The sequence below is a fragment of the Brienomyrus brachyistius genome, chromosome 19 (assembly GCF_023856365.1).
Source record: "Brienomyrus brachyistius isolate T26 chromosome 19, BBRACH_0.4, whole genome shotgun sequence".
Classification (NCBI taxonomy): domain Eukaryota; kingdom Metazoa; phylum Chordata; class Actinopteri; order Osteoglossiformes; family Mormyridae; genus Brienomyrus; species Brienomyrus brachyistius.
Window position 1 is genome coordinate 15105289 of NC_064551.1, and position 144179 is coordinate 15249467.

The 144179-nt window shown below is 42.7% G+C and overlaps 1 protein-coding gene and 1 long non-coding RNA gene across 4 annotated transcripts; one reads left to right on the top strand and one right to left on the bottom strand.

The window, feature by feature from the left end:
• Positions 1-43648: 43648 nt before the first annotated feature.
• On the top strand, positions 43649-90044 carry LOC125714561 (uncharacterized). 3 transcript variants are annotated; one of them, XR_007383774.1, is made up of 4 exons: positions 43649-43725; positions 43841-44006; positions 53271-53383; positions 64115-64484. XR_007383774.1 is itself a non-coding variant. In XM_048985283.1 (3 exons), exons 1-3 carry the CDS (start codon positions 43814-43816, stop codon positions 89676-89678), a joined length of 606 nt encoding a protein of 201 aa, XP_048841240.1. In that variant the 5' UTR covers positions 43682-43813; the 3' UTR covers positions 89679-90044. The 3 variants fall into 3 exon arrangements, 2 of the variants coding, with proteins under 2 accessions (XP_048841240.1, XP_048841241.1); XM_048985283.1 differs by lacking the exon at positions 64115-64484 and adding an exon at positions 89379-90044 and having other exon boundaries at positions 43682-44006; XM_048985284.1 differs by lacking the exon at positions 64115-64484 and adding an exon at positions 53732-54712 and having other exon boundaries at positions 43682-44006.
• Positions 90045-94164: 4120 nt separating this feature from the next.
• On the bottom strand, positions 94165-99751 carry LOC125714570 (uncharacterized). Its single transcript, XR_007383785.1, has 3 exons — positions 99720-99751; positions 94476-94712; positions 94165-94360 (listed from the first exon to the last, which is right to left on the bottom strand). It is a non-coding gene; the product is annotated as an uncharacterized LOC125714570 (long non-coding RNA).
• Positions 99752-144179: the final 44428 nt, after the last annotated feature.

Genomic DNA, 144179 nt, shown 5'->3' on the forward strand with positions numbered 1-144179 from the left:
CCCTGAGTCAGCCTATGATGAACGGGAAACGTGGATTCAAAGCGGCCACCTCCTGCAGGCCGTCTCCGCTGGCACCGCGCGGGAGGAGCGAACCACTGGCTAAGGAGCAGAGTACTGTCTGTAGGGAGCACAATTAGACACACGTTTTTTTTTTTTTTTCCGCTACCATTAGCTTCTCAAAAATCAGATTTTTGTGAAGAGGATGGTAAAAGAAAATGATGACAACCAAAATGCAGTTTTAAACGCGGCTTATTCCTGTGCCACTGAGTTATAATGTAGATCAGATGGGTTTTGCGTCTGTGTGTGTGTGTGTGTGTGTGTGTGTGTGTGGGGGGGGGGGGGGGGGTGGTCCTTCAGAGCAGAGATCCTTGCTCATCATGATGTCCATATCAACAGCGCTGAGAGTATCACTTCACAGCAGAGCCTTTTCTTTTTTATTCAAAGGCACAGAGGGATAATCTTAGTGTCACATATGTAGAAATTATTCACTGCCCAGTATATTTCAAGTAAGGGAATTCCATCTGGCTATCACTGCAAGGACACCAGCTTTGCATTTCCAGGCTGAAGTAAATCCTTTTTTTTTCCTACATGCAGAGCCACGCACACACATTCACAGGCACATGTATCCACAAAGCAATAAGCGTACGTGCACACACACACACACACACACACACACACACACACACACACACACACACGCACACACACAATACAACCGTATGCACCCACACAATACCACTATGCGCACACACACAGACACACACAATACAACCGCACGTGCACACACACACACACATATACACACACACACACACACACACACACACACACACACACACACACACACACACACACACACACATACACATACATACAATACAACCGCACGTGCACACACACACACATACACACAATACAACCGCACGTGCACACACACACACACACACACATATACACACACACATACACACAATACAACCGCACACACACACAATACAAGCATGCATACACACACTGTAGCTTATCTGAGATGCACAAGTAAGAAAATAATTTTAAAAAAGAAACAAACAAAAAAAATATATATGTGATGGCCAATCAAGAGATCCCAGCTAACCTAACTACATGACATTCAACTGCAGGAGGAAACCAGAGCATGCACAGGAAATGGGAACACCACACACAGGAGGCTGCAGCTCTGGAGGTGTGAGGCAGCAGCGTGGTCCCTGTACACCATAATGACCATCCATCCATCCACCCATTACCTTAACCGCTTAATAGCCACTGGGGTCGCGGGGGCCCGGAGCCTATCCTGAGAACAACGGGAGCAGGTGGGAACCAACCCTGGGCGGGCACCAACACACCACAAGGTGCCATAATGATGATAATAATAACAATAATAATAATAATTGCTGTTGTTGCTATTCTTTCACTTGCATCTTGCATCTTGCAGCTGTTTCCATCGACATCTTACAGTTACACTTCACGGACAAAAGTATGTGGACACCAGCCTGTCCAACATCTCTCTCTGAGTCAAAGGATATTACAGTTTTTACCAATTGCTTAAACACTATTGACAGATGCTAAAACCAAAGGAACCCAACTTGAAGTTGTTGTGGCTGTTCCTTAAACAAAGTGTAACCATACCTTAAACAAAAGTGCTGCTTTGCACTCTGGTTGCAATTCTGCAAAACACTAGCTCCTGTCTACAACACACTTGCTCCTGCTCACAACACACTATTTCATACACAAGACACTTTGTTCAAAAATGAAATCTCGCAGTACCATTGGGAAAACACATCTATTCAAAATACAAAACACAGTCTGTCATTGAAAACAATTAGACACACACCTGAAAACATATACTAACAAAACTGAACACCAATCAGTCAGCTACAAAAAGGCCTTAGCTAAGCCATTTTGGAGAACTTGCCAGCATGGAGGGAGGGAGAGCTAGAGGCAGAGGAAGAGGAGGACGTGGACGAAGAGGCAGTGCAAAGACCATCATTTCTGATGACATTAGGGCAACTTTGGTGGACCATGTCATAAACCATGGTCTGACTATGAGGGAAGCTGGACAGAGAGTCCACCCCAATCTTAGCCGTTTCACGGTCGCATCCATCATAAGGACATTCCGACAGGAAAACAGGTATGTCTTCAATTCCTCTACTACAGTAATGTAGCTTGAGTATTTACAGTACTGTCTCATCTTACATGTATATGTTACGTACATGTACTGTTACAATGTTAGTTTCCACCGGGCTGCTCTGGTCCAAGACTGGTTTACTAATCATGAAGGATTTGAAGTGGTGTACTTGCCCCCTTACTCCCCATTTTTGAATCCTATAGAGGAGTTTTTTTCAGCATGGAGATGGCGCGTATATGACCGCCAACCCCACGCCCGAATGCCACTTTTACAAGCAATGGAACAGGCCTGCGGGGATATTGAAATCAGGTCAATTCAGGGATGGATTAGACACACAAGGGGATTTTTTCCCCGATGTTTAGCCAGAGAAAATATTGCTTGCGATGTGGACGAGGTCCTGTGGCCCGACCCCGACAGACAGCAGGATCCATACATGTAACTTCTTTTGTGTGAAGTTCAGTTTGTTTTATTTTTGCTTTAACTGAATTTCCTGTCATATAAATTTCACTACTGTAATGTAATTGCAGTATTTTGATTTCAGTATTTTATTTTTGGAATTATGTGAAACATTTGGAATTGTAACTGAATAAAAACAGTAAAAGTGAAAGACTGCAGTGTTTTATATAAAGTAGACTAGTGTGTTGCCGCTGATATGAGAGTGTATTGACATGTGGAAGTGGGCATCATTTAGTCATCAAAGTGAGGTTTTGACAAAGGATTGTTCAGTTTTGATGGCAGAGTTTGTATTTGGCATAGATGTGAATGGTTTATTTCCCAGTGTTTTTCCTTACTTCCTTGTGTGTAGAGTTTTGGCACCATGAGCCAAGTTTTGCAAAATGTGTTCAAGCAATGGACAAAAACTGTAATATGAAACTGGCTAGCTCTTAGCCTGTGCTCTTCTGGGAAGGCCGTCCATTAGATGCTGGAACATTGCTGGTGGGATTTGCTACCGTTCAGGTTGGGTATTGATGTTGGGTGATCAGGTCCCCTTCTCTGAGCTCGTGTGGCTGCCCCTGAGCTCCCAGCTGAACTTACTGCCAGATGTTTCCACTTCACAATCACTTCACTTGTGGTTGACCAGGGCAGCTCTAGCAGGACAGAAGTGTGGAGAACCGGCTTCTTGGAAAGGTGTCCAATGGTGTCCAGTGACAGTGGTAGGCTGACTTATGTATGACAGCCCATTCTGCTGCCATTGTTATATGTTGGAGATTCCTTGGCTGTGTGACCTGTACGTCAGCAATGGGTCTGGCTTATGTGGCCAGTTCCTGTAATTACTACGGGTGTCCTCAGTGTTTCCTCCATATAGCGTACCTCTGTCCATGAAATCTGCTGCACAAATGAGCTTGTCTTGCCTGGCTTGTCTTTGTGTGGGTTGTGAATAAGACGACGCCCCCCCGCCTCTTGGAAAAAAAAATCCAAACTTACAATGCTATTTTTGTGCAACTAAAATTTAAATTTATATTCCATTAAATTTAATTTTTCATTTAACCAAGATATTTTATGGAAACATCTACATCACTTTTTTATTTTAGCACCTCATAATGTTTACATCGTGCATATAATGCGTAATACAAAGTGTTCCATGCATGTTAAATGTTTTTAGATATAACTACACAAATTGCAGTCTTCCAAAGGAAAAAGAGCACCTTTAGCTATATATACAATTGCAGCAGTAACAGTAATGGAAGATGTATTGGAAGTCACAGGAAGTTACATCACAGGAAATAAAGTAACACCTATTCATGCGCTTAGGATGAACTTAATTAATTTCACTGGCTAATTAATTTAAACATGAACCATCTCGAGAAATAATTAAACATTTCCTCATAGGGGACCTGAATCTTCACATTAGGTTCAATGTATCATATATAATACTTCGATCATTCTTAAAATATTGTGTCCTTGAGAAACATCTCACAAGAATGTCATAGAAATACATAACGGCTAAACATATGTGAACATGAATCAGATTTAGGCACAGAGACTCACGCAAAAAACACACCTAATCACGCATGCGCACACGTAGTTACTAATATTGTACCAAAATTCTCCTTTTTTTGCATTAAATTAAGAAAAAAAAAACGTAAAGCACATTTGCATTTTTCCCAGCAGTGACAGCCCTCAAAATTCCTTTTACGATAACGAAATGCCATTAGGTCCCATCAAATCCAGGAGAAGAGAGATTATTTTATTTATTGAAATAAGATTAAAATGATAACTTTGACGGCGGTTTCCATCTGATAAAATATTTCAGCTCATAAGCATGGTGTGGGGAAGGGGATTAACCGGGGGGGAGGGGAGAAGTGAGAGAGGAAGAAATTCATTATGTATAATAAAACAAAAGGTGTCATGGGAAATAACATCGATATTAAAATCAGAATAAGATAGAGCTATATGAAAAATGCAGATTTAAAAATGTAAATGGGGAGAAGGGGTGGGGGGTTGATTTAAAGATATAGTGTCAGCTTTAATCAAAAGATGCCAGTTAATGCTGGGCTGGGGTGGGATGATCATAAAAAAGAAAAGAAAAAAGAAGATGGTGGGGGGACGGGGGGGGGGGGGGGGGGGGGGTCAATTCTAAATCAAAAGCCCATATTCATGAACCTTACATATAGCTTAAATGTATAGTGTTTCAAGTAATATATCATGTCTGCATATGGTATAATGTATAGTAGGGGTGCCCAACTTTAGTCCTGGGGGGCCGGAGCCCTATGTAGCTTAGTTCTTAAATTTTTGGGTTTCCCCTCATTTAAAACACATGATTCAACTCCTTGTGCTAATTACCAAACAGCTCGTAAGGCGAATCATTTATGGTGGAACAGGGAAAGAACTAAAGCCACGCAGGACTCCGGCCCCCCAGGACTGCACTTGGGCGTCCCTGATGTATAGGAAGCCCATACAAATATAAAACCACAACTGACAAAATACCACAACCCCTTGACCGGAAAGCAGCAACACACAGTCTCACATAGCACAACCCCATCCATCCATCCATCCATCCATCCAATCATCCATCCATCCATCCATCCATCCATCCATTCATCCATCCATCCATCCATCCATCCATCCATCCATCCATCCATCCATCCATCCAATCATCCATCCATCCATCCATCCATCCATCCATCCATATTTTTTCAAATCTGTATATATAATATAAAGGAGAGTCTAAATTTGTGTGGCTGTGTGCACCTCCTGTCTCTGTCTGGGGGGGGCTGTGTTTGTGTCTTAGTGTCCTGTTCAGAAGCCCACGGTGCTGCTTATCGTCCATGTCTCACTGGGGCTGCCCCATGTCATTCAGAGAGCAAAAGGGAGAGAAAGCGTGACCATACTGATCGACTGTGATAACTGCAGACACAGGGCACGACTCCCCAGGTTATACAACTTCACTGACAGCAAAAGGCCTGCCCCTTCTCTCAGGCTGTGAGGGGACAGCACCCGGGTCTCCTGCATAATGGATGAGCCTGATGTTCTTCAACATCTTCATGTCACTAGAGAAAGTGTCACAGGGGCTTGTGACCTCAAACTCTAGGGGTCCTTTGTAAAATGTAAATGTTCTCCTTCTGTCCAAGAATGTGTGTTTATATATATATATATATATATATATATATATATATATATATATATATATATATATATTGGGTAATGGATCCCACTGACATTGGAGCAGCAACCAAAAATTTCTGCGGTATCGCACTGTACACTTCAGATATATATGCAACAAATCCAGCAAGATTAATGAAGTATTTTTATTGACAGCAGTGAGAGTCACAGCATCCAGTCACAGCCTCATCAAAGCAGAGGCCTTTTATTCTGGAAACAGTCTGCAGTCAAAACAAAAATAAAAGGAAGTTAATTATTCATTGATTGCAACTGTATTTTTCCATATTTCATATTGTGTACTGGCCTTATGTAATTAATGCACTTATTTGAACCTGGGTCATGACGACCAGGTAGTGGGAGTCAAGGGCAAGGTGGCATCTGGAGGGAGGTCTATGGTTCACCGGGTTGGACCTCTCTGCCTGTCTTTGTGACCAGAAAGTCACTAGTTTGACCCCCGGTCTCGTCAGAAGAGTTGAGACTCCGTTGGCTGCTTAAGCAAGGCTTGTGGTTCTGGGTGCACTAGGTAAATGGCCTGACCGTATACTCAATCCATAGTCCCAACCATGTGGGGCATGTATATATTACATTTTGGGGACCAAATGTCCCCACAATGTGAAAAAAAAGCCTGTGATGTTGACATTGTGGGGACCAATTTTATAAAAATCTCTGCAATTAAAAAATGAAAAATGCCAGAAGACTTGAATTTTGTTTGGTTACTTATGGTTAAAGTTATGGCTGATGATGGTTGTGATTACTGGAATTAGCGTTTTTCCCATATAAATGAATGGAGAGTCCCCACAAAGATATGAATACAAACGTGTGTGTGTGTGTGTGTTATTAAAAATTCACCATTGTAGGATCCTATTTGCAGAGATACACAAGCAAACCAGATGGGGTCCATTAACAACACATTGAGACTGAATGACGAGTTAGTGGCCTACAGTAATTTATGCCTCTTTTATTGCGTCCAAGATGCATTATCCGAAAGCACGTCTGTGGAGTGGGTGCTTTTAAACACGGGGAATCGCACCGCGTTGTGGTTCTGGATTTAGCTCTCCTGCTGGGCGGAGCCGGTATCATCTTTTCAGGCTCCTTTATGACATCAGTGCAGATGTTCAGGGAAGGGAAGGCGAACGGATCGCAACACACAGCCAGTCCGCCAAATGAGGCGACATCCGAGTGTTCCGGAGGTGTTCGCTACTGAATTTGTAGTATGACAATCGCATACTAAATGGTTTTCCTATATTTAATTAGGAAGTCCATAAGGTTTAAGTGTTTGAGTTATTCAAAATAAAATGCTTTATGGTATTGAACTTGGATCAAGTTTCACTGGAAGATTCACCTAGAAAAATTGTAGACATTATTTCTGAGAGAGGTTTTTCAATAATTATAACACACATAATATATAACATACATTAAACATCATATACTTGATAAAAACAACAAAACTACTCAATGTCGGAACTACTGCATATACTGCATATCAACCCTGCTTGAGCTGTCTCATTAATAATAATAATAATAATAATAATAATAGTAATAATAATAATAATAACAATAATAATAATAATAATAATAATAACAATAATAATAATAATAATAATAATAATAATAATAATAATGATAATAATAATAATAATAATAATAATAATAATAAAACATTTATAATGATAAGGGGCAGCATGGTGGTGCAGTGGTTAGCACTGTTGCCTCACACCTCTGTGACCCGGGTTCGAGTCTCCGCCTGGGTCACATGTGTGCGGAGTTTGCATGTTCTCCCCATGTCCTCGTGGGGTTTCCTCCGGGTACTCCGGTTTCCCCCCACAGTCCAAAAACATGCTGAGGCTAATTGGACTTGTTAAATTGCCCGTAGGTGTGCGTGTGTGAGCGAATGGTGTGTGAGTGTGCCCTGTGATGGGCTGGCCCCCCATCCTGGGCTCTTCCCTGCCTCGTGCCCATTGCTTCCGGGATAGGCTCCGGACCTCCCAAGACCCACTAGGATAAGCGGTTTGGAAAATGGATGGAATGGATAATAATAATAATAATAATATAGTTTGACAGATGTTGGAAGCATAGCAAGCCAGCAAGAAAACAATATTATTTTCATTGATCATGACCCTAGAGACAAAATGCTTTTTGGTGATATATTTATTTTTCAGTTTTTGTAGATCTTTGACGTTAAGTTTGGCACTCTCTGTTCTGGGGAGCTACATATGCCTAGGAAGACAAAGATATGCAGATATACAATTCAAATTAAATCTTGATAGTTAGAAGTGAATATAACTAATGCGTATATAATGCAAATTAAAATGCTGTCAGTGAATTAAAACATTTCAGGATTCAGTGGGATCAATGACGGGGGCTGAGAGAAGCGTTTTCTGCCCTCATTAGTCCGAAGCAGCTGATGCTGGATGCTTTGGAGGGGGGGTGGGGGGTGACAGCTATCAAGCCAGCTGATGATAAAGGCACATGCATCCCGTAAGTGTACTGATGCAGTTTTTAAAGGAAAACTGACAGCAGCGGATCTCTGTGTGCTTTTCAAATGCGTCTCCTGGGGAGGACAGTGATGCAATGACAGTGTTTGGACAGAGTGTCCCAAGCAGGGCCACCTCATTAATGGAAAACGCAGCTTGACTGGGTTACCAACACTGACCTTCAGCTAGGAGAGGTTTGACCAGAGAGTGAAGTACAAGTGGCCTATGACTGTTTAGCATATATCCCTCAAGACTGCTGGAAAAGCTTCCCAGGAGGCCACATGAAACTGGTGCAGAGGAGAAAGAAGGGTCAGTCAGTCTCTGGAGCTATAGGGGTTAAGGACATTGCTCAAGGGCCCAATAGTAACATCACTCTGTTGAACACAGGATTTGAACCAACAACCTTCTGGGTCCCAACCCACAGAGCTGTCCGCCCCCAACAAGTTAATATTTTTTGTTTAATGCTTTTTTGGTTGGTGCATAATCCCATATGTGTTATTTTATAAGTTTGATGATGATATTTTATGGCTTTGATGTTGATAGTTATTCCAAATATAGAGAAATAAATAAGCATAAATAAACCCTTTTATGGGTAGGTGTTTCCAAACTTAGTACTAGCACTGTATAAATGTATAGACAATATTTGGATATGAATTACAATTAACCTATAAATTAATAAATTGTACACAATTTAACTTCTGCATATTTGTTGTTTGTTTGTTTGTTTACCCATATTACAGAGATTGAATTATTTAACATATGTTATTTGTTTTGTCCAAGATATCACCGAGTAAACATTTAAAGTGAGATGTATCCACACTCTGAGGTGTACAGCGCTGTAGTGCCTCATCAAAGCCTCCTGTTTATTGTTGCCAGACCAAAGACAATGTCTGATGTAGTGGCCAGCGTGAGATTACATAGCTAGCCTTGGAAGCATAACATGTGGGGTAACTGGTAACCAGACTGGGTCGTTTGTGAGATTTCAAAGCACAGCTCTGTAATACAATCCCATATGATTCAGCAGCACACAGACCAGACCATAGCTGACCTGTCTCTGTCACTCTGAAGGACGTGCAGAAACAACAGTAGCTTGGCCGTTACGGCTAACGATTTCACTGCATCATTCAATATGCTATATTTTAAATAATAGCGTCATCTGCAGTGTTTAGTAAAAAGTCTCTTGATCTTTATCATCATAATGTGAAGAATATCATATCTTTCCTATCATATCTTTCAAACCAGCAGTTCCACTGGTACCAGGCAAAATTAATTTTCCTTCCTTCCTTCCTTCCTTTCTCTCTCTCTCTCTCTTTCTTATTTCCTTTCTTTCTGACTGCTGATCTGCTAAAAGACAGCTTTGCCAGGATTTCCACGGGATGGTTAAACAATCAAAGCCACTTTCCACCATACTTGTGTGCTCTTAAGTCACGATGTACATAATAAATGTAACAGTTGATAATGCAGCCCTGAGCAGTAAAGAAGATGCTCGGAATATTTATGGCTTTCAACGCTAGAATGAATGGAGAGTAAAAAAAAAAAAGACTTTTCTTTTTAAAAGATGACAAGTTTTATAGGGGTTCAGCTGTTTTTAACGGGCTCCGGTGATAATGGCTAGCATGATGTGGTCTAGAACATGCACTGAAAATACTTAGAGACTTTATCACCCATTATTACTGTTGTATTAAATAAAAAAAATACTTCCGATTGGTCTGCTGCAAGTTGACATGCTGAACTGGTCAGAAGAGAAAAAAATATATATTATGGACCTCAAACACATTTCAGTTGAGCAGTTGAATGGCATCTGGTACAATTCATAAGTGCTGAGAAGGATAACTACATTCATGCATCGCATTTTGCAAATTGACCACCGGAACTGAATTGCTCCCAATACAGTGCATCAAAGCTGCATTTCACTGCCTGTAAAATCAATGTGCAGTGTTCACCACTGTATTCAAAAACGGGTGTTTAGATGCACATCTTATAAAGCCTTTATTCTTATTATTTTTTTATTGCATTCTTTTTTAATATTGCTGTTGGATAATCTGCCTTGCGAAAAGAATAGTCAGTTACGAGACAATATTGCTAGCATTTATTTTACTTACTTGTGAAAAAAATTATAATAACTGGAATTTATGCATCTCAATAATAAAGAAACAATTATTTAAGTGCCCAGGAATTCTGTAATTCAGTTCTTCTCACACACCAGAGAGTAGGATTCTCATCCCAAAGTGCAGAGATATGAGTGCAGAGAGATCCTAACACAAATCAGAAATAAAATCACTTTTATCCATTCATTTTTATGAAATTCAATTTAGATATGTATCCTACAGAGCAGTATCGGTTAAATTAGCTTTTAATTTGACTTAGCAGGAACCAAAACGGTCTGGATCCTCTCATGTGTAACATTTCACCAGGCATGGTGAGCAGCAATCCATCGCCTTGTTTCCACCAACATGGAGCCGGTTCTGGCTTGGTTTTCGCTTGGTGCCTTTTACGAACCTGCCCACAATGGCACCAATTTCAAAAAAGAACGGAGCAAAAATGTTACATAGGCAGAAGTGAGAGTAAAGGTTCATATGTATTCCGTTTTCCGATTTATTTTGATCTATTTCAGATTATACCTGTACGTTTTTTCTAAGCTGTCAAGCTAAAAAAGTTTTCAGAGTATGACTGGTCGTGCTCTGTCTCTATTGCCTGTATCCACTTTTGCCTCCTTAACGGCTCCTCATCTGCGTGTGTAAATGAGCTTATTCTCAGTCGCTGTTTTATTGCATAATAAGAGTCTGCTAAAAACTAAATTTAGCTGTCCTCCTCATGATCTCTTCGCCACTCGAGCGCCACATATTTTATATATTCAACCTGCAACATGTTTATAATTTATTATTCAGTATGGCCAGCAAATTGATCTTTCATTTTCCACATAATAAAAAAAAAATGATGTTATATTATATCGTCAATAAGCTGGCTAGTTGTTTCACTGCTGGTATCGGCGATAATAGACTGAACTCTATCAGTTTAAATTTTCTGGGTATGTGGAAGGTTTGGCCGTGACAGTCCATCCCATTTTTGCTGACATTACGGTTCCAAATTCTATGACCAGCTTTTCTGTGGTATCGTGCTGGACCCATTATTTTCTGGCCCAGACCCAGTGTTTTTTGGTGGAAACACGCAGAACCAGTTCCGGAATGAGAAAAGGCCTGGCACCGGCTCCAGTACCATGTTGGTGAAAATAAGGCACCCGAGTCCTGTGTGAATATGAGACGACACCAAAATGACTGGCTGCACCGCTCACGCCGGCCTGGTAGAGCTATTGCTCTCCCCTCACTTCAGGGGCAATTACAGGTTACCTGACCCATAACCCACAACCTACACTCCTTGCAAGCTTAAGTAACATTTGTTATCCAGTATATTTTAATATACTGCAGGATTTCACTATCAAAAATATTTCGAAATATAAAAGTACCCTGCAGATGTAGCAGACTAGGTGCAGAAGTAGGCCTTCCACTGATTTCTGCCTGCCTTCTTACTCCAAGACTAGGCCATCAGAAGCTAAGGAGATTTGGACGTGGCCAGTACTTGGATTGGAGGCCGACCAGGAAAGCTGTATTGCTGCAGGAAGAGGTGTTGGTGTGGCCAACTAGGGAGCCCGTCCTGGGGTCTGTGTGAATCCCAGTGCCCCAGTGCAGTGAAGGGGACACTGTGGCCAACCAGGGAGCCCGTCCTGGGGTCTGTGTGGATCCCAGTGCCCCAGTGCAGTGAAGGGGACACTGTGGCCAACCAGGGAGCCCGTCCTGGGGTCTGTGTGGATCCCAGTTCCCCAGTGCAGTGATGGGGACACTGTGGCCAACCAGGGAGCCCGTCCTGGGGTCTGTGTGGATCCCAGTGCCCCAGTGCAGTGAAGGGGACACTGTGGCCAACTAGGGAGCCCGTCCTGGGGTCTGTGTGAATCCCAGTGCCCCAGTGCCGTGACGGGGACACTGTGGCCAACCAGGGAGCCCGTCCTGGGGTCTGTGTGGATCCCTGTGCCCCAGTGCAGTGATGGGGACACTGTGGCCAACCAGGGAGCCCGTCCTGGGGTCTGTGTGGATCCCAGTGCCCCAGTGCAGTGACGGGGACACTGTGGCCAACCAGGGAGCCCGTCCTGGGGTCTGTGTGGATCCCAGTGCCCCAGTGCAGTGATGGGGACACTGTGGCCAACCAGGGAGCCCGTCCTGGGGTCTGTGTGGATCCCAGTGCCCCAGTGCAGTGAAGGGGACACTGTGGCCAACCAGGGAGCCCGTCCTGGGGTCTGTGTGGATCCCAGTTCCCCAGTGCAGTGATGGGGACACTGTGGCCAACCAGGGAGCCCGTCCTGGGGTCTGTGTGGATCCCAGTGCCCCAGTGCAGTGAAGGGGACACTGTGGCCAACTAGGGAGCCCGTCCTGGGGTCTGTGTGAATCCCAGTGCCCCAGTGCCGTGACGGGGACACTGTGGCCAACCAGGGAGCCCGTCCTGGGGTCTGTGTGGATCCCTGTGCCCCAGTGCAGTGATGGGGACACTGTGGCCAACCAGGGAGCCCGTCCTGGGGTCTGTGTGGATCCCAGTGCCCCAGTGCAGTGACGGGGACACTGTGGCCAACCAGGGAGCCCGTCCTGGGGTCTGTGTGGATCCCAGTGCCCCAGTGCAGTGATGGGGACACTGTGGCCAACCAGGGAGCCCGTCCTGGGGTCTGTGTGGATCCCAGTGCCCCAGTGCAGTGATGGGGACACTGTGGCCAACCAGGGAGCCCGTCCTGGGGTCTGTGTGGATCCCAGTGCCCCAGTGCAGTGACGGGGACACTGTGCTGTAAACATGGTACAGTCCATGAGATGAGACGTAAAAGCGAGGTCCTGACTCTCTGAGGTCGTAAAAGATCCCTGGGCATCTTTTGAAACAGTAGGGGTGGCGCCCCAATGTCAGATCTGGCCCCCTAATCATCCCCTATATCTAACTGGTGAATTCCCTCCTGCCCCTTCCCCACCTTAGCTACAGCGTGGTGAGCGTACTGGCACAGAATGGCTGCCGCCGTATCATCCTGATGGGTCAAGTGGCTCCCCACTGGTTCTGTAAAGCTTTAGATTTCTTGAAAAGTGTTACACAAATGCGAAAATTATATACTCTGGGTCCAGACAAAAGGTAAAAATCACACAAAGTAAAATACATACATAGAATTACAAAAATCATATGGAAAGGCAGAAATGACCAAATAAATAAATTTTAGCATAACATTCATTCATTCATTCATTCATTCATTCATACAGTAGACAATGTCTGTCGACCGAGTCCAGCTTTTGAAGGGCTAATTACAGCATTTATGGTTGCTGCCACAGTATTTCCTGTCAGTTCTGTTGATAAGCTTTGTTATTGTCTTTATACATGTATTTTTCTTCATGTTTTTGAGGTCTGTCTCATGAAGGTCATTGCTTGCATTCCGATATTTTAAATATGTTTCTCTGGTATCTCAGGATAAGTGCTAAGACCATTACAGTATTTGGAGCTTCGAGAAAGACAAAAGAGAGACAGAGGTCATGGATCACCGTGTGTATCAGCTATTGTAAAATTAAATCACTGTGTAACCTTTCATAACAAGTGTATCTTAGCTCTGAAACATATATGATAATATCAGTAAAGTCACAGTTATGTACACACACACACCGACACACACACACACACATACACACACACACAAACATAGCCCTGTACTCATACCTCTGTGGGCACAGTCCATTCATTTCTATGGGAATAACCCTAATCCAAACAGTAACACCCTTAACCCCCACCCAGCCCTAACGTTAACCATAAGTAACCAAACAAAATACAGATTTTTTTGTTATTTTTAGTTTTTTTTATTGCAGTCACATATCTTTGTGGGGACCTGACAAACAGTCCCCACAACATCCAAATAACAGGTTTTTATTTTTTCACATTTTGGAGAAGGTCTTATGTATACCAGTACCACACACACACACACACACACACACACACACACACACACACACACACACACACACACACACACACACACACACACACACACACACACGCACACACACACAGAATGTATCAATCAAAGACCCCAGGACATAAACTGAAAAAACTCAAACCATACTTAACCAAAGACTCAGTTTTTTTTTTCAAAGAGTTGTCAAACACATTTAAAACTAGATAGATTATAGAATATACATACTCTGGCAACATTTACCATATATATATAGACTAAATAATCAAAAGTGAAAAAAAGAAACATCTGGATTACAGAGGTTAAGTAGCCTTTGTTTCCAGTGTATAGATTTCCGAACTGACCCTGACTGATCCCTAATCCCAAGCAGCAGGACGCCCTGAACAGGAATTGCATTCATATGAGGAGTCAGGACCTGTTCCAGATGTGTGAGCACCAGACGGCCATTGTGCCACCATGCCGGGCATCCCTCCTCCATACTGCGCGGGCATCATCCGTTCAGTGCCAGTCTGTCGCCTAATAGCCATCCGACTGGCATCCGCCCACCACCATTTGGAGACGAACTTTAATCCCACAGGTGCACCCCAATGCAATGGTGTCCATTCAGGCTGTAGCGAGCTTGACTTAATGTTTCTCTTCGTTTTAGAAGTGTCATTATTTACCTTTCTTCACTGGGACTGGGTGCTGCTGATATCTCGTTGCATATCTAATCCCTATTCAAATGAGAGGCTATTCTATACAGGGTGTATATCAGCATATACCTTTGTAACCTGGGAATGTAGCCCAGAGGGTGGTGAGGTGGTGCAGTGGTTAGTGCTGCTGCCTCCCAGCAAGGAGGCATGTTCATGTGGGCTTTTGCCGGGGGCTCTGCTTTCCTCCCACGGTACAAAAGTATGCAGGATAGGTTGATTGGTGAGTCTAAATTGGCCCTGTAGTTATATGCACCCTGTGGTGTGTTGGCGCTTGCCCAGGGTTGGTTCCCGCCTGCACCCATCGTTCCCAGGATAGGCTCTGGTGAACCCAGTTGGGATTAAGCAGTTTCAGAAAATGAATGGATGGAATGCAGGCCCCCCGCGACCCAGTAGGATAAGCGGTTTGGAAAATGGATGGATGGAATGCAGGCCTGGCTACTGTGCACCATTCATCCATCCATTTTCCAAACCGCTTATCCTACTGGGTCACGGGAGGTCCGGAGCCTATCCCGGAAGCAATGGGCACGAGGCAGGGAACAACCCAGGATGGGGGGCCAGCCCATTGCAGGGCACACTCACACACACCATTCACTCACACATGCACTCCTACTGGCAATTTAGCAACTCCAATTAGCCTCAGCATGTTTTTGGACTGTAGGGGGAAACTGGAGTACCCGGAGGAAACCCCACGACGACATGGGGAGAACATGCAAACTCCACACACATGTGACCCAGGCGGAGACTTGAACCCGGGTCCCAGAGGTGTGAGGCAACAGTGCTAACCACTGCATCACCATGTCGCCCCTGCTACTGTGCACCTAGACACTGAATTTCCTGCATGTTAATTATTATTATTATTATTTTTTACACCCGTGAGCTTTGCGGATTAAGAAATATAGACGTGTCAGTGAGGGTCTTTGACCGTCCTGGCAAACGCCTGACTTCTTTGTAGCTTGCAAAAAGTCCTCCAGATCTCCGCCAGCCAAGACCACCCCCGGCATGCTGCAAATCCCTTATTTCTTCAAAACAAATCCAAGACACTATTCCGGAACTAAGAAGTGCAATTATACTCTTAAGGCACAGAACACCAAAAGGTCTTGATGAGTGTCGATTAGCATGGCGATTTACTCTGTGTGCAATGTACCTGGGCTGCCCCACAGAACTCGCAATAAGAAAATGTGTCGTAAGAAGATGTTGTGTGGCTCTTGCTCCTATACCACTTACACTTGTACTACGGCAATCTCTGGAAGCTCAGCATAGCTTCATTTATGAGCAGTTGACTCCTTGACATGTTTGTAATGTGCTATTTGCCTCACTTGCACATCACTTTGAACAAAACCGTCGGGTAAATAAAATAAATGCAAGTGTCAAATGAGCAGAAGACAGTGGACTTTTTGATAGCATGGCGTCATATAAAAGTTGCATCTTAAATGATTTTCTATTCTGTTGGGAGGAATAAATGATTTGCGCAATGCCAATAGTAGTCCAACACAATTATCATATTCCATTATGAGATAACAGTGTGATAATAATAATAATAATAATTTACTGTTAATATTATTTTTAACAGAAGTAGTAGTGATAATAGTAGAAATAATAGGAGTGAAGATGATAATGAGGAAGTGGATGGTGACTTTGTAGCACCTGCAACCTACGAGTCTGTTACCTGTTGTTTCACTTTTTACACGTACAAGCAATGTGCGTCTACGAAACTCAACTCATTAGACAGTCATTAATGCATAATGTAACAGGTATATTTTGGACGCTTTTATCTCTGCAGCTCCTGAATTTGAAAGAAATGTGCTGTTTAATACAAACCGGGGAGCGGCGGGGTTATTAATAAACAAAGCCTGTCACTTTGAATGCCTTTGTTTTGCTTATGCTCTAGATTGCTCTAGATGACAGTTTCCCTCGCTCCCACACAATGGCAGCACCCTATTTGAGATCAGCTCAGGTAGCATCAATTAGGCTTCGCGTACTGTTCTGTCGCTTCATGACGTCTGTGGATATGGAGATAAAAAAAAAAAAGACTGCCTATTTGATCGTGGAGACATGTAAAGAGAACTGCAACAAAACAACAATAAAGAAAAGAGTGTAGTTTTAGTGGTAACTACCGGCCTTCTGCGATTGGATATTTAAGACCATGTGACCCACCCTTCTTTGGGCTGAAGTAGAGTCATGTGACCTCCAGAATCCATCTCATTTTGTACAGTCACTTCTCTACTCAGTACGAAGTAATGAAGACCTAAGTCCTCGTGGGCCATCGCAGCGTGGTGAACGCGGTGTTGAACCTTTCTGATACCTCGATGAGGGTTATCGGTGCTCCTGCTGGCGTTGCAACATTTTTTTAAATCTTGAAGACAGAGCTAGAAATTCACAAGTTCAAGTCCATCGAAATTCAGCTGACTACTTAACTTACGACTTACAGAATGCATGTTATTAAATTTTAAAAATCTGAAATCGTGAAGCAACGTGCAAAGTACTTCCATAATTAATGTGCTCTTCTTTAATCGAAACTTTTAAGATTCGGCATATTGTCATCTTATATGGGGACTTACGTAAGCAAATGTAGGAAAATATTTCAGAGCATCAGATAATGTGCTGTCGCTTGATTACCTGATTCACCATTTCCATTTTGTTTGCAGGCAATTTCTCCACCTTTGTTAATAAATAATAATAATAATAATAATAATAATGACAATAATAATAATAACAATCAGTCCACCCATATGCTTCTTCACCTTCTCCTACACAGGACTGCAGGGTTTATTAATCATAATTTTTATTATTACCACTAATATTATAGCTGTTATAGCTATATATAGCTATATATGCTGTCTGAATTATTATTATAGAATTCGCTTCGAAAAGCACGACTGACAGAGCACATTTTGACATACAATTTGTGGGATGAGTCAGTTGTGTTCTCTGAAGGAGCTGGCCATTAGTGGGCTTGGCATCCCCCGTACTGATATATACTTCAGAGGGACGGCTGCTCCGTTTGGGGAAGGCCGGCGCCTCATTTGCACATATGGAAATGATTTCTTTCGCCGTCGCTCTGTGCCTCTGTTGTGGCCAAATGGAAGGAGACGGCGCTCTGAAGCTGTGAAGGCAGGCACATCAAACGGCAGCGGGGGAAGGCGCCCGTCCAGCGGGATATAAGTAAAAAATAAAAATAAAAACGTGTGTCTCTGCCTCCAGGTAAACGGCGCGCTTCTGACGGAAGCTCCGCACACGTGTTTGCGGGCCGATAGACATCCATCTCCGGGCCAAACCCGGCGCTGCCGGCACCTGGTCCCCATTCGCTTCCTGCTGCCTTTCATTTATTTAACTGTAAAAATAATGAAATAAATAAGTCGCCGTATAAATAAATAAATAAACAAACAAGCATCCCTTACGCAAGTCGGAAAGTCTCGCCACCTATGAAACTGACCACAACACAGTTTATTTCCTAATTAATTAAGGGAGGAAGCAGTAAAAACTGTTCATATTTTTGGCAGCGCTAAAAAGACTAAAGTGTCTAGAACGCTAAAAGAACAATGTTTGGAGATTACTATTTAAGAATAATAATAATAACAATAATAACAATAATAATTGCAAAAATGACGATGATTTATTGATCTCGTTTTTAAAGAAACACTGTGTACGGTAATTTAGGTTTTCGGACCAGAATGAAGTGCAGCAAATAGAAGTTATATGGATAGGGCAGCAGAATGCCTTATTGTATACCGTAAATATCATATAGTGCATATTGAAAGAATTATTCAAGCGATGCTAGCTGGCATTTCAGAACGCCTTATCCTGAGATCTCTGTGGGACAAAGTCCTTTGGATATTGCTGTCACATGCCCCCCCCTCCGGTATTGGCTTGGAGAGAGAGAGCGCGGATAGAGAACAACTTTCCGAAGCCGCTCCAGGCTGCCCACCTAGGTTCAGGAATTTGTGGCTTTTGACGGGGGGGGGGGGGGACTTGAAACGTAGCCCCTTAGCGGAGGGCTTCGCCGGTGCCGGATCGGTCCCGTCTTGGATGTCTCCACATGTCTTTACAGGATGATGAAAGTTAAGTCAACGCTTTGTTATTCGTAAGAGGTATCCATCTATAGATAGAAAATCCTCAAAAAGAGAAAAATTCCCTCAGGAAAGATACACATGATTTTTTTCTTAAGCTGTTTTTTTCCCAGTGTGTTCTTTTTTAACCAGTATCATCACAGATGGCTGCACACAAGTGGGGCGGATTTTTTAATCACTTAGGCAGTCCATGGCAGAACTTTCCTGCTAAACTTTATCCGATAGCTTGAATTAAACAAAAAAAAATCTCTAGGTTATTTGGAGCTCAGACTTTTTGCTGGTTCGTTTTTCAGAACATAATAGTCATGATTATTGTTTTTTTTTGCATTCTTTTTTCACTTTTTCGACCTTTGCACGTTTTTCATCTTTATGGAGGTTTAGCCTGGCAGTGGCCTTTGTGTCGCTGGAGTGCAGCGGCTTGCTGTGTTCTGTCATGAAGACCCCGTTAGGGTAGAGTGGCGCGTTCTCACACAGAATGATTTTCTCTGAACCTGACAGAGGGGGCGCTCTCAGTGTGACGGCACCACGGCATGGTCCTCCCTACAGCTGCTTTTATTCATAGAAAAAGTCCCTCCAAAACGTTGTGTTTCTCTTCTCCAGCCAGCGCCATAATTAACTTTTCATGTTGCAATGAAGGCCTGTTTCCCTCTCTCTCTCTCTCTCTCTCTCTCTCTCTCTCTCTCTCTCTCTCTCTCTCTCTCTCTTTTACGCAACCACCAACAGACAAATATTTCAATAAAAATTTGAGAAGAAAAAAATTTGGACGGGTAATGGAACATTTACTTAACGCTCTCTTTCCCACGGGGATTGTTGCAGATTTCATTATCATTTTAACTACTAAAAATAAAATTTTAATGGAGAAAAAAAGTTAAATAATTTTTTAAAAATAATAAAATACAAAATTTGCCATCATTAGTTGGAGTAAAACACTATTACATCAGGATTGTATTCATTATGCTCCATGCAAATTTCCCTGAAGAAAACCTGTTTCAGCGTACGGTAAATAAATATGTCGAAGTCGGCGTGAGAGACACTGAACCATAAGCGCAAGCAGTCTGCTTCATACGCGGCTGCTGTTTCATAGTTCACTGTGAACCTGACCAAAGGGATCCTGTGTATTTTTTCACCTATTTTTTTACCTTTCACCTTTTTATTCTTTACGGAGGCGGATACATGCTTCTGCAATGCCAAGGTAAGAGTCGACACAGAGAATGGTAGCTTTCTGGCTTGCATAACAGAGACACACACTTCCCTCACCTCCTCCGCTCAGCTCCTCTAATAGCATCCATACATGAATCTCTATGCTATTTGTTGCACTGGGCTGTACTTATGAGAGATAGTTAGTTTCTCTTCTGCTTAGTCACTCCTTTCTATTGCGTTCTTCTCTCATGCAGAAGGACTTGCTGATGCTCCTCATCGTTGACCAGTCTAGTAGATTTGCCACATCTTTTGTTTCGCTACACACCAATGTTCGCAATTCCGACTAAGTCTGATACAGAGTCCAGCCACAGTAAATATTTGTTGATCTACCCTAGTGGCCAAAATTGTGCATTTTTGGCTTACGCTGTAAAAATTACTACAAAAACTATTGCTGGTAATGTTACAAATCAAAGAATGTTACAAACAGACATTGGACAATTAAATAAGCATCTGGAACAGCAGTTGAATAGAGTTCTGCAGTCTCCAAAAATATAGGGCTGCTAGTCTGGACAGGCACTTCATTGTCCAGCAGATGACATTTGGTGTGATTATCATTGCGCACTTTCAATGACCAGTTACCGTAATTGAAATATAAATGCAATGGAACACAAATGAGCCATGTGACATAAACATGCCAAGGATACATTTGCCTCCTGACATTACAAATTTGAACCCCCCCCCCCCCCTTAACAGTAATTTGACACAGATGAAAGTGAATACGAAACTTTTGTGATCCCCTGCAGGGATTGTTTTCTGATGTTCTGTTGCCATAGCAGCAAATTAATACAGGTTCTTATAGGAGGGGCCACCAAAAACATGCAGCCAATCAGGCTATTGCATCCTATCATTTATTTATTGGTGACGAAGAAGCTGTTTCAGATAAAGTAGTTTGCATCTCTTGCTGATTCACACGCTAAAAGTCGTACTAGTTGAGGTGCCGCTAAAGGGTCCAATGACTCGCAAAAGGCTGTGCGCTCGTATGGTCCCTTGCACTAAGTCACTTGGAAAAAAAAAACATACTGAAAAGTACTACCAGTCGTCCTAGTTGTGATGACTGGGCTGTTTATATGGTGGCCTAATTTCACGAATTCAATTTGCAGGAACTAAATGCACTTGTTTGTAATCAGATCATTTTACTCTTCCCGCTCTGATTTGGAGATTTTTTTTTTGGTGAAAAACAATACATAATTGATTACAGATTGCATAATTATCTCAAGACTCAAAAATCATAAGCAGGTATGCAAACAATTATGCAAATTTGGGGTTTCGGCAGTCATCATTTTCTGCATTTGTTTACATGTGCATAGTGAAATCAATATTTCTGAGTAGGAGAATACGAGGTCTGAAATTCAGAAAAATCTTCAGAAATGTCTATAATATTATCATAATGTCTAAATTAAAAAGAAAAATTACATTTTTTTTGGTGCACAAAAAAATTGCATATGTATCAGGCTGTTTTGGAGGCATGATGCTCCTCATTGTTGACCAGTGCAGTGTGTGTGACATCTTTTATTATACTACGCACCAATGCTGTGAATGCTGACTAAGTCTGATAATGAGCGGCGGGCCACATTTCTGCCTCTCTAATTAGAATGTCACTGGTTCGAGCTCTGGCCTTGGCAAAACAGTCACATGTCTGGGGGCCCTTGAGCGAGGCCCTTAACCCCCAGCTCCATGAGTGCCGCACATTAGCTGACCCTGTGTTGTGACCCCCAAGCAAGCGCAAGATGGGGTCAACAAAGAGAAGCATTCCGATGTACCTGTAGTTTTGCAGATAGCAAATAAAGTATGTTTGTTTGTATTTTTCTATAGCCGCTTATCCAGGATTATTCAGCAATGGGGGATAACAGTGGACCCCAAAACCCGGGAGGTGTGAGGCCTTGTGTCCACATTAATGCATGTATTATGGGTTTTTTTTAGCTGACTTTTTAGCAAAATTAAAACACTAATAGGAATCAACAGGACTGGAATAAGAATATTAAGCGCATCCGGGCAACAGCACACATGACGACATGTTAGAACACAATGGCGCTTATTGGTGGCTCCCGGAATTCAGAAATGCGTCTAACAGAGGAAATTATTGCCTCTGTTATTGATATTGAAAATATCAGCCATGTTAGATATTAAATCACATTAAACTGTTAAATTACAGGAGTGAATGAGACCGGGGGAGGGGGGGGTGGGGTGGGGTCATGCTAATGGGGAGGGGTTGCTGTGTTTGGTGCCCCCCAAGGGTTATTTATCCATCCATCCATCCATCCATCCATCCATTCATCCATCAGAACCTACTTGCTCAATTCAGTTTCACGGGGGGGAGCTATCCCAGAGGCTACGGGCACAATTAGGGGAACAACCCAGGATGGGGCCAAACCCACTGCAGGGCACACTCACACACTCACACACTCACACTCACACACCATGTGCCCGCATGCCCGTGTGGTTAATCCTGGCCAGGCTATCACCCCGATGATCTCATCAAATAATATTTACATTTAGATATTTCTATCCCATTCACATCATAAATCTAATGATTAAATATAATCCAAAGCATCCAGTCATCCTTCTTGGCATCTGTATAGGGGTGAGGTGTTATGGAGGTGATGCCAGTCGGGCATCATAACTTAGTGTCACATGTGGGGCTGATCCCAGATACTCTATACACAAAATGCTGACCCCCTCCCCCCCCACCAATCCCAGTGTCCATAATGTTGGGACCTAAACTTCAGCAGAATCATAATGACTAGCATGCATGGTTGTATACTTAATAAATGACGAGAACCTCGCCATGCACATAATTGTAGTGGAATACCATTGACTGAAGGAACAGAAGAAAATATCAATGAATTTATTCAGTGCTTGCAAGGATGGAAATTATGCTTGGATGGAGAAATTAAGTACGTTGGCAACATCATAACCACTAATCAGTATCTTGGTACAAACTGAAGAAGTACCACCCCCCCAAAAAAAAAAATATGTTAAGATCCATCCATCCATCCATCCATCCATCCATTCACATACCCAGTACTGGGCTGTAGAGGACCAAGAGCCTGTCATAAGCAGCACAGGATACAAGGCAGGAGAGCACCCTGGGTGGGATGCCAGTTCATCACAAGATGCACATTATATTGTCAATTTAGAGACAGTAGGCCATCATGCCTCCCTCTAAAGATACAGTTTCAAAAAATTCAGAGGGCAAATCAGTCTCAGATGCACCTCCATGAACATTCCAGCAAATCAAACTGAAACAAGCAAGTAGCCAATAATGGATCTAAAGACCATTCATATTATTACAGAAAATTGCAAGAATGCTGAAAACATTTAACACACCAGTGCATATTCATACCATAAATAACAGTTACAATACACCGAATGACAAGCTTTTCAGAACAGACATTGCAGTCAAATATTCACCTTTATCATTTTGAATACAGTTGCAAATGTTTCCAGTTTTTCATAATTTCCATGTTTTTAAGCACGCAAAACCCACTCGTTGTCAATTAAAACCAGACCTGGCGCATTTGCTGTCCCCAAAGCTAACGGTGCCCAGAAGATATTTCCGGCTGTTGTGCGGCGTCGCTACGGTAACACCTGTGATTGCACTCTCCATCTGCCAGTCAACCTGGCCCAGTGGGGGAGCTGGACCAGAAAAAGCATTTGTACACACAATGTTCCTGATTAGCGCGCCACTGGGGAGCATATAATAAATAAGCTAGGAAGGGAGGAAGAAAGAAAGACAGAAAGAACGGAAATAAATGAATGAATGAATAAATGAATGAATAAGCAAGCATGCAAGCAAGCGCCCAACTTTGCTGTCTGACTGTTTATACTCCTGTACATCTTGCACTTTACCCTTATACCAAACCGCTAATTTCCCTTTAGCTAGCTAGCACCTACAGACTAAGCACACCTTCTGTCTTCTTACATTACAATATAATGAAATTGCTCTCAGACTATTTACAGTATGGCCACATATTCTCCCTGTTACCTTCCAGTAATAAAGCTATGCAGTTATGTTGTGTGTCCCAACACCCTTAGTATTCATACCATACCTTTTATCTGATGGTTTCCTGGTCTGCTAAGCTGGAATTGTACCGGAACGATTAAAACATCTACAGGTTTACACTAATCACAAGAATTTTTTCAGACCTGTACTTTTGCTATCAATGTCCACCTAAAACTATGATTATAATTCATGTATATGGATGGTAACTCAGAGTATCTGTGAAGCGTTGGCATCCCATCCTGGGTTGTTCCCTGCCTTGTGCCCGTAGCCTTCAGGATAGGCTCCGGACCCGCCGCGACCCTGAATAGGACGAGCGGTTACAGAAAATGGATGGATGGATGGAAGATGTAGTATTCATTATTATACAATGTCATTGAAGGCCACATTCATTTTAAGGGCAAAGTGCATTTAATAAGGAAATGGGATTTTCATAGTTATTTATTTATTCATTGTGTGAAAGGGTTAGTGAAGGGCTGGGAGCAGAAGCGCAGCTGATGCATGTCAGCATGGCTGGTTTTGGTGCTGAAGCAACCAGGATCACTGTGTTGCCATCATGGGTATATGCTGAAAGGTGTCAGCAACTGTTGCCATAGGAACATGGAGCATCCTCAAGGCCAGATATGCAGAGTTCCACTGCCAGTTCATTGGCGTGGGCGGGCACCTTGGCGGTGTTGGTCCATGAGGGCGAGTGGCATCCTCCTGTTGCCAAAGCAGACGGAGATGTGGCCCGGTATAGATAAGCGCAGGGCCTTTACCCTAACTTACAATGAGTTCTAGACTTGGTTGTCATAAGTATTGTCTTGAGTGTATGCATTTCAAGAACATTGTTCATATCAGTAGAGTTTTTCTTGTTTTATTTTTTAACAATGGAGCACAGATTTTTGCTATTAAACACTGAAATTTCTCCCTGCTGAGTTTAGGGCTTTGATTTTGCTACTTAAGTGAATAAATTGTGCAGCTGTATTGTATACTGGGAAAGCTTGTTGGCTCAGGTAGCCCACTAGGTCTGTGTGCATTGAGTTTACCTTCAGGTACTCCAGGTTCCTTTTAAAGTGTATCCGTCTGTATGTGTGTGTGTGTGTGCGTGTGCAATGGACTGGTTCCCATACTGGGTGTCCCCTGCCTCGTGCTCTGTGCTTCCTGGGAAGGCTGATGGTGAACCTGTACTGCATTAGCAGTATGGAGGATGAATGTTAGCCATCCGCTAATGCTCTGTGTTCTGCTCTCCCGCGGCCAAACCGCCCTTTGCCCTGCAGGAATGTGTTGCGTTATACCCATCGCGACTCAGACATTCCACACATCTCGCCCATCCCTTCCCCGTCACCGTTCCCAACGTCCTCCCCGCTCCCCAACCTTTATGGAGAGGGTATCATTAATGGCAACCGGCATCCCTTCTCCATCTAAATTGATTAAATCTGCTTCCTTTGCCTTTGTGCCATTCCACCGACGGTTTGCAAGAAAAACAAAACAAATGCCTTATTTTTTTTTAAAGACGGTTTTCAAGTGATGTAATTAAGGGATAAGCGCCGAAGTAACAAGCGACCCCGCATGTGTCGGACTGAGGAGGCAGTCTTTTACAGCTTGGCAAGGCGGCTGTGGTGGCAATTGGAATTCGAGACATAAAACTGTTAATTATATAATAAAATGCGATTTTGTTTGAAGAATGGTGGGCAGATGTCAGGAATGCCACAAAACATTCGCAATGCTTTTACACAGGCTACTGGCATTTTATGTCATTAATTCTAACATTTTCAGGACATGAGCAGCAACTGAGAGCGCTGGCCAGCATCGAGATCTGTTGAAAAATGTAATAATGATACAGCAACAACAGAACCAATAGACATCCCCCCAATATTAACACCGCAAATGCACAGAAACCGAATGTATGTATTGAACGAATGGGTTGTAAATTAGCTACACTTTTTAAGCATTTGTAACTGGCTTGCATGACTTTATCCAAGAGAACCATTGCCGGTACACATTTCTGATCATTTTCTGCACGTCTATAAGGTGCTGCTGCTGTCTCCTGCTGCTACCTACTGGCTGTTGAGCCCGGAACTCTCTGAGAGTCTGAAGTCAGCCCCAAGCTGCCCTGTGATTCTTCTCAAAGGTTCACCTTCAACAACATGGGCCGGCCAAGTGAGAGAAGGGGGATTTTTCTGGCTTCTTCGCTTCCGTTAACAGTGGTGACGGCCTCAGTGTAAAAAAGAAAAATTACTTATTTTTTTTCTGCTGCAGGAAATGTGGGTATATTGAAAATGAAAGGTATAAACTCCTACGACTGTAAAAACAAAGTCAATACAGGCTATTTAAATCACTGGCTGGTTTCATAATGACAAGTGGATAAACTTGATAAAATATTTCTGATTAGAACCAAGCTGGTAAACAGTGGTGTTTCCAGGCAGGATGGAAGGAGGGGAGGTGACGACGTGCTCCGGTCATGTCCGCCGTCGCTGGCATCCCTGGGACGATCGCGGTGTTGGGGCAGCCATATTAAAACACGCTGGTGTTTTCCTCGCGAATCCACGCGCGCAAGGCTGTGAGGGTGAGCCAGGGCTGTTGGTTTTAATTTGCTTGGTGGAATCGCAGGCCTAAAGATGGGCCATTAATTGGAGGAGATTTGGGCACAAGCCTGACCCTTGAGGTAATTAAAGCAAAGTTTCATTGCAGTTTCTCAGACTAATTAAAAACACATTTGTTATTGCCTCCCTTGACAACAGCAACCAATCCACCCCCCCCCCCTCCCCCCCCACCCCTACCCCCCTCACCCCGACGTTCATTTTTCTGTTCATGGGAAGGGGAGTGGAATAATTTATATTACTTTTGTTCCCTGCATCAGACCAGCAATCTGCTGTCCAGAAGTGAGTGACTGAAGCACCGATATGAAATCGCTTTATTTCACCAGCTCTGCAAAGATAGGCAGAGTGCTCTCTGGCCATTGTCAGCCATTAAGTAATATTATCTATTTGCGCAGTGGACAGTTTCACCTGCAGCTAAAAAAAATTGAGCTCCCACAATTTATGCGTAAGTTGTGATGCAATCAAAAGCTCTTATATTTCTTTGCCAATGGGATTGAAGGAAATTGTCTGGCTTAGTGGTTCAACAGCAGTGTCCCGGCCATGAGAAATTATCGAATTGCTTATGCATCCCAGACCGATGTCAGTATGTGCTGTGATTTGTTAGAATGTGTGTGTGTGTATGTGTGTGTGTGTGTGTGTGTGTGTGTGTGGTGTTACTGGGTGGTAATAGGAAGCCCATAAGGCCATTAAAGAGCCCCATGGTAAACGGAATGGGCTTCGCGTGTTTCTTCACATCAGATACTACAAGCATCCATCATTCTGCACATGAGTGGTCCCCTGAAATAAACACATTCTAAATGAAACACAGAATGCGCTCTGATGACATTTCCATGAAAACATGTGCACGACAACAGATGCTGCACAAGCCCGAATGCAGACCGAGGCAGGGCTGCAGATAGGAGAGGACAGGAGGGGGGAGGGGGTGGGGGGGGGGGGTTCACAATTATTATATGTCGTAAAAAAATCTGAGACTCACTGGCTGGTTTTATCTCCATTTACATGGTATGTCCAGTAACAAAACATCCTCAATATCAAATAGTTAAAAAACGACAAGCAGGCAAATTGATTATAATATGCTATTTTCTAGACTGAGGAATCATTAAGGAATCACTGAAATGTAGATAGATAGATAGATAGATAGATAGATAGATAGATAGATAGATAGATAGATAGATAGATATGAATATAACGAAATATTGTATAACTCAGGTAGGTCAGTATCTAAATGTGGAGTAGGTTTAGCACGGCGTGGATCGTCTGAACAAAGATAAGGCTCCTTATTGTTTGCTCGTCTTTCTGAAGTAAGTCATTTAAAGACGTAAAAATGCATGCAGATGCAGCATAAGCGATGGAAGCGGATCTGTGGTATGATCTGTTATATGTGCAGCACAGCACCAGTCAGTCAGAGCCGGCCGCCTTCCGCTCCCCACTTCAACAGGAGAAAAAAAAAAAACATTAAGGGACACAGTCTGGAGATCAATAAATCATAAGGTTTTATTGATTTTTGTAAATCTTCTGCTCCTCTCTTTTCAAAGCTGAATTAAACCTATTTCAGGCAAATATTTCTACGCTGGTCATAATGCATAATGTGCTGGAATATGGAATATTGCATGCAGCCTTTTGTCACCTATGCGGCTTTATTGCCTTCTGCCTCGGCCCACGCGACCTCCAACACTTACAATGTCTGGGCGTGTCAATGGATGCAGCCTTAGCTGAAGCGAAAATGTCACGTGCCTTTCTAATAACAGCGGCGACTTAATTTAGTGTATTCGTTAAGGGTATTAACCCTTATTTCCACTACGGTTCCGAACAATGTTAAAGAAAATCTGTAGGGGGGAAAAAAGTAAATAAATAAAGTATATCTATCCCAAGACAACTTGCAGGCTTGAGGAGAAGTTTAAAACTTTAAAACTCTTATTTCCTACGTATTTCGAGTACCTTCCAGGAGTCGTCTTTATATGTTCCTTCTTATTTTGATAGTTTTATATCAAAAGGTTTCTTAACTGTCTGCTTGACTGGCTGGTAGGTTGGAATATATATATGGTGATAAATGTAGTATTTTACAAGCAGTTTTTACAGCTTTGCTACAGGTCATATTAACCGCTATCCATGTAAAAGTTAGCAGTGCCTGAGTATATTTCATTTGTAAACACTCACTGTACTGTGTCTGCAAATCTCCAGAGACAGACCAAAATTACTGAAATACTGAGTGAAAAACATAATGTGTGGATAGATAGATAGATAGATAGATAGATAGATCCATCTATATAAGAGGTGCAGTGCATGAAGCTATGCAATCCTGTTTTATTAGCATAAAATTGTCATGTGAGCAGTCTGAATGCGTAATGATTGGATATTATACAACAAAAGCAACAACTGAGCACAGTGATCTTTGACCTGAGGTCTGCCTTAGTGACACAGAGAGACACAAAGGCATGTCAGTCACCGTTTGGCACCCTCCCTGTGAGTGCAGAGCGCAGCTGGGCAGGAAGCGACGTGTTGCGAGAGCCCCCATCCGGGTGGGTAGGGCTGAGGGAGCCAGCCACGGGGCCTCTGCGGTCAGGGGGGGGCGGGCCTAAGGGACCTAGAAGGGGGCGCCTGCTCAGGTGACAGGACGAGCATAAATGGAAATTTTCGGAGAGTTACCAGGGCAGGGGTGGCCGAGGGGATGGGGAGGGGGGAGATGATAAGGAGGTAGAAACCACAGTGGCGAGGCGGGGGGAGGACTGCGGTAGAGGCAGGGGGCAGGACAGCTGAGCTGAGTTATGTCAAATGAGTACCAGATAAGGTTTGGCTGTAATGTGAACTGAATTTACACAGAGAAGTGAGTCAACATGGCCGCCACTGGCTTTGTTAGCGGGTAAACATCAGAACTGGGTAGACATTGCTAAACAAAGTCTATTTTCTGATGTGCCTTGTGAATCAGAAATATATATTTTAGTTGACATTAGTAGATGGAAATACATTATGTAATAACATATTATTGATAAGTTTAATATAATGTTATTAATTTTGCTTGGCATGGGTCTCATATCAAATGCTCCCTCAAGACCGGTGACTTTATTGATAGGCATGCGTTCTACTGGGTGACAAGGCAAAATGCAGCAGTTTGCTGAAGCGTAAACGTCGAAAGAGTTCCCGGGGTTTTCACGCCAGCCGGGGGCAGCATACATCACGAACGGCGGCGCGCAGCATCGTACGTCGAGTCCCTGACAGCCTACGACTAGCTTTCATTCACCTACCAAATATCTCATCGTGCGTTCACGACGCTTTCACCAGCACTTCTGGGTGTGAGGAAGGGTGCTTGGCAGTGTTTGTGCCGGTGATTGCGACGTAAGAAGGCTTGACCTTCGTCATTGGCATTCTGAGAAATGGCCCATGTGACTGAAAAATCTTAAGAATGCCTTCTCAAATCATTCTGAGGCCATTTTACTGTACTTTACATTAACAAAATGAGTCGTATTTAAATAATCTGTGACACCTCAGATATTGTCTAACTACATATGTTATTTTATAAAGTTATAGTCTATATTTTATGACAAATACAAATCTATATTTATACAATATATTTTAATACCTATGTTCCAAAACAACTGGTGGTTTTATACATAGAATGCATTATATAGGGTTCAATCAAGTTCACACAGCAAAATGGATCTTGATTGGACAGTTACTCTATATGGACAAAAGTTTTGGGACACCTGGCCATTATACCTACAGGAACTTTTATCACATCCCATTCTAAATCCTTAAGGATCAATATGGAGTTGGTCCCCCCTTTGCAGCTATAACAGCTGTCACTCTTTTGGGGAGGCTTTCCAGAAGATGTTGGAGTGTGTCTGTGGGAATTTTTGTCCATTCATCCAGAAGAGCTTTAGTGAAGTCAGGCTCTGATGTGGGATGTGAAGGCTCGACTTGCAATTTATATTCTAATTCATCCCAAAGGTGTTCGATGGCGTTGAGGTCAAGGCTCCGTGCGGGCCAGTCAAGTTCTTCCACACCAAACTCACCAAACCATGTCTTTATGGACCTTGCTTTGTGCACTGCGGCACAGTCATGCTAGAACAGAAAAGGGCCTTCCCCAAACTGATCCCACAAAGTTGGTAGCATAGAATTGTCCAAAATATCTTGGTATGCTAAAGCATCAAGAGTTCCCTTAACTGCAACCAAGGGGCCTAGCCCAATCCCTGAAAACAACCCTATTCCATTATTCCTCCTCCACCAAACTCTACAGTTGGCACAATGCAGTCAGGCAGGTAATGTTCTCCTGCCATCCACCAAACCCAGACTCGTCCTTTAGTCTGCCAGACAGAGAAGCATGATTCGTCACTCCACAGAACACGTTTCCACTGCTGCAGAGTCCAGTGGCGACATGCTTTACACCTCTCCATCAAACGCTTGGTATTGGGCTTGGTGGTGTGAGGCTTGTATGCAGCTGCTCGGCCATGGAAGCCCTTTCCATGAAGCTCCTGGCTCACAGTGTTTGTGCTGGGGTTAATGCCAGAGGAAGTTTGGAACTCCGCAATTACTGAGTCAAAGAAGTGCTGCCGACTTTCATAAACTATACGCCTCAGCACTCGCCTACCCCGCTCTGTTACTTTACGTGGTCTGCCACTTCGTGCATGATTATCCGTTGTTTCCAAACACTTCCACTTTGCAATAACAAAACTTACAGTTGACCGTGGAATATCAAGCAGGGAAGAAATTCCACAAATTGACTTATTGCAAAGGTGCCATCCCATGACAGTAGCACACTTGAATTCACTGAGCTCTTCGAGATGACTGATTCTTTCACAATTGTTTGTAAACTTGACTAGATCCTTCATTTTTATGCACCTGTGGCAAAGGGTCTGAATGAAACACCTGAATTCAACGATTAAGAGGTGCATCCAAATACTTTTGTCCATATAGTGTATATCTCTGCCTCGATGCTTAATAAACACTCATCGGTATACATTTGAAATACATTATGCAGCACATTCTATATAAACATAGCTGATTATTGTAGTTGTTTGCTGCATACCTCAATTCCACACTTTGAACAGTTGGCAGTTTACTTTTCGTTTAACCAGTTCAAAGCTTAGTACAACAGGAAGCCCCATCTGGCACTCGAACCGTTAACCTTTCAGCACCAGGCCGGTCTTTGCTTAGCATAGTCTGCACACTGCACCGGCTTTAAAGAGGTGCGGTCAGAGCTGTGAGTTGTCTACACATGTTCTCTCTGAATGATGTAAATGCAGTTCATATAGGCTGTCAACATCCTAAGGAGCCCAGAGTGATTGAGTGGATGAATGATGTCTCAGCTGAACATCAAATGTCATGAGAGGTGCAAAGATGGTCCAGTGATGGTAAGTAGGTGGCCGCAAAGCAAATAAGCTCCATCCGCCCTAACCCTAACTCACCCAAAGCCATGCCAACAGCCACCTCCTGGAGCCCGGGGCTTTCTTCCAAGCTGTGGTCTTTCTTCGAAGGAGCAGGGCCTTCCTGCTTAGAGAAAGCGCTCTTGATCCTTCACATGCCAACACACAGAACATAATTTCTAATCAAACGTCAAGCAGGAAAACGACAATGCAATGTGCATCCATCCTTACTCCATTTTTATCAAGGCCAGCTGGAAAAAAAGAAAAATCCACTCCTCCATTCAATTCTCTGTTAAATTAAATTAACTGTACAATTTGCAAGATAATGCAGTTTTTTAAATGGTTGTGTGCAGATGTTTTACAAAATATCGCCTTATTGAAAAGTCAGATAACAATATTAGTAATTATTCATCTTTCTTCTGCTGCATTTCTCTGCTTTTGAAAGCTACGGTGACACAATGAAGCTGCCCTTGAGGATTTTGTGTTTTTAAATCCAAAAAAGGGTCTCTCTCCATCACCAGCATTCCATTGCCGAAAAACAACAATAAATGTGTGAATTAATGAAGGTGTAAACCACATTAACAGCACACTGGTTAATAGCTGGGAAACCATTTCAGATTATATGTTTATTAAGTCTTTCTTTATCATTTTGTCTTTCATATATTATTAAAGAAAAAGTTTTTAGTGTTTAGGATGACACACAGATCTTTTTTTCTTCGTGTGTGTGTGTGCGTGTGTGTGTGTGTGTGTGTGGGTGCGTGGGTGGGTAGGTCATATGTGGAGCCGAGGAAAAAATTAAGAGACCACAGCACTATTTTTTGTTTCACTCATTTCTCAATCTATGGGTGTGCGTCTGTGAATAATATATTTTTCTGCAAACTGCAGCTTGGTTCTTCTCTGTTTCTCATTAATGAAGGGCTTCTTCCTTGCTTTATGGGACTTCATTCCTGCTTCTAGGAGCCTGATACAAACTGTCCTAGCAGTGCACCTCACACCTGAACTTAATGATTCCCATTCCTTTTGAAGGTCACTTGATGTCATCCTATGATTCATGAGGAACTGTTGGATAAGTTAACGATCATCTCTGGCATTAGAATGTCACTTCTGCCTTTTACCTGGTTGGTTCCTGGTTATTCCAAGTGTCTCCTGCTTCACCTTATTCTTGTGTACTGCTCTCTTAGAAATTTTGAACCTGGAAGCAACCTGCTGCTCAGCGTAGCCTGCTGCCAGGAGAACCACGATTAAACCAGGATTTTAAAATGTAGATTTGTTTATAAATATAGAGTGATCTATTAATTTTATTCCATGGTTGTATATGTTACACTATGGGGACCAAATGTCACCCTCATTGTGATAAAAACCTGTAATTTTTTTCTGTTACCCTCTGCCCAGTGCATCTTGACACAGGCCAAAGACTCCCAGTGACTCTGTACTGGGGAAATGGTATGGTAGATGTATAGGAGTTGCATTCCAGTATATCAGCTTATTCTTCCCCTGATTAAATGTCTGCGTCTCCTCTTTTCTCCACCCTCCCATCCTGCAGATTCTATCATTCTGCCATCCACATGTAGATGGAATTTCTCCAGTGAAGAGTGTTAATTCAGATATCAGAGTCCTGACAGTTTACGTATGAGGTCAGTCAGGGGCTGAAGGGAGCAGAGGAATCATGCACTGCCTATTGCGTAATACCTTAACCTACTGTGGTAAACCCCGATTTAACACATGTTAATGAACAAAATTATCAGTTGTGTTTAGTTTTTCACTTATAACTTATAACACACTATATAGAATCCTTCTCTGAGCCCTGGCACCTCGACACACACAGACACTCATGTTCCGCCGCTTCATTTGTGAAGACAAAAAAAGCAGACTTTACTTTGAATCTAATTAACAGCATGTATATTACAAGTGGGGTGCCATCAGAATTATATCAAAATTAATCAGGTTATGATTCGTTGTCAAATTCAAATTAATCATCTACGGACAGAAATGATCCTTGACGGGGCTCCAGCTGTCAGCTGACTGCCCGTTGCCTCTCACGTCGCTCTCAGGATGTCACAGGAAAGGGGGTGGGGGTGGTGGGGGGGGGGGGGATATTGAGAATTTGCACATGTGTTATTTCAATTACGCTAATTTAACAGGACAGATGTATAGTCTGTTGTGCCACTAGACAGGATGAGAAAAGTACAACAAAAAGGGATGGAATCAGCTGGAAATTGCCCAATATTTTATGTAGTGTTTTAGTTGGGCCCAATCAGAATATTGTTTTGTTCTAGTTGGGCCCAATCAGAATATTGTTTTGTTCTAGTTGGGCCCAATCAGAATATTGTATTTTTTTTTGTTGGGCCCAATCAGAATATTGTTTTGTTTTAGCTGGGCCCAATCAGAATATTGTTTTGTTCTAGTTGGGTCCAATCAGGATATTGTTTTGTTCTAGTTGGGCCCAATCAGAATATTGTATTTTTTTTGTTGGGCCCAATCAGAATATTGTTTTGTTTTAGCTGGGCCCAATCAGAATATTGTTTTGTTCTAGTTGGGTCCAATCAGGATATTGTCTTTCCCAGTTGTACTAAAATGATCAGGCTTTGCAGAACTAATTTAGAAATAAATAGTTACAGCTGGCTTCAGACTGTAAACAAGAAATACTTTGACCTTTCCTATACATCCAGTGTGTCTTGTTGCTAATTTCTTGCATTTTTAATGTATCAGCATCATCATACTGACCAGTCCCTATTACCATTTAATAAGACAACTTGACCAGTTTAACACGAGTGGATAGCATGTAAAAAAAAAGAGCAACAAATCGATAACTGACTACTGTGATCTCGAGCACCGCCCGCAGCTCGCGTTAAATGCCACAAACTCCAGCCGCTGCTCTCCATCCCTGAGGAACGATAAGCTCGGCTTCAGAATTCAGCCGTCGTTTCGGCCCATCAACAGAAAGAAGCACAATTAATATCAGGTAGCGCGCAAGTCTCCCAGTGAGAGTGGCGGGTTGATTCCGCTTAGTGCCGATCCGAAACGACGGGCCGTAATCAAAGCTTAGCTTCTGGCTATCAGCGGTCCATCTTGGCTCAGTATGTCATTAAAGCACATCGCATTTGCAAAAGCTTTTCCTGAAAGCTGTATTTAAAAAAAAAAAACTTATAATGTGGCAGGCAACACATTAACCAGTTATAAATATTTGGCCCTAGGCATGCTCACTAGAAGGACCTTTGCCAAATTAAATGAAGCGACATCTAAAATGGTTGACTCACAGGGAATAATAATTGCTGATGTGTGAGATTCACTATGAGTATCGTACTTAAGGGATCTCTTTTGCTATGTAATTGCCATTATTACTGTTCTTTAATTATGCAGCACCATCTTCCCTATTTGTATGTAGCTATTTAGATTCTGCTTGGAAACGTATATCTGACATGATCCAAATGTATACTAGCTGCATTTAGAAAGCAAATAAAGCCATTTTAATTGAAATATTTCAGAAGAGCATATTTACATATGTCTCTCCTGTAAATTGAATTCTTTTAGAATTTTTTTAAATTTTATTTGTACTTGCAAAGATTCGGTCTGAGGTCACTGATGTGATTGTACATTATCCCTCTCATTTACATTTAGCTTGTAATTGGGAGCAGTAACTGGTTAACTGTAAGATTAATTTGCTTTCGTATAAAACGCCCCCCCATTTCCATCACCTCGGCAAGTGGGCCCAGTCGTTTATGGTGCTCATTGCGAGGCAGGGTGGAGTGGGCTCAGCTGGGGTGTCTGCATGCCCCATGGGGCCTGGAGTTTTGCAATATTCATTCACTTTGCTGGTGTCTTTTTTTGCCATACAATCACTGACCTTGGAAAACACACTCCGACTTCTAGAACTGAATACCTGTTTCCACTACCCTGGCGCCAAAATGGCCGCCTTTCCTTTTTCCTTCTCGGTCTCTCCTCAGATACTTCCTGTGGCTGGAATCTGTTTGCAGCTTTTCAAAATAGCGCCTCCTCTCCATTTGTTAGAAGCTGTAACCTTCTGTTCAGGAGATAATTCCCCAACCGTTGATGATATACTCATCAACTTTCAGTGATGACTGACCTGCAAAACTCTTTGTCTGAAAACATCCACCTGATCAACTCCCAAGAAAACATGTAATCCTTAAAAGTCACGGGTTGAGCTGTTTTCACTCTGCATAAGCTACTAATTCTTTAATCAAAGTGATAATTTGGCTATTCATTCACCTCACCTAGTGTTTCAGGTGCTAATTAAAATGGATGGTGTCTCCAAGAGGACTGCAGCTCTGGGGGACTGCAGCTTCCAGTCACCTCTCTGCTATTTATACATACATAGTTTCAAAACTTTGCTTGATCTTCCGCAGTTCAAATCCAACACGTGTGACATCCAGAGGCACCAAATTAAAGTCAGGCAAGTCAAACTTGCGTAGACTGCAATTCAACTTGTAGTCCAGTAAAAGCCTGGGTAATGTGAAAAACAAGCTTTTGCAATCCCATATTTTAGATTCTCCGTGATGTAATATGCCATTTTGATCCTGTTTGTGACATTTGGAGCGTAGGGTTATTTACAATGATATGACTTGAAATACTGTTCCTTGTTAGGTTTGATGGATGTTTTTCAATGTGTCCACATTGAAATATGGATTCCATTGGGCACACATCAAAACAACCATTTAAATTCTGCTTCTCAAGTATCGAGAAAAAAAATTGTACGGCTCCAAACTGTAAGCCATGGTTTTAGTACGTAGTGAAAGATACTGTAGGTAGTTCTTGCCCAGTGAAAGAGCAGAAATAGGGAAACACAGGCACTGTTATTCAGTGTGAATAGGACACCACAACGGACCTGGAACCTGACACCAGCTACAACAACATCCCTCTGCCCGTTCCGGCTTCTTCTCGTCACTGACAGGCGTATAACGAGGGAGTGTAACTCCTAATTCGGTAAACTGCAATACAGTGATTTTTGTAATAACTTGGAAAAGTGCCCAGGAATTTTCTTTGAAAGTTTTTCTTTTCCTGCTATAGGATTTGGATCAAGGATATTAATAAAATAACAGGCAGTCTGCAGTGTAATGACCAGTCACTCTCTAATGCATAATGTGGGTCCTGAACATTATCAGTGACAGCTCTTACATGAAGAAAGCACATTGACCCCATGGCGCGTGTCAGCCGTACGCCATCGGACATCTGGTGTCTTCATTTCACACAACCCCTAAATAGCAGCCTGCTTTTATTTTGCAGACAAATGAAGTGGGGGCTTCAGTGGACACTGCTGTTTGTTACCGCTAAGTCTCACACACCTCCTCTAAGGAAAGGGGCAGTGGGTGGCACTGTGCGTTAGGACTCCGTGCCGCTGATCGGAAGGTGGCTGCCAGCAGAACAAGGGCAACACTTGGCCTCAAATTGCTCCCGGAACTGGGTGGCCTTATTTTCTCAGTGCTATGATGCCTCTGGTAGAAGTTTCTCCTTAATAAATAAATACAGCCATTTAAAAATAAGTTTCTCACTTGTCACTGTGTTCCATCTTCACTTCTACCTGCTTGGATGTATGAAAAACTGAAGAAACACAGAAACAACAATAATAATAATAATAATAATAATAATAAAATGAAGAATAGATTAGCTTAATGAATGTACACAAAACATTACACAGCCACATGTAGAGCAGAAAACGAATTGTGGGTCTCCCCTCTTTGGGGGGTGGGAGAGGCATGCCTCCCCCCTCCACTGAGAAATGGGCTTATCTTTCACTCGCAGGGTGACCCGCCCCCCCCCCCAGCCTGCCCACCTTTCCCATGTCCCCTCGTGTGGGCCATCACCGGGACTTCCGTCGAGGCCAAACGGCACCACCGTCGCTGCCAGCCAGCTCTGGCCCCGCCTCCTGGCCCCGCTGCCCGTCCCCTGGCAGTGAAACCCGCCATATGGCCAGAGCGTGCCGCCGCTGTCTGTGGCCGCGTCGCGCCGGGAACAAAAAACAATTAATCCGCTGGCAAGCGTGTGCTGTGGCCTGGGCCAGCTGACCCCAATTAGCTGGCGGGTCCCGGTGGATGAATGAAGCGGGCTTCCCGACACGGGAGGCGGCTCCGGCTCAACGTGAGCCTCTGCGCCAGTCATACCCGGCAAAGTATTTACTCTCAGCAGGACAGTTTGTCAGGCATGTGTCCACTGTTTATATGCCGTGAATGTAAAGACTCCGAGCGCTGCATCTCACAATGCCTCAGGCACACTAACTCAGGCCCTCCACATGTGCCTGTGTCTCCTCTGTTCATTTTAATATATGAATAATCCAACACGTATATTTAAGCAACAACCACATCAGGCACAGTATCAGTTAAGTACAGTATAAGATGCAATGGTAGATTTCCTGTAATAATGAAAGCATACATATTTATAATTTTGTGTTATTAATTGTACAAAAACAACTTGTGTGTTTTTAGTCAGAATCTGGATTTTTGATTGATTTATTGATGTGTTTTAGCATTAATTATGTACAGCGTTGGTCAAATTACATGTTTATAGGATTATTACTGGTACACTAGTCATAATTGATAAATCCATCCATCCATACATTTTATGAAACCATTTGTCCCATTCCGGGTTGCCAGGGGTCTGGACCTGATCCTGGAGGCTACGTGCATAAGGAATGGAGCCACCCAGGATGGGGCGCCAACCTATGACAGGGATAATTTATAAATGTTACGAGGCAGCTGGCCACATAGGAATCTGTGACCCTGGTCTTCTCTGGGCCTGCACTGCCCCTCACCCGAGAGGAGATAATCAAATAGGCTCTGATGAAGCTGAGCAATGACCATCCTATCAGCAACCCCACCTCAACCACCACTGTGTGAGAAAGAGACCCTTTCAGGCTACTCATCGTAAACCCATCCTGCCCTCTCCCCCCTCCCTTCCTGCTCTCCGGCCCCTGTTCCTGGTCCTAAGTGGTCACACAGAAAGCCGAAATGGGAAAACATTGTCTGATGTTAATCCAATCAATGTACAGGCTTGGTCTCATTTCAATAGTCTTAGTGCAATGGATGTAATCGTTTCAGTCTTAAAGCAATAGATCATAATACTATTATTATTTAGAGAATTAGAGAAATCTTGTCATGTTGGAAGATTTTGCCGTAATAACCCCACCTGGCCATTGGATCTGAGGCATGCACAAGCCGAGTCACGGGAAGCACTGGCTCAGCCTCTGAGGCACGCACAAGCCGAGTCACGGGAAGCACTGGCTCAGCCTCGGAGGCACGCACAAGCCGAGTCACGGGAAGCACTGGCTCAGCCTCGGAGGCACGCACAAGCCGAGTCACGGGAAGCACTGGCTCAGCCTCGGAGGCACGCACAAGCCGAGTCACGGGAACCACTGGCTCAGCCTCTGAAGCACTTACAAGCAGAATGGTCGTCTGAGCTAACATTGTGTTAATTACAGTGATTCCTCGACCTCTGAACCGAGCTCTACATAGCAGATCCACTGATCGTCCTATCAGCCTAGGCAAATCCAGTGTGCTCCACCGCCCGGGACAAATGGGAATTCAGCAATAGCAAGGAAAGCCCAGGAGTAATCTGAATAACAGAAATGTCAAGACTAAAACATTCTGAATAAGTCTTTAATTAAATTGGAGTCAGATATAATTCAGTTTTACCTAAAAGGGTAAGCAACCTTTCAGGATGGACTTGTGTGCATTCAGAGCCTTCGGCTGTCCAATCGGATTTCGTCATTGGGCCAGTGGGCGGCTCCCTACAATGTGCTATATAAATATTTTATCATATAAATGAATATGAAATAAATAGAAATAATATACATTTCTGGTATTTTAACTATATCTTTCTACATTTTTTAACTGTATGGATTTGCCTATGATCTCTGAACCCTGAACCATCCCTTTCCATACTGGATCTTTCTGGACACCTGCACAGATCTCCATCTTGGACTGGTACGCCCTTTTTGAGCAGCCCACCGTACCACGTCTAAGAGGCGTGTCCTGCTCACCGAGGCCAGCGACTCGCGTCTGTCGGGTCCGTCGTTAGAGCCTGTTAATCGGCTCCTCTCCTCCACATCCCTTCATTCCTGCGGTGTCCTTTTACCGTGTCACAGCGGGGTCTCGTGATCAGCCAGGAGACTCACCATCACACATTTAATGACCAGGAGGATCCTCCTCTCTCAGAATTACATGCGGTGCGTTTCAAGGGTGTTTGGTGCCTGAAGAGGAGGGGAGACACCTTAACGTCACCATAACATATCCATCTGTCTTCCATGCTGCTTATCCAGTATCATGTCAGGTGGAACCCCAGGAAGCATGCACACATTCAACAAACTGCGTGTTTGTCAACTGCGAAAAGAAACTCGAGTACCCAAAGATTCAAGCTGTGATTCAAACCCCCAATCCTACAGGAGTGAGGCTTTATTACAAGTTTCCCCCATATATTTGTCTACCAATGCTGTTACTCTGCTCTCTGCTTAAAGCTTTGTGGTGTGGAGAGAGTCCCTGGCCAAGGTGTAAGTACTTACACTCGGTTACAAATTTAAATATCTCAAGTAAAATGGAGGGTGTGTGTGGGAGGGGCATAAAGATCAGTTTGGGAATCTCAGTGGACTCTCCATTCATTTCTAAGGGGAAAATTCTAATCCCAACATGACAGCCTAAACCCCTACCGAGCCCTAAGCTTAGCCATAAGTAATCAAGCTAAATACGAGACTTTTGTCATTTTTCATTTTTTGATTGCATTCAGACATCAGAATAACAGGGTTTTATTACATTGTGGGGAACATTTGGTCCCCACAACGTAATATAAAAATAATACACACACACACACTTTTCATAGGGCGTTACCGGCTCGTGTGCCACCTTACGCACCTCTGGTCGTCCTGTCTGTGTTCATGGCTTCCCTGAGGTGGAGTGTATAAGTCCCACTCAGACAGACCAGCCTTTCTTTTTCCCATCCTCGCAATCGAATAATGAAACCCTGTTATTGAGTCCTCATCTTTTTATTCATCGCGATCTGCGTGGGTATGTGCTGCGTTCTTCCAGGCATCAGGCATCGCCGCTTCTCTCCCAGGGATTTTTTCACCTTCAATCCAAGTTCTACTTCAGGCTAACTCCACGCTCCTGGCTGGCTGAGGGAGGGTGAAATACATAATGAAATTTATGTTTACGCAGTCACATTCCTGGTCTGGGAAGCAGCCACACTCTTAATTGGTGCAGTAAGTGGAACGAAACTTCCAGTTTCAACTTGTTAAATCCCAAGGAACTGGGCCTTTCCGATGTTGAAGTGACAGGATTTACACATGTGCCATGATTACATTATATATTTTGCTACTTTCAGCGGCAGCTAGGGTGGAATTTTCAGCACCTTTACCAACGTCTGGCGACCGACTTGTGTTCAGGCAGCCCTTGGAAAGGAAAGGAATATTCCGCACATTCTTTGTCTAAAGTCTAGAGTCGAATCCATTGGAGAGGAATGTGGTACTGAGGTATTAAATAAGAAAAATCATTAAAAATGAGCCATTAAAACTATTAATAAAAACTAAGAATTTATTCATACATTATTCTGTCCACTGTGTGTGTGTGTATTCTTCACAATAAGTAACTGAATAACTATGACCCTTTTCGTTACAAGAAGTCTATGTAATTTGAGGCACAAATAGGTACAACAATGCTGAAGTCGTTTGTAGCTAAACAAAATTAACAAAAATTCAAATATTACTTTCAGCAGTGGATAATGGAGGAATGAGTTTGTAGCTATCGTTGTCACCAAAAAGAAGCGTTTAAACTTCATCCTTCATAAATCCAGCTTTTATCTTTTTTTTTTGTTTTTTTAGGCCATCAAAGTGACATGAATGGGAGGATTAGTAAAGGGGAAAAAACAAGAAATGTAGTAGTCATGGAAACAATGAATCAGATATCGTCTTATGAAATGTATATTTAGTTATCTTATTTATAAAGTCGTTCTGGAGTTTCTCTTTAACTGAAACAGAGACACTCTCTAATATTTGATCTGTGGCCAGTTATGTCCTAATGTATGCCTTCACACCAAATCCAGCAGAAAGTATTTCCTTTAAGGCAAGGGTGTAAACTTTCTTAAATACAATATTTACAGGATTTGGGTTACTTTGTGACTTTTTTAGAACTTTGCGTTTTCCTTTCATGTATGAGCAAGACCCTTGGAGGAGTTTGATAAGTTGACGTTATTTTGACGCATCGAGGGTCTCGCGTTACCTACCGCACAGAGGGAACAAAGACGTGATTGAGTACACGGCCGTGTCTGACTTATCGCCTCTGATATGTGGAGCATAACATGTGAGGATCTGCTGATTGGTAGATTAAAAGTGATTAATAGCTCTGGTGATAATCAAGTCAGGGGCTCTCTGGAATAATCAGTTAATTGATCATCTGAGCACACAGGTTGGGGGGGGCGGGCAGTGATCCCCACGCTGACGGAGTGGTCTGCGGAGAGCGAGGATTTGCGTTTATTTATTGTGTCAGGGGAGACACAACTAAGACAAATGTCTCACTTTCAGGGGCTCTGCAGTGTGTCACCCCCCTAATCGCAGCATTCTCCGAGATAATGAGAGAATAATTACACAAAAGAAATATTACAGGATCCATCAAACACAACTGCAAACCCCGGTGCCCTCAGAAACCAGAAGAGTGCGGGTGGGGGGTGGCGGTGGGGGGGGGGGGGGGGGGGGGGGGGCAGTCCAATGGGAAGGTTTCTGAGACTGTTCTAAAAAATATTTCATTATTTATTAAACTGCCACATACGTGTCCATGATCGGGGAACTACAAACACTGACACACAAGCCTGTGGGTCAGCATCATGTCTAGCTGAGCATGGCAGGCCAGAGGTCAGAGGTCGCCACCTGTAGCCGCACATTTGTAGGCTCAGGCCTCAAGAGAATACATGTGGCTTCTAATCCTACAGACCACTGAGAGTCATCAGAGAAATGGGAAAAGCTGATAAATTTGAGGTTATCTTAGTCATATTGGAGAAAGGCATCTGCTAGGCATCTACTATATAAACTAATAATAATAAATATAAAAATAAAGCAACAACAGCAATAATAATAATAATAATGGTTTTATTACATTTGAGAGTTTCAACTGAACATTCATTTCAGTTCACTGAACATCATTCAAGCCTCTTTCCAATTTAATATTTAACATTCAAACTTGCAGGCAGCTGCGTTCCCGGGCTCTTCCATGCTGCTAATTCTCAGATGATGTCTTGATTTGTTGTGGATTATCAGTTTCTGACACTAGCTGAAAGGAGCAAGTGAAGCTAAAGAAATACAACAGAAGAAAAGCCTGTTTCAATCCATCGGCCCCTGGACCTGCGGAGTCACGCGCACCTTATCTCCTTATCAGTATTCCTTGTTCTTTGGTGTCCTGATCACACCCCCACCGAGATGCTGTGCTCTTTCTGCATCTGCATCTATTTGACTATTAAAAGGCGACGCCTTGGGGAGTCACCAGGAAACAAAGGGGACAGCGGGACGGGTAAAGGTGTGTGGTGTGTGTGTGTGTGTGTGTGTGTGTGTGCGTGCGTGCCGCCTTTCGCACCTTTGTGCGCCTGTCCGTGCAACATGGCTTCGCCGAGGTGGAGTGTATAACTGCTCATTCGCTTTGGTACGAGCGTCGTCGATGGCAGACGCTAAACTGTGCGCTTGCGGGTGTGTGTGTCTGTGTGTGTGTGTGCTGACATGGAGCCAGTCACATGGAGACTCCCGTCTGCCCCCGACAGCATACAGGAAGGAGGGAAAGCCGAGAGAGGCGATGCGTCGTTACAGCTGCACGCCCAGAAGACGAATGGCCGCCTGCACAGCGTCAGTTGGAAGGGGGCGACTCTCCACTCGCTTGGAGCCTCGGGCCAATCCTGACTTGGATAAATCACCGTGATCCTGAGGCGGGTAAGAAGCTATAGGCCAAAATCTTTGGGTGGGGCCACATCTAATTTATTTATGTGTGTTTTTTCTTTCTTTTTTTGAGCTAAATTACTACTTGCTTATCAGAAAATGCTGAACTGTAAACACATGAGTGAAACGGCAACCAAATGAAGCCGTGCGTTGTTAATGGTTTCTGCTAAACAGCTAATAGGAATAAGCGATAAATGAAATGCTGAAATTCATCAGCCTAGCATTCTACTTGGATAAAAGACATTACATTTTTGGAGTATGATTGCTTCTAAATGTTAAAGTTAAAGCAGTCCCCCCTACTCAAACACATCCTGAGATCCCCGGATGGCAACCCGTTAACCGGCTAATTAGGCGTCAAAAATTCACAAGGCCACCCTTCAATATTGCATATCTATCCCGGTCTTCAGCTTCATAAACAGTGACAGGGGTTGCATAAATAGAGGAGATGCAGTGGAAGGTGGGGAGGGGGGGGGGGGGGGGGGCTAGGAATCAGGAAGAGGCAGGGAGGGTGGGCTTCCGCTGTGAAGCCCGGAGAGCACCACCTGTGGAAATATAATATAGGTCATTCTGGAAAGGGGTGAGGCTAATCTGAATATGTGTGGGTATAGTATAGCCAGCAGGTTATAGACTTATCAAAGGAAGGTTCTGGTAAATGGCAGGCCCTTCACTGCGCATTCACAATGAGCACTGCGCCACGGCGAATAACGGAACGCGGCGCCACTGTGTTATCGGCCAAGGGACGTGTTATTTAATATCACTCCGCTGTCTCCGCAGGGGTGAGGCTAGCCCTCGCGCTGCCATGCGTGTGCGGAGAGTCACTCTGTAAAGGCGTGAAGGGGAGGGAGCGTCATGCAGGCAGGCATAATCTGCTAGGAAGGTGACGTCCTTTAATGGCATGTTACCATCATAACTGGCTGGATTTTAAGCAGATATCCATGCAAAATGCTTTATTTTCTGGAATCACTGTCATCATTTAATAGTTGAACAATAATAATAATTATAATTATTATTATTAAACATTCTGCTTTCCCAAAAACACTGGGAAACTCACCTGCCTCTGGACTGTACACACGGTGAATTGGAGCATAATGGGTGCGAATAAAAATCAGTTCGGTTCTCCTGCCAAATCAAAAGATGGTCAGGGCTGAGGCTGAAAGCCAAGGGGATATTTTGGGATTCCAAGATGCTTTTTTTCTTGGAATAAATCTCCAAACTTATTACAAAAGAATTGAATTGAATTTCTATTCTATGAAAATGTTGGGTGAAAGAGATTAAAAAAAAAAAACCCAGTCATGAAAAACAGATACACTTTTCAGGCGGATATATAGGAAACCTCTGCATCTGACTGAACATTTATAAGTAGTATTTCACCTAGGCTGACTTGATCATCCTACATATGTCAGGGATAGACTTGGTTTGTTTCGCAATTTTATCTGGCTGAGGAATATCCATCATTGACAACAAGTCCTAGCTTTGAGATCATAACCACACAGGCAGTATGCAATAACCTCATAGTCTAAATCCTACTAGCCAGATTATCTGCCCGTATTGAAGAGTTATTCATATATACTGTACACAAATAAGGAAATTGCTACATTTTTATTAAAGAACTCAGCAGGAATATGGCCCTTTATATAAGTCTATCCTGTGTGGCAGAGCTACATAACTAGCCAGAGAACCTGACTATGTGATGCGTATCCAAATCGGCCATGTTTCGAGAATTTACTGACATGCCGCTGTTCTTAGTTGCTGGACTAGAAAATGGGCGTCATCACACAGTGGCCAAAGGTTAGCAGTATGAGAAAAGGAATTAATAATGACTTTGTTAATAATGCATGTGATACATGACTAAGTAAAGCAAAGCTCAACTGTAATTGAATCAACGTGAAACCAGCATCCCAAGAGAATCCAGACTGGACTGTAGTGTTTTATGCCTTTAAGATGGGCTTTAACGTGTCATTCGTTGAAAGTGACATGTGTCTTTTCTTGGGATACTAACGTATGAGTATTTTACGTTCAGAGCAGAAAACAAGCCTCAATGACAGTAACCAATTTACTTACAACTTCAGTTACTTAAACAACTTACAAATGCCACAAAAGTACATACATTTCATTGTGTTATATCAGGATTCGTACAAGACAAGATGACAGGAGATGGTGTGCATTTCTACCAATTAAAATGAAATACAACAAAAGGTAATTAACAATTAATATGTAAGATGGCAAGAGTTCTTTCTGTAGAATACTCAACGTAAATTTTTACAAAATTGGAAATTTGTCTCTAATTGTAATCAGAGGCTCAGTCAGGTGTGTTTATTTAGTGTGGGGTTTTATTGAAATTTGGTGTCATTGTGGTGTTCATAAAAGACTTGGAAGCAAATGTGTATTAGAGTCACCACTCAAATTTATTAAGGTTATTCACGGGATTTTTTTTGAGCTTTTCAGATGGTTGTATTCTAGGGAATTTTCTGGTTGAGTCCTAAACTATCTGCTTGAAAGATTTCTGACATGGACCTGTGAGTGTTTGTTTCAAATGTAGTTGATCATTTCCGGATGGGACAATGACAAAAAGGCATTTTTTCAGGTGGAGTTTGGAACCAGCAGATTGGCTGAGCCTGTCTGAGTGTGAGCATATAACAACGACACCACCCCCTAGATTTTGCTTTATTTGGTACATCCCCATAGCTGTGGGCTCCACTTTATATGACAGCAAACTGCCCGTGCGTCTATCCAGGAACACTTGATGTTGTGGTTCTTTGAATTCTGGTTTCATAATAAGGCACAATCTGCATGAATAGACACCCTTAGTGACATTCGCTAGAGGATAAAAGGCTTGAGTCAGAAATTGAATTCATAATTTACTTGATTAATAAAATAGTTTATCAAGATCCGCACTTATACATCGTCTACTTTGCTATGTGCATCTCTGCACTGACTACACCCTGAATTGGAGGTTCGGGTTAAGGAAGATTATTTTAACAAAGGGCAGAAATTCATTTTGTTGTGAATGCACCATTAGACATAATCTCTAATGCTCAGAGAGGCAAGAGGTTACAGCTCAAGTCAGCAAGTGACAAGCGATTTAGAAATCTCTTGAAGAAGAAACATTTTGAAATGTTACACCCACAATGATATGACAGCTGCAGAATAAGTGAAAAATCCCCCCCCCCCCCCCACACACACACACACACCCTGTTACGAGAACAATTCAAATATTTCAGCAAGCCAAACCACTTTCCTTTCCATGTGAAATATATGAAATCGCAATCCAAATGAGAACAGGCACGACTGAACAACTGCCGCATGAAATTTTTATCCGCCCTGCCATTCGAGCGGAGTCCTGAATCCCGGGTCGCCGGCGGAAACGCCACCTCGGCAGAATCTGACAGAGTCAGCTCCCATGACACACCCAAAATCCTGCGGGTGCATGTTCCTCATTAGGGGAACTGACACTAGATTCACCCCAGGATGGGGAGGGCTGCATTGTCACTCTCCTGGTTAGCGTAGGGACGGTGGTGGGGGTGCGGGTTCAGGATGACGAGGTCAAAGAAGTGTGCGAGAAGCTTTCACCCCGCAGATCTCCACAGTGTGTGAGAACAGTGTGGCGAGTGCTGAAGGTCCTGCATGCTGACTGGGAAAATCGATGTCCAAGCATGTGCACCGTGCTGAAACACAACAAGAAAACAGCCTGGGAATTTGCTGTCAAGCTGCCCCAGTTTGATATTTTGTCACCCATGGGGGGTAGGGTAGGGAGCTTGGTATGATTTCCACCAGCCAGAGGGTGGGGCCCGCTTAGTACATTTCATGAGAGCGATCACCGGCCTTGAGGAAGACTCAGCGGCCCTAACATGACCTGACAACCGGGAAATTTCCCGATGGCCAATCCGCACCTACTGAAACAGATTTCATCTTGCGGTGAAGCACTGGTAGAGAGGGTGGGGGGAGGGTGTTGGGAGTGTTCCTACAAAAAGATTCTTTCACTCCAGGTCAGGAGACAAGCTCCATGTCCCACGGGAACAAAGTTTCCCCATGACCATATGCTAGGCAATAGTGCTGGATGAGTACCAGTCACCTGCTCAGGCTGCCGGGGCAGGATATGGGGGGTAAGCAATACAGGCAGGGGTGGTGATGGGGGAGAAAACATAGTGGGGGTAAATGCGTGTGTGTGTGTGTGTGTGTGTGTGTGTGTGTGGAGGTGGGCGTGGGAGGTAATAAATGCACACGTATGCTCACCACAGCGGCATGCCTGTCTGTGCAGCTGAACAAAGTGACTGGCATAAGAGAGTGACAACAGAGGCTGCCTAAAACATCACTGTGCAGGCGCTAGGCAGATGGTGGGTAAGGGGGATGGGGGGGGGAGGGGGGTAAAGACGGCGACAGCTTTGTTAGCCGTTAGCTGCTCTTCCTGACTCCAGGATGCACGGAGCCCCACGACGGACCTGTGGAGAGACGCCAGCGTGGCACCTCCGGCACCAGGCTCCCTCTGCCTCGCTGTCTTTCACACTCAGACTATAACACCAACAAAACACTAAACACCATCATCTTTTATATATCCCCTTGTCCTCTTTAATATAAAATCAAAGTCAGATCCGGTTAATAATAAAAACCGGATGATGGTTGGGTGAGAGTAAAACTACAGATTGTAACACAAATGTAGTAACTGAACATGTTTTACATATAATTTGATCCATATTTATCACATTCTGCGTTATATTTGGATTGTTGGACATACGCACTGCAGGCAGGAGTAGTTTCAGGTTCTTCCTCGTTGGTTATTGTTTTAATCCTCGGCTCGGCTCTCTCCTCCAGTTCGTCGCGGTTTTTGTTCGACGGTAGCTGGCCTCCTAAGGTTCCTTGCTGAAATAATGCTCGCAAACAGGGCTTCCTGCAGTGCCGTGAGTATGAGAAAAAAGACAAGTAGCATTCAGGTGACACTGGAGCACAGAGTCACATTCAGTCTTGGGATGAGTTCATTAATGACGTTCAGATCAGACAGGGGCATCTCTCTGCCGTTTATGCTGCTGATCACAGAGTGCACTAATTCACTAGAGGGGTTTATCCTGGACTTCAGCTGTGGATTTATATGCTCTGCCAGTGAGCCCTTCTTTAGTCTTCTGACTGATGCTGTACTTCCTGTAGGCATCAGGAAATATGGAACATATATCCCCTGAATATTGCTTATTCCTGTTTTGCTTAAGCATTAAATGTAAATGTTTTTTCTGCATTAATTGTATTAGTATAATCAGAGTATGAAGGTTAGGTAACGAATAAGAATGTAAATAGATTTGAGAAAAAAAGAATCCACAGATTCTGAATACATCGTCCGTTTTGTGTTTTTAGGGAAGTCTTCATTTGCCTGTTTTTCTGTGGTGAATCGCTGGTCAAGAAAATTCATTATTATCGTTAACTAGTACTATTTTGTCTTCATTCTTATTTTTCTTGACCAGAGCAACTTCTGGTCACGTTTACCACAGTTAAACGGATTAACCAAACTGAATAGTCTGATGAAGTATGCCTTTTAATTTGAATATGGCTAATATTTGTTTGATTTTTCCCTTTCAAAGTTTCTCTCTTTGACAAGCAGGCAAAACTTATAGAGCCATACTGGATTTATTTCAATTTTTGTGGGGATGTACAAGTTTGAGTGAGACAGACTGTCCCAGTTAATTTATTCTGCTCTCAGATGACTGCAGTGCTCCTAAGTGTAGACATGTGCATGTACCCCCAAGCCTTTGTTCCCATGCTCCCCTGTTATATGCCGTCATTAGCACTCTCTTTCTCTGGAATTTGTGTATTTATTTCCAGAGATCTGCCAAGTACAGAATCCAGGGCCACAGTGATGAACACAAGATTTACAGGCCTGATTTACAAACTTTCACATGCCATACAGGCCCATTGCCCAGAAATCCAAAAGGTCCCACTGGCTGAACCCTCAGGTATCTCTTCAAAACAACAAAAAAAATCAAAGAGGGGACAGTTTGAAGGCATAAAGGCAGGACATGCTGCCCTTCACATTCACATGATTCTGCATCTGATCCATGTTTACTAAACTGGGGTGACAATATGTCTGCCTTACCCACTGTTATGATTTGCTAATTCCCACCAGCTGCATGTTTTCCTGGTCATAATACAGACTAATACAGATGAACTGAACCTATGGTCTAGTGATGCCCCACTGGGAAAGAGTGGAACTTGTATTGCAGTTTACGAAAAATGTCTTTGCGGTCAACCGGTTGGGCACCACTAACCTATAATCTATAGCTACAGGCAGAATTTTGTAAGCCTAAAAATAAAAAAGAACACTCAAAAGGTTAAGAACAATGGGAAACAACTTATGTGACATACTGGACTACATTCTTAACCCGGTAAGTCTCTTAAATAAGTAACACACACCCACACAAACTGAAAGCTGCACAGCTAAGACCGCCTGGCACACGTCGTACCTTATTTAACGTTGTCACAAAGTGCTTTAATGGCATGATTTCAAAACCGACCGATGACATGCTTTAGCTGCCTGTATCAGACATGCACACGGAGCGTTGCTGTACTCCGTGACCTAAACGCCTCCCATTCTTGGCTTCCCACCATGTTAAAAAAAAGCAAAACACAAAACTGTGACACGCACAGCACAGTGACAAGTGCGTGGAAGACGTCCTTGCGCCGGTGTGACGCTGGAAGTATGCTAAGCATTAGCAGCGGTCACTGCAAACAGCAGGGAGCCGAGTTGTCTCCGCAAAGCTATAGCTGTGACGACGGGATGGGGGGGGGGGGGGGGGGGAGTGGCTCAGCCGTCAGTGCGATTAGAGCCATATGAACCCTTCCCCCCATCTGCAACGAGGATCAGCCACAAATCAAAACAGCCCTTCGACCCAGGGTTTGTCCACCCGCAGGGGCCTGATTTTGGAGTCAGCCCTGCTGATGAAGTCCGCCCCCCCCCCCTTCCCCTGAAAAGTCTGTTGCCATTCAAGACCGTAAGTGTTATGAAACACATTGCCTGTTATACATGGTTGAAATTAAATAAATATGACAAGGAGAAAACAGAAATCAAAAGGTCACAGAAAGTTGTGAACGGCTAAAAAGAATCTGGACCAGAAAGCAGAGAGGAGTCTGACTGGGCCGCCAGTAACCGATGGTCTCCACCCACAGCGGTGGGTCTCTGGGAGATTGATGCACGGTGGGAGAAAATGAACAGAGGTCTGAAGGCTTTTGACACACACATTTACTATGTTTAATATCAGGCAATGCCATTTTTTTCCCTCCAGGAAATTCATAATCTAGGAGGTGGAAGATTTAATACATCTTAAGATTGCTTTATTTCAAGGTTTGCTGCTCCATGGCTGTTCATTAAACCTCAGCGACACACCTTCCAAATATATTATTTTTATGACATTTGCATTCATTCGAGCTCTAACCGCGTTACAAGATTGCGGCGAGCAAGCGGGAGCCGGGGTGCAAATGCGCGCCTTGCAGGAGGTGAGCGAGGCCTTTCCTGTCTTTTGTCGCGGGGAAGGTAAAGAAATGCGGCAGAAGCGAAAGAAGAGCGTGGAAATAAGGCCGTCCGGACTAGCGCGTGTCAGCTGGTGTCGGCTCCCGGCTGCGACCGAGCACGTGCGTGCGCGTGCTCTTTGCCGCGCGTGTTTGCGGGGGGGGGTTGCCGCGAGGACCAAATACAACAAATTTGTGAGGGGAGTCATCTTGAGGAGCTGCGAATCTGCCGCCTATAGTCTGTGCTTTAGTGTCCGCGGCTAAACACCATTATATACAGACGCTTTTATGGATCGGTCGTGTCGAAGAATTATCATTAAGAGGCCTGAGATGGATGTAATTTCCATATTTATTTCCATTTCCTTGTTCCTCCTGCTCTATCGGTGCTTGGCGGCTGAACTGTTAAACACTCCAGTCCCTCGTGAGATCGGGGCTTAAAAGTGAGACCCGCGCCTACAGTGAATAATAGGAAGGGACTTTGCATTATCGACAGGAAATTGGCCAAGAAACATTTAACAGCGAAACGCGTCCTGGATGCCTTCAGTAATACAGTTAACACGTTTCCACTAGATCAAGCCCGTAATAAATGCTTTTTTATTGCAAGGACAGACCGTGGACGTGTCAATTGAATTACTCGAGGGATCTATAAATTGCTTTTTAATAGTCTCAACACCTTCTCAACGAATTCCCAACTGTCGTTTTGAGACAAATTACTAATCATTTCAGGTTTTATGACGAGTAATTCTTAATGCATTACAAATTCACGTCCTTTACTATGCATATTGACATCATCATCATTATTATTATTATTATTATTATCTAGTAGTAATTGTACTAATGTTAAATTAAACACTAATAAAATAAAATGCTTAAATGGGCAGAAAATGATCTTATTTTTAACATTTGTGTGGTTAAATATACCATTCTTTTCTTTGCACCTATGAATTTTATACGGTTGCATTGACTAATTGGGTGATGAGGTTAAACTGCTCTCTGGTCAGAGATCCCACTGGAGAAGGTAAGATGGATCCATCATTTCACTGCTTTTATTTCGCATTTTCAGGAAGAAATGCGTGTACCACTGAGGTGAAGGTGTTTAATTTCGAAACACAAATTGTGCAAAGGTTCAGAAGTGTGTTAATGGGGCCCAGGTCAGATCTAACACTGCTAAATGCTTTGTTAGTCAGGGACTCCTGACTGCAAATTTTAAAAATGATAGAAAGTCCATCTATCCACTTTCCAAGCCAATTATCCTTCTGGGTCGCGGGGGGTCCGGAGCCTATCCCGGAAGCTATGGGCACGAGGCAGGAAACAGCCCAGGATGGGGGGGCCAGCCCATCGCAGGGCACACTCACACACCATTCACTCACACATGCACTCCTATGGGCAATTTAGTAACTCCAATCAGCATGTCTTTGGACTGCAGGGGGAAACTGGAGGAAACCCCAGGAGAACATGGGGAGAACATGCGAACTCCACGCACACGTAACCCAGGCAAAGACTTGAACCCGGGTCCCAGAGGTGTGCCACCACACAATACCTTACAGAGTACACATGAATAAATAATTAAACCCTCACACCTATGGTTTAGCTAATATTAAGCAAAATGCAAAGTAAATTATACATAATTACAGTAGTACATTTTGCCAAGGTAACAATATTAACAGAAGAGCTGCTCTGTAGTCTCACTTTCTCTTCACTCCTACTTCCCCTTTCCTAAGGAATGGCCTCTATGGTAGTTGTTTAAAACATGCCTGGTTTATTTATTTGCAGTTCAACTTGCAGCTGCAGTGATTGACTTGCGGTTGAGTGCAGTGTCAGTCTGTGGTTCTCAGTACCTGATGGAGACGGAGTTCCCAACAACTACCGTGTGGACACTATGTACAGTAAGTATCTTGTGTTTCGTTTACAGGAGCACATAAAAGTTACAGCCTATTTCCCGTATTTGCTCTTTTTACCTCCAAAGCATAAGCAGAACTTAATTTTGCACTGAGCCGAGTTAATCTAATGATTTTGGTCTCAATATATTATTAGAAAGCTTATTCTAAACCTGACCTGACCTTATTCTAAACGCACACCATACTTTTTGGGAAGAGATATGTGTTGGATTTGTTTCCATCTGTGGGCTTTTGTTTTAGAATAGTAATTGTATTAAAACATTCTTCAAGGTGTATATTAAATATGCATCTCCATGTTTTGTACATTTGGGTCACATGACTGCTTGTACCTTGTAGTTCCCTGAAAGTCAGCTCACCCCAAGCGAGCTCTGCCCCAGCTCCGCTGTCAACTCTGGGAGGTCTGAGAACTTGAACTTTGCTGGGTGCAATGCTGTCACTGCTAGAGATTTATGGGTTTCACTGCAGATCTCAGAATCTGGTGCCGAGTTCAGCTGCCGCATAATTAAAACCTCTCACCGAGATCTTTTTGAAGCAGACCATGACAGTCACTCATAGAGGCAGTGAGTCAGTGCATGCTTCTCCCTACCACACGCACATACACTTACGCAAGGGCAAACACAGACATGAAAACACTCCTGCATAATGAAAATATATGCGCAAGCACACACTACATGCCAAGAGATGTATGTCCATAGTTGTACATGCACATGCCACTGCGGAGACCGTTAGCACACATATAAGTACATTCATGCTGTTTTCTGTCTGCTGACTCCTGTCCTCATATCCCTGTAAACAACTGTCACAACTAACATGTGTGTCTCTGCACCCCCTATGTGCTATCTCCATTAGATCTATCACCAGACAGCCAAATGAAAGTAAGCATATGTCTAGAAAGCATTAACTAAACAGATTCCAGGCAGGTCATACAGCAAAGGCTAAACAATGGGAACGATTATGATGCCTTGCAATGGTCGTCACGGCAATTTACACCCGCCTGGGTCTGCAGCGACCGCAGGATGTCTTTGCAGACATTCTCAGTGAGGGGAGAGGGCTTTGAGAGTTCCATGCCAACACTGTGACACAAAGTGATGACATCAGAACGTTCTGGCACCGAGCTCCCAGTGCCTTCCTGGTTCCCCAGTGTCAGCCGTTCCGCCTCTATCTTGGCCCTCCTCCCACATGGAGCTGGGAAACCTTGAGTCACAACTTTTTAGAGGAGCAACTTGGAAGTTTGTTTAGATACAAAAGGCTCTGCTTCAAGTCACCCTGCATTTGCATTTCACACATTGTACACACCATCTTAAAACTGTTCGTAAAATGGATCCTTAATTGCATTATTTTAATAATATCATTGAAGATACCCACAAAAAATTCTAGTTGAAGCTCATACATTCCAACCTAAGTGGCTCATGTCATCTGACCACAAACCCAGTACATCTCCATCTGACCACTGAATCAGTGATTCTGCACCAAGTTTGTGATCTCATTTCATTAAATGTGGTGCTCCAATTTCCTCCCAGCATTCTAAGGCATGCAGTTAGGCGGAGTGACATCACTAAATTGCCAGAAATGTGTGAAAAGTGTGTATATGTTATATGTATATTACATTGTGGAGACCAAATGTCCCCAGAATGCGATAAACCTGTTTTTTTTTTACATACTGGGGGCAATGTTTAGTTCCCCAGAAGGGGAAACCCAATTCTATAAAAACATGTAATTGCAATCAAAAAACTAAAACTATCAAAATGCTTTATTTGGTTACTTAAGGTTAAGGTTAGGGCTGGGTAGGGGGTGATTGTTGGGATTAGGGTTTATCTCATAGAAATTAATAGAGTAGATAGTTTAGACAGACGGGCAGACAGACAAATCGATAGATCATTTAATAAAAAATACATCTATCCCAATGAGTGCTTGGGTTTCCTATTTGGACGAAGTGTTGACGACAGTAACAAAAGAAAAAGTCTAAAACGTGGCCCCAGTGTTACTGAATGCTTGACTGTCAAGCTCATACTGAAGTGACTGAATACCACACCTTCTCCACCTATCTGCCATTCTGTGAGCCTCTGGGTGCCCTCAGACATGCATCATCTTAAAATTGCATCGTCTCCATGTAGCCGGTTCCAGCTTATCTTAAACGTCTCCCGCGGTTTTTGTTCAGATTTGCCAGTCTTTCCATTTTTTTTTCAATGATTTTCCATTTCACAAAACGGTTGCTCATTTTCAGGATATAATGTCACAGCTTCTGACTTTCATGGATGTCTGACCAACTGACAAAATGCAGCCAATTGATACAGAAAACATACATTAACATACAGGTAGTGTACAGTAACTCAGAAGAAGGTTACAAATATGAGTATGTGTCACTTATTATTCATTAATGTGGAGTAAATCCACAAGTTAATTTCAGCATCATTTCAATAATCCATTATTAAGAAATATTAAAGAAGACAAATTGAATAATAACATTAATGCCAACAAAATAATATGAAATGTAATATTCAGGAGTAAATCTTGGGTTTGAGATTCTTTCATTATATAATGCTAAGACAATTTATATAAATAGGGGTATTGATGTATAAAGGATTTGTATGTAATGATAATACATGAATTAATAATAAATGGATATAATAATGTTATTTTTGACTATACCAGTATTGTACTGATTTAAAGTTGTCTGAGCCCTAGCCATCCGGGTCAGGACCCCTGTGTAGCCACCCAAACTGGGCATTAGGACCCCCCCCCCCATAACAAAAAGCTAAATAAACAAGTGGCGTATTAAAGGGCAAAGCAGAGGACAAACTCCTCCAAGTGTGTGAAGTCAGATTGAGAGACAGGAGCAAAGGGGGATGTATTAAGGACTTTCGACGTTAGTAAACCAGCAGAAGTCGCGCAACAAAGGCTTCGGGAGAATGTCGTGCGAGTGCGTGGGAGGAAGCCTCACCGCTCGTCTCCTCCGACTGACACTTTGTTTGTCGAGATGCGGGCTTCCTGTTATATATTTAAAGGGCCTTTTGAAATGATTATGAGCCCTTAACCCTCAAGCCACATGGAAGGAGAAAGGATAAGGAAATATGCTTGGGAAAAAACAAAGGAGGCAGTTCTCAAAGTCAGCCAGGGCAACAGCTTCTTGTTTCCTCTATTTTCCTTTAAAAAATTAATAAAATTTAATCTAACCTTTTTCCTTTTGATGTAATTTAATCAGTATGTTGCTTCTATATATCCAGTTTATTACACTACTACGGTACTACCAGGTATGATGAAGTAATATTCTATCTTATTAATGAATTTGCTTATTTAAATTACTGTCAGCCGACATAAGAAAATGCAAATGCGAAAGGCTGTTCATAGCATGATTGCATAATCTGCGACTATCTGTGCCTCTTTAAACAATAGCTTTCATCATCCTAAGTTGCATTTTAAAATACGGCTGTCTTACACTTGCAAGTACATATAGAGCTCCTGATGTTGTCAGGAATGCATGAAGGAACCGCCAGGAGGACAACTGGAATGGTGGAATCACAGAGAACAATTTCAAAGGGACTCATGGTATTTAACCACATCCTGTCGATAGATTGCTTATTGATTAATTGTGTACCGATCCATTGTGTCACAGCACAAAAAAGCCTATAAAACAATTAACTAGGGGGGTTTTGGTCTGGGGTCGGTACCTTCAAATGGCTGTATTTTACTCCAGGTTATACTGAGGTGATAATGGTTGATGCGCTTATGTGAGCGACAGTGCCTCAGTGCTCCAAGAAACAGAACCGCGGCCTTCCCCTGTTTGTGGGGTGGTTATGATGCTGACGCGAAGGATGTTAAATCCTGTGGGTTTCCTCCCAACGGCTGAGAATGTATAGTCTAGATGCGCTAAGGAGTCTTAATTGAACGTGTGAATGTACATATGAATTCTGTACGATGGACTGGGAAAGGATGTTGTTATCGAATTAACTGAATTCATTTATTCTTTATATACTTTAGTATGTTTACTCGCAATTTACTCTTCTGGTAATCTCAGCAGCATTTGATTAATTTAGTGATTGAGCAGAGTGCGTGAAGTTCTGAGCAGTTCTGCATTTGACTTTGTGAGCGTATTTAGTGTGTGTTAAGTTCTTTTGTGGCAACTTACAGCGTAAATCCAGTCATATTACATGTGTGCAAGCATACTTGTTTGCCATCTACAGAAAAGCTAGATTCCGTAGCGGGATTGGGGAACAACAGACTAAGTCAACAGACTAAATCAGCCGTAACCCTAACCCCACGCTGTTTGCAGTCGAGAGTTAAATCACAGAGTGGTGGCCATCTTGACTTATAGGTTACATTGTATTTCTCTTGGTCCCCCTTGACGTAATTCACAAGTCGTAAAAGATACGGGTGTATTTCAGCCTCAGTATAAATGACAGTTTGAAAATAAATCACTTCAAATTAGTCCTTGTGAAAAACTGTACTTTTTAAGAGTGTGTGGGGTGGGTTTGTAACGATAGATATTCCTCCACTTGCGTTTCTGATCCACAGGGACTGTCAAACACACAGGGACAATGATTGAGTGGGGTCACCCTTTAGTAATTATTTTGGCATCAGAACCTGGCAAACTGAAGAGACACTGTAACAATGACATATCCTATGAGTACTGTCGGGTCATGGGTGCCTGGTACTGACCAGCATTTCAGGTCCAGGGTTTTAGTCAGTCGCCTGGCTTTCTAAGAGGCTATTTCCAGCTGGTTCTGTTAGACCTGCAAACCACAATATTTACTTACATGCTGAAATTAAAGTTCAGTACGTCACTAGAAGGTTTAACGGGTAAAACTAGTATTTGAGCCCTAGAAAAGTAATAAAAAGGAAGCACAATTCAAAAGCCAGATCCCAAAGGAACTGATATTTGACTACATTTATTTGTGTTTTTCTAAACCAGTTACCTCATTTGGACGCTTGTCAAGATCTTCCTATTGATGCACGTTAAGCTTTTTTTATTAATCGGGTCTATTATGCGATTAGATAACTCGACGACATCGCAAATCATGTGACCCGTGAGCCTTTTTTCTGTCTCCCTTATTTTCAGATGTCTTGTTAAATCTGTTCCGTACTGATTTCAGACTACTGATCTCTAAATGTATACCTCAGTCATTTGATACACACGGGCTCTTTATTCATAGCCCAGATCTTCCTCATTCCATGATTAATTCCGGTACATTAATACTTAAACCCCCATCTCCTGATCTTAAAAATTATCATGCTCCTATTAAACCAAGGACCTTCCCTCTGCTCATCTTTTTTGTTTTTTAAAGCAGAATTTTTTTTTGCGGTTATCTTTTAGAATTATAATCACCTTAACTGTTCAGACATTATACTGTCAGTGAACAAACTTTTAACTTTTGACAGTGCTAAAGCTAAGGCAAGGGGCAGTTTTATTGGATAGATTAAGAGGTCCCATATAAATCCAGGCCCAGTCACTAGAAAGTTGTTGCAGGTGATATAAATCACAGTAATATGAGAAACAATCACGGCCCGTCTCTGCTAAATTGGAAATTATAAAGTGATGAATACCCCACAGCTTAAATGCTTGGCTTTATCGGCTGTAGGTATTTATGCTCGGAAATCCAGCTTTATGTGTGTTTTGTTCTGTCATTTCAAACACGATACCACAGCCTAGCCGTCACTTCATCGAGCTCTTCTCCGAGTGCTGAAAGGGCAGAAGATCTTTGAAGCTCCCCACTGTTATTCTTATTCTTCTTCTCCTCCTTCTCTTTTTCTTCCTTTTTCTTCTATTTTTCCTTCTTTTCCTCTTCCACCTTCTTCCTCCATTTCCTCTTCCAATTCCTCCATTCCCATTCCCACTTCTTCTTCGTCACCCTTTTCCGCCTCTTCCTCATCCTCTTCCTGCTTCTCTTTAATAGTGGCTTGGTGCGGCACATACTCCTGTGTTTTTGCCACAGAGAAGTGAATTCTCACTATTGCCAGTACTGCTATTGTTGTTGTTCTTGTTGTGGGTGTTAACCTTAAGTGGTGAGACACTGACAGATAAAGCCAGACAGAACACAAACAGCTCCATATTTACATTTTCAAAAAGCTCACAGGTTCTAGTTTTTGGTGCAATTTATGAATAGTGAGGGGAAGTCTGACTGATGAGCTTTAAGTCTCTTTTATATGGTTTCTCACATGCCCAATGGGCCTTGTTGTTTCCTCTGGCGGCCAATGCGTGTCTCTCTGCCACCGAGCCAGACGTTGGCGCTCTGCCACACTTCAGCCGGCTCTGGCATGACTGTGTACCTGTGCACACACTAATACACATGCCTGTGCGGTGTGAACGCTGTTACCCGCAACGACCTGCTGGAGAGTGGGGTGGGGGGTGGGGGACGTGTTATCTCCAGAACACAGACCACCAAGAGATGGGGGCTACATGTGGCTTACTGGTGTGGATGATGGGTGGTCTCTGGGTAGCCCTGGGAGTGAACCCCATCTGGGCTACAGTCTCACAGCAACACACTTTACTACAGGCATCGCCTATGAGTGAATGGGGGGAATAAAGTGGCTACAAGTAATGTGGGTTTAACATGGGTATATAAGGGATACAGGTAACATGAGTATAAAAGGGTTAAAAGTAGTGTGAGGTTACAGGGGATGCAAATAATTTGGATATAAAAGGGATACAAGTAATGTGGATTTAATATGAGTATAAAAGGGATACAGGTAACATGAGTATAAAAGGGTTAAAAGTAGTGTGAGGTTACAGGGGATGCAAATAATTTGGATATAAAAGGGATACAAGTAATGTGGATTTAATATGAGTATAAAAGGGATACAGGTAACATGAGTATAAAAGGGTTAAAGGTAGTGTGAGGTTACAGGGGATGCAAATAATTTGGATACAAAAGGGATACAAGTAATGTGGATTTAAAGGGGGTGCAAGTAATGGGGATATAATGGGCTTATAAGTAATTTGGGTATTAATGGGTTACAGGTGATCAGGATGTAAACTGGTTACATAACAGATGCTGTATGAAATGATGGAAGCCCATAAAGAGCAGGCAGATTTTAAGAGAGGAGATGGGGGCATTTACTGCAACCTCCGGATTAAATAATGAACCTACAAAAAGTGAGCTTTGCAGGAAAATGTCTGAGCGACTGAATAAATAAAAAAATAAATGAAATAAATCCATAAATCCGGTTTTCTCAATCTTTATGGGAAGTTAAAGCGTTTAGCTATGACTAAGCACTGACTCTGTGCGTTTTGGCAGGAATTAAGTCTCCTTGTTCTTCCCTTTGGAGACACTACAGTCCAATGATTGAGTAAAGCTGATATGAAACTACTCCATCTTAATCCCTCTCCTGATTCGTTCATGTATCAAAGTACATTATTTCCAACACATATATTGCCTTTGTGATATTATTACCATGAAAATTGTACACTCCGGATGCCCAGAATTGTTATTGAGTCTCACAATAATGGCGGAAGACTAAATAAACAAGTGATTCATGCCCTGGATCTTGGTGGAAAGGAAAGGCTGTGGATCTTAAACACTCTGCACTTGGTGGAAATGTCTTTGACAACATAGCCAACATAACAGATGTATTATTATTATTATTATTATTATTATTATTATTATTATTATTACTACTACATGATGCTTTTTACATGTGTAATGCTAACTTTATTTTTTACAAGTCATTGTTGGAATGTATTAATTCACACACTGCGTGTGTGATAGCTGGTAATTACCCTGTCAAAATGAACGATGATTAATAAAACAAAAAAGCAATTACATAAATGCTCGTGAAAATAATCAGAAAATGCCACATTTCCCAAATAATCTGGAATTGGTACCTATGCAAATTTTTAAGTGTTAGCCTGAAGATATTGCATGAAAACAATATATAAAATCAATTTCAAAGCCTATTAATTCTATTTTTTTATTTCTTTTTTTCATCAACAGTCTAATCTTTTTTCTTCAGCCTGTTGCTTTGTCTTTCGGTTTTTTTTTGCAAATAAATCTAATGTCAATGTATTAAATATAAAACAAATCAAGTCAAAACAGGCAATAATATTGTGTCTTTTCAAACACAATGAATTAAACGATGCACTCAATTAAATAAATGTATAAATAGATTTATTAAAGAAACAGAATTCAAGATTACGTGTCCCTGAGCTGTTGCCGCATGCTTCTCAAATATAAAGATGACAAAAACGAACTGCTTATTAAGCGGCATAAATAGCATAAATTCATAAATAACAGTCATAAAAGTTTTGCCTGGTCTTCAGTTCTAACTTCCATGTTTACCTCTGGAGAGCTGAGTGTTTACCTTGTAATTACGTTTTGGTATAGCAGAGATGGTTAAATGACGAAAACATGTAATAAATCATAAAAATATCAAACAATCAAATGGAATGGAGTTATTGGAAAAAAGTAGGAATGGCATCCTTATTGGTGGTGTCGCCGTAAGGGCAATAACTACAGATTGTCATTTTAATGACTATATGGTGGACATGAATATAAAATGTTATAGGCATGTTTAACCTCCCTGCTCGCACAGCACATACATAAACAGTATGTATATATCTAGTTAAAATGTCTAAGCAAGGTGCACTGTGATGACTCTACAGCAAAGGCATTGCTCTGATACAGGATTGGATGAATCACCTCAAATCAGTGGTGGTACTTCTGCTGCTCTGAGAGCTAGTTGACCTCCAGAGGGGGAGAGAGACACTAAAAGAGACATTTTTATACGAACCAGCATGTTTCAGCACGTGTCAGAGCCTTGCTATTTGAGACCTCGTGAAATCCTCAGTCAGAAAGCCTCTGTATTTCACATGTGGGCATTTTTCACTACCTTTCCACCTGTTGATGTGAAAGTGTAATACTGCGGGGAGGGTGGTGGTGCTCTGCTGAAATGACTATTACTTCCCTCTATGGAGACTGTGACAGACAAGAGCACTTAATCACTAAACGAGTTAACACATCCTAATGAAGAAAAAGTTTCTTTGGTGAGGAGAGCCGACAGAGATTTTTAATAACTGTGCATCATGATGTATAACTTTCAATCCACCCCATAATCAGATTACAATTTAAATTGTTTTTCAGGTGGAAGACCACAGGAGTTATAAAGTAAATAAGACTGTACATTGTATATAGTAAGTCGCATACATTCTGAATGCCCATAACTGCGTTGTTTATAGATTTAATTATTTCTACATAAATGATTTAGTGTTCATTTTAAAAACTTTACTCACAAACCATTTCTATCTCATGAGACCTGAACCCACAACCTGCAGACTCCCCTTCAGCTATAAATACACTCAGACGTCTGTGTATAAATTTGCTGTAAATGCTTTTGAAACCTTTTTGAATTTCTTAAAGAGCTGAAACAGTAGGAACATTGTCATTTCCCACAATGCACCACATGTTTGGACAGTGGACAGAGGCTCTGCCAAACGCTTCCCTACTACTGTATACATAGAGGGAAGGGAAAACAGACAGACACACAACAAGAGCAAACTTTATTATTTCATTATTCGCCACATTACATGCTGAATGTGGTATCATACAAAAAGCGTAGCTTACACTAGAGGCATGAAAGGCTAACAGATATAAATAACTTCCCAGCTCACACCCCCAAGCCTATTAATTACCTGGGATGTACACTATTCCCAGTGGCTGGCTGTATGGCTCGTAATGCCTTCCCTTTGACTAAGGCTGAATTTCCTAAAGCTGCCACTGGGACAATCTCTAATTAATCCTCTCCTATGATCGTTCTGCCTTTTTGGGGGGTGGGGGAGGGCTCAACATGCCAGAAATAGTATTTTGCACGTACAATATCAACAACGGCATGCCCCGAGGGAGAGGGAGAGCTACAAGGAGGGCTTGGGATGGTATTACCTGCTTCGCACAGTCTCCTCTGACCACGTTATTGATGGATGATGTGGTCTTTAGTGAGGAGAGCGGCGGCAGTTTATCTTAAAGAGGCAGTCATCCGTCATTCTGGTTAAAGAGCCTCCGTTCCCTGAATGCTCCGGAAAATAAATAAATGGTACAATATGTAATATACCAAAAATATTATATATATATGCAGTACATTTTGGGACGGTGAGCGGTATCACTCAGTTTCGCTATTCCACCAAAATATGCCTAGTTAATGAAGACCCTCCCCGCATCTTGAGGTGTGGATGCTACTGTAATGACCTGTGTATTTGTTTGATTGCCTTCCTGTCTTTGTATTTTTTTTTGAATGAGTGATATCATTTTTCAGACAAGGGCCGTGGTTGTTCCCATGTGACATGGGGATAACGACTAATCAATGGTCTGGAGGGATTCACGTCAGAGTCTCCTGCAAGCAGAATTTACAGACTTCGGCTCACAAGACCTTTAAACTGTTATGACACCTGTGGTTATTGAACAGCAGTCTTATAAGGAACAAAAATACGATATAGCAGAAGGAGGCATTTGGAGGTATGCTTGCATTTCAGCGTCCTGATAAGCTGTGTTTACAAATGAGTAGATGACACGACAGCTCACTGCGCTTACCTCCCCTTCTTCCCCGTCTAATTATGCTGTCTGAGTTAATCTACATGGTCTAGTCGATACCAGCTTGTAATAAGGATCTGTTTGCTTCGCATGGGGTGGGGTGAGGCCTGACTCCATAAACAACAGAAACCCCTCTCCATACCCAAGACAAATATGCGACCTCAAAACCTTTCCAGTGTGTGTGAATTTTTTTTCCTTTTTAAAGATACAAGTCTGGTATGGAAGTCAGAGGAGCTCGATTTAACCAGGTGAGTGTGGGAGGGCATGACTGAAATACTGATGTAAATGTGTTGGGGCTGTCCACTACCTGGTTTTACATTTACATTTACTTATTCAGCCGTAGCTTTTGTCCAAAGCAGCATAGGAGGAAAGCCTAATTAATATTTGGTTACAACTTGCTAAAATTTACTGTAAAACAATTATTGATTAATTATGAAAAAGCATTCTTTAAATGACATTTTACACAGCTGAATAAAATAAATATCTTTAATTTAGCATTTAATTGGGCATTTTGAAATTTGTTTATTTTTGCAATGCTATGATGGTTGTATAAGAGAGATTTAAAGAAATGCAGTACTATGTTTCTGTTAAGTATGACATTAGCACACTGTCAAATGCTGCTAAACTAATTTCATGATACCTGCATGACAGACTAGAGCTCAGTTTGTTTTTTGATACTTCTGAGAATACAAAGTAAAAAAAAAAAACAATGTGAATTATGTTTTCAAGCTAATGTACTTTCTTCATTTTTACCACTGGGAAAAATTCTAATGAATAAATCACAGAACAGGTAATCTGTAATCTGCAGTCTCTGATGATGATGTCAAACCTACCAGGACTGTATTGTGTGTTCTGTCTTTCACTTGGGTGCTGGAGCTGCTGATGTGCTGGGACTCTGTTCCGGAGGGTGTCTCCAGACACAGCATGCCATCTTTTTGGTGTCTGGGCCAATGAGAAGCCATCACCGTTCATGAATTCAGCTTTCCGTCACCCGGGCCAGATGGGCAGCTGTGTTAGTTAGATGTTCGTTTTTTGTAATGGCATTGAAGACCCTAACGCTTTGCAGAGCGCGGCTCAGTCAGTGAGCAGCCCCTTTCTCTGCACTGGGGTCAAAGACAGCCCTTTGCCTGCCTGGCTTGTGGGTTGGAGCTCCTAGACATGAGTGAAGCGGCATAACATTGCCAATAAAAGGTTTGGACACACCTATCCATGGAAAGGTCGATTTGTGCTGTTCTCTATGTTTTAGAATACTTATCAGCATAAAACATAAAATAACACATATGGGATTATGCTCTGACCAGAAAAGTATTAAACAAAAAAAAAAAAACTTGTTGGGGGCGGACAGCTCTGTGGGTTGGGACTCAGAAGGTTGTTGGTTCACATCCTGTGTTCGACAGAATGATGTTACCGTTGGACCCTTGAGCAATGTCCTTAACCCCTATAGCTCCAGAGACTGACTGACCCTTCTTTCTCCTCTGCACCAGTTTCATGTGGCCTCCTGGGAAGCTCTTCCCGCTGTCCTGAAGGAGGTCCCCAAATATACAGTATCCTGAACACTCATTGGCCACTTGTACTTCACTCTTTGGTCAAACTCCTCCAAATCCATTTCAACCGTGTTTAGGTCAGGTGGCCAAGTCATGAGATGCGACACTATCACTCTCTTTTGTGCGCGGCTTTGTGTGTCCAAACTTTTGATGGGTACCGTAGGTGTGCAGTACTGGCCTGTTCTCCAGCTGCAGATAAAGCTGAAGGGAAGCTGTCAGCAGAAGTTGGCAGCTCTGGAATAAATTACTGATGGTATAAATTGATAAAGTGTGAAACTGCAGGTTGTATTGCATAAAAGCAGCTACAAAATAATAATTCTTCTTTATGTTATGTTCTTCCCAGTATGTATATCTAAAAGACAGGAACATTTAATAGCAATGACGTGTGACCAAAAAGGTTTCTTTTGAAGCATGAGCATGAAGTTCCTGCATCGTTTTGGTACAGGGCCAGTCCCAGTTTTCAAGGATATAAAGAATGTGATATGAATTAATCATAAGGTAAAAATGGGAATATATTTCATCAGAATGCAAATAACAAATTAAATTCGTAATACATTAGTTAACACGCCTATTTAGTAAATGCACCATCATTTGTTTGCACATTTATAAACGTTTTAGTTATTATAATAAGAACTTAAACACGCAAACTTTTATTGTAATGAGGGTTACTTTAAGATTACATAATACACATGTGCCCTTTGATGGACTGGAAAGCTGCTCACGGTGTTCTATCACCCTGCTGCCTGGAGGAGGCTCCCGGGCCACAGCGACCCTGACCAGGATAAGTGGTTAGAAGTTGGATGGATGAAATAATACAGATATGTGGTATATAGACTACCATATGGAAAACACCCGAGAATAACATCACCCTGTGGGAAGTGGAGCCGAACGGCACTGGCTATCTATCCCAATCTGTGAGAAACAGAGAAGAGATCTCCCACAGCACTCACTCTAACATTAAAAGCTTGTTTCTTTGGCTTGTATGACAGTCTGGACTCTTTCGAGTCGTTACAAGCTAAAAGAATATCTTCCATGTCTGGAAGAGCAACTGATTCGTCCCAGAGCCCGGCCAGCATCCCTAAGGTCCCCAGCATGGACGCCAATATCTCGGAGGTAGCGCTAAAATGGAAAGCACATTGTCCGAGTTATGTGGGTTCAGGGGCTGTTAATTAGGATCAGGATTTATATACATATATTGATTTTGTAAAATCAGCCCAAACAATTCTTGTGTTCTACAAAGAGCTGATATGTACCTAAGTGACAGTAGTGCATTAACGAGAAATGCTGAAGTTCAGCTGTGTCAACGGCCACAATAAAAATAGGAATTAATGCAAAAAAAAAAAATAAAAAATTTGCTTGTGCTTTAAGTAGTTTGCCTATGAGACAAAAAAAGCTGGTGAACTTTGTAACTTAGAGCAGCAGTCACCAATAACTTAAAATGTCAGCCCCGTATTCAACCACGACACGCATCCCGCTTCACACCCTCCGCTTCGTTAGCGCCAAAATCCTCATTTTTTAAGACCAAGAAACAAGAAACAGCTTCTCTGCCAAGAGAGCTGCACTCCTACGCGGCCCTTTGCTTCTGATCCGAGGCCCTTGCTTGATTCCCACGGTCACAGACCCGCCTGAGGATAACGTTTCTGATGGGGCACAATTATTCAAATGACCTGCTTACGGGCAAAAAGACGGATCTTCGCTCTTGAATCGACAGCTCTAGTTAACCAGGCAGGGGCTTCTGGCAGAAAAGCAAGCACAAAATGCATATTGTCATCCACTTCCCTAAAATAGAGCTCAGTGCGTCTCCCGGTGACAGGACACCGTAATGACACGCTCCAGTTTGCTATCATTTAGCATAGCGGATGTGTGTGGTGCACGAAGATAGATGAAAACTAGCGAAATCTTTTTCTTATTCCTTGAATTTATAATGGTGGCAGGAGGAGTTAAATGCACCAAGAGATGCTAGACGAGGGCTATCTATTTGCTCAGTGTTCCAAACGAACGCGGCGCAAGCTAACAAGCACATCCAACTATCTGGTTCACCTCAGATGCTGAAAATCTTTGTTGGAATATAGCTTTGAGGAATTCATCAGTTACAGGACGTAATTATCATTGTTCTGCCATGTTGGCCAAGTTGGCTAGGGTACCTCAGCGGCACCCCCTACTGACCTGTCAGGCATGTACAGTTTGTCTCAGTGGTGCCCCCTACTGACCTGTCAGGCACTTACACTTTGCCTCAGCGGTGCCCCCTACAGACCTGTCAGACACATACAGTTTGCCTCTGCAGTGCCCCCTACTGACATGTCATGCACTTGTAGTTTGCCCTACAGACCTGTCAGACACTTGTCAGATTGCCTTTTACAGGTAGCGAGGAAGGCACCATGCAAGCTAATCAGTGCTAGCCAAAGTACGGCCTAGAGATCAGCATATCGAGGAATGTGCATCCCATGAAACAAACCTATCTAACCGTAGATTCTGCCAGTGAGAATCACAACGATCGATAAATGATAATATCAATGTATAAATAAAATGATAAATCAGTCAAAAACCTATTTTCCTTCCAGAACCCAACACTAAAGATTGAGAAACACAGGCTTTATATAAATCTGTATGATTGATAACAGCAAAACAAGATGGAGTCGTGAAATATTACACAGCCTGAATTAGTTGCGCGCACACAAAGAAATCCAACAATATGCTGACTTTGTCAAGTGGCGACTGCCAAAAACGAGATTCTTACAGTTTGATTTATTATTATCAGCACCACATATGGTAAAGAAGAATTATATATTTATTTATGTTTTGCCAACTGTCTACCCATGGTACACCAAGTACATGGCTATTTTTGTGTTGTATTTTTTCCTTGGAAGACCAAGAACAACAAATGAAATAATAATAATACATATTAATTAACAATAGTTAAGGCATATAAAATGTCTCATTATGTGTTTGCTGTTTTATTGAAGCATTTAGGTAGTGTCTTTAAATAGCAGTACAACAATAAGAGGTTACCAATATGGATCTATGATCAGAAGTCCAGTTGCAGTACTTCTTCCAATGGTATAGACAAGGAAAATGGTTATGAAGTATTTTGGACTAAAGCATCATGTATATTATACTCCCTGTGCAGAGCCAGTTCAGCGAAATATTGGAATCCATCCATCCATCCATCCATCCATCCATCCATCCATCCATCCATCCATCCATCCATCCATCCATCCATCCATCCATCCATCCATCCAACTGCATATACTGGTCAGGGATATGGGAGCCTACAGCCTATGCAATAAAGTGCAGGGCAGGTGCCAGGTGGTTCCTTTGGGTTGATGTCAGTGCATCACAGGGCACACAACTGACGGTAATTTTAAATACACAGATTTGCCTCACTGCATGGTTTTGGACTCTCTTTGCAAATCCACACACAGATATACAGAATGAACATGGCCAGTGGCAGAGGATTTGCATCCCAAACAATGGCGGTATGGGGCTACAGTGCTACACTAAGTCACCCTGCCATAAACAGGCACCAGTGTCAGCCAGACGATGACATTTATCTTACTAGAGTTATGAGATCATGGGATGGAAGTGCCTTGTGAGAAATACCCTTCTGTGACATAGGGCTTGGGGCCAAGTGTTGTAGGCAAGGGAAAGTGATTACTGGACATTTAACGAAAACTCCTCCTGATTTTAGCAGTTGTCCAAGCCGTGAGCCAAGTTTCACCGAGCGCAGACCAAGCTCTAACACTGATCATGATGCAGAAAGTCAGTGTACTGATTATCTTAAGAGAATCTTCTGGGATTCTGATCAAACTTTTATAAATAAATACTTGCTATAAAGATACAGTGATATAAAATTAAAAGCTTCATGTTTCTGAGCTTAGTTCTGTTTCAGGATATTTATTAATTCCATCTATACAAATCGTATGCCTAGTCTATATATAAACGTGTTAATGTAGTATTATGTAGAATGTGCTTTAATCCACCAACAGATAGCAGAAACGAAAAGAGAGAGTTACAATTCATTAGTACATAGTTTCAGCCAGACATGCATTTTTGCTACATTAATTTGAATTTTCTACATGTGAAGCTGTCAATGTGGTGACATTTCCTCATCTAGCTCTGATTATGTGCAATATGAGTTTATTAAGGTGTTAATGTGACAAGTGCTATGGAAAAATACTATGAAAGAAGAACACGTGGAGATACTTTTGCCTTGTAGCTGAATTATACAGTATACCTTTTGAGATCAATTCAGTTTAAGTCACTCTTCCCCGCAACACCCACATGACCCAAATGAAGGACTGCCTGTATACTTACAGGATGCCACAATTTTTCTCCACAAATTGCCTCCTGCTACCGTTCAGTTGAAACGACAGAAACCTGAATCTGGGAACAAGCGCGTCCATTCTTTGAGGTCACATCCAAAATCAATTTCACACCATTTGCTAATGTCTTCTCGGCGCACTTCCACAAAGACGGCGAGATAAGAAGGAGCGCTCCCATAATTTGTTCGCTCTGGCACATGTTCTGCCCATATAATTGAAGCCAACTGGTCTCGTTGGCTAATACATAGAGGATCCTCAGCATTAGTTCCTGACGAATTTTATTAGCTTAAGAACAATCGCTACTTTATAATTAGCTAATTCCAGTGGAGTGATATCATATTTCATAAAATTGTGGTCAGAAGCAGCAGTTTTGAATAACCACAATAAAAAAAAGCTTTTACAAATATTTCACATCACTGCGTTTATTAGTTTATCATTATGTCTTTTCAGACATTATTTCCAAAGATTATTGCGGTCACACCTATAAAATGTATAACATTGTGTTTATCCACATGGGTTTACCCTGACAAGTTAGTCTAGCAACCAAAAAATAATAATGGGCTTAGACAGTTTGAGGGAATGTCACTTATTAGCATTATAAACAAGAGGTATGGTCAGAGGAAGAATGTGATCTTTAATCGAGCAAAGCTTGTGAATGAACTGACATGTTGCAATTTCACTTCAGCATTGAATAGTATGTATTGAATAGTATGCTACATAAAACATACACACATACTTACATACGTACCAGAATGGGCTTCTGCAGAATTTTAACTTAGGTTTATTCAAAAAGTTCTGTAATCATGGTATAGGAAATGGTTGAAAGACAAATGGGTGAATGGTATGACTATCTCTCCAATGTCATGTACAAATAAATACATTACATAGGAAAAATAAGACAGCAAAAAAGATTAATTTGATAATCAGAAAATGCCCTTGTTAATTTTAATCCCAGAGCAGAGTATTGTACGTTTCAGTTTCAGAAAATAAAGCTGTTTGTTGCAGATCCAAAGTGTTCCTGCCATGGTATTCATTTAATGAGGTCATGCATTGTGGAAAGGTTATTAAATGGAGCATGCTCTTTTTTGTGTGTTATACTATGGGGCCAATGGAGGCCTGAGGATTACTGAGAAGCTAGTTAAATTCTGAAGAGTGTGAGAGTGGATGTAGCCATCTGTACGGCTGAATGGCAGGGAAAATGGGATTACAGGCACTTTGGACAGATTCTCAGTAAATGCAAATCTGTCATGTAAGTGCAGGCATAGCTAAAAACTATTTTAAGCGGCATCCCTGGTCAAACATGCATGCGTAACAATTTTTAAGGCTTCTGTTCTAATAAATCCTTGCAGTGAGCTATAGATTGTGATTCTTTTTTGCACCAGATCCAGTGGAACCCTAAATGAAAAGTTTAGCTATTCTTTATATTTTACAATAAAAGCAAAAAGATAATTTTGTCACATCTTCATATATTGTGTAATTGTGTGGATACTGGTATTCCGCTGTCCGGTTTGAAACAAACTTAAATAATATCCGAAGCAGCACCGGTCCTACCGATTTCAGTGCCAAAAACAATGTGAATGTAACAAATCAGATCGACTTTAGCCTCTAAAGATATAAGCAAGCTAGGGGCATGCTGGCTAGATTTTTAGCTAGCAAGTCTCAATTACCTCAGACATGCTTTTAAAATCATATCTCAGTTGTTGCCATATTCAGGAAACTTTAATGCATGCCCCACATTCTTATATTTAATATAAAATGTTTCTTACATTTAATAGAAATTGCTTAGTAACATTAATTGCGACCTCCATGAACCATGTATTTGTTTCCTGACTAGATAAAAAGAAATGCAAATATGCAAAAATCCCTGAAAGGATTAGAAAACTATTAAATTGACTGAAGTAAATCTTATTGTGTGCATCAAAGGTGGGCTGCTGTGGTACTTATGTACCTAATAATGTAACCTGTCCTCTTCTCAGCCAGCTTAGTGATTTGATAATATAGTGACTTACACTTAACTTCAGTGCCCCTGATGAAGGGATTAGATGGTTACCAATTAATGACTTAATTAAAAGTGCATTTCCAAATGATATCAATGGGTCTCATTCAAATTACTCTCAGCTATTTCTGATTTTAGTTTATCATACCTAAAATATGGAAATAGTAAACAAAAGACTGTATACTAACATAGATTATAATTAACAACATAGAGTATAAGCAGCCAATAAAACCACATACATACAACATATGTAATCCTCATTGCTCTTAGAGCAAATCTGCCCTAAAACAATTATTTCTATATCTCTATATGTGTAAAAAAAAGAGGCTATTTTGCACATTTACAAGTACATGCCATTTGTAGTTCCTTCAGTGGCCAATACTTCATTTGTATCTTGGTTGGAAAAATATCTTTGTTATCATTGAACATAAATCAATCACATTTTTGTTTTTAATTAACTTGCTCACTTTTCACAACAGGCACACCCACGTGGTTCAACTTCTTTCTCACTCTTCATTCCAAAGGTACTACTAAATTTAATTATCCTTTTCCCACAATCTTTGTGATCTTATTCTTCAAAAATTAAAGGATTCACCTATCGTAAATGAAGTCATTTCACAATGCATTTCTGCAGACCTGGCTCAGGCTGCTGACTGTTGGAAAGACCCGGTGCAGTCCCCATGAGACACGCGCGCGGTCACCAGACCCGTCATGTGTTTGTTTCGGCCGGAGGAGCCTCCGTTATCTATTCAAACTGGAATCTGTTCAGTGGGCAGGTTGTTAATTATGACTGCTGACCTCTGGTCACACTACCTACCAAGTTACAGAGATGATCAAAGGTGTGAAACCAGGAGGCAGTGGGATGAGTCTCAGAGAGTAACAGGTGAGTCACAGCAACAGTTTCTGGGCTGTGACACATAAAGGAAAAAAAAACAGCTGCCAGTTAGTTGCAAATTAATTATTTGCTCATAGTTTTATGCTGTAGACACTTTGTATTGTGTATAGGAACAGCTAAACTGACATCACCAAAAAAGATACTCATGTTATTACTATTACAACAGTAAAACTGAAAGTATATTTCCGAGAGTCAGTTCTAACATGAATGACATTTCTGGGGAATATGTTTAAAAATAACCGGTATTTTGAGTCATGCTGCCTGTGTTTACCGGCGTCTGTTCCTTTAGCGCCACGCAAATGGCAGGGCGACATGGACTTTGTTTACGAGACATTCACAGCCCTTTATCAAGCCCAGGCAGCTAGACCCTCTTCCCCCAAAACCGCGTTGCACAACCTCCATGTAACAGCTATGACACTGGGGCTGGATCCGGCCCTGGTTCTCAGGGGAGGGGGGGAAGCCAGGCATGTCTGTTGCCCCCGCACTTGGGCCTTATCGGACCCTGGCATCTTGGTGGCCGTTAACCTCTGAAGAAGGAGGCTGTGTGGGCCTCCAAACCGATTACGCAACCGCCCGACCCGAAACCCACAGGACCGGCCATTACTGCCATTTACACTTCATTGAAACCCAGGAGCCTTTCAGGAAAACAACCCCCCTTCCCACCCCCGCCCATTTACCCTGCCACCACCAGCAGCACCCCTGTGTGAAAAGAACGCTCTATCTGTGTGGATCAGCTGGCCTGCGAGACGTTTAGCAAGCCTGGGCCTATTCCAGCCAAGGGCGTCTTGCAGTTGTGGCGTCAAGCGTGGCCTGACGCCACCTTTCGGAGAGCGAGTTGCATTCGCGACACTGGGTGCGGAGGGATTTCTGTGTGCGGCAGGGTGCTGCTTCACGTGGAACCCAGACTTCTCACGAAGTTGCTGAAATCTTCTCTGAGGGCATTCATGAAGGGACTGATGTCCCCATTACGGGGCCCAGAGTCACACCAGGTATTAATCAGTGTCAGTTCTGATCATCCAGATTGTACCCGTATGAAGTACAGTGTTGTGAAATGGGACACTGGATGCCCCATGAAACGTCTGCAGGGATCCTTTCTGGGAGATGGGGTGGCATGGAACCCCACTGGGCCTCAAACCTCACTCTTGATTCACACCTGCAAGGTTTGCGGCTTTGACGCATTTGCATGCTCTCTCTGTGTTACACCAGTACCCTGACTAGGCTAATTGTTGTTTTTAAATTGCTCATGGTGTGATTGTGCCCTGCAATGCCCTGGCATCCCACCCAGGGTGTTCCCCAGCCTTGTGCTCTGTGCTTCCTGGGACAGGCTCCAAGCCTCCAGTGAATCTGAACAGGAGAAGTTATTTGAAGGTGGATGAATGAATGGCCAACCTGTGAGCGATGCCTTTAACAGCGAATTTAAGCTTTTGTAGTAAACTACCTCTATAAATTGACATAAGAGCATGTATGAGAAAAACAGTATTTATATATGTAAACTAATAATAGTAATTCATCTTTGACCAGTAAAATGTAGGTCACATGGAGTTAATCAAAAGTATTTGTTTATGAAACAATTATGCTGTGGAGAATTATACATGTAACAGCAAATTAAGGGCAGTAAAATTATACACATGCATCTAATGTAGGGAAATTAAATTAATTTGTGAACAGGTTCTTACACTAATATTACTTAATGAACCGTGTTTATTAAAGAGGTTTTTAGGACTAAATTTAACCTTATAACACATGGACCCCTGGTGGCAATAAAAAGAAAAGAAGGAAAATGTTTTTGTCATTCCTTAGTCAAGTCTGAATAACGGCAAGAGGAAGCTTAAACAAAGTGTGTGTGTGTGTAAGCATTCTGACGCCAGATAATTGTAGGGTGGCTTAAAGATCATCTTCTCCTTTTTTCATCTAAATGAACAGAGATAGGAATTTATTAAAAGGGCTGTAGGGTCTGGAGGGTTGGGGTAGTTGGAGTGGACATGCTGTTAACTTGGTCAGCGATGAATCAGGACCGTTTTTACTGTGGGAAAGATGAAGTCAGTGGTGAGGGAGTGGAGTATGGCACATATTATCTTGTTGATTAAAAGCAAATTTCTTTCCTCTTCTCTCTGTCCCTTCTACTAAGCCACGGACCACAGGTATTTCCTAGGGAATTTCAGTGTCCTCCTGTGATCTGGGCAGCTCTGTGCTGCGCAATAGATAAACAGAAGAGAATTCAACTGGATGCTAAAGGAGAGTTTTTTCGTTATATTATGTTTCTGTGGTGTCTGGTAAACCTTCCTTTTTTTATTTATGCTTCTTATTTGTTGTGTATGTTTTTTCTGGGGTCGTGTGTTTCTAAAACTCCCATGGGACCATGTCACAGCAACCACAGCTCCAATAGCTTTACCTTAATAAATCCAGTAGCTTGTTTGTGGAATTTCCTTGAAGTGCCTTACAAGTTATAAATATATTTAAGTAAAGGTGTCCGGTAAGTAACAGACAAGTGACCCAACAAACAATCAAGGAAACAAAAAATAGCAAGATTAAATGCCTCATATGACAGTAAGGTAGCTTTCTTGTGCACAAAACATGGTTTGATATTAACAGCAGATTTATTGGGAACAAGGCTTGGCTAATTGACAAAAACACAACAATTACACACACAAAAAAAACAGATTTATCCCATTTTTCTGATCCATCGGTTCAAAATTGCCAGCCCCTGACAGCCCACCCAGCTGTTTGATTGGCAGCTAGTTGGATTATCCCAGCAGATCATTACAATATGATGCCATCATGAAACCAGTAGCTTCTAAGGAATCACCAGAGGCGTTGACACTATTCTTGTGTCTGCACACATGACTCAGAAGGATATTTGAGCCGTTTAGCCAAAAGGGAACACTGGGGGTCTTCATAAAGGCTGATAGACCTTCAGCTGAACCTACGTAAGGAATTTTAGTGCTTAAAACCTAAGATATTTGAGCAGGAGTCTATTCAGAATACAGAGAATGAATGAGAAAGGTGACTGAACCCCAGGTAGGGACGGTCATGGCTGCTCCTGCCACACAAGGTCACCAGGACGCCCTGGCCCAGCCAGCTCTGTGCAGGCGTTATAGCTTCCCCTGCACCGGGGTGGTGGGACTGGCCTCATCGACACGAGGTCGTAGGTTCCATTCTCTAAGGCTGTTCTGCTTTTCAAGAACATGTAGCTATTAAAAATGTTTGCGTGTAACTATGCAAATTCTTAACAAATTAGTGCATAAATACGCTTGTTTCACAAGAATAAGAGTTTCCATAAAGCAAATAGCTACCTGCAAGATAAAATGGGAGCCAATTGTCCTCTTGAGGAAGGTCATTAGCTTGATCTCCTCAGGAACATTCAGCTGTACAAATGAGTGATAGTTTAAGTTGTGTAAATTGCTCTGAGGGGGAAATGCATATGGTAATCAGAATGTAATAGGGTGGAATAGGTAGAATCCATAGATTTGTCAAGAAGACTGGTGATATGACCCCGTAGAACAGTGTCTGAACTCCCTTTGTCACATTTGAGTGTCCTTTTGCCGGTTGTGATTGGAAGAATTGTCTTTGCTTCCCCTAGCGACAGTCACGGCCACTGCGGCCCAAGTGTGAGTGGTGGTGTGTGTGTGTGTGTCTGTGTGTGTGGGTTCTTCTGTTCTCTTCCATCTCAGACGAAAGGAAATGCCGGCGCCCAAGGAACAGGGCAGGCCGTTTACCACGAGCAGTGTGCCCTGTGCATAGCTGCCCAAATTAGCCATGTCCAGGGAATTAAAGATACGTATCTCTGGGGGAGGGAGGGCCGGACGAGCAGGGCCCTGGCGGTAATCCTGGACGTTGAGTAATGGCTCCGTGGAGGTGGTCTGCTCCCAGGCCGCGTGCGGGCAGCTGCGCAGGCAGATGCTCGAGGCCCGTTGCTTAGGAATGCCTGCGTCTGCTGCGCGTGTGCTCTCCCTGCTCAATGACGCAGTCAAATTGGCTGCAATTATATTCCGCATTATCGCATCTAAAGCTGCGGAAAGTATGAAATAGACCATGGTGGCAAACAGTACGCTTTACTACGTTTGAATTAGACACCTTGGGGGCCTTGATAAATATTGTTGTATCCAACACATAATGGAAGCTAGGGGGAAAAAACCCAGCTAAAAAAAATGGTATGAATCTTAGCACAAAGTAATATTAGTACAGGCATAGTACATAATCAAAAACAATAAAAATTTTCACATGAACCCTAAAAGAGTAATATGAAGTAGTAGCCCTGTATTGTGTTCTGCACGTTAAATGACATGTTTCTTCATAGTGCAGACCCACAACTTTGAGGATGGCATGTGCTTCATGCATTGGTCATTCTGCTTTGTCTCAGCCGCTGCATCGAAAACTAGAATCCAAAGCGGAGGCATGTGAGAGGCCTTTTCTTCCAGGCGTCTTCGTCTGACAACGAGTGTTGAACTTTTACGAGGCCCTTTCAATAACATTTACATGTGATAAATAGGCACCACAATTGCATTTGATTAAAATGCACGTGTGGTGTTGAATTCTACTGTATTCTTTGTCTTAACATTTCTTTTTCTTTTTGCGGGGATATAATTAGTAACAGTGCACTGGCCTGCTGATGGTTGGATGAGTGTCGCCTGTTACTGATTTATATCACTTCCATACTGGGAAATTATGGTCGTCTGCTTTGCAACAGGCCAATGCTGAAACCAAACAGTCGTACTCATCTTATTCTGCTTCACTTTACTTGTGCACTCTTCCTATGGCTTACCGGCTCGAAGGTAATGGTGAACCCGTGAGATACGTGTCAACTTCGCTCAGATCAATTCGGCACTAATAAAGAATAAACAAAACGATAAACCACATTCTGAAAGATTGCATGACGTTCGAGTAGTTTCTCTGATACGTGTTTTCCACGTCGAATGTCATTGCTCAAAATACGTCTTGTTATTTTATCATTGTTTCATTATAAATTATGTTTATTACAATGGGTTAGAGATTAGGTAATATGTCTTGTTTGTCTTGTATTGTTATCTAGAGAACAAGGAGTGAGAATAGAGTCTAATTTGAGACACTTACCCAGGAGGTTTTCTGCCTGAACTGGCATTTATCCGAATGCTAATGACCAAAACTGCGACCAGGGGACCAGCGTGCTGCTTTTCCCGTCTCCAGCGCAATGCCGAGCCAACCCAAACCCATCATTCCAGCCCACATCAGCGCCAACATCTGAATCCACTCTGCAGAGAATAAAGGCCTGGTCTTCAAAGTCTGTCTGTTCTGTGCACAGTCTGTACCTCTGCCTGCGAACGAAGGAGCACAGCTGAGCTCCACCCGGCACTGATCCCACAAGACGACTGACATGCGAATCAGCGCGTGTCTGTCGTTACAGGTGGAACATTCCCTAACTTCCCAACAGACTTACCAACTAAGTGGGGATTATAATTCAGCTACAATAATAACAACAATAATAATAATAAGAAGAAGAATCCATTCAGGCCTGAAATATGTTTATTCTTTATTCCTACACTGTTGGATCTTAAAGCAGGTGTAAAACAGTCTTGGTACCAGCTCTGACATGGGGGCATGGTCTGAGATGAAACAGGCAGCTGGGTTTCCACTGGAGGTATAAACACGGACCCGAAGTGCTATTGTCACACGTCAATGAACGGCCATTCACAACTTGAAATGTTCGTAAGTCGTTATTCAACATCATTTTAAGGGTATCCGCAAGTACTAAGAACTAGGATGCTGGGAGTACGCACGCTACGCTGCTGCAGGGGGGGAGTAGCGGCCAGGAGTCGTACTAGTTGGAATTGGCGCACAGAAAAAAAAAAATGATGTTGCGGACAGGAAACGGGAGCCCAATGAACACAATTTGGACTTACAGTCCTCTCCGTTCGGATGTCTAAAACTTCGTAAGTAGAGGAGCGTCTATGTAGAATATGTACAGGAATGTGGTTGAAATAAGTGTGTTTCCACTAGTGAGAGCCCAAGATTCCTTAGGGATGGCTGACGTTCAACACCTTGTAGATGCTGAGCGAAGTGGTTTGTCTGAACATCTAGAAACAACAACCTGCGTTGAGGGAGGAGACTTACCAATGTGGTTATTCAGAAATCCAGGGCAGAGGTTGCATAGTTGGATGAGGAGACAGAAATAGGTGATGGCAGAAGGATCTTCATCATACACTGACGGCGTGGTTGTAGGATATGATGTCCAGGTTTAATCTTCATCTCCAGAGGAAAGAGACAGCATAGGCAGCTCGTCTTAAGAGGAAACACATACTGGCTTTTTATTAAAAATTAGGAAGTTATCTTTAATTGGCCTTAAACACAAGAGTGCCTACATGTAGTTTTGCTTGTTTTAGCAGAGCAAATTTCTGATGACCTTTAAAAGAATAGCCTGAGAATTTATCTGTGGTATTAATGTAGATCTGTTTTGTGGTATTAATTAACGCAGCTACATACTGATTACCCTTGGGATTGTCATTTCTTCTAATGATTGCGGCTTAATTCTCTGTCCAGTATGCATTTTCTTCTTTATCTATGGGAGGCTTATATATTTCTGTGCACCATCAAGTCATGCGACAAACTCTATATTTCTCTTGCAATCCCCTTTTCATGTGGGCTTGCAAAAATTTGGCAAGTCTGGTGAAAATATCAAGTGTTCACCACTGGGCATCGTAACTGAAGCGAAAAAAAAAGACGTGATTCATTTGAGAGAATAAACCCAACGTGACTTGGGCATCTGGTATTAATTGGGAAGGAGTGGGATGACATTTATTCGCTAACCTATCATCGTACGTGTTTTCTTTTCACTTCAGTGTTGCTCCAATAGTGCCTAGTGCCTTCTAACATCTGCCTGGTGTGTGGTGAAGGTTGCGAATTAACACGTTCAGCGGAGGTGAATGGTATTATTACACTTTCTCAGTAGATCCCTTGAAAAACTCCCCAAGTCAAGTCAACGCCCCTCCCGTTGGAGTCGGGTATTTCATGGGAATGTGTGCAGTTTAACCTCTCAGGACTCTTTCCGGGTAACACTTTACTTTAACATATGCACCTTCACTATTAATAAACTGTTTAAAAAGAGTTGATAAACATTTGATAATTAATAGGTATTAACAGTAGAAATATTCGTTCACAGACAAATTTAGAAATGTATTACGATCACATATTGCTCCTGATATTTACAAAACAGTTTACAGAATCACTTGCAAATATAAAACAACAGGTACGTAAGTACACTTAAAAATGCGTTATTATTGAGCATTTACATGCTGTTTAGTAAATACTTTGTGAGACAGGAGTGAGAAATATTTATACAGCATTTCTAAATTTGATTGTAAGTGAATCTTTTGATTTATTAATTCATTATCAAATTCATAACACTATATTAATAGTTAAGGAGCAGACCTTAAACTGCACTTAAAGAAAAGAAAAAGAAAGAATTGAGGAGGAGGAGAAGGAGGAGGAGGAGGAGTAGAAGGATCCACTGACTGCATAGAGACAAGATGATGGACTGAATCCTGTGACACAAGTGTATTATGAATGTGATGCAAGCCAGCTCCGGCCATAAACCTCCCAGTAGGGGGGGGGGGGGGGGGTCGGGGTTCGTGGTCTGGGTGGGAAGGCTTTGAGAGAACGGTGTCCTGGGGCGCCCTGCAAACTCAGCATGGCCTCTGATGTGGTCTGGCATTCAGTTCACAAAGTCGACCAGATCTGCACATTGCACTCATATATCTCTGGGCGAAAGGGGGTGGGGGGGTGATGCTGGGATTACTTAGTATTTACTAATGCTGCTGTTGCCAAAAATACCCTCCGTGAGCAATTAACTTTACTCCGTACTGCTGATCCAAGTGAGGCGCGACCGAGTGATTTATGGGGAAAACAATGAGCAAAATAGCAGTCAGTTAGACGCACTCACTCACACTCACAGAGGCCTGTGAGCGGTTTACAAACCCGCCCTGTGCAAACACGCCTCATTGTTTCATGCTGTCACATGCCCCCACACTAGGGCTGTGTACGGGGATGCACACGCTCCAGAGATCAGTAGCTGCTATGCTGTGACACAGCACTGATCATAGGTGGGGCAATGGTCAAGGAACCGGACCGGTGACTGAAGGCTCATATTTTTTATTTTTGTGATGCTGTCAGAAAGCAAGGTCATGTACTGTTCATGGTCTCCTCCTGTATCAGGACACAGACAACTCAAGGAGGTTAAGCCTGTGGTAGCTGGTCCTCCCATTGAGTAGTATTCATTCCGATATTCTAACTATAAATGAAAATAAATTCAACGTGAATTTGACGTTGCCCGTCCGGGCTACCCTCCAGCTGAGGTTTAGAGGCCTGCTATTTCCTCAGCACCTTCTGGCCCTGCTGGCCTTTCTGTGCCACCCAGGGAATAGCCCTGGGGGACCCATAACCCATGTTCACGGCCTATAGCTCTCCAGGGTCCGGGATACTTCCTGGATGTTCCCTGTTTCCATTCATTGTGCCTGAGTCTCTGTCTCATTGTCTTCTCATGCCTTTATTTTACCCTGGCTGTGTCCCCTGTGGTCCTCTCCTGTGTGTCTGTCCTTGTCTCTTTGGTTTTGCTACCTTTCTGCCCTGTCCTATGTGTGTCTTGCTGGCTATCCTCTTTACTGTCCCTAGTCTTGCCTGGATCTGTTCCGTGTGCCTAGTCATGTCCTGGGACTTGTCCCTTGCCCTGAGTTATTGACTGTCTGGTTTTCCCTGGTGAGGTGTGTTGTCCAGGCTTGTCCTGTCCTGTCCTGTCCAAGGACTCTGTCCTTCTGGGCTATTAAGGTGTCTATCCCATGAGTCTTGTTGGTCCGATCATGCCCTGTTTAGTCCTGTGTCCTGTATGTCCCCAGCCCAGTGCATCCACCATGTTGTTTAGTTCCCTTGGTCCCCTCCCCTGTTTGTCCTACGTGCTCAGGCCCACTTTGTGGGTGTGTCGGCACGTCCTGCCTGCCATGTCCCCTTGACCCTTCTGACCTGATCCTCCCTAGCATGACCCTAACAAGCTACTCCGGTTACTTTGTTTTACCTCTTATTCCTAACCGTCATATTGATCACTCACAGCTGCCTCTCCTTAGTCTCATATACACATGCTTCCCAGTCCTATTCCCCAGTCCATCCATTTACATCATTCCTCCCATTGTTGGTGTCCTACCTTGTGCTGGTCTTCTCATTTTTACCGCTTTTGTTCCTGTTTTTGTTCAATTTGCTTCTGTTTCTTTACCTCAATAAAGTCCCCTTTTTGTTTGCTTTCTGCCTGCCTCCGAGTTGCTCATTTCCGTAACTTGACAGTATGAATATGTTCATCAGAGAAGTTACCTGATATATACATTTGTTATATAATAAATCAAATACATAATAAAAAAATGTTCTAGCATCAGCCAAATCCCCACTCCTGCAAAGTAGCTTCTCTTTTCCTTTCTATTAATGGACATTGCAATACAGGCAATACCTTTGTCATAATTGGTGATAACTGGGAACACAGACCTTCATTTAGGCTCATCCATGGATATGCTGTTTGCCATTTACCCAGAATGGTATCGACAATGAGCATTTTAACTTGCGAAGGAAGAAGATGCTCACATCATGTCATAAGTTTTTGGGAGCTGTGGAAAGTTAATAGTTCATAAAAAAAAAGAGAAATACATTTTTGAATGCGATGAATAATAAGACACTGAGTCAAGTCACCTGCTTTTGATCATTTAGTTCGCTGGAATTTGCTAAAATACAACACATATCAAAGATAATGAAATCAACAGCTAGTTCTGCTTCAGCATATAAAGGCATGGTGTCGGAAGTGAATTTTTGCTTTTCAAAACTCGTTTCTTACTTGCGGAGGCACATCTGTGAGTCCTTCAACCAATAATGAGAGACAACGTACATGTTTCAGCAGCGAGATTAACTCCAAGAGTAGCGCATATCTAATGTAATCAATATTATAATTAATATTATAATTATAATTAATTCCATTATTATGGCTGCATGTCTAAATTAGAATCCTGCTAATTTGCTGACGATTGTATCCCTTCCTGGTTGCAAAACAAGTGTGAGAATGATATTTATTTATTCTGTTATGATTTCAATTTGTTGGGAAACAATAAAACAAGAACAAAAGTTTGAACATTGTAATACGAAGTTATTCTATATCCTTCATATGTATCCAGCTGTCCAAACGTGTGGTTTTATGTGACATTTTGTATGTTGTTGATTAATATTTTATTTAACACAGAAACTGTTTTATTTGAAGGAATGCAGAGAGTTGTATTATAGATGGCTCCGGTTATTTACAGCACCGTTTTTAATCACAGTTCCTGATACCTTTTAACGTACTTATTCAATATCCTTTCATATTCACCAGGTTCTCCCACAGCCGCTCCTGTGAATATCCAGCTAGGTTAAAACCTGAGCTGCGATGAGATCGGCAGCCCTTTCCATTACCCCAGACATCTCAGCACTTAGCCAAACCTTCGAAATATGATGCTTAGGATTCAGTTGACACTGTTTCTGTGAGAGTAAATGGGTTAGATGCTGCACATAATAGATTTTTTAAAGCAATGTAGCAGAAGGTTAATGGTAAATAATTGGGCCATAACCATTAGGTGAATACTGCTTAATTTCCCTCTTTTTGTCCTTATAAGCTATTTTAGTGTAATGTGATACATTAATTCAAGCTTTCTCAAGGGACTCAGGTGCTGAATTGTTAAACACACTTATGAACAATTTTCACAGGAAGGCTATGTATCTCTCTACCGTTTTATGCGCTCATCCCTCCATCTTTCATTAGTTTATGCAGTACAGGCTCACAAGTATAACTTGGAGGCTGTCCCTGGCTGCACAGGGTACAAGGCAAGGGAACAGTCTGGAAGGAATGCCAGTCCATTGCAACAACACACACGCTTGCACACGCTATGCACAATTAAGAGACACCAATTCACCTTGCTACAAATTCCTGGATATGCAACCGCCACACACACAGAGCAAGAGATGCTTTGAAGTTGTGAGGAAACATGGCAACCCACTACGTCGCCATGCCCCCCTGTACAGGTACTTTATTAGCTGCCGCTGCCTTTGGTGTCCAGAACTGCTTAAAAGCTGATGCATTGTGTATTTCGCATACCAATGTTGTAATGTTGTACTGAGTTGTTATTTGTTCACTAGTGTCCTTCCCGTTAGCTTTAACGAGTCTGGCCATTCTCACCTGACCCCTCTCATTAACAAGCTGTTTTCCACCACAGAACTGCCCCGACTCGCGCACTTGTCTTTTATTTATTTATTACTATCCATTTAGTTATTTAATCACACCATGCTCTGCAAAGACACTGTAGTGCATGAAAACCCAAGGAGGGCGACTATTACTGAGATGCTAGAACCAACGTGTCTGGCAACAATAGTCAAGCCAAATTCAGAATCACTTAGGTTACGCGTCTTAGCTGTTGTAATACTTAACCACACATTTAATGTATCTGCTGGCCCTGTGTGTGCTGCATATATTCAACAGGAAGCATACGGTTTGCTGTTAGGGGGAGCAGGATGATTGTGTTACCAAGCAGTTGTACCTAATAAATTGGCCACTGAGAGCATTCGGTTGCTTTCATATAACAACTTACCTTTAATTCTGGATATTCAGTTGTTTCTCTTTTGTTTCCATGCTTACATGCCTCATACAAGCACAAACATACTTAACTTGTTTCTTCTAATAAGTTGAAATTGCACTTTTTTAGCTTTCTCTTTGACATCTAATAAAAAAAAATAAATAAAAAAAAACTTTTGTGATCTGCTCACCCTTAATTGTACAGATTTAAAAATGTTTAGAAGAGTTTACCGATCAACATTTGCTCTGGTATTAACTCAGTAAAATAATCTATGTGGTTCTGAAGCTGCAGTCATTCTTAATCTGCCAGTATTATGTTGATTTGGTTTGTCGTTCCCATATAATCACTCGGTGTCTCCAAATCCATTAGCATCCATGACATCATCTGTGAGTTTTCACACTGTGAAACTTTTGAATAAGTTAACTGGTGCCTGACATGTAATGGCACTTGGCAGCGCCATTTTGAAGCATCTGATTTTAGATTTGTGGGGGTGATAAAATCTTCACAAACGCAGAAAGGGCAGCATGACAGGATAACGTGGTGTCATTCAAGTTCAAAAACTAACCTCTTTCCTATCAACTGGCCCCTGCCCCCCATCTCTAGACCAGCCCCCCACCAAAGCCCCCATGGGGCTGAGCACGCCTGTATGTGTGTGTGGGCGGGGGGGGGTGCTGTTTAATTGATGGACCCCGGGGGAGGCGGCCCCGCCAGCTCTGGACTCCTCATCACCGGGGTCCAGCTGTTCTGGCTCTGCCGGGCCGCTGAGAGTGCGACGTTCCCATGGCCGCTGCCGCCACCGCCGCGCTTAGTGGAGAGTGACGGCGAAACTCCCCAGCGTCTCCGCGAGGCTTCAGAGAGCCGGACGATCCCCGGAAGGAGCGTTACAGCTCCGTGACGCGCCATTGTGTAATTCCGGCTGGATCGAAACTTAATTGGCGGCAGAAATTCTTGTCCCGGCCAAGATAATGGAGCCATTTGCATATGGGCTATTAACTAATGAAATGTGAGGAATGCCTGGGACCACAGTGAGGCACTTGCTTTATTCCCCTCTTATCATGTTTCTCACGGCATCCTGAGACCATCACTCACAGAATGACACGTTCTCCACATCACAATACCCCGACCCTCTTTGCCCACAAACACTCAGAAGCATCTCCCTGGAATTAAACACAAAAAACACTTTTATTGTTTGGATAAAATCATAAAAATGCTAAGGTATAGCATACGTTATAACTCCTCTACAGTGATATTACTTTGAGATATGCGGTGAATCATGTGGCTCCAATCGAATATACAGTACAGTGCATTCCGACAGGGTCAAGAGTTACTGTGTAGCTAAACACTGAAATGGCTCAAATGTGTGATCTAAGTGTTTTTAAACCTTATGTGATTGCTAGTGCTAGACATGGTGTTTGCAGTATCTCATAAACAGCTACTTTCCTGGGATTTTCACACACTACAGTATCTAGAGTTTACAGCGCATAGTGTGATGAACAAAAACACTCAGCAAAGGGCAGTTTTGTGGCTGAAAACACCTCGTCTGTATGCATTACTTCTTAAAGCTTGAACTCACTCAGGATACAAAGGGGGGGATCCTATCTGGTACTATGTACCTCTTAAATAAATAATTTGTCTGTGTAGGTAATGCTAAAGAAAAGCAGACAAAAGTGTTGTGTTAAACAAGTACTTTTAAGTGACTAATCTGTCAACCACAGAGATGCATTTTAAGTGTAGCAAATAAATAGATACATAAATCGATGGTAGTGAGGTGTCACTGTGTTTCATGGGTGATCACAGTCAGTCCGTCCACTTTCAGAATGTCATCATACTGCCCTCTTTTGTCAGGAGTACACGTTTATTGTCAAAGCTTAACCTTGCCCCTTTCCAGAGGAGTCCTTTTCTAAAAATGTTTTCTTTCTTTCGAATTCCTGCACATCGTGACATTGTGAGTAAACTGACCCACTCACTGGTTCTTTATTTTAGAAATATTATCCTCTAATTATTTTGCCCCTTACCAGCTGCATACGGGTGACACACTCAGTGGTCTCTCTGATTGCAAGCTATTACATTCTGCTTTCACCAAGTTGTAAATATTCCATATTATCGCTCAAGCCCTTGCTGTAATCCTGTATGAAATAGTCCATAAAGAATTATTATTTACATTCAACATGCGTAAAAAATAAAAACACACAATCTCTCCGTCTCACACAGTTTTGTTTTATTTTCCTGGCCTTATATGTCTGAATTAAATAGATCCATTACTTCTCTATACACTGAGGTCATGAAAAGTTGATCAAATTTCAGTTTGCAGAAGGTTTTTTTCTAACAAACTTAGCACTGCAAAATATATATCATTCTCTGAAACAGCTCTATAATTCTTTTCTTAAATTTGTAAACAACATATCATAAATATATATGTATGTGCAGTATATATGCGCGTGTGTGTGTGTGTATATATATATATATATATATATATATATATATATAAAACAGATGTACTTAATTTAATCTCTTTTGCTCTTTCTTTTGATCACCGTTATTGACTTCTTCATTTTCTCCTTACTTTTTTAACCTCTTTATATATTGAGTAAATATGCCCCAAATATAATAAAAAAAATCCCAAAAGTCTCTGATCTTAAAACACCCAGCACTGACTTTAAGTATATTTCACTTGACAGGAATGATTTTTCAAGAGAGGTTTCCGAGGTCCAGTAGGGACACACAAAGGGCTTAAAGGGGATTATCACCTTTCCATTGGTCCTGTAGACTCATACGGTGGGGACCTGCTGAGGCAGGAACACTTCCTATGAAACGTCAGATCCTGCATTCTGAGTTACAGTGCATGGCTGTGGAATTCTGCATTCCTGCATATGTCAGTGTGCTGATATGCAGAAGCCTCTGTGACATCGCCATACGTTGTGCTTTCACGAGCAGCACGTAAACACATACTACATGCGAGTGCTGAGAAGGCCTTGGGCCTGACCCCTTATAGGCCGTGTTAGCAATGCTGAGCCTAGACGATAATGATATCACAAGGGCAGGCAAACACACTAACAAACAGACGAGGAAACCTCCAAGGATTACTGCACTTCACTGTCTAATGGGCTCCTGCTGAATGATTTATGCCATCTTCAGTTGCAAATAAACCTGTAAATGAAGCTGCAACAATAATATTAATAATAATAATAATAATAATAATAATAATAATAATAAACAGCAAATCTGAGGGGAGTCCGTGCCAATGCCCAAAGGGTGAGGCAGAAACCTTTTAACTCCTAAAAAGATCGTTTCACAGGCTTCATCAGAAGATGCCAGTGTATGAAGATGCAGGATTTTAAACTATTTTCCAGGGTGTTTGTCTGCTTTATTTGACCAGGCCCCCGGAAAGGGGCAGCTGCAGGAACAGCAGACAGGCATCCTATCTGAGAGAAGATTGTGAGACAAAGATAATAAATGTTTATATTCCCGACACCTGTCACCCCCGTAAAGACACAAAACCCAAACGATAAGGAAGTAGGACTAAGAAGCTAAATGCCTGTATGTGAAGGGATGCGATGGTGAGATGAGGCACAGAAGGTACCCCATGGTAGCCGTGGTTACGATTATGGCTCAGACAATGGCTCCTGAAAGATATTATGTTTCTCCTTTATATTACAAAGCAAGTCCTGTTTAAACATAAATTTTAATGGCTCGGTTACGATATGGTAATTTACTGCAGTAATATTATGTTTTCTGCGTGTATCTATGGTACTCAAACGGTAAATTACACTTAAGCTTCGATTATTGGGTACCCATGGGTGTCTTCTTTATGCGGCATTTTAAGTTATTGGTCAATAGAAGTGTGCAGTGTAAACTCACAGTGGCAAGTTCATTTAAATGTCACTGGCAGATTGTCTGCTGCCCTGCAATTTGCAGCTGAATATTTTACTATTGTAATTTCTGCTAAGTGTCACCATCAAGCGTATTAGACTTTGTGGGGCATGAACTAACAACCATGCTCCATGGCTGGAGTCCATTCCCTTAAACCCTGTGCTTCACCACCTTGGTGGCCTTGGAGGAGCCCCTGAATCCCAAGCTCCCCTGATTGTATTGCGTTACTTCAGGAGACGGCGCTAAGGGATGGACGTCCTACACTGGTTTCAGTTATGCTCGGCACACTGGCAGGTGGGCTGAAGTGCAAAGGTTAAGCTTCTCTGACTGTGCCCACACTGCATGTTGGAAGGCAATTCGGCAATCCTAAGTAAATCCTTACAAATGAAGGTGAATGTAGTAAGCAGTGTGGTGAAGAAGGCAGTCATTTCAATGGCAGGAATCCCACTATCCCTCGCTGCATTCTCTGCTCCACCTATGCCGCATAAAAACGTAAAGTCTTCGAGATATCCGTGCCTTTCATCCAGCAGCCCTGGAAAGACAAGTACTTTGCAGATAAAAACAGGGTGGTCCTCTGAATCTGCAGTGGATCTGGACAAATGCCATGATGGTGTAATTCTGTGTGGATGGCCAGCGGAGGAGCACCACCGAGACCACTGGGCGCTCTTCACTGGTGCTCTGATGCCTTCAAGAGGATATGAAGAAGGAATCTGACAATGTCAAGGAGATTCACTGCAATTTTGCACAAATGATCTTTCAAAGACTGTTAACATATAAGCAGCTGCCGGATTACATCAAGCTTCCTGCAAAACGTCGAGGCCTGAAGCTCTCCTGGTGCCTGAACCTGCAACAATGCTCAAATTTAACTAGTTAAATCATTTTCTATCAGCATGAAAACAAACAAAAAACAAACGGTAAAAATTTCACAAAAAATCAGAAATTTTTATAATAATTAACAATGGACCCTGGCGTCAAAGGGAAGCAAAGTTGCAAATCTTTTGTAATAATATAGAGTATTGTTACAGTGTACAGTGTTAATCTGCTGCTAATATCTGTATCTGTCCATTCATCATGCTCCACAATCACCTTCTTCTTCCATTTACGGTTTTTGTGGAAAATTTTTAACAAAATGCCCCATCCTAAAGCAATTAGTGCAGCAAGAGCAACACAAACTGCAGGCGGAGAAACACTTTTTTTTCTGTTCTTTCTTATTTCTTTCGTTTTTCTTCTTTTTCTGAGCAGGTGTGTGTCAGGAGCCGGGCCGCTCAGCAGAGACGCGGGGCAGCTGGCGAGCGGCGCAGAGATAACGGCACCAAGCAGCCTGCTCTTCCTGAGCGTGGCGAGAGGTGTCTCGTCACTGCCGCGCGTCTGTGCGCGCGCGTGTGTGCCTGCGTCTTTGCAGTGACAGCTCTGTGGTCAGGGGCCCCGAGACGCAGCCTGGGAACATCGCCATCCCTTAGGTCTCATGACCGTCCAAGCTGGTGCTCAGTGGGAGACACTGTACAGTATCCAGCTACGGCATTACGTGGCCGGGAATCGTAAAAACAGGGCTTTCGTTCAGTAATTTAATATAAGAACTTTTTAAAAGTGCTCAAAAATCTGTGAATCCTTCGGGGATTAACGGATGCACGTGACTCTCTATGAAGTAAATGGACATTTGTGTCCCTCTGCTTGCAGCGGCTGCAGAGAGCAGGTGTTTGTATGTGCGGTTTCTCTGCACAAACGTGCGGTAGGCTGTGGAAGGGCCCGCTGGGGCCCCGCCGCCGAGAAGCGCCTCGCGTTGATCCGGAAGGCTTTTCGGTGTCACGCTTAATCTCGCCGACAAACCTCAGGTTGAAAACATTCGTCATTCACTGGGTTTTTTTTTTTTTCAACACTATTTTTTGAAGACATGACAATTGTGTGGTGAAGGGGATGCAACATAATTATGCCTTTTGTGTGTCTCACTTTGGTTTGGAAATTTGAAAGGTTTGATATCTGAGCATGATTTTAAATATATGACATAATCACAACTGTAATTTACATAAGTCTGGTCAGAAATGTTTTTTTTTTTTTTCCATGAAAAACAGTCAATTTCAAAGTAATATTGAATGTAAACTGTTTTTATTTTTAATAAAACAGTATAAAAAGCTGCTTTGAAATAGTGCCTTCTTCATTTACTTTGCCATATACCGTTTAAATAATGCCTGGTACAATTCAGTGGCATTTGCTGAAAATAATCCTTAAGAGGTGAGAGGAAACAATGGCCTCTTTTCTTATGCAGTGTTACGCAGCTGTGGGCACCCCCGCAGTCTTTTGTGTCTTCCGTGCGAACGGCACGCAAAGCGAAAGTCTTCTCACTGTTACTGCCTCAGGAGAGCCAGCACCACTCGCGGCTGCCACTTCCGCCGTCAAGTCAGGTGGGAGTCTTGGTCGCCAAACCGCCAGCGGCAAGGATTCTGGGGGCCGCATGGGCCTAGGGCTGCGGCATCATGCCCCTTTTCGGGAGCGCAGCGACTCACGGCCGGGGGCCTGGGAGACAGTGTGAAGCGCACGAGAGATGCCAGCACACGACACTCTGCGGCTAAATGCTCTTTACACCTTAGAAGTAAACACGTTGCTGAGACCTACATGTCACACTTATTTTGGGTTTGCTGTTTAGTTTTGATTTGCGCTTTGAGATGTCAGCACAGCCTTTCTGACACTTTACACTGCACCACACACACTACTTTTTGGTAGCCCAAAGCTGGCTTCGAAAAGTTTTACCAAACTATAGTAAGAAGCCACGTTTTGATCAACTTAGCGTTTAAATTACCCGTCACAGTGAAAATTTGTAACAGATTGACAGAGATGAACATCAGAAAAGCTACTCACGTAAGACAATCTAGAGTAAGTCTAAATGTAAAATACAACAGCGCATCCAGTAGTGGTGCGTGAAACCATTTCAAGGGAACAGCCAGTGAACAGAGCGAACTAGAGAGGGTCAATGGAGGGATGAGGTTGGCTCAGATGTGCCTGAAGATATGGGTCTTCAGATATTTTTCAAAGGTTGTGAGGAACTTAAATTCTGAGGTTGCATGAACCACTCATACATACACACACACACACACACACACACACACATCTCCTCATTAAGCTTTTGTACAAAACTGAAATGAAAGGAGGACTGTCACTTCATTGTTATGCATGGACACTTACGGGTTGGTGAATGGAGCAGACTGTCTTTTTTTCAGAATGTTTCTGTGGTGATTACAACCCTTTGGATGTACAACTCACTCAAGGGTGTGAAAATTAAAGAGAGCATCTTCAATAACATTTATCTTGAAAAGACAACCAGACATCTCTGATTTATGTACACTGCCAAGATTTTGAGTGATTATGTCAGTGATCCCTGTAAAAAGGATTGTAGTTTTAAAAGTGTCAGTGAAGCCTTGAAAATGGACAGTAATTTTTTGAGTGCCAGTGGATCCTCTGAAAGAGACAGTGATTTTGTCTCAGTGGGTCCTCTGAAAGGGACAGTGATTGTCTCAGTGGATCCTCTGAAAGGGACAGTGATTGTCTCAGTGGATCCTCTGAAAGGGACAGTGATTTTGTCTCAGTGGATCCTCTGAAAGGGACAGTGATTTTGTTTTAGTGGATCTTCTGAAAGGGACAGTGATTTTGTGTCAGTGGATCCTCTGATACAGACAGTGATTTTGTGTCAGTGGATCCTCTGAAAGGGACAGTGATTTTGTGGGTGTCCGTGGACCCTTTTAAAGAGTTTTGTGTAAGTTCAATGTGCCCTTTGTCAGGGATAATCTGTATCACTTGTTCTTTAGAAACAAGGAAATGATGTCACTCCGATGTGGCAGTGTGGTGCTGAAATTGCTCAAAGATTTCACTCTTGTGAGGGAGAGAGTTATACCTTTTTGTGAACATATCACAAACAGATGATTTGCTGCTGATGTTGCATGCACATAGGGGAAAGGGGGATGGGAGGTAGGACTCTGATTGGTTTATAGCATATTACACCCCAAAAATACCCAAGACTAATTACAGTTGATTAAGTGCAACCCTTTTGGACCATGAACCTAATGCAGTGACTATGTTTCTGCCACTAGACTAGCAAAAGGGGGACGGCTACGTCCTGAAAGAACTTCAGGTTGTGTACTTCAGATAAAAAAAGGGCCAGAGGGTCAATCCACTTTTGCTAGTTTAATGGCGGACAAATACTCCAAAGTCAAAAGAGGTAGTAATAAGTCTCGTTATTAGTCATGGGTGTGTTTGGGGTGTAAACCAATCAGAGTGTCTCCCATTCCCTTTAAGAGTCAGGTGCGCTCGCACCTTTGCGTATTGCTTACTGTATAACGGCAGATTTTCCAGGTAGTAGGAAGGAGAACTTGTCTGCAGAGGAAACGGATCTGCGCGAGCGCAGAGTGAAAGCGTGCGAACAGACCAGCTATGGCAAGAGCAAGATTTCACCAAAGTAGAAGTCTTGCATTCCTGCGAAACCCACAGTGCGGGACAAACTTTCATATTCGAATGCGGGAGCAGGCGGAAAGTGACCGATATGTTTACAGGAACAGGGAAAAATAATGTAAATACATAAGTATCAAACTTACTTATGTTTGAGTGACTAGAAAGTGTAAAAGGAATAAAAGAAAAATACAATGCCCATGCTTAATTTGGTTTTTACACAGCCAGCCTGTCCTGGAAGGGCGTCAGCATTTTGAATAGCCCTTGTCACTCCCGTGATTGCCCGATTAATGATGGCGGAGCCAGCACAAAAATCATTAACATCCGAGGATGTAAGTACCTGCTTAAAGAAAGGTGAATATCAAACCATATAACTACTTAATGTCAAATTAAGCAAAGGGAAATCAGATACTTTTCATTGTAAGCGCCCACTTGCCTTTTGCCCATTGTGACAAATGCAACAAAGTGCTATCATACACTGGGCAGGGGTCCAGCACTTCAGGGCCCTGTGTGTTCAGTCTGGAAGGGCCAGACCACCTAACATGTAATGCAAGTGCTAGCAAATCAAAAGTGACAACAGCATTAAAACTGACATAGCACAAAAACGTGTGGTTTTTGTTTGCGTAGATCTACTATCTGTTACTGCAAATGTCATTGCAGCAAAATATACCTATATGTATGACCAGCCTACTCTTATGTGGAAAATGAAGGCCGTTAAAAATGTAGCCCATTGGTCGATGATGCAAGTTGTCTTTATTGTTTACCTGAAAATAAGCATAGTCGAACGAAACATTTTTTTTCTTTTCACAGATGGAAATGGGACAAGACTTGTAAGATGTGGGCAGGAGCGGGACAAAATAATTACTTTACATTAAGCACCTGCAACAAAGCCACACAGTAAATGAACTGTAAATGAACTGGTCCACTGGCTGAAGATCCTGAGGCTAACCATCATGACATAGGTATCTTAAAATATTTCGATGTGTACAATAGTTACCTTTCACATTGTAATGTTTTTATTTTAATCTTTTGCATTTTTGTGTGCTGCTGTGTATGTGCACTAGATACACACCTATGTAGGTGCAGCTTATTGTCTTGATAATGCTCCCCTAAAATAACAGTGAAATACTGAGCCATTGACTTTTGACCAGGCTTTTGTTGGTCAAAAGCACAATTGCTTTCTGCTGCTTCAAAATAGGAATGCACCAGCAGGGCACCTGACTCCGCCTCATTTTGAATCAAATGACAACCGCGTTGGGCTCATGCTAGCCAAGAGACTTGCATCGCATCAGGTGCTGCTTTTCACAGGTAAATAAGGCCCGGAATCTTTGTTTAAGTATGACAAATCAATTCCTTTAATTGGTTTCTTCTGTTCCTAACACTATCTTCCTTTAATGATATCTTTCGTCCTATAGTCTTAGTGCAACAAATGACACATTATTGCCAGGTACGTTACTGCAGTTATGATTTCTGAAGTTGGAATCGGGAATTTCTTTTAATGTGAGATAAACACTCACAGCTCTGGTACAAAAAGTTTGACGCGAAGGCCTCTGTCACCCCCTGTAGAAGCAGCTTGGTTTGGTCACATGTTGGGCCCCTGCTAGTAAGCAGGATCATGTCAGTGTGGTTATGGGTCAGGTGCGGCTTGGGTACAGCTTGCATACTTTACAATGGAAAACCGTCTCTTCCCAGTATGGGTCGGGTACGGCTCGGTTCATGGTGGCAGTGGGAAAATGCCAAGAGAGAAACTGCACAAGCTGCAGCTGCATTCAGGCACTGTATCCAGCGGCCTATGAATAAGCGAAACACAAATCAATAACAAGGCAGTTACAGAAGCTCGAGGCTAAAGGCACTGCTTTTACTGCCCTGTGGCTGCGATACCACCCTGATCCAGATCCTCGTTACCTCTCTCAGGGGGTCTTATTACACTCCATATGTGGTCCCTTCTGCCCCTGTGACCACAGCGAGTGGTTATTGGCAGTTACAGGCACGACGGTAACACCCGCCCATCATCGAGACTCTTCTTTCGCAGATTGATGGTATGAAGGCGGCCACTGTGTCTGTCGTCCTTCGCCGCGGCCGCCTGTCCATTTTGCGTCGGGCGCTGAGACGGTGAAGCGCGATGATTAGCGGTGGCATGGACTTCCGACGGCATGCAGAGTAGGAAGGAAGGAAAAAAGGGACAGAAAAAAAACAGCGGGAAAAGAAAAACAGGCCATCAGTTCATGAAAAATCGCTTCACTTTTGGACAGAACTTCACAAGTTACAATCAAGCCTCAGCTTCCTTCTTCTTGATGTGCTATGGAGTCAAATCAAGTCAGCATCTATTAATATTTCCCGGGCTCCTTTCATTCCGCGGCGTGTCCTATGACTGTCAGGGCCCGTGATAGAGCATTGCCTTTATCTCGTCCCGGTCCTGCTCTGTCAAAGTGATAAACAATTCTAACAAGAATCAGAATAAAGATCTTCCCAGTAGACTCCAGGAGATACGGGTCTTTTTTTCTCATTTTCTAGATGGCAAAATTTAATCTAGTAGCTAGGTTACGTTTTTTTTTCTTCTCCTTTTTCTTTCTCTTTTTTTCAAGCATCACATTCAAAGGGATGCAAATGTAGCCGGGTGCCGAGGGCCCTGGCGTCGCGGGCATGTGAACGCACTCTTCGGGCTCTGGGCCGGGTCACCCCGCAGGCTAATGATGAATCCACCCACCTTGGTCACCAACATCTGGGCGGCGCCACCTGACACAATGAGGCACCTCATTCTCAGTCTCTTATTCTCCCAGATATGTGTTTGTGTGTGTGTGTGTGTGTGTGTGTGTGTGTGCGCATTTGTAAGGGATGCATGTTTGTACATATGCAGGCGTGTGAGTGTTTGCATGTATGTGGGTGCATGCATACATTATTGCATGCATATTTGCATGCATGTTTATATGCGTGCGGGTGTGTGTGCATGTGTGTGTGTGACCATTCTGATGAATGTAAAACATAAATGTATTACAGTCCTTAAATTAGGTAATAGTAAAATTAATTAATGTTTAATAAATTGAATAAAAAATACATCATAAATGGCTGGATCCACGCACCCCTCTTCAAACCACTTACCCCGTACATGATCCCAGGATTTACTGTACATATGTATCGGAAAACCCAAAGTGTTACATCGTTTTCTGGAGAGTAACTCAACTTAGTCACCTGGGAGAGAAACATCAGTGGCTGTAACCCAAATGCTCATAATTTTTGTTTAAAATTTTTTGTTTTGTAAAATGCATATTGCAGGTTTTTTGAGCAAACCTGAGTGCTTATCTTTTAATACATGCTCAAAGTGCATTAACTGAGTGCCTTAAACCCCACCCTTGCTGCAAATGCTATCGCGGTAGACGAAGGTGAACTCTGACAGGATCGTGGTTTCACCTGCCGTGTGTGAAATACCCGTGTGTGGGAGCAGGGGGTCGGAATCCCTGGGTCACTCATGGCAGGAAAAACAAAAATAGCCCCACAATCCAGCAAGGAAATAATAGCTGGAACTGGAAAGACTGGAGCCTAAGGATTGGGCTGCTGGTGGAGGAGGGTGTGAACTATCCACTCAGATATGAAGGATAAGTCTCGAGTGACGGACGGTGACTAAAGGAGGGGAAATAACTGTTTTTCAGCCGGAACAGAGAGAAATACAGCTAACCCCCGCCTCTCAATACACATCCCCTTAATGCAAACAACCTAATATCAGCAATACCGGCACAAGACACCAGGTGGCGTGGTCATTAACATCAAAGACTAGAAACATAGAGGCTGCCAGCTGAAATCCCAAGAGAACCGTTTTGTGTTCCCACCTGAATTCCTGATGGGAAGCAAACTGATAACGCTGATCTCACACATGGAGTCGATATAACACGCTGCTACTGATGACTCATTTGACTGACAACACAAAAATGTGCAACAGCAGCCCAACAATACATGATATGATGGAGACAGTCTCATTCTACGCACCATGCCGTCTTCTTGTTTGGGCAAAGAAATGGGGCAGCCACATGACTGATTCCAAACATCAAACACGTACTGTGTAAATGATAATCAGATAAACATAGTTGGACATGAGAGGGATGCAGAGGGGTACAATCCATTTGAGGGCTTTGAGGTGAACACTTAACCATCGGATAGCAGAAAGTTAACTGCAAACGCTCATCATTTCTGGGCTCTGCCAAATTGAAGCGTGTATAGTTTTTATTTTTTTCATTTTACAAATAAATGTTCCAAACCTGAATGCTCTGAATGAGTATGACTAGTTTTATATGATCTTTTGAACAGTTTGGATCATTTTTTTGGACATTTCCCTCCCATAGGCAGATGTATTTTTACCTAAACCACTAACCAAGAATTAATAGAATTTTTGTTTCTAAGTACCCCCCCCACTCTGGATTGAATATGCTTTCTAAAGTGAGACTTATTTCAAGTTTAACAATAATGTTAATATTGGCCTTGTGCTAGATAAGCAGATGGAGAGTTGGATGGAATAATCCGACTGGATGTAATAATCAATAAATTAATAATTGATTGCTGTTAATAACCTTAAGAGTAATCAATACCAAACTGCAATGGTAAAACGTACCACACCTAAAACAGGAAATACAACTTCACAAATGCAATGTGTGTCAAAAGAACCAGCACACACTAAACAGCGCAAATACGAACCGTAGGGTCTTCCAGTCGTAATTTTGCTGGTCCATGGCAAATCCTCGTCCAATGGAAATGCCACCAAGTTGCAGATTTGTGTGCAGCTCCGAGCCCCATAATTTTGAGAACTTGTTAATACGAAGAAGCCCAGATGATTCATCTGAACCGCCTGCATTAGCGAAATGCATTTTAATTGCTGGTGTTAACAGATTTTTTTCTATCCCTCTCACGTGCATAAAAGGGTGAAAATGATCAAATGTGCACAGAGGATTTGTCGAAGAGGCTAAGTTAAAATGTCAAGGTCAGTACTTAATTGTACTGCATCATTAAAAAAAAAATCAGTGTGATTGTTTTAAGTCAATTTATCACTTATTGCGTTATGAGTGAAATGTAAATGAATTGGATTGTTAGAGTAATATTAGATAATGTCAGAATATAATACTGTACAAGTACCAAGCAATCAGGAGCAGAAACTGGAAAAAATTAATCCAAAGTCCAAAAATCCAAAGCAGGAACATGACAATATGGTTTTAATATCAAAGCCAGAGTGTTTTAAGTAAACCTAAAAACACCGGAGTACAATGTCACACCTTACAACAACTTTCCAAAAACAGTAGTCAAAAGTGCCAAGTCACCGAACAGGCAAATGCTTACCCTTTGGGTATTTGAATGGGTCACTTTTCATTATTTGCTTGCTTGCGTTTTAGCTGCAGATTGATTTCGAAGTATTAGTAAGATATTACTTTACAAGACATCCCCCATCCACCATCTGTTGTCAGCCTTGCTTTTATTATTTTCCATTATCATTGTATGGGTGATTAATTGCTTCTATTTGTCAAAAACTGGTTTAAAATGGTTTAATTGTCATACGATCAAACAAGACACAACGCACACCGAACTGGAACATCCCTGGTGTTCTGTCCGACGCTCCCTGCCCATGGTTAACTGCCCGGACCTGTCATGAGGTTCTGGAATGAGGTTCTGTTGTGGCTGCTCTTTTGACTCATTTTTGACACGGACAGTGTGCTGTTTTCCACTCCAAAAGAGATCTGTCTCCCCACAGGATATCTTACAGGATGCTTTTAAACTGCCTCCGGATGCTTGAGCCATAACTCAGCCCAGGATGATGTGTGTGAAGGTCAGGTGAACAAAGAATTGCATTTACATAGACCTGTCAGGCTCAATAGCAGGCCGGGCACGGCTGGTCAATGCAAACAGAAGGGCCTCCACAGCGATAAACGAAAAGAAAATTCGATTGCGCGAGTAATAGCGGTGTCTGACTCGTGTCCCTTCCCATCTCCTTTTATTCTGCTGCAGACGGAACGCTGATGTGGGGAAGTATTAGAGGAGACAAGGGTTTTTAGAACGCTGACGTTTTTATATCAACTGTATCGTCAAACACCTCATTCTCAGCGGTGTCCGTCTGCCGCGGCCCGGCAAAGCGAAAAAACATCGGAATTGCAGCCCTGTGTGCATATTAAAGAAACTTGTCATCCGGACGTCACCGGAGAGCTGCAAACGGATCAGGAGGCGCCATCCCACTGGGGAGACTTTGGCACCATCAAAACGGTGAAATTAGAACTGTAAAAACGTCCAATTTACGGTGGGAAATGTTTCGGTTTAGTGTGTTTTGCATAAAAGCCTGTGCATTTAAATTGCCCATACAGGAAGTACAGATTGGTGATTCAGGTTTAGAATGAAAATGTTACCGTGGCCCCGACGAAGAAAAGATGCAATATGGAGGGTATAAGAATCGGGAAAGTGTCACACTGGATTTCATACAGTTAGGGGGGAAAACGTAACGCGATAAAAACAGCGTAATAAAGCTAAGACTCTGGGCGCTAAGAGGCGTTGTTAGGGAATCTTTGGACTTGTGAAGGCTGTATTAAACACTTCTGGATCTAATTATTATCAACTCCCGCATCATTGCACACTGGTAAGCCAAAACGGGGTATACAAACAATAAAAGTGAAATAGCCAAATGTCTCCTATATTTGCTTATAATTCACATCAGTCTCTCCCTGATGGAACATGGGACTGTCTCTCCCCTGCACGCCCACCACCTTTGTTCTCAGGAAACGGAGGGGGGGACCTGCCACTAACGTGGAAACGGGAAGGACAGGTGTAATTCATTAAAGAGACGCCTTGACGGTATGGGCAGCGTGGTAAACTTTACTTTATGCATTTTTTTATGTAAGGTGAGAGTTGGGCTGTCTGCCAGACAGATTTGCGGCTGTTTGAGGGCGCGCTCTCTATGCGGATTACGCGAGGCACCTCACGCTAATAGCCGCGCGTTCCCGTTATAGGAAGTGTGCGGCATTTTAATTAGCAGACTGCGCTGGCCGGTTCGCGAGCCCCGCGACGGGCGCGCCTCCGCTCCCGGCGCGCTTCTGAGTGCGCCGTCTCGAGTTAATGAAGAAAAGTACATAGGAGAACATATGGCCATTAGTGTAAAAGCAAAGCCGTAAGAAAGCAGCCGCTCACCTCTCCCATCGTTTGCTTCGCGGCGGCTTTTCCCCCCTCGTTCATGTGATTAAAATCACCCAGCTCAGTCACACGCAAGTTACTGAGCGAATATGCCGCCAAGCTCAGAAACGGCTAATTAATAATTCCTGTTCTCTTCCAGACAGCACATTAGCCAACTGATGAGATTTGCTTTTTAAATCTTACATCATTGTGAATGTCAGGATTTAATGTAAGCATTTAAAATGAGCACTAAAACTGTAGAAATAGGTCTAACAGGTAAATAATATTTTTATAATTTTATAGATCCGGCAATAACTACATGTGTATCTGTACTGTATTAATTATTATATTGTTTGGGGTGCAACACCTGTGCCCTGCTAATAGCTTTCCATTTGTAGCCCAGTTTCTTACCCGCATCAATTTGCGTCGTATTTAATGTATTATTATTATTATTATTAATAATAATAATAATAATAATAATAATAATATATACAGGAGCGCACGGTGTCTTTTTGTCGTCTCTGCTATTTTTGAGATATTATTTTCTTGGAATCAAACACATTTTATGGACAATCAATAAACAAAATCACGATTAAGCAGGCAGAGCGGGTTATACCCATTTCGACACACCGTAGCAATGAAATCGTATAAAAGTGTATAGGTATCTGTAGTGTGTCTGTCTGGGGAGAAAAGAAAAGTTTTAACTTTGATTTATTTAATCGTTATTTCATTTTTTTTTCTGTTTAACACTGTGATGCAAAGTGCCCTCTTAAAACCAAGGTTTGATTAATTTTGTAAATACAGCTTGCACTGCTGAGAATGTTTGTTCAAATTTGTTAGTTGTCACAGAATTATTAAAAGGCATAGGCATTTTTTAAATGAAAAAAACTGTTGAATTTATATTGCAAAGCTAAACAAAGTATAAGATGGGGTTTATTAAACAGCTCCATCAAATTACAGGAGGCATTCAGATTGAAACGTGCAGAGAAAAGGCACATTACCATTCAGGGAGTGTAGTTAAGGGAGATGCGCTGAGATTTTAAACATCACAGCAATCTGTGCCGAGGGTCTTGGCTTTCTACATGCTGCTCTGCTTCTCTAGTTTCAGCTGCTGATCACTCGCTTACACGTATTATTATAATAATGTGGCAAATAGGTGACACGTGGCCAGCTAGTAAATAAGACACACATGGCCTATAGCATCGCCCATCAAACTTAAATACTTACACACATTAATTAAAGCCCTACCTTCTTGGAGCATATCAGTATGACAGCATAACTACTTAAGTTGCGATAAGGTGAAAATTACCGGCATATGCAGGAAGCATGTTGGAGGACCTGTACTGTATGTGTTGCAATCTGTGTTCACATGTGAGGAACTACAAGGTCATCATCAGCCTTTGCCCCTTTAGAAAAATGGTAATGGAACCCAGGTATCAGAATCAACATTCTGCAACAGCGAGAAGAATTCAAAGAAAGCCAACGCTTCCTCAGATGAAGAGTGTGAAAACCAAGTGGATGTCTGATGAGAAACACAGTCATTCGAATCCAGCCGCAGACTGACGTGTCCAGCTGAAGTGAAACCTCTATTTGCCGGTTACTGTGTGAATGTTAGCATACCGTCTTGTGTTCCGTGTGCATCTGGTACTAAAGCGAGTTTTAGGTTTTAGGAGTGCTTCACTAGTGACGTTCGCAAAATTGAGATGAGACGGATTCCGCTTCTCTCTTCACCTTTTCCCAGAAGCCTCAGCTGCCACAGAAACAGCACCGTGAAGCGATTGGCTCTCCGGGACAGTGAAGAAGTCTGCAGAAGACGGGGATATTGGCAGGGCAGCCACTTCAAGGTAAGAAAAGGGGCACTCAGTTCCTGTTAGATAATTCAGGCAGGTGCTCAGGCACCTTCAGCCGCCCCCACGTTATGCCTGGACAATGGCCCCCCTCATGGAATATACTACGTGGATCAACAAAAAAAATGTTCTGAAATAAGATCCTTGTAAAGCCTTGATTACTGAGACATCGTTCCGTCTGTCTCGCGCAGAAGAAGTGAGGTCTGCCATTTCATTACCATTCTGTGTACTCTGCTTTAGTTCCCTGACCTCACCTCTCCCCAAGAACAGGCTTGGCCTCCTGCTTTTCTTAGACCTATATGGGCCACACTGCACATCACACTTATACATTCTCCCCCAGAAACTGCTCCAAACAAACCTTTGTTTAATCTGTAATCCACCGAAACAGACTGGATGATCCAAACGCTCCGGGAAACCCGAGGTGGCCCGGCGTTGAGAGCGCCCCGCTTCTTCCCTCCCTGCATGGCCCCCAGCGCGGCCCGTCACTGCCGTTAAGGCGGCGGCCCGGTTCCGGGGGACGGCAGCTGAAGCCCACTCTCCGTCACCCTGCATCTGTTCGATAATTAGCGGACCATTTTTGTCATGAAGAATTCAACACCCCAGAGTGGAACCTGAAAATATATGCAACACGCTGAATCGCATATGTCTCGGAGGACCGCAGAGTGGCAAAAAGGAAAAGTAAAAAAAAAAAAATAACAGAAATACAAAATCACTAAGTCTTTAATTGGATATGTTCAGCTGATTCCCTCTTAAGGATTAATCTGCGGCCCGAATCCCATCGTTTTATTCCTCTTTTATTTTCCAAAAGGGAGCTACCAAGGCAGCGTACCATGGAGTACTCTAGGAAATACTCATTTTCTAATCCATATTCATTTGTGGGAAAATGACGGGTTGTACGCATGGGAGCCAGTAAGGTCTCTCATAGCACAATGATTTCAATTAAACTTTTACTTTGATTGTGATTGTAAACAGCACAGATATATGTTTTGCATAAATGAATAATGAATCTGTAAACTGTCGGTAATCTGAGCGTATCAGATTCTGATCACCTGCAGAACTCCTTTTGGCATGTCAGTAGTGTGAACTGTGTAAATTCGATGGGTTATTACAGATTATGGGTTATTACAGATTAGGGGTTATTACAGATTATGAGTTATTACATATTATGGGTTATTACAGATTATGGGTTGTCACATATTATGGTTATTAAATATTTCATGCATTTTAACATGGAAGCAAGTCTAAGGGTTTTTATTACCTCATTGATAAGAAAACAAATTTAGCCAAGAAATGAGTTATACTTACTACTACTACTATACTAACAGTGTGCAATTCTTCTGTTAATCTAGATCCCAAAAGCAAGTTGTGTAGGGCTATTAACTTAAACCAGCATATTCCATTGATGTAATTAAAATTGGTATGGATGACGAAATTGTATTATTTGTTATTTGTTATTATTTTTATTCAGTGTACTACTGTCAATTACACAGTATATAACATATACTCAGTAAACTTATGCGATACTCAAATGGAAAATATTACTCCAAAAAATATTATTGCTATAGCGGATTTAAATGTATAATCTTATATCAAAATAGCCCCTTCTCTGAATATATAATACAGTTGTTTGCTCTGAAAATGGTAGCATTTAAATACTCATACATACCCGTTTCTTTGCGATCTGAGAAATGATTGGGTATTTTATGACTCTCTGTGTGTGTGTGTGTGTGTGCGTGTGTGTGCGCGCGCGTGTGCGTTATTGAAAAAAAATGCATTCTGCAGGAGGAGGCCGGTGCATGTAGGACGTCAGGAGGCTCAGTCTTTGCAATGGAGCGATTGCTGTTCTCTGAATTCCCGTCTGATCAGGATATAGGGCAGAGCTGTTCCTTTAAACACCCTCTTCCAGCGTATGCCTAGGACAGCGCTCTTCCTTGAACCTCCCTTAAGGTCTGGGGCAGATCTGTTCCTCGATCCCCCCCCCCTTCATATTCTCCAGAAAAGCACAATTCCTTGAACCCCATGCCTCCCTCCCCCCGCCTGGACGCGGCGGAGGCCTGACCCTGAGAATGCCATTATGCATGTTTCCAAACAGCCCCACATTTGCATGTGCGGGACAGTTAAAATAAGGCCATAAATCAGCCCCAAACATTTAAATGGATCTTGTGAGAGATTGAAGCCCAGGAAGTCTCCTGAGCAAATATTTCAAACACCCCCCACCACACCTCCGAACACATCTACTGTCATTAACCAGGAGGACCATTCAGACCACTCAGCTCATATATTTCCTTCACGGCGTGACCAAGAGGCAGCTTGCGTGTGGCTCCCTCAATATATCAATATCCCCCCGCAGAAGTGCGCGAAGCCATTCGCAGCTAACAGCTAAGGTTACCCTCTTTTCAGTACGCTCCCACGTCTCGCCCAGACATGCGAAGAAAAAACACTCCTTTTCCCCATAATGCACAGGGAACGTTAACAGCAGTGTAACCCAACCCACGCTGACGTTTCAACTCCGTTGTTAATTTTCAGCTGAGTGGTGAGAAAAATTAGTGCAATTCAAATAACCGCACTGTGACATACAAACTCTCTTGTGAATAATACTACTATTATCACTACTACTATCACTACTAGTACTATTAATAATAATAATAATAATAATAATAATAAGAAGAAGAAGAAGAAGAAGAAGAAGAAGAATAAGAATAATAATAATAATGATAATAATAATCTTGTTATTTTTATTTATGCTGCTGGTATATAATTCAGTTTCAGTTATGCTGAAATGTTATGCTGCTGGTATCTTGATTGTATTGTATATATTGTATTTCATTTTATTTTTTATTTCTTATTTTCTATTGTTTGATATTACTGTTATTGCTTAAGGACTTTCTGCATTCTGCTTATTTCTGTTTCACTGTCCACTTTGCTGCTGTATAATGCAAATTTCCCACCCGTGGAACTAATGAAGGCTATCTTATCTTATCTTATCTTATCTTATCTTATCTTATCTTATCTTATCTTATAAGAAAACAATATTTCATAGATATGGTGAAAAGCAATCAATAAATAAACAATACCGGTTTAGTATTCCTTCTGCAGAAACAGAAGGCATTATTTATTCACAGTAATTTTATAAGTTGTATTTTTTTTTTTTAGTTCCGACATGGCACCCTGAATGAGGCTTAACCTGTTTGAAAGATAAACAAAGCAGAACTTAAATAAAATGTACGTAGCCGTTCCACACTAAACAGGCATTTCCTGCAAAGTATATAATTCCCCTTCAGCACGAAAAATAAAAACATGAAAAGCCACTTCAGGTGTGCGCGATAAGAAGACCCTCACTATTATTACTCAAACTTTCCATCTGGCTTTTTGAATTGGTGCATAAATTGTAGCTGCTTTTAGGAAAAAGGAAAAAAAAAACGAAAAAAAAAAAAACAAAGTTTTGCTCTTAGAAGGAAGCGACACAATTATGTTGGACAGGATGCAATCATATTGCCCTACTACGCATGTGGTGTTTTGATAACTGAGGAACATGCCAACAAGAGGCAGAGATATCTGTACAGTAGCAGCCTCTTTTTCTGCGTTCGATTCATTTTTATACAACTGAAAATGCAAGACGTGTTTGAAGAGGCCAGTTATTCCGCATCTTTTCCACCAGGCCCGTAGACAGAAATAAATTTTGTGGGGTGTCCCACCTGGGGAGGTTTGCAAAATAAATTTAAATAAATAGCAAATAAATTTGAAATAAAGCAGAAAACGAATCGATGAACTTTCCGGCATCGGTAACTTGCTTGGACACCTTATTACTTACCCACTTTGTAGGATAATCTATCCCGTACAAGATTTAAACTTTTAGCCAGATATGTGTTTTTCATTGACACCAAAATATTAAAAGATAATCGAAGGAATTTGGGGATGTCTCCCTCTCCCCCCCCATGTCATGTCCCTTCATCATCACATGACAGATTCACGTCAATTTGCTGCTGATGTACTGCAGGTATTCTTACAGTACTTTCCAGTACAAACGTTACATTCCATTCCTCAAGTCGACATATTATCGATAAGCATGTGTTCAAAAAGTAAAGGTTGCTCATTTTTGCCCAATTATGGTAAAGGGCAAATCTTACATGCTGCACATTTGCTCATCCCCAGGTTGTGTCCTGGAATACTTGTTCATTTTGAAAGCGAAAGTTATTAGAGAAATTCAGAAAACAGACAAAAGTTTCTGCGTTTCCGCCTCTTGTGAAACCGTGAAGGGGACTCGCTTGAAAACTGGATCTATCCATTGTTCATTTGAATATTTAAAGGAATCTTTGAAAGTTAGGATAAAAATATATATTTATTTCCCGCTCGGCTTGTTTCCTGCAGACCTCAGCTAGCAGGAATTCTCAGAATTTCAAAAGGAGATTTATTTGCATTTCAGACAGGAAGCAGAGTATTCTTAGACATATAGCCATGCGGGTACCTGTTTGTACTTTGCTGCACCATCGGCCTATGAGGAAATGTTTCTCTGACGTCCCATAGAACCAAGCGTAGGTAAGTGGGGGGTGGGGCGGGATTTGGAGCCTGAACCACCTGGAACCGAGAACATGCTCCTTTCTAGCAGACTTTCAAAAGGTGTCACCCTACTTTGTGATGGAGATGTAAGATAATAAGGAGATGCTCAGAGGCCAATGGCAGAGTGTAAGGCAGAGTGACACGGCACATCAAGTCGCCCGTTGGTATCCGTAGACTTTTTACTTTTGCGCCGGGGATGGCAGATTGAGCGAGTGCGAAAGTTGTCAAGTAGCATGTCGCTAAAGAGGTAAAGTGGCTAAGCGGCGAGGGGCTTCTGTGACCAGGCTGTTCACGCGACGATAGGGAGGATTGAAATCTGTTTCACAGGTTTTTCGCATGGACACTTGGGGTAGGGGCTTTTTGGTAGTCCTGATAAGTCAATATCTTACAAATTTCAGTGAAGGACACAAAGAAAGTTAAGTGTTTTGAATTGTCCTTTTGTTTTTGCTCGCCGATTGAATCACTGCTTCCTGTTTAGGCGTGTAATTTCCTGTTATCAATGTAGCGCCTGATGCTCTTTTATGACCGAGAAGCATAAGCCTGAATCTCAGTGAGACACAAAGTTCATCAGAAAAAGGAGACAATTGGAAAATGATCTGACAGGCGCGATAAACAGATCAGTGTTGAATACATCTTTTCCTTTAATTTTATTATATTCTATCACGAATCAACATGGATAAAATTCATGCATCTTTCCTTTGCTGTATGTGGACTTATCAGTCCCAAATAATCGTTAAATATATGAGCAGGAAAGACGGCAACATGCATTTTTTGCTGAAAGTGTATAAAGCAAATTTCAATGCTATAATTTTATTAGAATTATATGTGACATCTAATTGTTATTATTTTAATTTCCATTAGTGTAACCTTTGTATATTGGTGCTATTTGTTGCCTTTCAGGATCTAAAGCTAAGAGAAATATAAAAAGGTTTGTAATCTGGGTGGTAAATTAAACCAATAAAATGATAAATTAAGAGGCAGCCCTTGGCATTTTGAATGACCCTCTCCTCTGCTCAGATTCTACATTTCCTAATCAAATCCATTTCCATTTTTTGCATTTTTTTAAATTCTGTTGGGTGTTGGTGTTTTCAGCCCTTTCATATTACACACCGTGTGAGCACCTACTCCCAAGGACTCTGTCTGCATAAAATGTGATTTATTTTAACTTTCCGAATTAAAATGTGATATCTAATTACTTCTGGTGGAAAACAGATCCATCTCCAGGTGAGTTATGGACAATCCTCATCACGAGAAGGGTAAACGTAATATCAAATAAAGTGTGCAACATAAATCTCTGTAATGCAAAGAAACAGTATCTGAAAAGAAAAAAAAAGGTTTTAAGCTTTTAAATTTTTGGTTAAGAAGAACGTGACTAAAAAAAAAAAAAAAAACGATCAAAATAAATGAATATATAAGCACCATTCAAAAATGAATATTATACCTAATAGTAATTTGGTTAATTCTGGTTACCCTACATTCAGAGTATGTCAGTATTTATCCGTGACAATTAGTTTCTTTCATTTGCAGTACTCACGGATTGTCTTACAAGTTAGTGTGAAATGTGTATTGTTGCAATTCCACAAATCCGTTACATGATCATTAAGGAACAGTGGGGACAATCGAGGCGCCTCACTTTCCTTTAAACTTCCATCGGGAGTCACACCGAGCCCATCGCTTCCTCCCTCATTTGCATAACAAAGCCACAGGTTAAATGAGGAGAGTGCCTCGGTGATGGGGTTCCACTCTGCTACAACATAAAAAAGAACAACAGTCCCGTTATGCATCTGTGAAGGTGCCTTCGACTTCTGTCCTTAAAAGTGACTGTCGATGGCAAGCCGAAGATCTCCGTCGCCAGGAGAAACCACGCCGTCGGAAAGCTAAACAGATGACATTAAAGGAAGTCGTTCACGGAAAGCAACGGTGAGAGGTGGAGACGAAAGATTTGAGGGACGAGGCCCACGAGCACCTCCTGTACCCCCCGCCACCCTACTCCACCCCACCCCTCGACGAAGCTCCTCTTCTGGAAAGAAACAGGATGAAATGACATTATGCATATGAAAATGTCCAGAAAGATGTTTGATTTATGTATGCATTAGATGCAAATTCTATTACGGGACGCCAGGCAGTTGTGAGATTTTCTCTCGGAACAGTTGGCTGCCCTGATCAAACCTGATCTCATTAATTCCCGGGAGAGGAGGAAGATGGAGGGAGTGAAAGTGGAAGAATGAAAGGAAATTTACAACCTGGACACAGATAGAACAAAAAGGGAGGGGAGCAAATTGCATCTCTCCCTCTAAGGCCAGAGACGGCCATTTTTTTAGGTGTGCGTATGGAGTTAAGGAAATCTGCGCTCTGATCTCACGTGAAAGTGGGAGGGGGCTCGTCGGCACCTGCTCCGCGGCCGTAATTATCAGGCGTCAGATTATTGCTGCTTATTTCATTATTTCATTATTTATCATGAACTGTATCCATCAGGCAAACACAAGACAGGCATGAAAGTGAACCAAAAAGACATCGCTTTCGGTTTCCTGCGATTTGGGCCATTGTAAGGGGAGTTTGTAAGGGGAGCGTGTCCCAGCATGTGGGGGTGGATCGAAACCTCCCGACGAAAAAAGAAAAACAGGGAGCGGGCCACTCTCCGCCTCCCACAGCAGCCTTCATGATTGAGGTCAGGTTGCGGATTTCTTTACTGGCCGGGTAATGTGATTGCGCCAGAGCAGTACCCCTTAAACTGCATCTGCCCTGATCTGCATACTAATTGGCTGCGTTCACCTTGGCTTTGACCTTGGGTCCGCTCTGTCACTGGGGGGGGGGTGTCCGTCTGGTACAAGCCCGCTACGAGACGGCAGTGTTGGGTGGTGTAACTCTCGTTTCCATCAAGCCTCCCCCCCACCATAAAAGCAAATAAGAAGCCTGGCACTGGCTTATTCCAGGGGGTACGCCTGTGTGACCTTCGCTGGAGACAGCAGTTAAAAAAAAGGAAGGAGGAAAAAGCAGGCGTGCAGAGTGCGGCGAGTGCAAGGTCGATTTAAATGCATGGGGCTTCGAACCGATCGGGAACAATGTGCTGCTTGCCACCACCAGGATAAATTATGTTTTCGAATTAAAACGGCAGGATGAGGGCGAGTGCATAAGGAAGCGCGAGAAAGGGCAATGGCTTCCTGCCTGGCATCGGGGGGAGACCATCACACATCAGCGGAGGCGCGCATTGGGGCTCTACTCTTTCTGTTAAGGAAACCTCTCATTTTATTTATTCATTTGTTAATTTATTTAACGTTGGATGAATTGGTGTCTCTGAACTGGCCACAGCATGTGAGGTTCCATCCTGTGATGTACTCCCACCACAGACAGGGTGGTCCCTGCCCCAGACACCATATTCCTGGGGATTCCAGGCTTGCTGGATAAACAGCTACCTATGTCCTGGTTAACATTCACTAAGGGGTAAATGTGGAATACTCTGAATCTCACCTTTGCGGACTGGTTGCCCAAAAGTGATCCTCCAACGACAGTAAATCAATGTACTTTTTTGAGTAAATGATACTTTTTTTTTTAATTCTGAGCAAAATCCGGAGGCTTAAAAATGGACGTATGGATTCCCCAGATGCAGCAAGCGGAGGACTTCCAGAAAGCTCGGCATCGGCAACGGATCCGCCTGCATCTGATGCGGACGGATGGCAGAATGCAGCCGCACCCAACATTCGACAAGGAATCGCAGGGGCCCACGGCGGCCATATGCCGGCGAGCACGCACCTTCAAACGGAGGCGGCCCGGCGCCCGCGACGCGTCTGTTCCCCGCTGACGAGCGGAGATGAAAAGCGAGACCGGGCCGTGCCTGGCAGCCGGAGTCGAGGACACGCGGCGCGCGGTGATTAGGCTGCTGGCCCCCTTGATCACCGCTGTCCCATTAGCATTCGGAGACGTCGCATGCGTCACCGCGGCCTAAGCTCGGGGGACGGCGCGCACCAGATTGCGCATCATTAGACAGAGCACTATTCACGCCGACGCGCTTTCGCGCTCTAAAAAAAGAGAGGAAATGTTTTAGCGGCATATCTAAATGCATAAAGAAGCAGGGCTTGCAGGGGCGGACTGGAACGCGCTCATAGATATTTAAAGCGCAGATCGACTTTGTTGCAGAAATGCGTCCCCTGGGCTGCCTTTTAGCGCTGCATTCGGGCTGCGGCGGCGTGATGTCGATCGCAGGCAACACCTCTTAGGCACAAAACCCTGGAACAGCATAATTATATCGCCGGCTTTTCGGGCTCTGATATATCTGTCACCTGGAGACACAAGGACAAAAAAAAATAACATAATGACAAGATCCTGAACACGCCGGGTGCAACATGTCCTGCTTTTCACGTCCAGGAGGTAGAGAGCCTCTGTGGGCTGCTCGCATGGAAGTTTGCAAAGTTCTGACAGCAGCGAGAAATATCAACAAACTTTAAATAAGAATCAATGGGGTCCACAGAACTGGGGGGGGGGGGGGGGGGTGTCAACTGAGTTTATTTTGCAATTTTGCAAATTACTAAAGTTGGCTGCATTGCACCAAAACTAAAGAGTCATGCTCACAATAAATTTTCAAGAAATCTGACACTGAAATTAAAAAACAAAAAGAATCATATTTTGTTTGGTTACTTATAATTAAGGTTAGGGCTGGGTAGGGGTTAAGGCTGTCAGTGTTGGGATTTGGGTTTTTCCCTTAGAAATGAATAGACGGTCCAAACAAAGATATGATTACAAATGAATGTGTGTTTTAATCTTTGCATTTATCAAAATTTGATCTCTGGGCTGGCCTAAGACCTAATTTTTCAGTGCAGTATTTCATCGTGCTGAAAGATATGCCCGTTTCCCAAATAGGGCTTCTGGGTAAATGAAGGGCGTAGGTTTGATATGCTGTAGGGTGACTGTGCCAGTACCACAATGCTAACTAACGCAGGAAGGAGAGAAACCTCTCGATAAGTTCTTGAAAAGACAGAATAATTGGGAATCGTCCTAAGCCAGGCAGTGCGTGAATTGAATCAGGGTCAGTGTGTGTTACGGTGGGGTGGGGGGGGTGACTTTTAAAGGCGCATCGCAGGGTCCGACACACCAGCTTCGCAGGATGGCTCCCAGGGAAGAGCGACGTTGAATGACGTCACTACGCTGTCATCATCTTTTATAAGAGAAAATAAGTGCAAACAGATATACTATGTTAGACAATAGAAAAAGCTGTGAAAAGCAGTTGTGACAAGTCTAAGGAAAATTATAATAGCTGGTATGACTTTATTATTATTATTATTATTATTATTATTATTGTTGATATTTATGGCACTGTTGCCTCATACTACAACTGTGGGTTTGAATCCCTCCTCTGCTCTGTGAGTGGGGTTTGCTTGCTCTCCCCGTGTTGCCTGGGATTGAATCCCTCCTCTGCTCTGTGTGTGGGGTTTGCGTGCTCTCCCCGTGTTGCCTGGGATTGAATCCCTCCTCTGCTTTGTGAGTGGGGTTTGCGTGCTCTCCCCGTGTTGCCTTGGATTGAATCCCTCTCCTGCTTTGTGAGTGGGGTTTGCGTGCTCTCCCCGTGTTGCCCAGGATTGAATCCCTCCTCTGCTCTGTGTGTGGAGTTTGCGTGCTTTCCCCATGTTGCCTTGGATTGAATCCCTCTCCTGCTTTGTGAGTGGGGTTTGCGTGCTCTCCCCATGTTGCCTAGGATTGAATCCCTCCTCTGCTCTGTGTGTGGAGTTTGCGTGCTCTCCCCGTGTTGCCTGGGATTGAATCCCTCTGCTGCTCTGTGTGTGGGGTTTGCGTGCTCTCCCCATGTTATCTGGGTTTGACTCCCTCCTCTGCTCTGTCTGTGCAGTTCACATGTTCCTAGCACGCCCACCCCATTCAAGGCAATTTGACCACTCCAGTGAACCTCAGCATATTTTTGGGCTGTGGGGAGAAACCAGAGTACCTAGAGGAAACCCCACGCCAACACGGGGAAAACATGCAAACTCCACACCTTGGGAGTCAAGGCAGAGACTCGAACGCAGATCCCAGAGGTGGGAGGTGACAGTGCAGACCACTACTCCACCATGCCAGCCCATTATTATTAATATTAACTTACCACCTTTTTTTGGAAGTGGAGAATAAAGGAGCTCGGAAACAGCCAAAGGCGCTGTGATGCTGTGGGGCTCGGGCTCAGGAGAGAAGCCCTTTCTGAGTGTGGAGCCATCAGGGTTCAGAGGCAGACACAGATGAGGAATAAGGTGTGCTGCATGGGCACAGCCCCCGCCGGGCTCCATAACACGGCCTCTTAGCGTATGTGACCATCCGCAGCACTTCGGGGCTTCATTACGCTAAAGAGCTTTACGGCTGTCGACGGTGGGAGGCAGTGCCTAATCTAATTCTGCCAATAAAATATTAGAGCCGTGTGCTTATTTAGACCGTGATTAACAACACCGTGGGCCACAACAGTTGTGTTATTATACCACTAACTACCTCTCAGGAGAGGCCAAATTGAATTAGGTTAAAAACACTGCTGATTATTACCGTTAACGTGTGTAGAGCACAATTGCTGATAAGTTGTAAAATAAATCACACTTTATCATCTGTGCATGAGTTCCATATATTTTCCATGTGGTTTATATATATATATATATATATATATATATATATATATATATATATATATATATATATATATATATATATATATATATATATATATGGGACCATAAATTCCAAAATATTAAAAAACAAGTGAATCGTCCTGTTTAGAAAACATTGCCATAATTATTTATCAGGAAAGTGAAATCAGGACCTTAAAAAATGTGATTATTTGAAAGCTTTAAATATGTAACAAAAACAAATGAGAAGTAATAAAAATATTCTAGCATGCATCAAGAGGAGGAAATTCGTAATGGAAAAAAAAATGCAACAATTTTAATCACTCAGAGGACACGGCGTAAGAGGAAAAGCATCCCTCATCTCTTACACACGAGTTAACCTTACCTTCCTCCCCCTAGTTTGAAGGCATTCAGGTAACTAGCCGTGTTGCATATGAATATACGGTCATGTGATGAGCTCTTATTACAGCAAAGCTACACAAACAGGGAGCTTTTCTAGATGCTTGGCACCTGTGCTTTCAGGAGCCATATGCACGAACGAGAGGCGGATTGGCGAATTTCCTCTGTGGTTGCGGTCATCGGTCAGTATAATGCACAGCTGTAAAGCTTTCCCCAAGTAGGATGTGGGAGCCGGTCTTAATGCATGGCATGCTATACCTTGCCCAGATGGAGACCTGATCACATGACCGGCATGCAGAGAATACAGACCCAGAGAGAGAAAGTTAAACTTCGCAGTGGCGTCTGAACTCCGAGAGCCGTGTTAGAATCGTCAGGCTGATGCCTCCGCTTTTACCTTTGCTGTCTGCAGTCTTAAGGGACAGGATGGAAACGCACTATTTTTTTTTTTATCTTTGTTTACTATGCCGGAGACACTTTGAAATGTCAGGTATGAAACAAAGAGGGATTCAAAACCTGCGAGGAGGTGCTTGATCAAGTCGAACACCAGTGTTGGATGCAGGTGACAAAATGACACAACATAAGCCATCTAATTTTAATATCATTTTAATTTTCACTGATTGTGTACTAGCGGAACATGGTGATTTAACAAAAAAAAAAAACGCATTTGGCATTTATTTATACAAAATTATAGTAAAGATTTATATCTGTTACATTGTTATCTGTTACATATGTTTTGCTTCATGTTCTCAAAGCTCAAATAAAAATGTAGGAAACAATGTTTACATTAAAATATTGCATTTATAACAAAAAAAAATATATATATATATTATAAAATATATAACAAATACTGCTATCTTTATGAATATTAAATCTTTCAAAACAATTATGAATATATGTACATTTCAATTTAGGTGTATATATGACCAAATAAGTGAGAAATTAAAATTAACATATCATGAGACTGACATTTAAAGGTAAGGTGAAGATAAGGTGACAAGGCTGGAGCGTGGGGCCTTACTGAGATACGCCCGGGGTGACCATGCCGCGTGCCTGTCTCACAGCGGCTGGAGCGTGGGGCCTTACCGAGATACTCCCGGGGTGACCACGCCGAGTGCCTGTCTCACGGCGGCTGGACCGTGGGGCCTTACTGAGATACTCCCGGGGTGACCACGCTGAGTGCCTCTCTCATGGCGGCTGGAGCGTGGGGCCTTACTGAGATACGCCAGGGGTGACCACGCCGAGTGCCTGTCTCACGGCGGCTGGACCGTGGGGCCTTACTGAGATACGCCCGGGGTGACCACGCCGCGTGCCTGTCTCACGGCGGCTGGAGCGTGGGGCCTTACTGAGATACTCCCGGGGTGACCACGCCGAGTGCCTGTCTCACGGCGGCTGGACCGTGGGGCCTTACTGAGATACTCCCGGGGTGACCATGCCGAGTGCCTGTCTCACGGCAGCTGGACCGTGGGGCCTTACTGAGATACTCCCGGGGTGACCACGCTGAGTGCCTCTCTCATGGCGGCTGGAGCGTGGGGCCTTACTGAGATACTCCCGGGGTGACCACGCCGAGTGCCTGTCTCACGGCGGCTGGACCGTGGGGCCTTACTGAGATACGCCCGGGGTGACCACGCCGCGTGCCTGTCTCACGGCGGCTGGAGCGTGGGGCCTTACTGAGATACTCCCGGGATGACCACGCCGCGTGCCTGTCTTGCGGCGGCTGGACCGTGGGGCCTTACTGAGATACTCCCGGGGTGACCACGCTGAGTGCCTGTCTCACGGCGGCTGGAGCGTGGGGCCTTACTGAGATACGCCAGGGGTGACCACGCTGAGTGCCTGTCTCACGGCGGCTGGACCGTGGGGCCTTACTAAGATACTCCCGGGGTGACCACGCCGAGTGCCTGTCTCACGGCGGCTGGAGCGTGGGGCCTTACTGAGATACTCCCGGGGTTACCACGCCGAGTGCCTGTCTCACGGCGGCTGGACCGTGGGGCCTTACTGAGATACTCCCGGGGTTACCACGCCGAGTGCCTGTCTCACGGCGGCTGGACCGTGGGGCCTTACTGAGATACTCCCGGGGTGACCACGCCGCGTGCCTGTCTTGCGGCGGCTGGACCGTGGGGCCTTACTGAGATACTCCCGGGGTGACCACGCCGCGTGCCTGTCTTGCGGCGGCTGGACCGTGGGGCCTTACTGAGATACTCCCGGGGTGACCACGCTGAGTGCCTGTCTCACGGCGGCTGGAGCGTGGGGCCTTACTGAGATACGCCAGGGGTGACCACGCTGAGTGCCTGTCTCACGGCGGCTGGAGCGTGGGGCCTTACTGAGATACTCCCGGGGTGACCACGCCGAGTGCCTGTCTTGCGGCGGCTGGACCGTGGGGCCTTACTGAGATACTCCCGGGGTGACCACGCTGAGTGCCTGTCTCACGGCGGCTGGAGCGTGGGGCCTTACTGAGATACTCCCGGGGTGACCACGCCGAGTGCCTGTCTCATGGCGGCTGGACCGTGGGGCCTTACTGAGATACTCCCGGGGTGACCACGCTGAGTGCCTGTCTCGCGGCGGCTGGAGCGTGGGGCCTTACTGAGATACGCCAGGGGTGACCACGCTGAGTGCCTGTCTCACGGCGGCTGGACCGTGGGGCCTTACTGAGATACTCCCGGGGTGACCACGCCGAGTGCCTGTCTTGCGGCGGCTGGACCGTGGGGCCTTACTGAGATACTCCCGGGGTGACCACGCTGAGTGCCTCTCTCACAGCAGTTCACTAGCCAGAGACTTGGAACTGGAGACCTAGCCTCGTGTACAAATAATCAGAGCATTTCCATGGGATGCACATTAACATATGTTGTTTGAACGAGGCTAATGTCACACCATCTATCAATTCGTCAGGCGTGTCGCCAGTTAGAGACCGGGGCGGCCTGAGATGAACCCCCCCACCCGCGTTAAAATGCTGGCATTTTAACGACTCTGAACAGCTCTAGCTATGCAACAAACAGGCTGATTTACCCTAAACCTACCTAGTCCAGTCACATTCAAGCCAACTTTCCTTAAATGACACCCCACCTGATCAAATCGCTCCACCTCCAGGATGGTAATACAATAAGCATGCAAGGCACCCCAATAAAATGGTGCAATGGGAGAGAATGAGAGAGAGACGTCATTCCCATTTACCACGTTCATCTCCTGTGAAGCGACAAAAGAAATGCTACACGGAAAATGTTCCCCGGCACTCAGTTTACGCCATTTAATAGCCACTTAAATCTGTGATCAACATCCAACACACAACGAACCACACAGCCCCTAAATTAAATGGTTTACGAACAAATAGGGTGCAAACTATACTTAAGAAAGTGAAAATATCACCCATGTCACGAAACCTCCCAACGTGACCGTGGGTACGGGAACGGGAGATCTAAGATTACCAGAATGCATTGCTTACATTTCCTAAAACCTCTTGAAGTCACTCTCAGTGTTTAAGTGCAGACTTATTGTCAGCATCAAGTGCCAATAGAATTTCCCAAATCACCATATTATTGAATTGTCTCAACCGCTGTATTGCAGAGGTTTATAGTTTATTGAATGAAATGCAATGAAATGTTTATCCAACAAAATTAGCTATCTCTTAATTATAGGCTTTTTAATGGATCTTTAAACCAAAAAGTCTGACAATACCCAAATTAGCCAAGCCACATGCAGTATTGTGATAATCAAACACAAAAATAGGTAATACTCTTGTTCCAAGTATCACAAGATGCACCCCCACACCAATGCAAAATGCACCGTTAAAAAATACTCTTCATTAGCGAAAAGGAGAGGTGAATGAGCTATCTTCTATCTTCTCTCTAAAACAATCGTCATAAAAAAATACATGGGTAGACGCAGAAATATATGTTTGTTGAAATATTAGCATAAGAATGTTCATGTGAGGCAGAGTTAAATTCCTTTGATCATGCGATCGCATCATAATGGAAGAGGAAGGGCTGTTTCAGTCGCGATGGCAAACAGAGCCACGTGTCGCAGGGATCGAAGCATGGAATCGGAATTCGGGAATAACACGTGGGGGTGGAAAACGGAAGCAAAAAGAGCAAACAGACAGGGAGACCTGGGCATTTTGGCTGTCAGGACACAAAGGCAGAAAACACAAGTGCTTAATGTCAAGGTTAACTGACTGCAGGTGAAAGCAGCCTGTCAGCTGACTGTCCCAGCCCAGGAAACTAATTCCCAGCCCCCTTGTACAGAAAGTAGAACAAAACACAGGTAAAAGTCACTAAGACCGAAGCTGACACACTAACCAAAGTATGGGCCTTTATACTACCTCAAAGTAGTTCAGGTGCTATACGTTAGGCCTCCTGCAAATGACCTTTGTCCCCAGTCAGCACATGTCACAGTCCCCACGCTTTTACGCAGGCTCTCAGTACCATGAAGCAGCACACACTTCTGTACAGCTCCTGCATTTTAATACCTGGGCATGATACGCGGTGGAGCGGGGACTAGCCCCACGACTGAGGAATAAAGAAGGAGAAAAAAACATTTCTGCACATATCGGCAGTATCTCGTGGCGTCGGAGTTCAGACGCGCTTTCAGGCCTTTCGTCGGAGAAAGTGGAGCACTTGTCTGAATGTTATGAAAGAATAAAGAGATCTGTGTGTGCTGTGTCTCTCTCTCTCTTGATGGATGAACATATGCAGAACGTTTCTGAGAAAATGCGGAAAGTTTGAAACTTGGAGTTTTTTTTTTCTTGCTCTCTCTCTCTTTCTAGAAGAAAAATATTCACAGAAGCAGTCCCGTTCAATTCCGTTTTATTCTATTTTGATTATTGTGAGTGTGTGTAACCCCCCCCCCCCACGCCCCCCCTCCCCCCGAGGGGATGCAGTGACTTGCGTATAAGACTGACAACAGCGCCGGTAACAACAGCTGCCTTGCGCCCAGTAGCCTGTGTGTCTCGCCGCTCGAGTCTTGTCAGTCACATCTCCCCTAATTAACGAACATCTGCTTTATGTTTCCCCGTTATGCCGCATCGCCAGCTCGTCTCATCCGACTCTGCGACTCCTGACCTCCCAAGAGAAAGACACCCGCTGTCAAAAAAAATTAAATAAATAAATTAAAAACCAGCGACACCGAACGAAGATTTTTTTTAAAGTTCCGGAATGCATCGCTAAACAAATCTGATGTCATAGTTATCTAAAAAAAAATAAAGAAGGAACCTTTGCAAGAGGAAGGAACAGTTTGTGCTAAGTGGACCTTGGAGATCTCTTTTCAGATCAGTGCCTGCGATTGTCTACCAGCTCCTTCAAATCCTCCTGTGAATATGTTCTTTGTTTAGGGACCAAGACCCCATACTTGGAGTATACTTGTCCCCAGGGGTCCAGCTGATTCCCAGCTTTAACTCCTGTGAAACAATGGGTGAAGCAGGGCATTCGAGAGGATTTTTGTGTGTGTGTGTGTGTGTCTGTGTGTTTAAACGAGAGCACCTGAAACAGCAACAGCTGGAAATGGTGGTCTTACATTACAGTGTTTAATTAAACTGACATTTCAAAATCCCCCCCTCCAAACCACCACCACCTTCCCCATAGGAAACAAACACAGATCTACAAAAATAAACATTGCCGTAGGCAGTGTTTAATCTCGGCTCAGTCGGTTGAAGGGAGAATATTTTTGTAGGCTGAATTTAGGTGTCCTGCAATAAAGATAGGCAGATGTTCCTTTATCTTAATAAACGAATGGGAGTAGGGCGGCACAGAAACCATTTACGCAGGTATGACAGCATTTCAGCTCATGCATTATACCTATGAAGCGCTAAACAGACAACTGAAAGTAACATGAGATGGAACAGGAGGGGAAAATACAGATCTAGAATATAGATATAGAGAGGAGGAAAGTATTAGAATGTGTTGCCAAGCGACTAGTCTGGCTGAAACAAAGATATTTTTGGGCAGAATGTCTTCAGGAGGAGAACGGATGGTATAAGATGGTGCTCAGCTTGAGCCAATGTCTATGAGCTTGGGTCAGGGCCCAGAGCACGCCGAGGTAGGTTTTATACCCACTCATGCTGCCATCGAGGTGAATACTTTGTGACTTTTGCCATTGTTCCCATGCACTTGATGCATCTTGGAGTGTTTATCCTTGAATCCTTTGGCCCGCCATTTGACGCTAGTCAATGAATCCCCAAGGTTTCGAAAACAAAGGGTCAGTGATTACGTTTAAAAAATAATTAGCAGATGGGCCTGCGAGGGGAAATAAAGAGGGGAGAGAAGAAAAAAAGATTTTCTACAGATGATTGCGTTCCCTTCCCCTTGGTGTGAAAAGTAGATTTGAGAACACTTTTAAAAGATTTGTTCGATTTGTTTCACAGACAAAGAAAAGCGACTTGGTGGAAATTCAGATTCATTAAAACTTAATTAATATGCATCATTATGTAAATGAGGTTGCAGTTAATGAGTTTTTAAAAGAAGCCTTCCGTAATTAGTTCACTTTTAATGGCATCATCATTTATCTTTTTTCTTTGAAGCAGAATGACGCGCTGAGCTAGCCGTTCCCGAAAGTGGAAACCCTTTTTTCCTTTAAATTTCCGTATTTCCCTAATTTGTATATGATTAAGAATGCATTTAGACCATTAAATCAATGAGAAGTACTTACACTTTCTAAACTCACTTATTTCAATTAAATCCGGGCGTCTGTTGAAACAGGGGTTGCGTTCGTCAGCTAAAGAAACAGCTTCATTTCAAATGCGATCTTGGGCTGCTTGCCAACTCATTTTAAACACAGTCAACTTCCCAAAATGACTAAAACAAAGTAAAAACAGTAATTGACTCCCATCCCTCCATGTTTTATAAAACCTTTTATTTATTGTGTAAAAGTTAGCAACAGTGTCCCCCCCCCCCTTTTTTTTAACAGAATGCATTTCAGAGGTGTTAACTGAGCTGTCAAGACAGTGGGAGCTGTCTTCCATATCGAAAAGAAAAAAGAACGAAAGATTCAAAACAGACGCATCCCACGCATTTCCTCTGCAAGGAGCCATGCTTGGAAACATTTCAGCAAAACTTTGGAGCCTTTCAGTTTTAATTGTCTCGCCTATCCACATGCCGGGGTCGGTGCCTTCGTCTTACATATGCTGGCATGTCCATGTGTTTTACCGCTATGGAAAATACGTTATTCAGAGTTTTAAAACTGTGAAAATTTTATATTATCAATAACAAGGTGAATTGTTTGTTTGTGTGGGGTATTCGGTCTTACCATGAATTGCCACTGAGAATATTCCCAGATAAATGGGGATGCTTCCCAAAGAGCAGGTTTTCTTCTCCCCGTTAAACCTACCTGACCACCGATAGTTCAGCGCTGGAGCCGTATTTAGGCTTAGCTCTGACGTCAGCCTTACCATAATTGGGCAATCAAACTTCCATAATCTGCAGAACTCCCCCCACCTCGAATTCCATCGCTTGTGAGAGGAGGCTGCATTTCCCGCTGTTCGAGCCCACTGATGCACCCCACCGAAGACAAAAACGCAGCACTTCAGCTCCTATGAGGTGGCAATGATACGTAAACCTGCCTCTTCCCCCATCACAGGTCTACAGTGTGGCAACTGGCAGTAATTCCCAGAATTAAAAGAGTTTTTCCAAATAACAAATCCTCATGTACATGATTGTCTTGGCACATTTTTTTTTTGTTTGAGCTGAAGATCTCTTTCTGCATCATGTGTGCATGTGTATTTAGTCCACTTCTGACCAAGACCACTTCTGAGAATACAAACTTTAATACCTTATGCAACACATTTGTTAAAATACACCTTCATTATTACTGCCTGCATATACTCTGCATATAACTAGTTGGAGGACGGATGGATGGATGGATGGATGGATGGATGGATGGATGTATGGATGTGTAATCCCCATGATCCTGTACTGGGTAACTGGGTGGAGGATGGATGGGTAAATGGATGGGTGTGTAATCCCCATGATCCTGTACTGGGTAACTGGGTGGAGGATGGATGGGTAAATGGACGGGTGTGTAATCCCCATGATCCTGTACTGGGTAACTGGGTGGAGCATGGATGGGTAAATGGATGGGTGTGTAATCCCCATGATCCTGTACTGGGTAACTGGGTGGAGGATGGATGGGTAAATGGATGGGTGTGTAATCCCCATGATCCTGTACTGGGTAACTGGGTGGAGGATGGATGGGTAAATGGATGGGTGTGTAATCCCCATGATCCTGTACTGGGTAACTGGGTGGAGGATGGATGGGTAAATGGATGGGTGTGTAATCCCCATGATCCTGTACTGGGTAACTGGGTGGAGGATGGATGGGTAAATGGATGGGTGTGTAATCCCCATGATCCTGTACTGGGTAACTGGGTGGAGGATGGATGGGTAAATGGATGGGTGTGTAATCCCCATGATCCTGTACTGGGTAACTGGGTGGAGGATGGATGGGTAAATGGATGGGTGTGTAATCCCTTAACTGATGCAGGTAACAGATGACACTTTGTTTGGTTTGCTAAACTGATAGCAGTTGATTGTTTTCAGTAAGGCTCACATTTCTGAGCCAGCTCCTTGTTGGTAGGTTCAGACTGCAATGCTGTCAGATTTGATTTGAGGAAGCCCCCCCCCCATTTCTTCTTCATTTAAGTGAGTCTTCACTGTTCGCTTTGAAATAGATGTCTGTGTTCTGATGACCATACGCATCATTCATGCAGAAAGCGAAAACAAAAATTTACATCAAAAATCCCAGAATCACCGTTTTGCTAGTTACTGTAATGCATGAATTCTAAATATTGGCATGTACTTTTCCAAAATAAAATTGATTGCATTTAGTTTATTACATACAAAACTTTAAAGGTCCCACTGCATTGAAACGTGACCCATCATGTACTGTAAGGATCACAGGCTCTTATTCTCCACATGGTAAAAACAGCACATTACACTATTCTCCAGACAAGCAGAAGTATTCTGACACATGAAAGGGAGGGTTGTGTGTTTCATGTTCCAAACCTGATACTTTTTCTTTACTCTTAACCACACTTGAGATATATTGTACTGGACATGTTCAGCCACATTTCCTTGGCTTAATATCATGTGTTTTCTATATCACATCATTCCAAAGGCCTCACTGCAAGAGTCACCGATGCTTATAGCTAAAAAAGCAGAAAGACAGATAAATGGACATCATGTGTCTTATGGCAGCAGTCGGTTCCTTGTATCTGGAGTTTATTTATCTAGTTGAACCTTAAGGTGAACAGCCTCTCAGCTGGAGGATACTCAGCGTTGGCTGAATTGGTGCAGGAAACACGAATCTCGAGATGAGGCATCCTTGAGTCTGACACGTGCTCAAAATCATATACGAGCAAATGCGGACAGGTGGCTACAGCAGCCAGTACAAGAGAGGCGTGCACGAGAAGGTGGAGGTATGGAGAAGGAAGAGGAGAGGCATTCCTCCATCCCTTTGAGTGGCTACTGACTTTCAGGGAGCTGACACGCCAAATGACCGTGACCGCCCCCCCCCCCCCCCCCCCCCGTGGGGCTGCTTGCGGATAGCCAGAGGGTCATCCCAGCCCTGCGGAAAACATACAGTGTAGACTTGGCTGGGATGACTGGCAGGAATGGAGAGCCGAAGACACCAGTTTCGACCTATTTCTGCGTGGCAGGCAGAGACGGGTGGGAGTGGGCTGTCACAGTCGCCGGCTGGCAACGCCAGAGAGAGTCTTGTAGGAATCCTTTCCAATTTGTGTCCAGATTGATGTTCAAGGGTGTGAGTGTGATGCTGTTTATTTACAGTTCAGTACGTTTTTTTATGGTTTAAGTACAGCTCAACCTGGCATTCGATTAGGCTGCAAAGAAGATCAATATTAATAAAGTTGATTTGCATTAATCAGTTAAGAGATCGTCCAATAAGTCAATCAGTTAATTGGTCATTCAGCTGGGTTTATGTACGATCACAAGGACAGAAAAAATTACAACATGAATTAAAATCAAATAAATCCTGACCACATCAGTTTTCCTAATGATTAAATGAAATATTATGCTGATAATAAAATAAAAACACAATTATTATTATTATTATTATTATTATTATTATTATTATTACTATTATTATTGTACTTTATCCATTTTATTATCTAAATAAATAAGTGAATGCTTTTTTTCATTTGGAAACTTTGTGCCATTATTAGAAATGATTTAAAAACAAATCTTGCTATCCCTGAGAAGCATTTTAATTCTTCCCTAACAGAATTCATTAATATCTTTTTGAATTGTAACTGTATGCTGTTTGTTACAAGTAAAGTGCATTTACATTTTACCACACATGAGTAGAAAGAGATCCCCTGTGAATCATTAAATGGGATTTAAACAGGGAAACACATTTGGCGACATTGTTTATTGAATCTGAGGAACATCCCAGGTGTGAGTAATGAAACTAAAATTCACCGTTTTAAATATGTAGATGCAACGTGAGTTTATATTTCAATTCTTCGATAGTAAACTCCGCTGACCTTGCTGCACAAACACAAATTTCATATTTGGTTGCTTTGGAAAATAAATGATATGGTTCTTTTATAGAAGGAAAGGGAATAATGACATGAAATGCTCAACATAAAATCAATGCTCCAGAACTAATCAGCTAATAATAATAATAATTATAATTATAATAATATAGATAAGATGTTAGATATAGATGTATTATTATTATTATTATTATTATTATTATTATTATTGGTATTGTTATTATTGTTATTATTGTTATTGTTGTTATTATTGTTATTATTATTATTATCTGGATAATAACTGCCTAATTTAAATTGACATCAGGAGAAGCAATAATAATAATAATAAAAATAAACAGAAGGAAGAAGGAAATGTAACACATTTCTACAGTGTTTCTATAGCACCACATTTCTTTAATTACAATGCCATTCTTTTCGATACAAGTTAAATGGTGTTTCTATGCATATTAAATGTTGCTGTTTAAATGTTTACTTAAAAAACAAATATAGAAATACAAAGCTCATAACATTTCAGCTTTTTGAATTTCTGTATTAATGTAACAAAGTAATGTGGGCAAAAGTTCATTTATTTTTATCATCATCATCATCATCATCATCATCACAACATTATGTTATATTTGGTTTGTTTTTCCAAAAACCTTTGTTGATTTTTTTTATTAACATTTTTATGATTGTTTTTCCACATTTCTGAACTTTCTTAACCAATGTTTGTCTTCGTTATTTAGACACATGCAGCATCAGAGTCAATTCTCATAGACACATATAAATTATTCTTTAAGGAGAAGCCACATTCCATAAATTATTTAAAATGACTGGGATTATAATAAGAGATCAAATCGTAGGAAACAAAGGAGGCTGTGTGCTGAAGGCAGAACTCACTCAATTCACCAGATCTTAGTTTGATGCTAAATAAAGCCAGATCTCAACAATCTGTTTATGCAAAAATAATTGGTTAACTTACATGTGTTATGCACTCTTATTCAAATAAATCCTTTGTTGCCCTTGTTTACTGACTGTTAATTGGAGCATTGTCACTCTCAAAGTGGACTGCTGCCTTTTCACTTCACAGGAAACACTCCTCCACTGTTTTTGGTTTTTACTTCACTTTCTTTTTCTTTTTTTCTTTCTTTTTTTTCAGAAAAGTGGTTTTGAGGGGGTTCTGACATTTTTAACTTTGCAAGGTAAAGTTTGTCCAACCATTTTTTTTTCGTCGTACAAAGTCTATAAAATACCACATGAACCTCAGGCAGAGCACAACGTGTGATTTGTCTAATCCTGATTATCATACTGCACTGATAAACTGCTTATTTGTTAAGTTACAGCATGTCATAAATAAATGTTGAAGCAGTTCCTCTAACTGTGCATGTGCTGGTGTGGCGTTAGGTTAAACCCCAAAGTACAGAGCATCGCGTTATCCCACCTGAGAGGCGTCACGGAATGTAAAATAAAGTTTAAAAACTGCCACCGATAAGGTTGCAACTTAGGAATGGTACTGATTGCGTCAACGTATTATGAGTTACCGCTTTGCTAAAATGCAATTAAAAACACATTAAGGCTCAATGTACTGAGGTATTCTGTGTTTGGAAGACAGAGATGAGCTTCCTAGAGGACTGCTTTGTTGCATGCGTAAGACTGGCAAGAGGTGAAAAGAAAAACTCACTCATATACTTTTGGTGTGAGTGTATCGAAATGCAGTTCGCGAAATATTCAGCGGCATACTCAGTCCGATAGTATGGAAACAGTGGGTGTTAAATCTACTTTGACTTACAGTTCAACTCACGGTATCCTTTTTATTTTCATTATTTTCTTGGCACTAATTACGGATTAAAACAATAACAAGTGTCAGGTCTAGGATTTTTTTGTAAACGTAGGAAGCCTAGATATTCATCTCCCGGGGCCTAGGGTTCGAGGCGGTGGCAGCGGGGGCCCGGGTGACGGGGGTGCGTGGCTTTGCGACAGCGGCGGCGCTATGTGGGCCAGTGGCGGGACGCTTCCTGGCTTCCCGTGGGTCTCACCGCCAGTGCAGGTGGGCAGACACCCTCCCCCCCCCACATACGCCCTGAGAGATGCAGAAAGGGAGATGCAGGGAGGGAGGCGGGAAGCGGGGGTGGGGCTGGGCGAGCTGGGAACCTGGGGCCGGAAGTGCCGCTGCGAAGACAGAGGCCCCGTTACCACCCGCAGTAGCGCTGCTCCCCCCCAGCCAGAAGAACCCAGGCACACTGGCCTAATTAAGCAGGTCCCACAAACGAGAGGCAGGGGACCGCTCTCTCTCACTATTCCACTGCTCCTGGGGCGTCCCCCCCCCCCCACCCCGTATCAGGCTTTTAGACAAGGCCGGGTGGCTCTTATGAAACACGGCCCCGCTCAGAAAATTCCAAGGTGACCTGCAATGCTCACGTTTCTTGCTTCCCTCCTTTTCCCACCACTTCTCTCTTTCGTCCAGAACCTTCACCATCTCCAGCTGCCCTGGAGGTGCCGGACCTCCAACATGTAATGGCCACTGGGGAAGTTTTCCCGCCACAGCTCAATCCGGCGGTCCAGTAAACTCTTCCTGCTAATCTTCACACCTCTGTCGTGTTGATCTTACACACCGTACCGTGAACGCTGTGACATTTCACCAATTTAATTTAAATGCCGCAGAAGTGCCCGCTCGCATGCTCTGTCGCAGGATTAGACGAGAACGCCACCTCCATCCCCTCGTTCCGACAGGTCATCTCCTCTCTCAGAATTATTAAGGTTTAGCTTCCCATTCCAATTGTTCTTTCCGGTTGGTCTCATGTTGTTTCTCTCATCTTCCAGTGATTCTCTGTAAGACGGTGTCAAATGAACCAGAATCCCCCCCCCCCCAATCCAGCAACCCCGTTCCCTTCTTTTGTCGATACCGCATTCTAAACACGGCAGACATGCGCATGCACACTTCTGCGCGACACCTGGTAGATTAGCCTCCATGTAGCCACTTAGCATATCATATCCTCGAAGGTAAACCATGCATCATCTCAGACACCAGAGACGTGTCTCCCTCGCGACTCACAAAGGAAGATTAATACAGTTCCATCGATGTCATAAAGAGGGCGCCATGTTTGTTGAATATGCAGCAATTTTAATCGCACCATTCATAAACAGGGGCTTGATGTTGATCACCTCTAAAAAGCAGGAAAATATTCAGAAAATATTCAGTTTAGTTAAAATATGGTAAAAATCAGTGAGGGCCCATCTATTGGGAATGGGGCCATTTTAAATGGCATAAAGTGTTTTATTCCAAAATTACTTTGCTTTGAAAATTACTTGAAATTTAATTTGATCATTTAAATCATCTGTGTCGGTCAGGCCAAGTTAAATACCTGCTTTTGCAGTTTACAATGAACCTCGTATCTCATTTAAAAATTATAATTTTTTTATAACTACTTGGAGGACTGCATAAGGACACAATTATAAAAGATAAACATCTGTATCTGGTACATTTCATTTGTTATAATTACTTAAGAAAGGTATGTCTGTCCCATCCCCTTCAGGAGACACGTTTCAATAAATTGTTTCCACATCCAGCATCTAACAGAGAATATTAAGCAATTTGGAGCAGAGATTTAAAATGGAATGAGTAATTGGTCGATTTGCTTTCTTATGTCAAAGCGAATTCTTGTTTTACAGAACAAAATGTCTTCCCACAGCTTAATGACATTACAGAACATTAGGTTGGCAATTAGCTACCTAAAGTTGAAGCCTGAATCTTTGATGAGACTCTTTGGAAAAGCCCACATGTAAGAACCTGTTTCTGCACAGATGATCTGTCAAAACGTCTTGATGAAAATCTGCTCAGGTCGTTTGTACAAGAGGCAAATGAGAGAACTTTTTTTTTTTTCTTCGGAATCTAGGGGGCAACTTTTAAAATACATTTGAATAAAATGTTATTTTAGATTTTCATTCAAAAGATTTGCTCAAAAACACATTTATTGAGGCCTTGGCATGTATTTTAAAATATTTTCTCAGTGAAAACTGTCAGTTATTTTCATATGCATCCAAATTTATTTCCATATTAAAACAATAAATATATAGTGCAAAAATATTATTTACATCAAGAAGCATATTATGATTTCAGAGTGTGTTCACCAGCATACAATAAACACACCTGATTGTCTCATTTTTTGTATTATTTTCACAATTAATTTGTATCTCCATCACACATTTTAGACACAAAAATCTTGAAAAGATATAGAAAGTGATTATGACTGTTTAATCCAACATGGAGGATGCTGAAATAGATTTAACTTTCACAAATCTTTCCTTTAAAAAATAATCCGATCAACAACATAAGCAGGCCCGCTCAACCGTTCTGCCGTCTAATTAACTTTTGGTTCCATTTCTAAAATGTAATTCCGCCCTCCACTGGTACAAATAAAATGTGCACAGAGAAAAGAAAAAAACACAAACAGGTCTGTACATGCACACACACAGACACAGACACACACACACACGCACACACATAGCAATGTAAATACGTATACAGAATCACACAGCATTTATCAGAAGGATGCACAATATATTGAATATATTCAGACATGATCTGAATTAATAAATCGCATATACCAACATGTCACTAAAAAACACGTAACTTCATAGCAGTTTGAGCAAAGCCACAGGTCTGGCACTTGTAAGGCATGATTCCAAAGGGGCAGTCAGTACCAAGCCAGCGGTTTCCGGGGATGTCCTGGCTCACGGTCAGCACTGGGAATAACACACCCCTTTGTTGCTGACAGTCATCCAGCTCAAACATTTAATCTAAATGACTTTCACCCCGCTGTGCTGCCTGCTCCAGTGCAATCCCACACCTTCCCCCATGAGCAATCGGAGAACATTTTAAGTGGCGGAAGATAAATATTGTTTTGTTTATTCTCCTGTACAGGCATCCGTGTCCGACGTGTAAGAGGACGAGCATTTAACAAAACTTCCAGATGGCAATCACCGAAATCCCTGAAAACCTGAAGTCCATTCAACCAAATATGTAATTTCACCGGCCCGACCGCTCTCTGACGAAAGGGAATTGGAGGCACGAGGGACCCCTGCAGAAAACTAATTTCACGTAGGTGGCAAAGGAGCCCGTGGGGAATTTGCACATCCCCGAACCCAAGCACACTTTAACAAAGACACCTGCGTTTCCGGCAGTGAAAACAATGCCCAAAGTGATTGCAGTATTTTTTTCTTCCATTCTGATCCTACACACGTGCAACACCGCACTGCGCTTCACGGCCACCGCCTCCGTGGACCCCCCGGGAGGGGCTCTCTGTCTCCGGCTCAGCGGTGAAGCTGAGGGAAGAGGCCCGTCGCATCGCCTCGCGTCGGAGAATGGATGATTTCAGAGGGGCGTAATCAGGGCCTGTTGCTCCCCTCGTGAGTTAGCTATTAATTCAGGCGAATCACTCCCTCCAGCAGCTGTAATGAAAGTAAAATGAAATAAAATTTAGAAATACAGTCACATACGGAAGGAAAGTTTCTCGCACTGATGCCACGGTTAGCGATAAGCCAGCAAAGCAACATGTCTCAGACTTGATACACGGTAGGTCACTCCTCCCCACCTCAACGAGTCGCTGTCACCCAGGGTGTCACAGCACTTCTTGTTTATCCACGGAAACGACGGCTGACACCAAACTTTCTGCCGCTTGCCAGGTGTGCCAGCGAGTGCCAGCGAGCGGCTAAATTGGGAAGAGGACCCAGTTTAAACGACGCCACGTTCGGGAAAAGCTCGACACTCACGTTAAAATCAGCTCAGTGAAAGCGGTGATGTAAAAAGCCAGCCATCAGCCAGCATTTTACTAACATTCATGTGAGTTTATACTACATTTCCGTCGCTCTGCACCAAGCCAAGTTATTCCTTACAAAATATATTGTCAGCTTCATTTAAATTTATTAGTAAGCAGTGGGCTGGCATCCCATCCAGGGTGTCCCCTGCCTTCTGTCCTGTAGATTTGAGTACTACACATGAGCAACTCACAAAATATCTAAAAAAAAAATCTAATATTATAGGACATATAACGATATACAAAAAATGAATGCATACATGCAAAATGACATTTACACACAAATCAAGTTTTCCAGGATTAGACAGATGAAAAGAAACAACCATGGACCCATCAGACTTAACTGTACAGGTCACAACCTCCAATGGCGCGACAGACACCAACATTTCAGTCACAGCGACGTCGCAGGAAGTGATGTTGGTGCATCATCCCCCAACCCACCCCCCAACCACCAGCCGTGCAAAGAGCACCGAGTAACCAGGAGGATTTAATAGATCCAAAGTGAAAATGATTAGTTAATCTCATTGGCTCTCGGATAATGGGAGAGACGCCGCTGAGACGCTTATGCAAAAATATCGCTAATTAAAAGGATGATGGATCTACTAGGGCGTGAAGATCAGTGGCGTCCCCCCCCCCCACACACACACACAACCTGCATTCTCAGATGAGGCAAGTCTGAGCTTGAAAACGCATCATGTGTGGCACATCGAACAGGGTCTCCTGGCCAAACACGGTTGGGCTTTATTTTCCCATCATTCCCAGGGATGTGTCCCTTCGCCCATGGCCTGGCCCATTCAGGGAAGCCGACACGTATTTGCCCCAGTATCCGTGCTGTAGGGTAAAATAAAGTAATCTACAAGTATAAAGAGAGGAAGGAATAAAGCAAAGCATTTCAAATATAATTTCAGATTAAGCAAACCATGGGTGTTTTGCATCATCTTTTATTTAAAATGAATTGGGCTTTTTTTATTTCATAATTCTTTTTATTAGAATAGAAATAATGTCAGCAAAGTGTCATCTGTGATTATGAAACGAAAAAAAAAACAACAAAAAAAAAACTAGAGTCACACCTTGAAATGACGACCTCTGTGTTATTAAGGATTTTATAATTGGCTATCGACAGTCACCATTTCTCCCTCTGTGGTCTCCTTCCACTTCAGTAAGCTCTCGAAATTCCTAAACACTTCAGTCACAACCCCTGCTGGGTTAGACGGGTACTGTCGAAAAGGTGGAGGTTGATTATGAAATCTGACAGGTGTTTTTATTTACCTCTTGCTCTCTCTATTTCTCTCTTCTAACGAACAACAAATAAGAAACGCTGGACCGGGATGCAGAGAAACGCAGGAGGGCTGTAGCACAGCTGGAGCCTCGACCACATGGCAGGGGATTCTCTTCTTAATAACCCTTGCAGAATCTCTTCTGACTCCCCTATTTATTCGATCGTTTTTTTGACGCTTGGATATTTCTGCACAAAACCGTCGGTAAATTTGAGAAAGCGATGATGCCAACATTCCAATTTAACGATTCTGCATGCAGATCAGAGCTTAGCGAATGGGACTCGTGTCAGGATGAAAAGCGATTGGCTCGTTTTATATTTAGCGTGCCTTCGCAGCCGCGTGAACATTTGATCCATCCGATTTTCAGGGGTAATTGGCATAGTGAAGGTGGCAGGTGACAGATTTCTGCAAAGTGCCTACTGTATGGCTGTGGTTAGCCAAGACAGGCCCACCCTCTCACACCTTTAATTTCTTTTCTATATGTTTATTTAAACTGCATCCATCCATCCATCCATCTTCTAACCACTGATCCTAGTCTGGATCAAAGGAATGTAAACTAAATTGATAGTTGACAAATACTGTAAATCACCTACTCCAGATCACATCAAGAACAAACAAGTAACATGATTTTAGGTAACTAATCCATCTTCCAAACACCTACGCAGTCCATAGTCGACTGGGGGGGGCAGGAGACATACTTGGGTGGGATGCCAACTCAACGGTCACACAAACAGGCAAACTTTGCGTTTCGATCCACAACACGAGAGTCCTTCCTTTGGTTCGGACCATCCCAAAAATAATGGTCATTTTCAACTTATCTAGTTCAATAAGCCGTACACTGCCTAGCTGAGGCCATACCTCTCAGCTGAGTGAGTGCCTGAATTCCACCATGAGGCAAACGACAACTCTGAAAGAGGATCAGCTGCTCAGATGGGAGTCCACAAGACGCAGAACCCTTCAGAAAAGCAGCCTTTACAGCGGGGGGGCACCATGTAAGCCATGACAACAAAGATCTAAATGTATACCTATGGCTTACAAGTCACCCTGTAAAAAAGTACTGTTAGACGACACCGAATAAAAAGTTATCTGTCTCAATGCCATGTGCTGTCCTTGTAGAGGTTCGATAAAATAAGCATGAAAGCTTTCTTGCTAAAATAGAGACACTCCGAAACAACAGGCAGTGCAGAAGAAAGAAAGAGGCCACATGGATAGGATATAGGAGAGAGAAGATGCTGGCAGCCTCTCGATAGTTCTGCTTTTTTTAATGGACACTGCTTCATCTTTGGATGAACCAGATGGACGTCTGAAGAATGGTCACGGTGACCTGGAAGTCATCGAGACGATGGCGGGGCCGGTGGAAGGTGGTGACTCAGTCAGGGCACAGATGGAGGAGAGGTGAGGACAGGGTGTGGGAGACACTGCCATGGTCATCTGCTTGTCTTGGATTCTCATGGTGGAAAGGTAACATCGAATCAATTATCATATTTGGTCATAAAAAATTATCAGCAGATAATCACCATTTAGCACTGTTGCCTCACATCTCTGGGTCCCGGGTTCGAGTCTCCGCCTGGGTCACATGTGTGTGGAGTTTGCATGTTCTCTCCATGTCATCGTGGGGTTTCCTCCGGATACTCCGGTTTCCCCCCACAGTCCAAAAACATGCTGAGGCTAATTGGACTTGCTAAATTGCCCATAGGTGTGCATGTGTGAGTGAGTGATGTGTGATTGCTTCCGGGATAGGCTCCGGACCCCCCGCGACCCAGTAGGATAAGCGGTTTGGAAAATGGATGGATGGATGGATATTGTGCAGGTCTGTCTAGTGTTGATATGTGGACCCACAGTATTTGTCCTGCCATGAAGGGACAGCAGCCCCCCCGCCACCAATCACCAGTGAGGTTTCCCAGTTGCACTTCAATTATGTAGCCCCAGTGTTTCATTATTAATAAGGTGGGTTTGCTGGGTGTCCTCTCCAAGAGGGAAATGGCGGAGGGGGGAGGTGAATATCACCTGCTGCATGAGATAATCTTACAAAATATGCACCCCGGCTATAGTCAAGATGTGTCGATTTGCATAAATGTTCTTCATTTTCAAAAATGCATGCTGATCGGAGCAGCTCTGGCTTCTCGCGTCTCCCCAATTAAACCCCCGTCCCTCATTCCTACTTTAAAACATGCCTTACTGTCTCTTTACATTCATTTACTACATGGAGCGCTTTTCATTACTAACTCTGCCTTCACCGGCTTTGTACCACACTGTACTTTTTTCAGCACCTTCCTCATTCACCTTTCCCTTCTTCTTATGGAGTCATTCTTTTCACCAGCCAGATTAAATTGGCTCCTTATATTTAAATCTCTTTGAATTCTTCCAGTCCATTTCTGTTTGCAAAGGCAGTTCGGAGTCTCTTGGTCATTCTGGGTGAAGGGATGTGGGCTTGTATGTGCACATTCCCATCCTCTCCAGAGCAACACCTGTCATTCACGTTGTATAGATGCTTGTTTTCCCCTTAAAGTAGTGTTTCCCAAACTGGTCCTCCAGGACCCGAAGCCGGTCCACGATTTTGCTCCCTCCAAGCTCTCTGCCAGACAGTACACATTTGTCGACTCCAAAGCCCAAAGAGGCTCCAAAATCCAAACACAAAAACGTGGACTGTCTATGGGTCCCCGAGGACCGGATTGCGAATCACGGCTCTGAAGTAAGGCGAGGTTCACCAGGCAATGCTTCCCGTCAAACCAGACGTCTATAGTTTGTTGACTTGTGTAACGTTCCAGCCAGCATCCTATAGCTAATGCCCAGGGCCTGCCTCTGGTTCTGTTGGCACAACTATGCTTTCTTGTCTTCACATTTAATCTGCACATCTTAATTAGTATTAGCATTTAATACGCACTTGTAAATTGAACTGCTTCGATTTACGATGCCTGCAACATACGTGTGTGTCTTAGCACCAGGGCTTGTGCGAGGACTCTACCCGACTTATCAAATCTCATCATTCAGCAGCAGCGACGGCAGCGAAAGCCAAAGGATGAACTTAAGCGGCACCAAAACCCAAACAGCAGGCTGGCGATTTTAATCAACGCCCACGCGACGAGAAGCTGCCATCTTAGAAAGCAAGCCCGCACCGGTGAAGCTGGCCCAGTCTTCTAAGTCGTACTAGTTAAGTAGCATGTCAGTTAGCACAGCACAAAGTGGCAGGCAGGAATACCTGGAAGTACGATGCTTTAATTTAGACTTTGCCTGGAATATCCACGCGACTGCTGTCAAAGCCGATTTGTAAGCTCGTGCGCAGCGAAACAATGTGGGCGTTGTTCCGTCTTTTTCCTGGCATTGCGAAGCATCCCACCCCCCATCACCACCATTCACACTTGCACGGATAATTTCAAAGGTCTGGCTTGAATGCTGTCGAAACCTAATTTTGGCTGGATGCAATGCAAGTATATTGATCTTTTGTTTTTTGGAGATATAAATGGTAAATCAATTTGCAGCTAAAAATTACGAGCCTCAAAGAATGTGGAATATGTTAATTCAGCCTCATATAATGATACTATTTTATCACCTGACCAATCTGGCACATAAAAGTTTTATATATATTTTTGTTTATTTAGTCATGTCATTGCATTTAACTAATACTTTGAAATGGTGAAAATCAGAGGAATATTTAATATACAAAGTTATAATATCCTTATTGGAACGCTCATATTTTTTGGATGATATTACTTATGGGGTTGGTGCCCCGTCCTTGGTTGGTTATTCCTTACTTTGCGCTTTTAGCTTCCGGGATAGGCTCTGGACCTCATGCAACCCTAAAAAGGACAAGTGGTTACAGAAAATGGATGGATGGATGGATGGATTATTTAGTTCACCTGTAATGGGTTGCTGCCTCATCCTGGGTTATTCCTTGCCTTGCACCAGTAGCTTCCGGGATACACTCTGGACCCCCATGACTCTGCATAGGACAAGACAGTATAGAAAAAGGATGTGTGGATTTTTTCCATTCAGACAGTAACTTATAAATGAAATATATTACTTAGGACAACCAAGGACTTTGATTCAAATGTTTGTGACTTTTGCTGTGGACCACCGACTGGTCCGAGGTGCACTCCTCCCTACATCCTCTCCTGCTGAAAATCCCTCCATAAAAACAGCCTCGATGGGATAAGCGGTTACTGAAAGGAGACACTCAGGTACCATGAATGGCACAGTTTTTTAAGGTGAGTGCTCACTCTTCAGATAAAGCAGAAGGCTGAAATGCTCTGGCAATAACCTCTTTCAATTTATAAACTACAAACACCTCTACCTCCAAAAAACAATTTCCAGAACTTCAAAAACTGTTCACAGAAAGGGACGAGTAGCAGAGAACATGTCATTAGGCTCAGGGGTATGACAGCAGAGGTACGATGGCTGCCTTCTTTCACAGAACTGAAATGATGCTTGTTCCCTTCTGAGGAATCCTCTTCCACTGGTGTCAGATCTGAAGACTATGCTAATGCTTTTAGCATTGCAGATGGACAAATTGGGGAAATTAATTACCCCTCTGAAATCTCTTTCTGATGGAGCTGATAGTCATTAGTCAATTAGTTTGTAATTCCCAAGCACTGAATCGGCTCCTCTGGGCTTCTGAGGATGCAATAACCCCTTTGGTTTCCTTTACGGTTTTCAGTAATTAAGTGCCTAATGCTTTATTTCATTTTTTTGTTCCATTTTTTTTCCATCTTAAAAGCAAACTGAGAACCAAATACACAAATTTCATTAAAATGTAAACACCTCTCTGATCACATAGCACAGCCATTCTGGGCAGATCATGTTCAATAGGCGCTTTCACACCGCCGGAACGCTCTGGAATCAGAACCATTGTCCAGAACCAGTGACTTTTGTCACGTTCACACCACAGGAACTTGGCCTGACTCTAGGTCCTTAGAGGCAGCATTGGAAACCCTTTTAGTACCTATTTCGGGTTGCCAGCTCTCACACATCTGGCATGACACTCACACTTTCAGACTCTCATGCTTATGCAAGAAATCTGACGGCAAATCTATATTATTCCATTATAAACCTAAAATTAGCTACACCAAAAGCGTTGGGGCAGTTTGCAAACCATATTGACTGTTTACAAGGTAATAAAACTCTTACATGCATGTAAATGAGTTTGCAGACCTGTCTTGAATTGAAAATGTCATGGCAGCCATCTGACTACAGTCGACAGCCCTGCTGCTCCAGCTTAGATACTTTTCGCTGGACCACGAACTACTGGGGAGGCGCTTATAGAAACAGCTTGCTGACTGTTTGACCACAAGCACTGGAGCTAACTTGGAAGTGACGCAAAAATGTAGAAAAAGAGATGTAACGGAGCAAATGAGCATATGTATAATTATTATTGTACCCCAAGTACATTTTATCTATCAATTAATGCATATTTTTGTTTGTGTTTCTGAATCGGAAAAATTCCATCATTAACCAATATACTGTAAAGGCTGGTCAGTGAACTATGTACCTCCAGCACTACGATACTTTTTTTTCAAATATTAGCGATGCTGGTGAGGACCCACTGATACCTTATTTGGGGCAGCTACGCATTACTCTCTTTCTCTCTCTCTCTCTCTCTCTTTCTCTCTCTCTGGGTCAGATATATATTACCAAATCTCCCCACAATGTCATAAAGACATGTTATTTTGCCGTTGTGGGGACCATATTTTTTGGTTCTCACAAAGGGGAGATTCAGTTTTAGAGAAATCTGTGACTGCAATCAAGAAACTAAGACTAGAATTTTGTTTGGTTACTTATGGTTAAAGGTAGGGCTGGGTGGGGTTAAGGTCTTCATTGTTGGGATTATGCTTTTGCTCATAGAATGAATGAATGGTCCCTGCAAATATATGAATACTGGTGTGTGTGTGTGTGTGTGTGTGTGTGTGGGAGAGCACAGCGTGCTCTCCAGTTCTGATTGCTAATTGCAACCTTTAAGATTAGTCTTTCGATAGCCTTAAAACATACTATGATTCAGCTACTAGTTAGAGCAAGTGACAGGGAAAATAATGAAACTGAAATAAAATTATGTCCTTTGTATATACTCTAAATATCCAGATAGTGCCATATTATTTCAGAATTCTTAAGGGTCTTTTATTCATTTGGAAAGCAATCATCTTATTTAAGTTTTCATTTAAGATTTTTAATAAAATCCATTATGTGCCACTAATCTGCAAAGTGGATAAAATGACTTAATTCCTTATAATTCATTTTTTAAGTGCCTTTGAAATGAACCCCTATTGAATTAATACTTTTCAGCCACAGTATACATTTTATCTTAGTTTCCAATGTTAGCTTGACCATGGGGACAAAGCTGGAAAAAGAATTTCCTGAAAATTTGGGACAGATTGTCAAATAAATGTCGTCTGCTCAGTATAAGAAGTTCAAACTAATTTAATTTTGAATGCCAGATAAGGCCTTATGCGGCTAGTTCAGGGTAAGGTGTCGGAATAGGCTAAATTCTGTTTCTTTATTTAGATATACATACGTATCTTTTTTCATTTGGAATCTAAATTCTAAATCATAAGGGAACTTAAACATATACGCTTTAAGGTCATAATTGTTCTCTTCAGGCACCCACAGCAATGAGGAAAAGGTTTAAGCCAGCAGAACTAAGAAAAGTGTGATTCTGAATGGGAAACATCTTGAATTCCAAAGCTGCTTTAGCAAGAAGAATATGTCAAAGAACTGCATTGACGTACAGGTCAGGCAGAAGCAGAAACTGTCATCTTCAAAGAGGAGCAATGGCTACAGGTATGTACCTTGAGACTGTGATACTGAGGCGTTGGTGATGGAACTGAAGGGCACCAGTGGACATGAGTCAGTGCGAGGGCTAGGCTTGTGATCAGAAGGTCACCGGTTCAAATCCCATGAGTAGAAAGAGATTTCATTGGGCCTTTCACCAAGGCTCTTAACCCCATATCGACACCGGCTGACTCTCAAATGTACTGTATGTTGCTTTGGACAAAAGCCTCTTCTCCCTACAAGAGCTTGGTGCTGGCTTTCAGAGCCACTAATAGACAGACATCCGTCTCTTTCAAGAGGCTCCTTTAGGCCTGTTTCGGCTGCAAAACAATGCTGCTTGGGGCTCCCTCCTCCGTGAGAGAAGTGTCACCCCAGACAGTTGTCTTGTGTGGCTCCCTGATGGAGGAATGAGCTGCCAAACCACATCCGGTCATCAGACATCTCTCCACATCAATAAACGTCTCAAGACCCATCTGTTCCAGGAATTTCTCCACTAGCCTGGTGCCACTCTCTCTAATCCCTGAATGTTCTTACTGTTGCACATCTGGTCATTGGATTGTTTTATTAGGTTCTTTCTCTGTTGGAAAACGTTGTGTAGTTCCTGGTCCTATACTGCTTGCACCTGTAACTGGACATTACCTTGGAAGCTCAGCTTAGCTGGTGTTATGTCTAGTCAATTCCTCGACAGACTCACCTGTACATCACATTGCACAATATCATTTTCTAAACAAAAATAAATGTAAATGTAATGAAAATGTGATTGAAAGGTTGTGATTCCATAATGGCAGAGGGCTATTTTTCCATAGATGGCCCTGAATCCTATACTTCAGCTGGAAGACAGATTTCAGTAGCGTGAAGTGTGGAGGGTCAGCTTATGTCCCAGGGCACGCAATGCCAGCCCACCTGAGCAGATTGCTGCATCTGCTTTGGTAAAGCTTGAGATTTGAATATGAAGAGGAGACATTAGGGAGCAGTGCAGGGTCATAGATTCTATATGGCATGTATCCTGTCCTTGATATTCATATCTTGAGTTACATGTACAGTAACCGCCATTTTCTCTGGATAGGAATGTTTCCTCACAGTTAATTTAGGGTGACTCTTGGCTGAGAGGGTTAGGATGTTGTGTCTGCGATCCGAAGCTAAAAATACTGGCTGACCCTGTTCTTAGTGGTATGTCACTTTGGACGTAGTAGATGTACTCAAAATACCATTTTTTATGATCTACACCACCCTCCACCTGGCTTGTTTTCACACCCAATATTATGTTTTCACAAGGGCTATCTTGCATGCAGAAAAATTGTATACCTCATTCAGCAGTGATGATATTATGCTTTCGTACGTAAATATGGATTATTTCACTTGGCTGTGCATGCCTCCATTCCCACACAGCCATCTCCTTGACCTGCCCTGGCGTCGCTATCCAATCTGAAGCCATCTCATTTAAAAGCGATTATCCGGGTCTGCTCAAATGGACCACAGCCACACATTGCTCAAGGGCTGCCTTAATTTAATCATTAGGTTAACAAGCTCCCTGCCTTCGGAACGATTCAGGGGATTTGTTCTGGAGGGTGATCCGAGAACTGGCCAGGGTTCAAGAGGCAAACAGCAGATGCTGGGCTGGAGCAGATTTGGACCAGGATAGAATAATCACTCAAATTGCTCTGCATATTAAAACCTCGGAGACACAACCCCACCCAACCACCCACACACACACACACACACACACGCACACATCAGACTGCTTACATGATATGCCACTTAGACCTGCTTGAAATGGTTTCAATATTTTAGATATAATGAGTGTTGATGTAATTTTATACCGTACTGTAACATTTACACAATTTGTTAAGATGAACTCGATACATTTTCATAAACATGCTAATATATTGTCTGATTTAGTTTGTCTCTCAAAATGAGACACATTTAGTCATTTTTGGCCATTTTGTAATATAAATTATTACAGAATCCTCATGCCCTGAGTTTCCTAGGATACATTTAAACGGCATTGCATCCCTGTACTGGATGAGCGATGAGTAGAAGGACTTATCCAACATAAATAAAAGCACAAAGAATTTAACAAGTGTTTGGTACCAGTGAAATACATCATGAAATCCACCATCAATCTGCTTTCATGCAGGGTTTGGCGCATTACGACACACAGTAGCAAGCAGACAATAACATACCTTTTGTAAAAGGGCAGCAAGAAGCAAAAGACGATGGTGACCAAAATGTAAACGGGTTTCCTGTAATGGAGTTGGATCACGAGGAGCTTCAGAGAATCATCTAGTATCCAAATGTGTGACTCTGTCAGCTTAGGATGGAAATAACTGTGTAGATAGTAGATACTCATTCTTCATAATTACACCAAATATGTTTGGCATAAAATATCATAGCTGGTATAGCCTGTCACAACATCATTCTGTACATATCCAGCTGCTGAAGTAGACTTTGAGGAGATATGTTGGTGTTTAATTCACAGTTTAATAAACCTCCTGTCCCAGTCTAAACACCACGATGGGAAATATGTCACTTGACCATAACTCAATAAGAGTAGAGTAAATGGAGATGTACTCTAGCTGCCTTTCCATGCATTATTACCTGCTGTGCATGAGCGTGCAATGGCTGCTGACCTGTGCTGCAGATTTACCGATAGCGAGGCAGCTGGGTGACGGCAGGGCAGAAGAGCTCCAGCAGAAAGGGCCGCGTTTCTGGGTCGGAAGACCACTCTGATTAAAGTCCCTTATCTGTGTTATTATGCACACCCCCCCCCACGATTACAGTGATTAGAGCCCGATACTCACTGTGTCAAGGCCAAATGCATTTAATTTTAATTTTTTAACTGTCAGCAGCAGACACCCGTCAGTCGGTCGCACTTCCTGCGAGATTCCCCTTTAAAATGCAAAGCCCTACGACCATCCGCACACTGAGAAATGTCGACGGTATTTTTTGTAAAGTGCAGGTAGCGCACCTCCTTTTTTCATGCTTCTCTATCCTTCCCCAGACATGCACGTAGTGTGCCTTTAAGAAGCAAAGTGCTCTCGATGTCCTTTGAATCGCCTTCCATCCCAGCCCCGGATATTGTTTACCTACAGCTTGTATAGGTACAACTAGTCTGACACGCTCACTGATGGTTTACGTTCAGCATCTATCTTTGCACTGAGTTGGACTGAATCCAAACACCACCAATCTGCGTCTGTTACGATAAAACAATTCCGAATCTTAGTCCACCTTCCTTTTTGTTATTGCTCATTTTATTGCTTTGACGCCGTCCAAATCAGCTGAGATAAGGGTGCAAATTAATGAAATTAATTAGATTAATTTCACTCTGTGATTATTGGTAATACATTTTGATGTGGCTGAGACCAGGGAGGAACATACAACTTCAGTTACCTTCCCACATCTGGCTAAGATTATACACTCGCCTCGCTTTATATTAAAATAAGGTGGATAGAGAAAGAAAATGGGGTTTTTGCTCAGCTTTGATGTTTTATGATAACATTTGATTTTAGACATTGTAGGAAGATTATACAGGGGAAGAGCGCGGTGGTTGGCACTGCTGCCATGAACTTCCTGGACCAGGGTTCGAGACCCCATCATGGCTCCGTGTGTCATCAAGGGGTTTCCTCTGGGGTTTCCCCCCATAGTCCTGGAACATGCTGAGGAGAGTTGGAGTTACTAAATCTCCCAAAGGTGAGTAAATGGTATGCAGGTGTGTCCTGCTATAGGTTGGCACCCCATCTTGAGTTGTTCCCTGCTTTGTGCTCATAGGCTCTGGACCCCTTGCAGCTCTGAATAGGATATGTGGGTATGGAAATGGGTGGATGAAAATATATACACACATTTTTTTCCTTGTACCTAAATAAATAAAGGATTTTACAGTATTGTGGTGAAATAATCACATTTTTTTTCATATAATACCATAGTTTACAGAGAGTAATTGTTGCTATTCGAAAGAAATATGACAATATATCCCCTTTTCAGTATTTATCTTAACTATAGATATTAAAAACATTTGATAGTTTTTCACAAATGTTGAAAATAATTGAACAGCTTTTTGTATTGCCTGATTAAAATAATAATAATAAAAAATTGGGTGGAAAAAAATGGATTCAATTTAAAATATACTCACATAAGCAAATTATAAAGAATTTTCTTTGATATGAAATAAGAGCAAATATATACTGAGTATATACGATTATTATAAGACTAAATAGTGCTGAAATGAAACATAATATTCTCTTTAAAAAGTTGATGAGGAAACAGCTCCATCTGAACCTAAGAACGTGGGAATGTAGCTCAAACTCTGCATGTTTTATAAATACAACACAATGCGTGTGCAAATAATGCTGAACAAACAGAGCCAAACTTAGAAAGTGGCAGAAGAATTAATGGGGAATGATGAATATTATGCTTTGAATGCGTATATCATATGCATTTTTGGGATAGAAGATGCTCATTCTAACTGGACAAAACGCAAAAGGAGTTTCCTAAATGAATGTATTAGTGCATGATTTTATATCTTTTATGTTCTCTTTTCTAATTCTGTATGTATCTGAAACAAATTAAGCTTAATCTCCAAATTAAATTCCAGTAAAGATTTTTGCACCCGTGCTGCCATCTCATACACCCCAGGGATGACGGGGGTGGTCCTCGCAGCCTCATTATAAACAGGAAGTGTGAGCGCCAGCATCGGTAGATACTGAGCAGGGAACTTTGCCCGAGGCACAATCGCGTCGTTCTCTCTGTGCAGGATCCCGTTCCCCTTTCTTGTCAGCTTGTCTGCCAGTGTCCGGATCTTTGGTTTTCATCTGCTGGAGTCTCGTTTCAGTGTCTCGTTTTCCTCTCTTTCCTGTTTGTTCTGATTTCTGTCTTGCTTCCTATCTCCCGGTTCCTGTCCCATGGCTCCACCAAGTCGTCCTCCTGCACACATCATTCCAAAGCCGTTTGCCTGTTTCCTGCAGCGTTCAGCCCAATGGACTCAGGGGCCGTTAGGTGGTAAACCCGGGAGTGTGTGTGTGTGTGTGTGTGTGTGTGTGTGTGTGTGTGTGTGTGTGTGATACAGTTCAATATCTGCTTTATAGTCTGACAGATGGTTCTGTTCATTTACTGATTTTTATCAAACTCCATGAAACGTGGGTGAATCGGTAATACCCACACAAGGAGAACCTTGATACTTAATGTTATTGTTAATTTAAGATTGACATAGGACCAGTTCAACCATGCTGGACTGACATACCTCTTTTCATATAGTAGGCACACTCTCTTCTTGAAAGATCAAGAGAATGACCACACAGTCTGAGTATTTACGGATCCCCTGAAGTTATCCATGGTAGCCGCCCATGGGAGCTGTCCGTGGTTCTGATTTTTAAACTGCATCCTGGCACTCCTGCATGACAGCCATCTACAGTGCTGGATTCAGTGAAATTCTGCTCAAAGACTGACAGAAAACCTGAGATGTAACACAAAAAAAGGCAGAACTTAATCAAAACCTCAACCAAGTCTAATTATTAGAGTTTGGCGGGAACATAAGTCACTGACGGACGTGCCTAGAAAGGGCTGTGGTTAAGCAACCCTGACTTTGAGGCTCATACACGGAATGCGGGACAGTCCGAGGTCCTCATGGGCACAGAAATATAATAATCCTGATTTAATTCTGATACCATGAAATAGAATTTCAAAGATGTGTTTCTTATCACTAGTCTGTTAGAAAGACTGATTTCCCTGGTAAAGCCCTGTCAGCACTCCTGTGTCCGACACAGAACCAATTTACTGCAGAATCTCTAGGATATTTCTTTGCCACTAAACATTTGGGGTTTAAAGAGATTTTTTTTTTTTTTGGGGGGGGGGGGGTGGTTGTACCATTTGAAATGTCTAATTCAAACGTTTCATGAATTAAGCTGTAATTGATACATAGTAGGAAGAGCAATGCAGGAAAGAGAAAAATGTTATGATGCAACGTGGATGCAGAAGGGTGAACATTACATGACATTCAGTTTGTAATGACCTTGTGTCCCTCAGCCTCATGCTTTGGATTTGCTAAGATGTATCTGCTCAAATTTTGTGTAATCAAATGTAAATGGGCTGTTATTATTTGACTTTAAAATAACAAGTAATTAGCAGGGGGAAAAGGGTGTTTGCAGTCAATGGTTCTCAATATTCTGCCACATTTACTGCTATTGCTAAACATCATAAGCCTTTTCTTCCTTTTGGATTATTGTTCGATCAATATGCCGGCATCAAAAACACCACTTCAAACATCACATTACAAAGACTGCAATATGAGATTAAACACTGCATTACATTACAAGGACTTGTACAAAATATCGTATTTATTACAGATGAATGTTGAAAGTAATTAAAAACATTTTTTCCCCAAATGTAGACCACATTTACAATGTAAACAACTCTGAGTCATTAAAGGGATACAACTGGCAACTAATTATGACCTAACAGAAAATTTGCCCATATACATAGACTACAAAGGTTTGCTTTGCCACTTTACATAACAAGCACTTATACATAATAATACTAGGCAGAGTAACACTGTAGGGAAATCTTCCGGCATATTTACACATTCCGGCCTGTCTTCTTCTTCTTCTTTTCAGGTTCTTGTTCAGTAATGAATTCATACACACTATGGTAGATAGATATTGTGGTCTATATGTATGATTCAAGTGGAAATATATTTTATATGCTGAAAGAACAATCGCTGAATTATCTGTTGGGAACCACATTATCTAGAAACAATTTGTCACTGGGTATGTGTCA

Excerpts from the sequence above, each read along its gene's own strand:
- LOC125714561 (XM_048985283.1), top strand. The coding sequence starts at position 43,814 with ATGGAGACTCCCGTCTGCCCCCGACAGCATACAGGAAGGAGGGAAAGC. Across the intron at positions 44,007-53,270 it reads TCACCGTGATCCTGAGGCGG|TTCAACTTGCAGCTGCAGTG; the intron begins GTAAGAAGCTAT and ends ATTTATTTGCAG. Across the intron at positions 53,384-89,378 it reads CCGTGTGGACACTATGTACA|GTGTGTGTCAGGAGCCGGGC; the intron begins GTAAGTATCTTG and ends TTTTCTGAGCAG.